This window comes from Myiozetetes cayanensis, unplaced genomic scaffold (assembly GCF_022539395.1).
Source record: "Myiozetetes cayanensis isolate MyiCay16 unplaced genomic scaffold, myiCay2020 scf6-25, whole genome shotgun sequence".
Lineage (NCBI taxonomy): Eukaryota > Metazoa > Chordata > Aves > Passeriformes > Tyrannidae > Myiozetetes > Myiozetetes cayanensis.
Genome location: NW_026087853.1, coordinates 26612787 through 26756965, shown reverse-complemented (window position 1 = coordinate 26756965; position 144179 = coordinate 26612787). Strand labels below are relative to the sequence as shown.

At 38.4% G+C, this 144179-nt stretch overlaps 1 protein-coding gene and 1 long non-coding RNA gene across 4 annotated transcripts; both read left to right on the top strand.

Moving 5' to 3' along the window:
• Nucleotides 1–51403: 51403 nt before the first annotated feature.
• On the top strand, nucleotides 51404–54310 carry FOXG1 (forkhead box G1). The gene has a single exon (XM_050337022.1). It carries the CDS (start codon nucleotides 51925–51927, stop codon nucleotides 53296–53298), a length of 1374 nt encoding a protein of 457 aa, XP_050192979.1. The 5' UTR covers nucleotides 51404–51924; the 3' UTR covers nucleotides 53299–54310.
• A 13126-nt stretch (nucleotides 54311–67436) lies between these two features.
• LOC126651285 (uncharacterized) lies at nucleotides 67437–131837 on the top strand. Of its 3 annotated transcripts, none has more exons than XR_007631605.1 (4): nucleotides 67437–69288; nucleotides 70658–70887; nucleotides 102919–103044; nucleotides 103125–103669. It is a non-coding gene; the product is annotated as an uncharacterized LOC126651285 (long non-coding RNA). The 3 variants fall into 3 exon arrangements; XR_007631606.1 differs by lacking the exons at nucleotides 67437–69288; nucleotides 103125–103669 and adding exons at nucleotides 129315–129405; nucleotides 131336–131837 and having other exon boundaries at nucleotides 69331–70887; XR_007631604.1 differs by lacking the exon at nucleotides 67437–69288 and having other exon boundaries at nucleotides 69331–70887.
• The last annotated feature ends 12342 nt before the right edge of the window (nucleotides 131838–144179 follow it).

The window sequence follows — 144179 nt, the reverse complement described above, 5'->3', positions numbered from 1 at the left end:
CTATCACACATGGCAAGCAGATCAGCAACTGAATGCTGTAATGGCCTTTTGAGCAAGGGGCTGACTCAGCCTCTTCCACAGCCTGTTGTCAAGGGTGTGCGGTCCAACTCCATATTTCCCATTCTGGTGCACCATTCCAGTGGTGACAGGTTTCTGGGTGACTGTTCTGTGGCTCATGATCAGCTGGAGGCTGGCAGAAGGAAGTGCAAAGAAGCTCTGCTCTGCAAATAACAGGCTGAAAAAGAAACCGACGTGAACAGAGAGTGTAAATAAGATTGGGAGGAGGAGGATATCTGCCAAAAACAACATGAGGCTTTAAAGGTCTGGTTTCACTGCTAAAAAGTCCAAGCCCTAACTTCTCCACCTCTAACAGTACCAAATTTGGTCACAGCTGGTCCCTCTCACTCTGTTCTTTTTCACACATCAATCTCTAAAAGAGGTTATCTCACATCTTTCTGAAGCTTTTAACAAAAGGGTAGTGAACGTGATTTGAAGTAAGCTGAGAAACACCATCTTCCCAATACCACTGCTACTGTCATTTCCAGCACACAGGACAGTGCCCCGTGGTTAGTAGTGACTTGCTAGAAAGAACTATGGATAAGCCAAAAATGTTACCATGAATAATTCAGATGTTCAGCTTTTAGGCATTGCTCTGCCTTGAAATGCCCTGAAAATTCTGCTTTTGTTTATTTTGTTATTGGTTTTTGAAGGGGATACTCACTGTTTATGCAATCAGACAAGAACTAGACCCTGGAAACAAGAAGGACATGACATATGTGACAGAATCCGCTCTAATACCCTATCAAGCTCTGGAACACCAGTATGAGTTGTGAGTGATCTCATTTACCTCCTTCAGATAGTCTTTTCATGTAGTATAAAATCTAAATGTTCAGATTAGCTCTAGGTGAGATTTTGGCATATCATTTGTATAACTTAGAAGGTTCTCTAATTTTTTTGATAATTCCCAGGCTTCTAAAAACCTCCTACAAATGCATTTACGAAACACCAAGAAATAGAAATAGTGCAAGGACTGTGTTTACTTCCCATTACAGTCACCTAAATGAGACCAGCTGTCCAGCAAATAAGGGCTGAAAAAAGAGTACTACAACTTCAGCCTGAAATGCTGAAGAGAAGCGTGGGACACCCAGTGCCACTGTGACTGTGGGAGGAACTGCTGCAGAGAAACCTTCTGGAATGGAAAAAAGCAAGAGGGGGACAACAAACCTAGAGTGCTTCAGTGGGAAGAGATGCCATGGAACTGGGTACTGAATTTTTTTTGTAATGTCAGTAAGCAAATCTGAAGTCCAAAGACCTTATTTTTGCAGAAACAATGGCATGTGCTGATTTCAGTGGAGAACCTAGCAGGAATCACTGTGCCGTTCCTCTGGGGACAAAGTTCATGTTCCTCTTGTCTTGTTGAAGCTTCCCTGGATACCAAATGAAGTATTAAGACTTCTGCATATCAATTTTTCTTCAAACTTTGCCAGAATTCTATTCAAGCCTGCAGACAATATAGGTTGGAATTGGAAATTCAACAGCTCAGAAATCTTACAGATCTGAGGCAGTCACCCTTCATTTCATGCCTGGATTGCTCTGCACCTGCATCTAGACTTAGAAAGGGAAAAGAGAACAAGAGGAAAGGAAGAGAGAACAACGGCAGGCAAGGATATTGTAACCATTGATGTGTTCTGTCACTTTGCTGCTTTAGTAATTTTATATTTCTGCCTATGTTACTGTCCTCTTCACCTTTGACTGCTGGAAAACTGTGCTAAATAAAACACCAAAAATTTTATGGAATTCTACTTACACTGCTTTTTCTAACTATTTTTATGTCACTACAAATGTCATTCCTAATTTCCATTGCTTCGTTGGACTTTGTAAGTCATATGATCTTCAGAGATGTTTTCTGCTTTTGCAGACTTATAAAACAGCTCACTAATATCTCAGTTCTACTTCAGGAACCTTCTGAGTAGGTATCAGGCCCCAGTACAATGCTTTGCAAGTCTGGTAGCTAAATACTGTGCAGTGTCATCTGGTCTTCAGTCTTTCATGTAAGCTCTCAATTCTCATTGCCTCAATTGCCTCAAATATAAAAAAGTGTTCTGGATAGCCATATATCCTGTCCAGACAGGACTTCATCAACCACAGCAGAAGAGACTTCAGTCCTTCAAAATAAACTGTGGCTATCCATGCCTAATGCTTAGGTTATTAGAAGCAAATGGATTTGTAACATGTGCAGAAGGTAACTGCTTCATCTCAGAGTTACAGCTTAAGAGGAAACATGCCATTGTTTGGATCAAAGATTCATAAAGACGAGATGCAATCACCACAGGAAAAGTCCAGAAAAACATGATGGAGGGTGAGAAGCAGGGCTCTACACACATCAAGAATATGAGTGTGGATCAGGTTGGCTTGAATGGTCTCATTTCACAGGGCGAGCCACAGAATATAGACACTCTTGTTACTATAAATAGGCAGAGGAATCATCTGAAAGATTTGGAAAAAGACTCACAGATCACTTAAAAGACAAATTAAATTTTTGAAAGTTTTCGCATTCATAGTGCCTATTTTCCCAGACTTGTTTTTAACCAGGTGGTGTCTTCTTCCAGGCATTTGGTCATTTTTCCTCCTTTATGAAGGTAATGTTACTTTAAAGCCCACTATGATTCTCTCACTTTTGCATAATCTACCTGCTGAATCTCCATGAAACACAGCAGGATATAATGAAACCTATTACCCTTTAGAGACAACATTGAGCAGACAAGCAAAAGGTGACAAGTTATCTTTATTGCACTGCTATGTTACTCACTCATGCCAATTAGTCTTTACTGGATTCATTTGGTGCAATAATATAAAGTGCATGGCATGGAACACATGAAGCCTATCTCTTAGACACAGTTCAGGAAGTTCTTATTATTTTCCTAATAATATTTCAGATAATGTCATGAACATCATTATTAGTAGCATCTCTGGGATGGAGCATATAAATGACTTTGCTTTGAATCCTGCACAGTTATTCCTAAATTCATTTTATTTTTAAGAAAAAGGGATTCAGAAAATAAGGAGGAATGCTATACTGAGTCGATTGCAAGGTGATAGTGTTCTTGAATACCACCCATTGTGTCAGATGACTCACACATCTGTCAGGTGTGCTTCATTAGCCCACAGAAAGCCTTTTGTACTTGTTGTGTCCTACTAAAAAAAAAAAAAAAAAAAAAGCATTGTCTTTTGATGTCAGTCATGCTGATGGATGGGCCCAAGGTGTTAATGAGTAAGTTTCAAAAAATAAAAAATACTTATGCTCTGCCAAATCTCTGCATCACGTCAGTAAGCTCTAGGCTAGGCAGTTGGAAGTAAAAGAATATTTAGAAAGGACACCTCTTCTTCTGACTCATTAAAAAAAAAAAAAACAAGCTGCATGTTTTTAAGCTCTCCCTACCAATTCTCTTGAGCCCTTTGTGGTTTTTTTATAAACATGATTTAACAACATTGTATCAGTTTACCTAAAACAGATTAACTCTAAGTGACTTTGATACTTCTTCTGTTACACTTGCCTTTACATTTTGCTAAGTGTAAAGTCTAAAATCAATGAGCCAAATTCTTGAGTTACTCCAGATTTTTTTCTGGGTAACTAAGACAGACATCTTAACACATTCTGTTTAGTATGTGTCATGCAACACTTTCAATTTTATTCTGCCATGGAAATAGTATAACACAAAAGTCTCTAAATGTGAGATACAAGAATTGTCAATTGAGGGGAATAAAGTGTGACTCGCAGTTTCTCAGAATTAAACTCAGAAAAGACTGCTTTGACTGTCCTGTTGTATTTCCTGCAGAGCAGAGCTCAGCATGCTTCCCATATTTCTCTCTATGTACAACATTCCTTCCAAAGAAGTACATTGTCTTCCTTGCAAGATTGCACATTGTGGTGCATTCTCTCACTAATTTGTTCTGATGATTACTGACTCCAAATAAAAACAGTTTTCACAGCCACAATCAGATAAACTTCTAGAGATTGGATTATTTATTACTTTGTTTGTTCCTCTAAGGATCTGCTCACAATTACCTAAACACCTGAGGTGGGTAAAGTGGTGGTAATTTATGGGTTTGTGTGAAATGTTTTGTTTCAGTATAGAATTGAAAATTACTTCATTCTGACCAGTTCTGTAGTCATAGGAATTTTTTTCAGGAGAAAAAAGTACTTTTAAGTTATAATCTATTCCAATAATTTTCATCAAACTGTGAAATTATTCAAAGCGATAATGAAACAGTCAGTTCTTCAAGAAGTTTCTTCTACATTTAATTTTTTAAATATCATATTCTGTGGAGAAAATAAACACCCGTATTTCAAAATATGTACTGAATAAAGATTCTGATTAGCTTTTTTATTCTTTTCTTTTCTTTCATGTTACTAGATTTCTTTAGAACCTATGACTGAAAGAGAATCTCAGTTAAACCCAGAACTAGCTTTCTTGCAGTTTTCTTATTAGTGAAGCAACAAAATATGCCTGTTGTATATGGTTGGGCTGAGTCATATATGTCATAACACACAGCATTGTTCAGTGCACATGTGATCTAAAAGAAGACATGTTTTAAAAATGCTTAGAGATTAACGCAGATAGATCACTGTCAGAACTGAAGGGGGTGTTTGTGTGTATATATATATATATACACACACATACATAAAGTCAGAGAAAAGGTTTTATAAAATAAATTAGTTTTCTTTCTGGTGTCTGTCTCTGTTATCTAGAAAATTTAACTACTGAGATTCTTTTTCAGCCTTAAAAAATATAAAGGGGCTGATTAGAACTAGATACCAAAATTTCTACCATTTCTGGAAGAAAATTGAGATTTAGAGAGATTGTCTCAACCTGAGTCTGGATGAAGATAGTCAAAGCCTGAAAATGTCTAAAAGCCAATGAACCGAAAACAAACTCAGCATAAGTCTATTGTAATGTTTGATTGTTTTATTTGTTTTTCAGTTTATTTTCTCTTCTTACTATATTAGCTTAAAACTTAAAACAGTTCTTGAAACTGGAAATGAGATTTTAATTAAAAAAAAAAAAAAAGAGCATTTCACTTACATTAGGGTTATTCCTGGTAGATGAAAAATAAAAAATACATTTTAAAAATATTTTCATATCAGTAGTGTCTTGTACATTTTTCACTCTCTCTTCTACAGGCTTCCAACAAAAAAAAAAAAAAAAAAGTTTTCAGTCTCATTTCTGTAATATTAATGTTTCTAATTGTTACCAAATGTAGTAGATTAGTTTTTTCTCTGAAGAGCATATGTTAATGCCAAACCCTGGCTTGATTGACAGCAATGATGATCAAAGATGCCACCTAAATTGCTTTTCTATTCTTACTGCTAGTATATTTCCCAAAGGACTCAAACCAAAGACTCGAGCTACACATCAGCACTAGCAAGACTGAAAGAAGCACAGAAAATGTTTCGGAGCAGATCCTCAACTAGTGAAACTTGGCAGTGCTCCACTGACTTCTTGTTTTCACTCCTTCTCCTTCTGTCTCGCTTGTGCTTATGTGTGGGCTGCTGCCCTGCCTTAGACATTTTTTTGAGGAACAGACTCACAGCAAGCAAAGCAGATAGATTAAATAGGTAGAAACTTCTGAGCAACCTACAAGAGATTCAACAACAACCTAAAAAAATACTAAGTACGAAATAATAGCATCTGTGTGTGCCAGAACAGTGGGCTAAATTCTCAACTACTATAAGCAAGAATAGGTCTATTGCTGGAAATAGAGTTAGACCAGTTGGCATCAAATTTCAATCTGCTTTTATTTACTCCAAAGGAGCTGCACCAGCTAATGAGGATCTTGCCTATTTTATTAAATTAATCAGCATTATGTGCTACTGCGTGTATGATAGTTTTGTTCTGAGAAGAACAAAAATAAATGTAATAAAATGATAAATCTCTCTGAAACCTAATTCTCCTCTTCATAATGGTGTTGTAAATCATAAGTAGTACAGCTTTAAACAATGTTGACATAAAACTGATACAGATAAGAGAAATACCATCACAGCAAAAATGGAATCTCACAGAGTTAAGCAAAAAGATCAGGACTTAACTGATCTTAAAAGCTATCGCATGGGAGTTTGTAATACCAACTGACTAGACAACTGTATTTTTTAACTATAATGAAAAGATGCTGTTTTTCTATTGAAAGAGAAGAAGGGAGATATCTAAGAACCAGCAACAATATCATTGTGGCTTCATTAGCCTTCATTTGCTTCAGATCACAACAAAGGTTTTTTTAACCCTGCTCCCTAATCTGACCCTCTCTCTGAGAGCAATAGCGGTGGTGAACTAATGAGGTTTTTCTCTTTTCTGTAATCTGAATTCTAATCATTGGCACAAGTGCTTTTAGGTATTGTGTGCCCATAAGTCAATAAAAGAAATTAAGAAAACTTGTGAAACACAAAAAGTTGAACATTTTGAACTGAAAGTTGTCTGTCACTACACTTGTAACTTTTGCTTTGTCTTCAATCTGATTTTAAAACTAATTCTTACACAAAGGTATCTTCTAGTTTAGTCTTTACTATTTATGAACTAAAATAAAATTAAGTTGAAAGCAAGGAGCAATCTCTGATAAAGAAGAAAGGTAAGATATACTTTCAAAATGAGTAAAACATTTTTTAAAAAATTAATAAATATATTAAAAATGCTACTTGACGCTTGCTTTTGTCTGATCCATTGGGGCCCTGCTGTTTGATTCTTTCTTGAAGAATACTAGATGAGGTTCAAATTGAGCAAGAGTCTCAGCTAGACATTCAGTAGGTCCAGACTTACCATGAGCTTTTGCTCCAGGCTAAAAGAAAAAACTGGATGGTAGACCATAGTCTGAAGAGTTGAATAGAATATGTTGTTCTAGATTTTGAGTCAGTCATTTACAGTTCCAGTGGGATATTTTTTCATTGCATGCAGAATTTCTTGGCATAGACAGTGAGATGGCAGTTAAGTGTTTTACTTTTTTCATTAGCGTTTGTTATCTTGGAATCATATTGTCACAAACATGAAATTATCACCAGCACTGAGACTCAATTTAAATGGTCCTAAACCAAACCTTAGATTCAGCTTTGCTCAAAGTTTTCAGGAACTTGAAGTTTATCCCAGATGACCAGAAATTCTTAAACAGGAAGACTTTAAGGAAGTTGCCTCTTGCTCATGTACAGAAATGGAATTTGACTCCCTATCTTGCTGCAGTTGAAATTAAGAGATTTCTATGTCCTAGTCATTTAAACCTACTAATTTTAGGATGTAACTGTTCTGTATAGCAGATGTTATATCAATAGGCAAGCTGTATGACAGAAGGTTTGAGTCACTTGGAGGGTAAAGATCTAATTGCAGTTGGTTGTGCTGTAGATACTTTAAAAATCCATAAGAATGGTAAAACCAGAAAGGCAGATGAGCAGAAGGGAGGGAATATATCACCACATATATCAGTGAAACTGGGCATTTTACTGGGCTGTGGTGGAAACAATATTTTCATCGCAGTGTTGTGGGATAGGGAACAGACAACTGCTGACCTCCCTTGAGACCAATTCTGTAATAATGAGCTTAGAGAACTAAACATTAGTGATTGAAATAAATCAGCCAAAGGAATGCAGGGTATTTACTATGGCCCAATGTTTTCTGAGGCACTTCGGTTTAACTTGGTTCTTCTAAGTAGGAAAGTAAAACTAATTTGGAGATAACAGACTTAGTGGTGCGAATAGACTGGATGTGAGGAAAAACAAAGTATCTGGTTAAAGGTATTATGGTAAAATAGCCTTCCATTATTGAACTAGGTGTCCATTATCTGAAAGAGTAAGAATACTAAACGCAGCATGAGGTCAGATAAGAGTTAAGGAGCTGGAAGATGCAAAGAGACATGCCTGCTAAAGGAGTTCACAACATCGGTGACCACATCTGAGGCATGAGGAAGCTGGAAGGAGCACAAGAGACCTAAGTGATAAGAAAATCACCTGATTCAGAGTACAGTGGTAAGTATATTGTGGAGTTTTTAGCAGGAGAGAAAATAAGGCTCTCTACGACTGTGTAAACTGTCACATTTAATCTTTCCCCAAAGAACTTCATTCATTAACCCATGCTAATAAGCTATGGAGTGTGTCCACTCCCGGGCAGGTGGAGCTCATTAGCCCTTAAAAAGGCAACCCACCTACGTCCTAAGGACCTCGCTGCCACCATCCAAGCTCGCTTGGCTCCGGCAGATGAACCTTAGGATTAAAGGGTGGGCTCAGTTCCGCGCACACTGTGTCTCACCTAAAAAATCCAATGCGCAGGCTGGAAGGTGTAAAGACCTTCCCCGGATCTTCGCTTGTGAAGACTGGCCATTATTATTGTGTATTCATGCTCTTGGCACATCTTACATACCAAACATTAGGTAGAGTTACCTTTGGTTATAAATAAAGTTGCAACCCTCAGGTTCGAATGAGGCCTCTGATTTGAAATGCAAGTTCAAATTAACAATATGAGAGTTATAGAAATTTAAAGAAACAATACCAGAGCTACTTAAACATAAGGAGATATATGAGACAAATATAATTTATGTACAGAGCAGAGGTAGAAAGCAGAAGACTTAAAATTTGACCAGTATAAAACACAAAGACGGTATCACTGGAAGGCTGATACCTAAATGAAGATAAAAAAGATGGAGAATATGACACAGAAAAATTGCCTAGAATTAAACAACAACTCATTCAAGGAGATAAAAAAATCAAGCGTGAATTTAAAATCAATCACTCTTTTATAACAGCAACAAACATTAAAAAAATTTTAAAGCTACAGAAATATGACCTGCATTTAGACTTGTCTGGTATCTAGGCTTGATCCAGACTGTAAAGGTTGCAGGGTACTTTTCATTAGGGTTTGCAATGCAATCTAAATCAGTTAAACACGAATCACAACAGATGATGCACATTTTATGAATATTGTGTTCTACTATATGTGAAACTTCAAGTAACACCACGCTTCCCTGGCACTTTTGGGCCATACAGGTAGCCAGAAACTGTAGCCAGGGTGCTCAGTGGTATACATATCTCTGGTATAGATATTGTAAGTAGTAGGATAGGGTCAGACTGGTAAATTTGTGCATTGTGCAGCATACCAGAACAGCCCAAGTCACAGGATTTGCACTCATATCACAGAACCACAGCTCCTTCTTGCTTCTTTCTTGCCCTGTGTTATACTCAGTGAATAAAGCAATGAATGACAGCTCTTCCCCTTCCCTTCTCTCTCCCACCCACTTTGCCTTCACTTGCTGATGGTGAGATGCATACTGTCTTGAATCATAGCCACCCTATAAGAATACTGTCAGGTTCTGTGGATAAAAATAGAACTTTGTAAATGGTTTTTGTGTAGAAGGGTGACTGAATCATCACTGATATCAGTAGACATGGGAACTCATAACCTATAAACAAACACTAAGAGCTTCTCGTCAGTCCAGTATTCTTGGTGTTATTTGTACACACGTAATTTATTATTAAAAAGATCTACTGATTTCAAGGTACTTTTAGGATTTGAAATGACCTCCCAGCAGACATAATATTGTCATGAATACAGGTTAATCTTCAGAATAACTTTAGGAGTTCATATCTCTGAGGAAGCTTTTTGCATCAGACTTCCATATTCTTCTCCAACTTTTCATCTTAATCCATTCCTTATCTAGCTATGGCTTTTCTGAGATCCTTAGATTACCTTTTCTCATTGTCTCTAAATTGTCTTTTCCAATTTATCCCTAGTCTTTCTCTCTTACAGAGCCACTGTGAGCGCAAACAATCTAAAATTCTTCTGCTGCTGTACAGCATCAGGTAATCTCATTGCTTCAAACAATGGATTGCATGGCCAGTAGCCAGCTGCCCAAAAGGTTTCACCAACAAATTTCTTCCAAATACTTCAATTCATTGTCATTCATCATCATCTGATAAGATAGCTTTGAGCAAGCTTGAGCAGATGATACAAAGACAGAAGAATTACTACCTGATCTGTTAAGTTAAAAGAGAAGCTTTACTGCAAAGCTCAAAATGGTTGTTATTTTTAATTTATGTTACTGCAAACATGGCTTGTGGTTAAGAATATTCATTTGAGCAGGATAAACTTCTGGTAGATTATTTTGAAATTTTTCTCTGGGTGTCCTTGCACTGTTTTGATTCTTCTCTATAGCAGAATCACAAGTAAACATTCATAATCAGATTACACAGCCCAGTGATTCTGAATATTACCTGATCACTTCCCAGACTGAGGGTACACAATGACGTTCTTCAAAACTAATTGGGAAGTACAGATAAAAAGATAGTCAGTAATACTTGGGAGGAGGAATACTTTTACTGGAAAAAAATCCTGGAAAACAATTGTCTAATATGTCAGAATTATCAGAATATCAGAATTATATGGTTGACCCTCAGACAAGTTTTAACATAACAACAAAATGTGCAGTTAATGCACACTGGAGCAACACTACACAGGAGCAACACTATGGACCAGAATTAATTCTCAGTTTCTGAACTGATTCATGAGCATTTTCCTTGCTCTGCTTCTAAAAAAGATATAGTGGAAACAATGTCCAGGTATTTAAGATGCTGAGATGAAATGTTTACAAAGTTATGACTTATTCTCACCTTTGCCTGAAGTGTGTAGCATTACCTTGGTCAGGTGGGTGATGTACACTGTGTTACATTCCAATGAATGTTATGGGACAGGGCAGTTAATTTTCTAAATAAATGACAGTTTGTCAAGAAAAGCCAATTAAAAACTAAGTGTAATTAACTGGAAGGAGCAATAGCCTTCAAGAAAGACCAAGAGAAAATTATGCTCTAAAGTTGGAACGATAATTAAAAGTTAATTAAAGTCTAGGAAATTCTGAATCATCAGTCTTTGGAGTTTTTCACCATTTACACTTAGGAAAGTTTGTTTGCCACAAACTAAGTTGACAGTGTACTAAACAGGAATATAAGTAGATGTAAAAGCAGCTCCTAAATCTTGATTTAAAAAATCACACTTTTTTCTTCCAGAAAAAAGTATTGAATAACTTCTGCCTCTGTGATTTTGAATTCCACATTTTTAAGAAATAAACTACCCAATATCAAATTAGACTAATATCAAAGGACAATGCCTGAGACAAATGAGTATGATTCCACTTTTGCCAATAGGCTGTTTTAAAATTGGTGTACCTTTATTTCTATAGACTATCAAGATGACTTTTAAGCATGCTAAATTAAGTGGTGTAGAAATTCCTAACAAAATGTTCTCTTTGAAAACCTCCATTGAAATACAAGGAGTGGGCACCTCATACTGCTAGGTGAATGTGATATGAGTTGCTTTAAGAAGCTACAGTGACTCTGAAATTATCATCAATTAGAGTTGCCAAATTAAGTAAGAAAAAATAATGGACAAGATATGGAGGTGGGAGTTATAGAGATATAGTTACTACTAAAAATACAGGCAAAGCTGTAAAGGCATCATGACACAATTCTTAATGATTTGCTTATTATTCAGCATCTGTTAAAATATCAGGGGTTTTTTCCTAGATCTAATAGCTGGTAAATAATTTTTCTTCTGCTCTCAGTACTGAGTGGCTTCATTTAATGCTACATTTTTAATGTGATAGTGCTAAGAAAAACATTGTTAAGGAAGAGAGATGGATTTGATGAGTGGAGTGTCAAATGGATAAGCAACTAGTTGGACTTGTCCACAGTTCAGAGTCCCAGTGGATATCAGTGATAAATAGTGTCCCTCTGGGGTCTATATTGGGACCTACAGTGTTCTTTAGGATCTTCATTAATGACATTAACAAAGGGATTGAATCCACCCTCAACAAGTTTACAGATGCCTCCAAGCTGAGTGGTGCTGTTGACACGTCTGAAGGATGGGATGCCATCCATAAGGGCCTGGACAACCTCAAGACATGGGTCCATGGGAATCTTATAACATTTAACAAGGCCAAGTGACAGGTGCTGTGCCTGGGTTCAATACAGACTGGGAAGAACTTGGGGGTGCTGGAGGACGAGAGGCTGGACATGACCTGGGAATGTGCACTTGCAGCCCAGAAGGCCAGACATATCCTGGGCTGCATCCAAAGCATCGTGGCCAGCAGGGTGAGGGAGAGGATTCTGCCCCCTAATCCGCTCTGGTGAGACCCCACCTGAAGTACTACACCCAGCTCTGGGGTCCCCAGCACAGGAAAGACATCAGCCAGTTGGAACAAGTCCAGAGCGGGGCCACCAAGATGAGTAGACGAATGGAGCACCTCTCTCTCCTATAAGGAAAGGCTGAGAGAATTGGGATTGTCCAGCCTAGAGAAGACTTTGGGGTCACCTCATTGCAGGCCTCCCTCCTGAAGGGAGTGTACAAGAAAGTCAGGGAGAGACTTTTTACAAGGTCCTGGAGTGCCAGGACAAGGGGTAATGGCTTTAAACTGAAGTAGTTTTAGATTAGGTATTAGGAAGAAAGTCTTTACTGTGAGTGTGGTGAGGCACCGGCTCTGATCTGCTCTCTAATAGAAGGTGTCCCTGCACACAACATAGGGGTTGAAATTATGTGATCTTTAAGGTCCCTTCCAACCCAATCCATTCTATGATTCTATGAACTTATTACTTATCAAATGTATCTTATATGTATACTCACCATGCATGTTTTGGTAACCTAAATTAATTATTTTAGAATCTATCAATTTCTACATCCCTTGGAATATATTGATTCTATGTCAGTAGTTTTATTAGTTGTCCAGGTTTCTTAATCAGAGTTTATCATGCACTTTATTATGCCACTGTCTGCTAAAGACAAACATAAATCTCGATTCTTTTGAACAGTTTTACTTTTTTCAGATATTTCCTCTGCTATAAAAAAAAATTCTTTAGAAAAAACAAAATTGTCAACAGTTTATTTGCTAAAATACATACCCAGAGACTTGTAATAAAAAATTATGCTTAAAATTTTGCAATTTGGGCATCCAAAATAGTAAGCTTCTTGGGGCAGAGACCATCAGAAGATTTTATTTGTACATGGTGCTTAGCACAGTGAAACCCCAGTTTTTGACTGCAGCCCTTGAGTGCTACTGTAATAGAAATAATAAACGATAATAATAATAATAAAGTCTGCTTATTAACTTGACAGGCAATTTTTGAAATAATGAGTCATCAAGGAAACTAATTTTTTTGAAATAAGCAATTCAGCCATTTCCTCTCATCACAGATAATATACATCTGTCTTCTATGCTGTTTGCAGAAATTCTGTGGATATGCTGTGTCTTCTCATGAGAAAATTGGTTCATGAAATGGAACAATTTTTCTCAGACTCATGATTTCTTCTTTATTGAGGGCCAAATTGAGCCTGTGTTCAATTGCCCATGTCTGGGACAGCAAGTAGTTACAGCACCTCCAGAGCAAGCTGGTGAAAAAATTGTGACTCAGAGAGTTCCAACCCCTTTCTCAGCCTCAGCTGCCTACTTGCTCCAGAAAGAAAGTAACCTGCAAATGCTCTATAGTACAGACTATTTACCACCCCTGCCAGCTCAGCTCAGCTCAGCTCACTGCCATGTTGAGGAACGAGAGCCAAGATTACTTTCACACCCTTCTCATGTGTGCAGAGGACTTGAAAAAGAAAGGAGTTCTTAGTGAAAAGCCCTCATTCTCCATCCTATGGCAAACTCAAAATCTATGGAGACCATGTGGAGACACAGTGCTTCAGTAAGGACACATAAACCTATGCATCAATCTGACCCTTCAGTATCAGCTAACAGCATGTGATTAAGGAAATAAACTCTCCAAAAGCAGGAAATTTAAATCCTTCTTCTACCTAATCAAGATAATCCTGAAGTGGGGAGTTAGGGGGGGTTGTCTTTTTTTTTTTTAAATTTCTCTTTTACTTGAGGAACCACCTAAGACCATATATGAATCTTAAGCACACAGCCTTATGTTGGTATGCAGACATATTTCACTGGCAATATTCTGTGATGAAGCAATAACATTTCTAGCCTTTTCTTTCAGAGATTTTAAAGTTGTCAGTGGCAGCGCAGTGACTTTGATTGCCTTTATTTGCCATGTGGATCCATATTAATGACTAAACAAAATAGTCAGATGATTTGACCTCTCTCAAAAAAATCACCTCCGATTTTGGATCAAAGACATGTTTAGCAATATCCACAGTCCTCATGCATCCACACCACACAATTTGATATACTCATCATCAATCATATGCCGTATGATTAATTTGAGTAGTTATGAGTAATGTCTATCACTGCAGTCCTGGCATGAATAATTATTGTTCTGCACCCTGCTGAGATAACTCATTTCTGACAAAGATCTGCCATTTGATATCTGCATAAAAAGAAAGATGAAGTAGGAACAGTGTATTAGAATAGTATAGTGGATTCAAATTTCTCATAATAAACTTTTTTATATCCTAGGAATCGATAACTACTTGGAAAAAAAAGCATGTGAAACAGACCTCAAGAGATTAGAGGTATTGTCTTTGCAATCACCCCTGGATCTTTCCATCAACATGTGGGATTTGTGTACCTAAAAGAGTAATGGAGATTTTAGAGCCTGACGTTTTCCTGGAGGCTTGTACTGCAAATAGCAGTCATGGAAACAAAGTCAGGTCATTCAGTCAGGATCAAAAGAAGATGGAATTTAACACATACACAAAAGAAAAAAATCTGATCAAAGGTAGAGATCATCAGTCCAACTGGAGAGAGAATGGACAATAAGACGGACATGCAAGAGCTCGGAAGCTAGTAAACACAGATGACACTTGCAAACCAAAGTGTACACCATAAGTGCAAAACAAACTTTACTAGTAATTTTCTTTGATCAGAGATGCATTTTGAATGCCATCAAGAGGTTTCACCCTTGTATGTCATCAGCAAGTTTCTCTTTCGGGAGCTGGTGCTGCCTTGAACAACAGCCCTGGTGAGAGCAGCACCAAGTATCACACACACGGGAGTGAGACCAAGTTGACACCAACCCTGTTTGTGTCTATCATTATGTCAAACAGTACCAAAAAACTCAGGTTCTCCATTTTCCAGGCAAGTGCTCAAGGAACTAGATAACTATTTTCGCTCTAACTCAAAGAACATTTAAGTATGACATGTGAAGTGAAAAAGAGCTAACAGAAGAGACTGAGAAGTTCTCAATTTCAAAATACCCTGCAGTCTGGCAATTGAGTTTCTACTTACTATAGGAATGAAAAAGACTTACATTTTCTAGTCTTCTAACAGCAGAAGAGGAATTTGAGCCCAGGTTTCCCACAGGCTGTATGAGAGCCCTTACTAGTGTGCAAGTGAGTAAAGCAGACAGTGCCTTCTGCTGTGTGAATCCAGTCTTTGAAGCCATAACAAGACATTCTGGCAGTTGGGGCAGGATGTCAGTTTAATACCATCCTGCCTTCTTTCCACATGCACATATAATGAAAGAGTAGCAAAACACAAGTGGCAAAAGCTTCTTACCTTTACTATCACATAAACGGCTACTCAGAAAGTCAGCATATGGGCCTCTTGCCCCAGACTTGTTATAGTTTTGCTTTTTTTCTTTTTTTTTCCTTTTTTTTTCCCTCCCTACTGAAACTGCAGTTCATCAGCTCTTCTAAAACTTGAATAGACCAAGCTGTTTTAAACACATCCTCTAGTGATTCAGCCTTGGTATCATGGCTCTGGTACAAATTCTGCCTACAACTGTTAAGGAAAGACAGTTTCCTTCTTTCTTGGCGTGTCTCTACAACAGCATCCCTTCCCCCCAAAAACATTGCCTGCTTCATCCTTCTCCTTTATACGATATGAACTTTTATACCAGACTTAATCCTTCACTTCAGATCTTCTGAAAATAAGCCTGTTGTTTTTCAAATAATAAGCAGGTATGTTTTCTGCAATTACCAATTTTTTCTCTGTTATTCTAAAGACTCTTGTGTATCTTTTATAGGGGTAAATTTTCTGCCCTACTTGCACTTCTGCCTAGTTTCCCTAATAGCTTCAGTTAGTTTAATTACATGTATTTGTGTTATTAGTATTAAATCAGCATCTATATTAATGTACTGTACTTCATATATATATATATATCTTTCCCTTATTCTTCAAATAAAAGTAAACAAAACTATAGATAGTGTCCTTGAAACTCCTCCTGAAACAGAAGCAAGCGATAGCACCTGTGTGTTTTTTTATGTTGTCAGAACACCAGTTCTGAGGCCTGAAGATGAACTATCATATTTATGGGTAGAAACGTTGCATTCCTGAAACATTTGAAAAAATAACTAGAATAAGAATCAGTTCTGGTTTTTTAACAGCCTCCCCTGAACGCTCAGATAAGGGACTTAAAAAGAATAGCAAAGAAGTTTATTATAATTTGTCATATATTGGTAGATTTTAAGATCAAAAAAGACCAGTTGGTCACTTGATGAGTTCTTTCACACCTCATAGTCCAATAAAGGTAAATTTGCATTGAGGTAATTACTTTTGTAATTAGACGACTCACTCCCTGTCACAATTTGCTTGAATCATTCTTGCCATTAAATAAGTTTTCTCCTTTCTGAATTGAATTTTTCTGACTTCAGCTTCTCGTCACTGACTCTACCATTCCTTTCTCATATTTTGCTTCACTCTATGAAGTTATTCACACTAAAAGTCACTGCCCAATTTTCTTACTGATACACACACTGCATTATTTTATTTTTATCCATTAGTGTTCAGCATCTCTTTAATCCTGCTGGTAACCTTTTCCTGTATTTAAACAAGTCTTTTCTTATAAATGGCCCAGTTTCTGTGCTGATCGTGCTAATGCTTTGATAAAACCACAGTTACCATTTCACATCTGCCCAGACCAGCAGTTATGCTGTGATTAGCTGGGTCTTCTTTACCATCACAATAACCCATCAAACATGATAATCCAATCCTCGTTTGACTACCTCCCACACACACAGAGCTCAAAATAGCCTGGATTTGATAAGCTTCCAAGTGCCCTGCAAGGATGAGAGAACTTTTAAGCAAGGCTCAAGAAACACTTGTCATAGTGGTTGAAGGGGTAAAAATGAGTAACTCAAGATTTTTAGCTCATCGGATTTCTGCTGGAACAAGTTACTGAAATGGTGATTTTTTTGAAACAGTGTCATACTGCACAACAGCAAAGTGGTAAGTTACTTTCTTAAATAGCTTTAGATCCAAGCAAAGTGAAAAGAACAAAATTTACAGAGTCACACTAGGGAATTAGCCTTAATGTAAGTAGAGTTTCTTTTATAGCCAAAATATGACTGATGAATTTTCTATTACATAAGTGGCTTAGATTTTTTTTTTGCTCACTATTTTATTTGTGCACATTCTTCCTTCGGCCTTTGGACTTAAGATTGTGTACATCATTTTTCTTTAATATTTGTTCACTGCACAAACAAGGGGTAGACTATGGTAGATTTAATAAAATATTAAATTCAAATTTTAGGAGACTGAAAAAACAAACAGCTTTCAATTCCCAAATCATGAATATCAACATAGCAGTTTGCTTCACAGTGTCAAGATTTGAGTTCAAAACACAGACAAAGATTCCCATCCCATGAATAAATTACTATTTGTAATGGAAGAGAGAAAAAAGGGGAATGATCATTGGGTTACCAATTCAATAATCCCATATCACACCATCATGTTTTAATTCAGAAAGCAGTAGTGATGTCTTTGAACTAAGTATGCATTTTTGTTGTGTAATCCCTGGTTATTACAATAGTTCTAAATATGTTTAATAGTTTTATTAATTTCTTTTTTTAAATGAGACCAAAAACATAGGAACAACTTCACCATACAGTTATTCTTTAACCTACAACTTCAGATATGAATCAAAGACTTTAGTTTGCATGTTTGTTGTATTCTTGTAGCACTTCTACCTTCAGTCACCTGACTTGTACTCATCTAGTTTCTCGTCACCAGCAAGTGCAGGGGAAATTCAGCGCAGAAGTCTGATCTAGCTGAGTGTTTGAGAAGTCTGAATCTCCTCTCCATGGACCAGATTTCTACTTTTTCAGATCCTCCCCTCATTGCAGGGATGCTACTTTGGCATCAAAATGAAATTCTTTCATTTGTTTCAGTTTTCCTCATTCCAGCATGGAAAGGAAGCAAAAAGAGGAATCAGATGTACCAGCAGATTTTGCCACAGGGAAGGATCTTCTAGTGCTGATTCCATATTGATCCAGAAATTTAAGTTCCAAAACCTCAATAAAATGTTTGTTTAATTTTCTTGCCAGTCCACTGTTGCTGCCTGACTGCTCACTTTCCACCCTTCTCAGCACAGGCAATGACATACTAGGTGATCTGAAGGAATAATATTGTGAACTTGAACTATATACAGGCAGAGGAGAGTTATTTCTCTTGTCTTAGGATGGTTATCTTGCATATGGAAAATCACCTTTAAGTGCATACAGCAAAGAACTGGAAGAATATAGACTCAGCAGAAAATATTCTTTTAATTTCTGTATTAGAAAACTAAAGACTGAATTGATTCCATCTTATTTTAAGAGTCTATGTGAGATTACTTACAGGAATTTGGAAAGTGTCTAGACTGGCTGACATGGTTGCACCAACACTATGCTGCAGGAAGCCCCCCCAGGCTTCAACATTTTTCAGTTGTTTCTGGGTTTGCCTAGAAAAGTGAACATGCAAGCAGCAGGGAAACATGGTGACATCCATCAAGGGCACTAGACCAAATAAGTGAAAGACCAAGACCTTGGGACATCTCACAGTGTCCACTTACAGTTTGGACATAGCTACACTGAGTCTAGTCTTCCCCAATAGTGAAGAAAGAGAGAGGAGTACCTGGAAGAAACATTCTGATCAGATTGACCTCTGGTCCAGCTCTCTGAAAATTTGTAACAGTGAAAGGAATTTACCTGTTGCCTTTCAAAAGGGCTTGTTAACTTTGATATAAGAACTGGTGTTTCTTTTGTCATAAAACAGAAGTGGATAGCAAACATTTTGTTTAGCTATTTTAATCACTTTGTTTTAATGTACCCTGAAAAGTATGCATATATGCGTGTTTATGTATATATGTTTAGTGGTTTTAACAGGAAAACAAGTCCTTCGGAAAACTTTACATATGATAATATATTCTTTGACATTAAATATCTACTTCATGCAGACAAAACATTTCTATTTTAAATATAACATCAAGATTATATTTTTTAATATTTTGAATTATTCTATGTCCTGTTTTTGCCTGGGGCAGAGTTCATTTTCATCTCTGTGGTTGGTAGAGTCCTGTACTTTCTGGATTTGTGCTGTGCTGAACACAGGATTGATAATATAGAGATGTTTTTGTTATTGCTCAGGGGTGCTTACGCAGAGACAACGACTCATCTGCTTCTCATACCGTATATGAGATATCCCACACCATGTGGCATCACATTCAGCATGGAAAGGTGGGGAAGAGGGGGGGGACATGGGAGTGAGGAGGACATTTGGAGTGATGGAGTTTTTGTTCCCAAGTAACAGTTACATGTGATGGAGCCCTGCTTTCCTGGACATGGTTGAACACCTGCCTATCCGTGGGAAGCAGTGAATTAATTCCTTGTTTTGTTTTGCTTCCACGCACACCTTTTATTTTCCCTATCAAACTGTTTTTATCTCAACCACAAGTTTTCTCGCTTTTCCAATTCTCTTCCCCATTACCACTGGTGGTGGCTGTGTGGTGATTAGTTGACACATGGGGTTAAACCATGACATTTTTGTAAGAATTTGTATATTCAACTTACTTTGTGGAAAACTAACCAGTCTGATTATCCAAGGTTAGGTGCAACATATGCTGTTGCTCTTAAGGTGCAGTCTCTGAATTGTAACAATGGCAACTGAAGCTTAATTTCAGGGAAATATTGATTTTCTCACTTCTAGCTACAAACTGGCAAAATGCCATGCCTTTCCACGGACAGTAGTAAACATGGAAAAAATCCGAGCTGTTCCTAAACATTTAAATTTAAATGCAGTCAGATCAGAGAGGGAAAAAATCTAATCCTAACTAATTTCATCTGAATCCAGGCCTGTAACCTTCAATGTAGCCCAGCCTTTGTTGCAGTGGTAGGACTTTTCCTTATAGCCAGCTGCACACCCCTACTTGGGGTCAAGGTCAAACAGAGAATAATATATTGGGAGCAACCTGCATTCTGGTTATTCAGGATAGAATGTGCCAGAACAGAGATCTGCCCTGCAATAAAGGCTCTAAAGGCTGAGGTGAGGAAGAAGAAAAAAAAATAAAATCAACCTAAAATCAACCTATAATCACTTATGATCTATACTTTTTTCCTTTATTATTTTTCCTTGCATGTTCTTGAACCTCTCCCTCTTTTCCCCTTTCTCCTTATTTCTAAGTGTTTGCTCCTAAAAGAATCTGTAACGCAGAAAGAGTAACTGGAGAAAGCTGGAGTTGTTTTTCAAATGTATCGTGTGAGGATTCAGTAATCGCTGCAAAACAAATCATTATTAATTAATCTGTATGATACAACAAGCTTTGGTACTTTCCTTAGTAGTTCTCTGGTTCTCTTATTCTGCACCTACGGTTTAGTATTTTAAGGTCTCAACTCCTACACCTTTTAATTCTGCTGTGAAATGTTCTGCAACTTTATTTTTCTGTTATTGCTTTGTGTTTTGCAGGCAGAGTATTGATTTAATTTTCAGGCTTTACAGCTTTCTATAGCTACAGTTCTTCATTTTGCAGCCTTTTTATATTAACATATCTAAATTGAAATTGAAAATCCAAGTGTCGTACTAATAATACCTGTTTCTAGTTAATATGTCAAAAACGTAGTTTTTCAGCTGGGTACAAAAAAAGACATTCTGATTATTGATATTTAGCTGTAAAGAATATGAGACTATCATTATTTACAAGTGGTTTATTACTTTCTTTTATGAATAGGTTTTAAGAATGTTTTTAATTATATGCTATATGAGTTCAAAAAAAAAAGCCTCTATACTTATACATTTTAAATACCCCTTTTTCTATATAATTACCTTTAAAATAACATGAGCATTGCTGCATTGCATTAAATTTATACTCTGATATGTTCTCTGAATGTGCTATAAATGCAGAGGTTCTTTCTTTCTTAATAGAATTTCACTTTTCTCATCTAGAGTTTCAATATTTCAGAGGTCTTTTCATTTGATTATACATGCAAATCACTTGGGAGACCTAATACACTTAGCTAAAAATTACTCATTCCTGTATAATGAATTTAACAATCTCATCTACAGTGAAGAAGACTTTCAAAACTGTTTCCAATTCCTCCACAGATTTGCTCTGTTTCCCTTGAATACAGATCCTGCCACCCAGCCAAACTGAAACCAGTGCACTCTAAGGTCACAGGCAGATTAGTGTTTATGGGAAATACAAAGTTTAAGTTGCCTTTGAATATTTCACTCTCCCTGATTTGGATTTGAGTTTGAATTATATCACAAACCAATGAAAGGCAAACTGCAAGGGAACCATGGGTAAATACAGTTAAAGTCTGCAAATACCATAAGAGAAAACTAAAAGCCAAGTGCTGAAGACTAAATATACTGCTGAATAATAAACTAATGGAACCTTTGAATACTTCCCACTGGAGTACCACAGAAGTAGAAAAGCTTTTCAAGGTAACCTGATCCAATAGAAATGTAGATTTAAGCAGGTGATACAGCTATGGCAAAAATCTGAAGACAATTTCCCACTCCAAAAAGTCCAAGAATGACTAGATCTAAAAAGTCTATGGCAGGAAATTGTTAGGTCTTCAAAATGTTGGAAAACAGAAGAAAAATAGCAATTCAATTGATATTACTATGTATAACTTTCCTGAGAGTGTCAGCTAATACGCCATTATTCCTAAATTCCATTGCTCCTAAAGTCCTCAGATTGCATAAGATATCTTTTTTCTTCTTTTTAATTTTATTTTGGAAAGACACTTTACAAGCTTCATTTGATGAGAAAAAAGTCTTAAGACAACCTTAAAGCATATCCTACAAAATATACCGGGAAAAAAATTAACACCAAAGTCAAATATTTTATTTATAAAGATAGATTTATCACATATGTAGAGTTGTACTTCATTATTTTAAGAAATTTTATTTATATGTCATGATTCATAATTTTGAAAAAAACTAGTTGAACATGATGACATTTTAAAGTCAACGGGATAAAATTTTTTACATCTTAATTCACTTGTCTCAAACACAAACACTACTAAAATAGTATAAAAATAAGTGTCCATTTCTGACTTCAGGAACTATATGCATGTATAAAAAGATGTAACATGAGAAACACTTGTATTTCATATTTCCAAAAATAAAATTAAGCCATGAACAAGATAATGGTGAAAAATTCAAGTCCAAGACAGAAAATAGACAGGGGCAAGGAACAGTAGTCAATTCTTAATAATTTGAAGACTGCTGAATACTGTGCTCAATTTTTTTTTTTACATTCTATATTTTACTGGGTACTTCAACCTAAATTTTGATTACTGACAGAATGTTTAAAACAGAAAAAAAAATGGCATACCACTATATATGCTGTTGATTTCTTTTTCTACAATTGCTCTATTATTTCTCCAGATTTTTTACCTCATGTTATATTACATGCTCATAGCACAATTGATGTTTCCCATGTCAAATACACCATCTTCAATAAATTGTAAGAATGCAAAATGTTCATATTTGCCTCTGTAAAATAATAAACCCTTGTTTAGGGAAAAAAGTCAGAGGTAATAACTTAGAAGTGCTCAACAAGTTAAAGGTTTAAATTTTTAACATATTTATGAATGAATATATTCTATAGGAGAATATAATCACTTTCATTACAAAGGTCCATAGAAAGGCAAATGTTTTGCTAAATAATTTTAAATAATACCATCCTCAGAAAATAGCCCAGTCTCTGGTTTCCAAGGGCCCATCAGCCAGCACTAGAGTTGTCCCACATACTACGCAGTACAGGATTTCCTGTGTTCACTCCTTTATCTCTTGTAAAAAGCATGTTGAACTTGACTTCTTATTTTCATTTTTTACAGGTAGCTAGACACTCCTCTTAATGATAGATTGAGCTTCATGCTCAATGGATCTCTAAGTGGATGCCCTGGATCCATTGTATACATGCCATCTGACTTACTCCCCACAAGCACAGACTAGTTTGTCCTCAATGTTCATACAAACAGCAGGGGGTACATTCCAACAGTAACTGCTCTGATTTTTCAACATTCCGTAAGTAATGCTGCATGGGAGGATTCATGATCTTAAATGGGTTTAGTGTGTTACCAATTGTGGTATTATCTTCTGAGATGCCAAACACTTTATTTGCATTTTTTATATAAAAAAGCTCTAGCTGGTAAAAGATAGATATCTTCATGCTTAACAAAGTGAAGTCTTCTTCCTGTGATAGATTTCATGTTGTCAACATACTCAAACTGCTCAGTGTGCCTAAAAGATAGCTGTATCATTCTGGAAAATTGTTGCTGTCTGATATCGCGATTATTTATTGATTATTATTTTTTAGAATTCTGTGTGCAGGATATGGACCTGTGTCAACACCCACCTCTAGACAAGGACCATGATTCTCTGGAATGATCCCATGTTAATCACCTTCAGATGCGGTTACAACATCCCTCCTTTTGAAGCTTAGTTTCCCAACATCGTTTTATAGTGATCTTATATTAATGAGGAAAAGAAAAATTGCAATGCACACAATCATTTCCCTGGAGAAAGGGCAAGAAGGCAAGAGTATCAGCATAGACTGGACTATCCCTTTCTATTCTAAAAAAACAAGTCTAGAACCCAAAACCTTGACCCTGCCAATTGTAAGAGTCAGTGTTACAGAATTCAGCATGGATCAGTAAAGAACTATGTTATTTTGAGGTGCTAAAAAATCAAATTATGTTACCAATAATGATGCCATTAAAAATATCACCTAGACTGTGATGTTGTACAGAACAGGAAAAGTAGCTTTAGACAGGGAGTTGGTTCCCTCACTGAGAAGCATCAACGAGAACTGAAAGGGAAATTATTTCTCACTAACCACACTTCAGCAAACTTCAACTGTAGCTCTTCTTTCACCTAAAGAACACCAAGACACACTACTCCCTTCCAGTTTTTACAGAAGTTGATTTTTAATTTTTTCCATTTGCATCCAAAGAGCTTGGAAGAAGTGAGTCCACTTTGTCTGTTCCTATTGTGAGAAAAAAAAAATCTTGCAAATGAATGAAAAGAGGAAAAGTACACCTCAAAATAGAAGACTGATTGCAACTGTAACTATGTAAAAATTATCCATCTGTATTAGATTCTCTGGTATAGAGGTATAATCTGAGAAAACACATTTTTCCCAAGGAAATGGCTGTAGTCATTTAATCACCTGACAATTTTTTAATTGTTCTTCCTTTCCTCCCTTTTTATTTAAGTTTTGATGTTTTAAAATATGTAACATTTTACATTAAGAAATATTTAATTGGATCTGTTTGTTTCACATTGTCAGTTTTAGTGGGTTTTTTTTTTAAGTAGAACAAGTTATTTCTTGGTGACCTCTGGATAGGAAACAAGGAACTATTAATGGGTGAATAAGTGTCACTTGCTTGAGGATTAAACAGATAACCCAATCATTTCTAAACGGGTTATTTCTGTTCTGAGAAAGTGATAACAGAACTAAATAGAGATGATCAGGAAAATGAAAGAAGAGTACATATTGGATACTTTCAACTTGCCCACTAAAGCACATTGTACTTTTGAATTTATGGCAATTTGTGACAAGCTAGGATCCCTTCATATTAAAAAAAAAAAAAAAAAAAAAAAAAAAAAAAAAAAAAAAAAAAAAAAAAGTTAAAATTATCAGTATATTCTAGAAGACATACTGGAAATTTCAACAAATGAGCTGCAGTTAGAAAGTAGAATATAAAAGCTGTTGGTATTAAAGGAAATGGTTCTATAAAAGGTAGAGAAATAGATACACCAAAAGTGTTCAGGACAGGGAGAAAGTTTGATAGTATATGAGCACTCATAAAATGAAAGTGACAGCTTCTAGTAGGAAAGGGCTAAAATAATTGAGGGGTAAATTAAATTTTAAAAAATAAACACTGCAGCTGAGTTTAAACAACTTATATTAAAAAATGCAAGAGCAAAGATCTCATAACCAATTAATTCAATACTTTATAACTACTTTATTTGTGCATTGTTTATAGTATAAAATTGGTCACCTCTGCCTATTTGTGACTAAGAGCTCAATAGCACTGGATGATAGATTATGCTCAGTTTAGCCTACTTCTAGGACACTTCTGCAGCCAACCACAGTTCCTTCCACCTCTCATGCTCCATCCCACTGTATGTGATCTACATGGATAGCCATACTGTTTCTATACAGGAAAGTGACTGTGTTCAGGTCACAGTAACTGGACCACCTTTGTTTTCCAATCTCAGTGGTCACACAGCTAACATAAGGAAGATTGTTGTTGTTCACATGCTTACACTGTCCCTACAGACCTTCTAAATGTAGGCAATAGAAGTGTCTCTTGGTGCCACTTTTCCTCTTAATGGATGTGTACCGTCTATCAAACCCAAATTTATGCCTATATGATACCAAACAGCTCCATGCCCAGTTTTCTACAGAATTGTCATGATGTACTCAGAGTTAATAAATTAATACAAAGTATCTATTTTAATGAGACAATCTGAGGAAATCAACATTAGTATCTGCATGCAGCAGTAACACAGTGTAAGAACTGAGATACTTATGCACCTTTCATCAAGTTTCCTTGTGGTTGTTTTGATACTATCAGTAGACAGAAAATCACATCTGTTTTTCATAGGATATTTGTCTGGTCAATAGACAGGGAAGAGGAAACAGTAAGACCTCGTTGTCTCTAAAAGACAACGTTTCCCTTGGAAACTGCAGCTCAGTGACTGAAGGAAGAGTAGAAAGAAAAGAAGAAAAGAAGAGAAGAGAAGAGAAGAGAAGAGAAGAGAAGAGAAGAGAAGAGAAGAGAAGAGAAGAGAAGAGAAGAGAAGAGAAGAGAAGAGAAGAGAAGAGAAGAGAAGAGAAGAGAAGAGAAGAGAAGAGAAGAGAAGAGAAGAGAAGAGAAGAGAAGAGAAGAGAAGAGAAGAGAAGAGAAGAGAAGAGAAGAGAAGAGAAGAGAAGAGAAGAGAAGAGAAGAGAAGAGAAGAGAGAAAGAGAAGAGAAGAGAAAGAGAAGAGAGAGAGAAGAAGAAGAGAAGAGAAGAGAAGAGAAGAGAAGAGAAGAGAAGAGAAGAGAAGAGAAGAGAAGAGAAGAGAAGAGAAGAGAAGAGAAGAGAAGAGAAGAGAAGAGAAGAGAAGAGAAGAGAAGAGAAGAGAAGAGAAGAGAGAGAAGAGAAAGAAAAAAAGAATTTCTAAGCTCATGCCACTGAATATTTGTAATCCTCCTTCCCTCCAGGCTCAGCAAACAGAAGACTCACACATTCTCATGTCCTTTGTATATACAGATAGTCTTTTACTACACCTTTTAATGCACTAATATACACAAAGCATATCTGCACTGTGCAAGCAATGGTGTTTGGTGCACAGGTATACCTCAGGTTTGGAAAATTCCATGCTGTCATAGAACAGCTAATACTCAGCACATGCTTTCTCTTGCTTTCCTAGACTACTAAGTCCTTACAGGTTTGAATGCGTTCTTGGGCTGTGTTATGCTGTGCACAAAACACAAGAATGCTCATTCTCCCTGTGTCTACAGCACAGGAACAGAAAGCAGTGGTGTCTCTCAGGCTCCAGTGTTGTGGAATATTTCTGCCAATGTTTCTAAAGCAAAAGCAAACCTTTCCTTAATGACATTTTGTTGTTCTGGTTTCTATTGTTGTTGTTGTTGTTATTAAAAAATACAGTTCAGATACTATTTAGGATCAAAGACTCCAGGGAAAACATACCTGATATTAAGAAATTGTAGGACTTGAGCTTCTCTCTAATTATTGCTGTACTTCAGTGGTATATTTTAATCTAAATCACTTGAAAAACTGTCAACAATACAGTTAATAGATTTAATTACAAATACTACTGTTCTGACCTTTCTCCATCTAGATGTAGACATTTCACCCTCTAACAATGTATTTTTAAAATTCACTGATGACATATTGTTATTAATAGTCAAAAGACCATTGATGATATACAGAGATCTAAAGCTTTTGATTTAATCATCATGTTCCCTTGATTAAAGAAACTGCTATTCTTTGGTCAATTATTTCTGCTATTATCTTGATTTGATTTTCCTGGGCCATTGTAAAAATGTTAGTGAGACAAATTCTAATAAAACTGGTACATATGTGTGTTATTTGAAAATCTTGATTTACCTTTCTTTGTGCTGCAAAAACAAACCATTCAACAAGGAACAGCTCTCCAAATTGAAAACAAAGACATGGGAATCTGTTTTGCCATAGATCAGTTTGGCAGAACAGATCTATACAATCCTGTATTTCAGCATAGGTTAATGGTACCTCAGGTTTGCTGTAAATGATGTAAAGTAAATCCTTTTCTAGAAGAATTATATGTCAGGTGAACACTGTTGGGCATTATTTATGCTAACCGTATAATGTCTGTGCTATGACTGATTGGCATGGGTCTGTCAGAAAGTAGCTTGAGCTTTGTATCAGGAAAAGGTCTTTCCACTTGGACTAGGCACTATGTAGGAAACTCTGGATGTGCCTGTATCTCCCAAAGTTCTCAGTGCAGCACACGTGGAAGGAAAAGGTTTTGCCATCCCTGCATAGCAGCCCATCTGGGTCCTTCAGGACCAAGAGACCCTAAATGAGGAATTTATAATCCTGTGCTGGCCTGTTTGCGTCACCTGCACAACACAGAACAAGGTCTATGCTTTATCAAACCCCATAGTTTTCTTTAGTGCCTTAAATATCAGAGGCCAAAACACAATGAAAAAAATCTAGTTGATGGGTTTCAGAAAATTTCTAAAAACCATCCCTGAGACTTTGTCTACTCTAAGACAGTGACATAAATCCAAATTACAGCAGTGAAGCTAAAGTTTTCTGCTACTGCTTGTATGACACTATGCCAAGCAACCTACAGGTTGTAATCCCAGATGAAAGTTATATTTGCATCCTACTTTACATTACATTATGCTTTACGTGAGCATATTTTCCAGTGAATACTCTAACAGTGCAAATATATTATTTTTACTCTGATAAATTCAGTAAGACCTTGCAAGCTTACTCCCTGAGTTAAACTATATCTGATTCCAAAATTCTTGTTCTTCTTGTTGTGAACTGACACTCTCCTTTGTGTATCTTGAAAACATCTCTGAATCAAGCAAGTTCAGTCATGTGGGTGTTTAGTCATGTGGATTTCATGAACTGCTCATTTAGAAATCAGCAGCTTTATTTTTGCTGATTTTGTTCCTAGATCCTGCAACTGAACCCACATCCTTCCAAAGAGAAATTATTTGCTTTCAGCTATGCTAAAATATGATCTACAATTATAATTCTACGATAAAGGAGATATCTATACGTATACAAGCTGGGTGGGTGTGTGGGTGGGAGGGGGAGTGTGTATATGAACTCCGCCCTTAATGAAAGATTCCTGAAGTAGGTGTTTTCTTGCAGAATTCCCTTGAAGATAATAACACTGTTTTAGAACATAATAGTCAGCAGTTGGAGTACAACCTACTTTTAACGGAGAATTTGAAAGAAATATACAAACTGTTGTCCTAATAGCAAAATACTCAATGTCCATGATATGCAAACACTAAACTGACTTCTTATTTGCCATAATATACATAGTTATTTCCTCTGCTCGCTACCTACAGGAGAGGAAAGTGACCTCAACATGAGGTTCAGTCATAGAATCATAGAAATTAAAGCTGTGAATGAATAATGAGACCATCTAAGCTTTCTCACTCCAAAACTAGAATAATTCTAAGTACAAACATTTGATAATGCAGTCAAACTTTTTCATTTTTCCCAGATAATGAAACCTTTACTGATATTTTTCAAGTCACTTTTCTGTCTTTAGGATGATTAAACACTCCATTTAAATTTTTCTGTGATTTATTTCTTCTTTTTTATGACTAGGTACATTAAAACTGCTACCTTAAAAGGATTTCCCTTCCACATATGTGAAAACCGTTACCATGTTGCTCTTTCTCACTGTTTAATGAACTAAATGTATTCAGCTTCAAAATTAGTACCAGATGATTTTTCCCATTTATAAAAGTGAATTATCTCTTCTAGGGCTGGCTTAAAAACTTGGAAGTTTTACACACACATTTCTCTTTGCTGAATTAGCCACTTGTTCCCTTATGAAAGACACTTATCCAGGTTAGTAGTGACTGAAATTCATTACTGCATAATGACAGCTGGTTTTATCACAGATTTCTTTCCCCTGTGGCATATGTTTTCAATACTGCTATTTATGATACAGCTTGAATGCGCTAACAGATAGTTAAAATCTCACAAGTGTGCAAGGTTCTGAGCCAGATGAAAATTTAAAATAAAGAAAGCACTTCAGTGTCAGTGCCATGATTCAAATGTTCCTTTCTCAGCCAAGCCGGACTCATAACTAGCATATTTTGTTATCATGCCTCTAAAAGATGTGTTTTTCTCTCACTCCAACTCTAACAAAATTTTTTCTTAGTGACATTTTCAAAGTACTTATATGGAATAGTGATTGATATAAATTCCATTAAAAAAAATTGTTTCTGAGAGAAAATTTGTTTTGGAAATTTACCTTCTTATTTTTAATTAGCCCTTACACATATTTTATCATTGATCCACCTGAGATACATTGGCCGTCTGTCCTCATACTCTTCCTACCTTACAAAACTGCTAGCCAGCTTCATACAAAGAAAAGAATGAGGTCAAAGCCTTCAAGAGAAATCTCACAAGTGTCATTTAATTTAGTTGTTAGATAGAGGACACAGAGCCAGTGTCCCACAACAGCTCAGCAGTTATCATTTCTGATTGACCTCTTGCTATCCAGTCAGCAAGTATTCTGCCAGAATGTCAGTGCAAAAGTACCTCTGAACTACTGAAAGCATATAAGATTCTCTGCACAGCCAATATCTGCAGACATGAAAGACAGCTGAGAGGACTGGAAAATGAAGTCTAATGGAGTTGGGCATAAAGCTCAGCATAAATGGTCAAAGCTGCGGCAATGGGGCAAAAGAAGGGATGTAAGATTATCAAATACAAATCCTCAAAATAACACTTCATTAGTTCTGCTGTTCTCAGAATATATGTTTTTATTGTTTCTATAAAGACAACAGAAACCAAAACACAATCAGGGTACTAAGACAATAAAAAGACTCCTTATAACAGTGAATTTTGAACACCAATGGGAACAGAAAATAAGCTCAGTATCTAACAGAAAATGAATTCCCCTTTTGGGTTGTATAGATTGAACATAGCCATCTAAGTGATCACACCATAGAATTTTGCAGAGCATCTTGAAGAAGACATACAGCTACATGATATTGCAGTTACTGTGATAGCATCTGAGGAGTCCATCTCAGCACCCTGCTTCACTCAGCACAGTGCATGCATATGAAAGAAGAAATATTTTCCTCTTTCCATCTGATTTTTTTCACCCATCGTTTTTTATGTAAAAATTTGTTTGGCTCGTTGCTGATCGTTTGGTCAGTTGGTTTAAAAGAAAAAGGAAAAATGAAAAAAGAAAAGAAGACAAAAAAAGGAAAAGAAACAAGGAAGGGAGAGGGAGAGGGAGAGGGAGAGGGAGAGGGAGAGGGAAAGGGAAAGGGAAAGGGAAAGGGAAAGGGAAAGGGAAAGGAAAGGGAAAGGGAAAGGGAAAGGGAAAGGGAAAGGGAAAGGGAAAGGGAAAGGGAAAGGGAAAGGGAAAGGGAAAGGGAAAGAAGTTTGTTTCAGTCCAGAAAATAAAAAGGAAAAAAATTTTTAGAGACAAGACCCCTTAAAATTCCACACAAATTCATACTACACATTGTTTGTTTTTTGAAATATAGTAAGATATAATTAGATCACCCAGCAAAGGAAATATTTTGAGAGTTCCTTTTCGATTTTTGTTTTATTCTTTAGAATAAGTATGAAAATAATTATCCAAACACCACAAAACCATAAACCAAGCATTATCAGTCCCCTCCCTAAATGTCATGAGTTTGCTTAGAAAAAAGTGATTTTCAGAAAACAGTATGGTTTAAATATTCGTTTATGTTTTCTGAGAGTTTGGAAAAACTTTCTACTAGTAAATGAGAAAGGTCCTTTTAACATTAGAGTCCCACTTTGTAAAGAACATAGAGTTGGGTTTTTATGAGATTAGGGACCAGAATTGCAGCCAACACCAAATACATCTCAGGCTTGTAGTGAGATTGTGAGAAATCCATTCCTTGGAATCTTTTACTGCTATATTAGTTAAAAAATACCTCATTAGCTTCTGTTTGTCCTCTGTCTTTCAAGCATATCAATAATTCAGTAGGGAGCCTATACCAGCAAGACAATATTCCTAATCCAAAAGGGTTACCAACCAAGTCAAACAACCATAGGCAACCAGCCTCCTCCTAACCTACTCCAATCTCAGTTGCAATGTACACTGAGAGCACTAAACAGGACCTTTTACCCAAAACCGGGGGTCTAAGCAGACCCTCCTACCCTTCAGGCATGGGATAACAGCAGAGGCTGTTAGCCTTATCCTTACTTGACAGAGAGAAAAATGTTTATCCATTTTGTATCACTTCACTGTTGTATGTAAAGAGAAGAAATGGTAGACTACTTTCAGATTGCTATTGAAAAATCAGCACTGTACAATATTATTCAAAGTACTTCCCTTAAAAACTTTCTAGGAATAAGAATGCTCCAAGCTCAATAGAAAATAGCCACACCTTCGTCATAACTGAGGCAACACAACAAAGAACTGTTTACAATAAAGCTAAAGATCTCCTTTTTTCACCTTTTGTGCTCTAGAGACTCTCAATGAAAAATGTGCACTCCAAAGATATAGATAAGCTTTCCACAGTCTAGCATGAACAAAGAGGTAGATATTCATAGAGGCAAATGTCCAGTATCTTATTTGAAATACTGTTTCTGCTGACAGCAGAGCAGCATTCGGGACAAGGAGCTTGTATTTGGACAAAATGTTTTCTATAGTTACTATGTAATATGACAAGAAAAGAATACAAAGGAAGAAATGAGAAGGCAAGGACAGAGCTGATGTGTAGAGTAATTAGAATTACTGTAATTACAAAAGTTTTCAGCAGTACCATGTACGTGGGTGCACAGTTCTTTATTGAATACTTGAAATACATCACCTGCTTCCCCGAGAATGATGACATCAAGTACAGTACTAGCAGGAAGCTATGGGGACCTGATACCATTTCTAGTCAGGCTGATACGTTCCCTGGTCATTGTGGTTTCTTCCCCTGCTCTTGTGCATCATGTTCCCACTCCCTAAGTGGAGTCACTTTCAGAAATGTTTCCACAGCACAGCAGTTAGATTCCAGGAACAGTTTTTTTGGTTCCAGATGACTTTAAGCTGGGTAGGTGTTTTACCAATCTGGATCCAGACACAGTTCTCATATTCAGGTTTAAAGATGCTGCAAAACATTTCTAGAGAACACTTCTTTGTTTTTAAGAAATGTGTTCAGCCAAAAAAACCACACAATTAAGATAGCACGTTTGGACTTCACCTAAGTTCTTTACTCAGTTTCAAGGAAAAGCAAGTAAAAGCATTTTTCCAAGTCATCCAGTGCAATAGAGCCAGGGGAGACCATGTTACGACATTCTCATATTTTGATACTGTCCATAAACCTCCCAGAAAGGAGTAACTCCATCTGCTAAAATGTTCTTCCTGACTTAGAGGCATTTACTTAGGGGTAATGAAAGGTGTTTCACTGGTGTGGCTTTATTTGCTTTTTCTTCTTTTTTAAATAAGCTTTCATGTCACAGGTGTGTTGAATTGTCACAGCAGCTAACACAGGAGTCATCCTTTTCATCGACTCACTTGATTCTGTCCTTGGTAAGTCATGCAATAAGCTAGTAACGTATCAACTGAGTGATACACTATGGATTTTTTTTTTTTAATAACTTTATGGGTTTTTTTCTCTGTCCGAGCACTAAGGGTCTTGTATGCTGTTTCCACTAATGTAGCTACTTATGCCATGAAATACTGCTGAAATCAATGGGACTATTTATGGAGTCATTTGCTATTCCAAGGGCTTGATTCTCTGATTATTTATTCTGGTTTTTCACTAGTGTTACTCTGCTTACTTGAACAGAGTTACTTCTATTTTAGCTGATGCAAAAGAAACTATGGTCAAAGGTGACAGAGTCTGGCACCAAATCTCTTTGTAAATAGTTGCTTCAAATAAAGAAAATAAATATCTTTGGATAAGGGCAAATTGCAGCTTAACAAGAAGCCCAATCTGGATTTTGTATGTTCAGCTGGATATTCCGAAAGAAAATTAATGCTCAAAGGTAGCATTATTTTTGAAGCTCAAACGCTCCCTATGTGCTTGACAAATAGCATCTGCCTAGAATTAAATCTTGCCTCACTAATATCATTAGGAGACCTTAAACAGAGATCAGATTTCATCCTGTAGAAATAGGCTTACAAAGGCTTTTTAAACAAAGTTCTTCATTTCATAGTGCTTAGAAGCCCAACTCATGGGCCATTCCAGCATATTTCAATTATTTAATTGAGTACACAATCTGCTTCCCACTACCTCCTTTCCCAAGAACTTTGGAGATGTGGATGGAGACCAAGTCCCAGGTGAAATGGATAAACCTGATAGCTGCAACTTCCTGTTCCACAGCCATCCTGAAAGTCTGGCCACAACACGTGTCCTGATAGCCTGACAGGTACAAAGCTCATCGTCTCGCAGGGTAGGGTTTTGAAACTCTGCTTTTTGACATTTCCAGGGCAGGCAGGGAGCAAAAAATTATCTACAATGGCCTGTGTATGAGCTATTGCAGGAAATAAAAAAGCTTCTAAGAAGCACCAGACTTATTGTGCCTGCTGTGTATAGGTTCTGTGTAAATGTGTGCATACTTTCAGATTTTATGCGCATGTGAAGATCAGCTGTCCTGGTTATGCATGGTGGGTGGCATGCTGTGGCAGGAAGAATAGGCTCCACAGTCATAATTGGTAAGCTTCTGATGAGCTGACTGAGCACAGTACACATCATGTAGCACTTTTCACATTGCCAAGTTAACAGCTATCACCAGAGGTAGAATTTAAACTGCTGAAATAAACAAAGTCAAGGGGAAGTATCTTGCTGAAATGTCACCTCCCACAGAGCTTGTGGAAAGTCATTACTATTGTAAAGATGTATATATAGAATTTCAAAATTTGTACTATGCCTTAAAAGATATACTTCAAGAATGCAAAGCAAACAGCAAGGGCAAACAATTATCTTTCCCAGAGATTAAATAAGATAACCATCTTTTTATATATTGAAAACTTTCTGCTACCTTTCAGATGGTATTTTATTATCTAAAGTGGTCTGTCTGAATCAACTAAAATAGTTCACTTGAGGAAAAAAAATTCAAGTAATTTGCGTTTATAAAGTTTTAACTTATCTGCCTTACTTTACCTGAAAGATAGGGCTATAACATCAGACAGTTATGAGGAGAATTAACTGGCTCACAAATTGTAAGAACTTTACCTAGGTGTGAAGTGTACTATTGTTGGAGGAAAAACTGCTCAAGCAGTAACACTGTGCCAAAGTAGCCCCAGAACTGTGGGTCTGAAGAGCAAATGTTTTCCTCCTTTATTTTGTTCTTTCTATAGGGACTGTAAACGTAAAGATACCTCCAGCTACCATGTTTTTCCTGCAGGAACTGAGGAACCCTCCAGCTGGACCAGCTGGCAGTTTGGAATGAAAAGCAGGGCCAGAAACCAAACAGTCAGTGCAACATCAGCTCTACAGGTTCTCTTGGAAATGTCTGGTGCTGGAGTCCTGAACAGGCTGTGTTGCAAAAGGGAGTTCTGTACTGCATGGAGGGATCTGTAGGTCTGGGACAGTGGTCCAGCTGAGTGTTGAGTTTCATCTTCAGCCCTATTCACTGTACTTCAGAACCAGGGCACAAGGCAAGGGCCCTGAAGCACATTGGCAGTCAGTATCTCACAGTGCTGGTGGGACCTTATCTAGGGGCAACCCCAACAACAGAACAGGGAGGAAGATATTGAAGGCTCTGAATCCAGCTAATACTGTCTGATTTATTGTTTATGGGCAATGCACATAGACTAGGTAGCTAGGGAAAAGAGCAGCACGTTGCTCTCAACAAAGGAGAGAACAGACGGGAGACTGCAGATTTTACAGAGGGCTTACAGGCTAATACAAAAAACACATTTCCAAAAATGATAGCTGTAGGTATTGATGGGCTTCCCTGTCCTTTAGGGATTTTCTTGCTCTTGCCCTGGGAAATGCAGCAGTGAGGTGCTATGGTTCATAAGAAGTATCAATTTTACCTAAGAAGCTATTAGAGGGCGTGAAAATGAGTGGAGAAAGGGATGATTGCAGAAGCGCGGGTTGCTGAGCTCCCAGCCCCACTCTCTGCCCGGAGCAGACCCGCAGCCCTGGCCCGGGGCAGCTCCAAGACCCTAACAGGTGACAGGGAGGGAGACAACGGCTGCTCCGTGTGAGAAGGACGAATTGAGCCGTCGCACAACTCTCTCTACAGCGTTTGCAGGCAATCAGGAGTCATCTTTTGTTTGCCCGTGGCTAGCACGGGTCACCCAACCTGCGCAACTGTTGCACACAGTCGCTGGTGATAAAATAAACAGCTGGAATATGGGGATTGAAGCAATTCAAAGAAGACCAAGAACTCTCAACAGGGAAGTGTTACATTGGTATCAAGCAGTATTCTGCTTGAAATCCTTGACATAGACAGTAAAATTGTGTATTTTCTTTTAATTTTCCTCTCCCCCACCCTTCCCTGTCCCCCTCGCTAAGGTCACCCTGATGTAAGCTATGTATGCGACATGTGAATGTGAAAGAGCTATCACCAAGACTGTGAAATCACAGAACGGTGCGTGTTTCCCTGCCTCTGGCATCATTACCCTGCTTGCACTGGGGGCTGGCGGGAAGGCAGACGAAGTCCTGCTAACAAATTACAGACTCTAACAAGCCTCAAAAGGGACAAAGCCTGGTCAGGAGGCGTTAAAGCAGCCTGCAACCCTGTGCCCAGGAGGGTAGGTGATACCCAGCAACTCGGGCAGGGAGGAGAAGGGGCGACCGCAGGACCGGGAGGAGAGCAGGAGTACAGGAGCTGTACCCTCGGGAGACCCGCCCGGGTTCCTGCCCTCCTGGCTGGTTTGATTTTTGATTGTTCATCATCCACGATTTGAAGGAAAGGGGGAAAATATTCTTTTATGAAGGGGGTAGACAAGTAAATTATTATTTTACTTATTGCTTCACTTGAGGGCTAGAGATTAATCTATTTAGCCCTTTCATTGGTTTAAATTGATGTCAGGAGGAAGAAACGCACCCGTGAAAATTAGGCAGGAGAAGGATCACCTTTTGCTAAAACTGTACTTTTCCTACGTCGATTTAGTTGTGCTTATTTTTCCCACATCGGTTCTCCGATTCTAAGGAAATATACTAAGTGTAAAATAAACGTTTTGGCAAGGTAAATAACTGTTATTACTTCTACCCGTCCATAAATATGGTCTGAAACCAATAATTGATCACATTACTTTTCATTTTCCTGCTTCCACTCACTGAAGAACACCGTGCAACGAAAACCGCCGACAGCACGGAGAGAGCTAAACGAGCTGGGTAGAGAGGGCTGCCCTGCTCGCAGGCGGTGGTCCTGTCGGGGAGAGTGACACGAGACTTCTTCCCCGTGGGACAGCTCGGAAGGGCCGTCATAGGAGTGTGGCAACGAAGAAGCTGGTTAGAAAAAAGCAGGGCTGGGCAGATGCTGCCCAGGAGAATTGCGAGGATTGTGCTTACACCGGGAGGCTCGAGGTCGGTCTCCCCGGCCTTTAAGACCCCGTGTTTTTCCCCAAAGCCCGGGAGTCAGGCACCACTTGACATGATAGCGGCACCCGGGGCGGCGGTGGATCTTGGAGAAGGTACCAAGGGGCGGGGGTGGAGGAGGGGGACCCAAGGACTGGACCCGGGCAGCCGCCGAAGACCCGGGACTCCTTCCTGGTCAGGGCCCGAGGCGCCGCCGCTCCCGACACGTCGAGGGGCATTGCCCGAGGAGGCAGCGGAGCCAGGCGAGGGCGGAGGCTGTTCGCAGAGGCCACCGGGCCACTCCCGGGGCAGGCTGTCTTCCCGGCACTTCCGTGGCGTTCCCCGCTCTGCCTGGCCTGCCAGGATCACAGGGCTTGGAATCGGGGCCGACAGGGTTTGCCCATTTCCGTCAGAAGCAGGGCAGCTAACCCGAGGTATATGGGAATGCTCCCAGATATGCCCCGCCACTCCTATGGCGGCCTCGGAGTGTTTTAGCCTCCTCCTCTCCAAAGCAGTCCAAGGCAGGAACCTCCGTTTCCTGATAGCCTTGGTAACACCAAGCATACCGGCAGTCTCCTAACAACCCCCGGAGAGGGAAGCTGACATGACGGCTAGGACAAGACAGCCAGCGGTCACCTATGCCTTGCAAGGGACCGGTGAACTCGTCTTGCTCTCCACTACGGCTGCAGCGCCGGGCTGTCGAAGTGAGTTATCACCTAGGAAATTAGATAGTCAAACCTACCCACTTCTGCGGGAAGGAAATTACAGGTCTCGAATTTTCCTTAGTTCATCTGCCTAGGCTTCCAAGCAGGAGGGAGAAGGAACCTTTAGTTCCTTGTTAAAGAAATTTCCGTACATTTCCGATCAGAACGAGATCTCTCTGCTGCCAAGCAGCCCTCTTTCGAGTGTGTTCACATTAGGTATGATATTCATAATAATAACAACAACTCCGAGAATTATGAGACAAGAGCACGTTTGACAGTGTTTGAGAAATTCAAATACAGCTGCATCGGCTTTGTCTTTGGTTCAGTCACATTTATTTCCCCAAGCTAGGCAGACAGCCTGAGTGAAGCATGACAATGAGGTTTGTAAATAGCAAATGGAAGGGTTTGCTGGGTTGTTGGGCTTATGTTGTTTTGGTGTGTTTTTTTTTTCTTCCAGCACTCCCTGTTTGATTTTATTCTCAATCCAAATAACCTTCCTCAGTGAATGTTTCAGACAAGAGAATGTGAGCGGGAGGGAACGAGGGGGGCTCATAATTGCAGGTTCCCTTTGGAGCTGGAATTAAAACGCTGACGGCGTGTGTTGCAGAGGAAAGGTGCAGAGGCAGCCTCCGCTCTGACTGCAGGACGGCTGTGTTGTCAGTGCCACAGCGTTTATTTACAGTCAAGCACTTGAGAGCAAACGACACTTCGAAAGCGCGAAAGTTAGGGGCCCTACCTTCTATGCCCGAGGTGCCGGGGTGCCCTGTGGGAGAGGGGCTCAGGCCCAAAGACCCACTCCCTCTACTGGGACTCCGCAGTCGCTCAAGGAACGCCCAGTGAGCGGTGCTGCCTCTGGGCAATTTCACATTCGCATCTTTCCTATTGAGACCTGTGCGTCCTGAAGCGGGGCTGGGCAGGGGGAAGGTCAGCTGGAGACGGCTGGAGAGTAAAGAGATGAACATTAAGACAACTCATTTCTATCTGTTACTCTTGTCATGTTCAAGTGCCCCGTACTTGACACTCCGCACAGATCCGTACCCCAGAATCCTCTCCCTTATTCAAGTCAGGTTGCCGCTTCTACGGACCTTTCCTGCTTTCCCTGGGTGAGAAATTTATTCCTTCCTTCCTTTATCCTTCATCAAGCTCTTACTCTCACCCTCTCCCTACCGTTGTCAAAAACAAACAAACAACAAAAAAAAAAAAGGCAAAAACACAAACCATACAACAAAAAACAACGCGCGCATACACACACAAAAACACACACACAAAAAACCACACAAACAAATCAACAACCACCCAATTTGCTCCAACTGCTCAGATCAGTTAAAATACATTTGCAAAAATGTCTGTCGCTCTTCAAAACTTTCTCTGCTGCCTTATAAAAGCCACCTTCCTGGTGGGAGACTAGGGACAGCTTGTTTATTTGTTTCGGGTTGTCTCGAAACTCTCAGTCTGTCGCTTGTTATTGCTTAGCGTGCCCGTCTCCTCACGGCCGGCCTCCCTGGGAGATGCTGTGGTCCTGGCAGCTGGATCCGAGCCTCTGAACACTTCACCTTATGCACAAATAACCCCAAAGTTTCCCGCAGAGACTATTGTGCTTCGCTAATTTTGACTGAACATACCAGTAACTATTTTTCTTGGACTATTTTTAGCCTCCGCTGCTTCAGCGAAAGCCTTTTCTTGTGGCTGCCATTGCAGTCCCTATTCATGAGGGAGGGCAGGAGACGGACGCCGGAATCCTTATCTTTTCCTGGGAGGGTAGGAGAGAGGAACGAAGGGAAAGCGTTGTCGCTTCGGTAAACCCCTCATGGAACAGTCGAAGCCTGTCCCTCTCTGCAAGCCAAGGAACGAGACTGCAATAATAGAATACAAACATGTGTTTTGTTTTCCATTAAGTCGATAGACCAGACAAGGTCTGCCCCGGGGAAAAGATGACTTGAGCTGTTAATGAGAGCTGACACTAGGATTTAAATAGTGAAGGCTCCTTTCACCAGCAGTGTCTTCACAACATTGTTTCTTTTTTTTTCTTCCCTCCCCCTCTCCTTCCTCACAGGTCCGCGAAGTGCCCCAGCAGTGCGTGCAGGGACGGTGCCGGCCCTCGGGGACATCTCTCAGAGGGAAGATGGCAGGGACTGCCACTCCTGCGTGTCTGCTTTGTTTTCATGGAGGGCTTTTGGAGGGGGGAGGGGGAGACTAAAGTGCTTATCATTCTTTTCTCAGCGTTCCGTGTGCGTAAACGCAAAACCGACGTGCGTTTTGTACCGGTACCAACACCGCACCGAAAACTTTGGGGTGTTTGAGGGGGGGGACACAGCGGTGCCTGACGCTTGGAAAGCCGGCGGGTAGCGGCGTGGTGCTGGGCAGGGGGTGCGGGCCGTGTTCCCCCGCGGTCGGGCGGGCCGGGCAGCGGCCGCTCCACCGGCTCCGGCCGCCCCTGGCACGGCGGGGCAGCGGCGCGCCCGGCACTGGCGGCTCCCGGCCGCGAGATGGCGCTGGCGCTGTTTGGATCGCCCTACCTCCTCTCCGGAGGCGCCGCCGCCGCCGCGCTCCCGGCCCGGGGCGACCTCCGGGCACCGCTCGACTCGGCCCGACACGGGCGGAACCGGACAGCCCTTGCCCCTCCACTGGACACCGCGGGGACGGGGTCCCAGGGGGGAATCTCTGGGTCCCAGGGACGGCGAGGCTTTCTGCTGCCGCGGCCTCGGCTGCCTTGGTTGGCGGTGTGGGAGAAGGGCGGGGGGCTGCTAGGTGAGACGAGTTTGGGTGTGAATTACAAAGGAAAAAAGGTCTCTGCTGACGACCCTGGGGAGGTTCGAAGCGGGAACCTCTGTAGTGTGTCCCCGCGGAGAAGTAAGCAGTCTCTGCTTTGGCCGGCTTGCACTGGGAGTGCTTGGATCCCAGTGGCAAAGGCTACTGCGCACGGGTCTCCGGTGCCGCCAGAGGCAGATGAGACGCGCGAAATCGGCGGTTGGCCATGGGAAAAGCTCCCGAGCTGAGCATTTCTGTTGTGTGAAGTGGCCGCATTAGCAACCCGAACACGTAGTGGAAAGGCTGACATCTGTGGTTTGGTACGAGGCACCCGAGAAATGACAGACCTCATGGTTCAGAGGGACGCACCCGCCTCGGCTCCCGGCAGGGAGGGACCCACCGGGCGCCAGAGGTGCCTGAGGGAGCGGCTAGCCCCAGGGAAGGAAACCTCCTCTCCTGAGCTTTCCTTAAGTCTGAAAACAGCAATAAGACACAGTCTCTAGATTTGGAACATTCACCGTCAATGCCCAGAAGTGAAAAGACGGAGGGAGACCTTTGGTATAAAGTTTGAACCTGATTCCAGTGGAAGCACAAATAACAAGAGTTACCAAGCTTTTGTCCCCACTTTACAAAATAACATATAAAATCGAGGTTGTACCATGGGACATTTTCCTCGGCCATTGCGCCAACATGGGTCTGCTTTGGACTCCTCACTGCATAGTTTAATCCCCCCCTGAATTTCAACAAGCCCATTCACATCACTGGCCTCAGGTAGAAAGAAATCAGAGTTGCTTTATTTTACAAGTGCTGACGAAACCCGCCTAGGTAGGAGAGACCCTTGGGAGCCGGTAGTGAAGGCGCGGTCGGACGGAGCTCAGCTTCGCCGCACGGCAGGAGGAACCCGCTCGGGTCGGTGTGGGGTCCACCCCGCTATGAGCACGCATACACACATACTCCCTAGGAGCAGAAGTTTGGAGATTTGTTGAGAGGGGAAGATATATAAGAAATTAAAATAGGCAAAGGAAAAAAAATCGTTCGGGACTAAACCCGATTTTTTTTTTTTTTTAAGTCCCTAGAAAGTAGAGTCCTGAAAGTTTCTTCTAGCTTTCATCGTATTTTCTAGTAGTTTGTATTTTGTACTGGTTTATTGGAGTTGCATCACGGAGGGAATATGCCATCCCCACGGATCTGTGTTTGGTCAAATATGGTCAAATAGTAAGGGATACTCTTTCTACTGCGATAGGTTTCTGAGCCTTTGCTGGGCTACGGCTAAATAGCACCTTTAAGTACCAAGCTATGGGGCAAAGGATGCATTGTAAGAACAGATGAGAGTATGCTGGGTATAGCTGATATTTATTGAACTATCTAAACGGAAAGAACTGAAAGACAAAGAAATGTTCGGTATTCCATGACACAATTGTTGCACAAACTGCCTTTAATCAAGTTATTTTGTTTTCAGGGCTCTTTTGCAAGCATCTTCCCCACGCTTGGTGGAAAGATCTCATGGGTTGTTCCGCATTTTCAGGGACGACCAAGTCAATCCTGAGAGGAAAAAAAGTCGCTTTAGAAGGAGAAAAATTGCTACTTCTTAAAGTTCAATTTATTTCTTTAAATGCCATATCTCAGAGAAAAGGCCTCCTGTAACAGATTCCTAGGTCATGTCAAATTATAACGAATTGAATCGCAAGCAGCAATTGCAAAGAAAATATTGTGATCGGTGTTGTGGGTAAAATCGGAGCCGGGTTTATAGAGGAATATTAACTCAGATTTTTTTTTTTAAGTCAACAGTGATTAGATAGGCGTTCAGCCTAAAGACCTTTTCCTGTAGATGGCGTCCTTTGGGTACTAAGTAATCAATAATAGTAAAGTCATACTCAGGAGACTTTATTAAGCTTTGGATAATAAAACAATTAGTATGGTTTTAGTTATATTTTTATTTAAAGTGAAAACTCCTTGATTTATGGTAAGCAAGTGTGTTTCTCCTTCACGTGGATGCAAATAAATACTGTTTGAATAAATAAGTTGTTTCTGAACATTTTGTTGTCAAAGTGTTAAATGTCCCCGTCATTTTTATTCAAACACTAACATGATTACAGCCAATTATATATTCACCAGTGTTCTTTATTTTAGAGTAATTGTACTTGTCACTAATAAAACAGAGACATAATGGGTCGCTACTGTTCTGGATTTTAAAGCAATTTTCTGTAATTTGATTGAATTATACATCATCTCCGCTACTTTTTTATTTCTATATTTTGAAATACTATTTTCTTGAAAATTGCAGTTCTATTCCTGTTTTGTTGTTCCTGAAGTAACGAAACCTTCTGCAACATTTATAAATAGAGCCTCGTCCCTTTTGAAATGTGGAAAATCATAATTTCAGCCCAAACATACTGAAAGCTTTAGACTGAAAATCTGAAAGTCCGGAGAAGAGCCTCAACCAGATAGCAGGACTCAATGAGGTGTCCTCCTCGGAAATGAGAAGCAGAACATAAGCAGAGAGGAAAAAAATCTCCCACGTGCATAAGACGGATTGATGACTTTATTGCAATGATTTTGGTGAGTTTCTTGTGCCTCAAACATAGAAACATGTCAATTCAGTTGCTAGTATTTACCACGGAAGAATAAAGACACGGGGAAAATACAACGTCAATTATATTCCTTCAAGAATTTAGAGTCATCATATACTGTCCTTTCAGGTGGCGAATATAGGTGAGAAGCTCAGGAGTGACTTGGTTATCTTTAGGAAAAGACAATAGAGACGTAGAATGATACAGAAATACGTGAAGACACCATACACCTACAGAAAAATTGCGCTGACTTATTCTGCTACTCTTCGGATTTTTTCGCTGAGAATGATCTCTCAGATGATTGGGTTTTTGTTGTTGTTTTCCAAAGCCGAAAGCATGCCTTTAATTTAGCAATTGTATCAGCGCGGTGAGATACGATCCGCGTTGTCGACAAACACAAATCAAAAAATTATATAAAGGCTTTCACAAGTTAATTTCATATGACAAAACAACAGATAAAGTTAAACTGTCGTTTGCAAACCGTGTGATTGCGTAAAAAGGTATTTCTTAGGTACAGTCAAACTCGACTGTTTTCTCTGCTATTCTGTAAGGTGAAACTAAGGGAAGGCACGGGAATGCGGGTGGCTCACTGTGAGATGCTTTCAGTGAAGCTACAGCGGGACACGATCCCGATGCTCAGTGAGAACCAGGCTTCTTGCTTTTGCGGATACCTCTCTAATATAGCCACAGAAATTAGATTGTAGTCGCCTTTGAAGGAAGAAAAAAAAAATTAAAACCCTATTTACGAGCATCGTTTTGTTGATTCCAACGTGTACAACGACTTCTGAGCTTTTCTTTGCCCTTTCACTGGTGTTTTGAAATGAATGTGAAAATAAAGTGTAATGTCATCTTCTGCGATATTCTGCTAATAGAACAAATGGAAATTACTTATTTGTTGGAGTTTCTGAAGCTACGGCATGATTTCATTATTTAAGTGGAGTTTATAACTCGATTATAATCAACATTGTTTTCTAAAGACTCCTAGGAAGCATAACCTCTGTGTGTGTGAGTGCCTATGCGAATGCTCCATCTAAAAGACAGAGAGAAGGAAACACACAAAGGAGATGCATCCCGGGAGAACTCTTTCTATGTTTTTCCTCTCCCAGGAGAGTCTGTCTACAGCCACTTCTCTTTCTTGATCAAATTATTGTCGAGACAAAACTACGAACTCCAGGCTTTAGCAAGGCACGGTCCGTGCTCGATGGGAGGGGCCCAAGTGGGGTTTAACTTGTTGCCAGTCATTTTTGTGTGTTTGTTTGTTTGTGCTGGTGCTTTAAAAGCGAAACAAATTCCAGAAACAAAGCAGGGGAGGGGAGAGAAGAGGGGGGTGGAGAGAGGGAAGGGGGAGCGGTTGGGAAGGGAAGGAGGAGGAAAACAAGCTCTGTATAAAAGGCATATCATATTAAAATAATACATGGACACACCCACTGATATCAAGGGTACGATATCAGCCCTTCCCCAAGAAACTTATTTGTAAGTGGTTGCGGTTATAATCATCCAACAAGGTCCTTGCCATCACTCCTCCCTCGCTCCACTAAAGAAAGAAAGAATGAACGAAAGAAAGAAAACATGGAGACCACCCTGACCGTTATAAAAAGTGTTGAGAACAACCTACATAAAGAGGCAGCTCCTGCGAGCCCTACTTGCGCCAGGAGAACAGGGTCTGCTTCGCGGGCAACCTCTTTGGCGCTAGAGCCAGGCCCGCCAAGCCCCGATACCCGCCAAGCGCGGGTTCCGCCGCGAGTGAGAACCAACACTTCGCTCCGGCACGTCCTCACGCCTGAGCCCCGCAAGGGGAAAGCCAACACCGCCTTTAGTTTGAGACTGCCGAACGCTTTCTTCTAGAAGGGTGTGCAGTTGTTTATGGCTTTCGTGTTACACCGGTCATTCTGCTATGCTTACAAGGGGACCCCGGGGCGGGGCTGGGCGGGGGTGGGGGGAGGTAGAATAGGAGGATAGGGGAGGATGGTGTGCTTTTGTAGGCCCTAAAAATTGGATCCGTAGGTGATCTGGCCGAGTCCAAGACCCCGCCGACCCGAGGGGTGCGGTGGAGATGTGGTGCGGGGAGAGGGCGACGATGGGACGGAGTGGCACCGAGCGGGCAGCGACGGGGGCGACACGGCCAGGTAGGGAGGAGGGACGGACGGATGGATCGGCATCCTCGGGCACCGGCGCCCCCCCGCGCCCAGATGCCTTTTGCTAAGGGCTGGGGTGGAAACAGAGTTGGGAGAAAGAGCGACCGTATCTACCCTTTTGCTGGGGAAGGGGTGGAAGCCGAGTGGGCGGGGGAGAGGGCGTCTTTTCTTTCGAGTCACCGAAAAACTGCAAAACCAGATACATCTGTCATTTGCCAAAGATTACCTCTATAAGAGGTTAAAGAGCTTTAGAACCACACCATGAAAATATTCCAGTAACAGTTTTCTTAGGAGTCAAAAAGTAGCTAGAAGTCTTCTTCCAGCACTACTTATCGGTTTTTTCCTTCCTGTCTTTCTTTTCCCTCGTATTTTATTTCGCTGTTCTTTAATTCAATATCATAACGCCGATAAAAACACTGGCCTAGAATGTTTTAACAGTAAACACGTCAGAAAATAAAATTATGTATTTAAACCTCGATAAGAGAATAAGGTTTTTGACTTGCCCATTTCTTCCTTGCATTTTATTATCATCTTCTGCATAACTCTGTGGATAATTCTTAATGGATATTTTAATTTTTGTTTGAGTCCTAAATTAGGGGGAACTTTCATTACACGGGGTCATCTATTGCCTAGGCAGGTGTGACGGCTCTCTTTTGCACACTGGCATATAAAATAAAAGCGACATTTAGGATCTAACAAACTGCACATCTTAAAGTTGGCAGTGAGTATAAAAATATTCTGTTCTGAAAAATTTTGGCAATAGCAGCTGAACACGATAAATGTAGTGGATGCTTTTCACTCCCTACATAGACTTTCTGTCGATGACATTCTACATCTACAGGACTAAATAAATAAAATCTTCAGTTTTTAATTAAGGCGATTTAATTCAGCCCTCTCTACCCAGCGTAGCCGCCGTGGGAAATGTATACTCCAATGTTTACTCGGATCTCTTTCTGTCACTATTCTGTCTTGTTTTACGCTTACGACATTAACAAAGCTTTCTGGACCCTACAACCATTGTTTCCCCTTTCCACGTTCTCCGTTCAATGTCTGCCCGCCCAAGAAACTCCCTAAAGTTCATCAGAATCAAAACTCTGTGCACTTAGTTTGTTAATGTCATTGTTTTAACGCTACCTCTTCCCTAGTTGCGCTGGCTCCTCTAAGGTATACAGTACCCCGCTGGCTGTTCTTTATGGTACAGCGCAGCTTCTCAAAAGATCATCGGATGGAGAAATTTAGCTCTTCTTGAAACATTTAAGTAACTGAGCAATTAGTTCTGAATAGGGTAGGGGGAGGGAAGACTAGAGAGCTTAAAGGGGGGGAGGGGAACGGGGAGAGACACAACACCACTAGACCGAAAACAACAGGGATGAGGATGCATGGGAGGGGAACTTTAAATGTTTGTATTTAAAGGATGCTTGGAAGGTCTTCGGCACAATATGAGCTGCTCTCCTTAAAGAGGCACCGAGTGCCAATAACTCTTACTCACCCCCTAACTTTAGGGTGAGTTCCCCGAAGTCCCCAAAAGGTACATAGCTGCGGATTTCAAACCTGGTCCAGTTCCAGTCACACAGAGCGTACCTGCTGCAATAAGAAGTAGAGATGCTTACCAGAATTTCGGGAGTGTGTGGATAGCTCCAAGGTCTCTGCAGTGCTCCTTTTCCCTGTGGAATACTATCTTGCATCCGAGGCAGTTCCCAGTCTATATTTGATATTAACAGCCTCAAACATGAGGCTCTCCCATAGACAATTTTTTCCAGGGTTTTCAAGCAAATTTCTTAGTGCCACAATGTTATGATGGAAGGATGCTGAAATGACAGGCCTCGTAGACGGTTGTCTTAATCATCGGCTTCTTAATTTAGTTTTAGTGCTGTGGTTTTGTGTGTGTGTGTGTGTGTGTGTGTGTGTGTCTGCGCTTGTGTGCGCGCAAAAGAAGCCTCTGACAACCTGCAGCTTCCTAATGACTGACGAGGCAGGGCTGCTGCAGCAAAGTAACACTTCCCTGGTGTGAAGACCTCTTACTGGGAAGTTTAGTTCACTACTGTTCTCGCAATCCTAATCGTGTAACTTGTAACTAAAACCCATGGAAGAAGGATACAGCATGCTAAATAGACTAACTTCTAATCACTAGAAACTGTTGAGGATTAACTGGAAGTTGGCTAGAGGCGGACACCTAAACTTAAATCTACAAATGCAGATAGAAATGTGGACCATTGAATGTTTCTTCCTCTCCCTCTTTGCCTCCATTCATCCATCCATCCACCTTCAGTCCCATTCACCCCTCTTCAAAATGTTTGACTACCTCTTTCTCTTTGTTAGCGTGCTGCTCCATCCCCATTCGCCATGCCTTAGCAGCAGGGTATCAGTGTCTGCTGAGCAGCCCTTACCTTAATTGCCCAGGTAACCTGGAATAAATAAGGCAAGCTTATAGTCAAGTGGGAATAGAATTATATATGCGTACATCGAGGCATTTACTGTCAGGAATGTGATATTACTGATTGTTAAACCAAAGTGTCCCAACTCGTTTCCTAGAAGCATAATGCCATCGAAGCGTGGTTATTAAATACCCTTTCTTCATGGCTGAAAAAAAACCTCATTCATTTCTTAAGCTGTCAGTACATTTTAGCAGCTTAACCCCTTGAAAGAGCCCGAGAGTACAGAGTCACTATACCCATGTGAAGGGGGATTGAACGCTGGAGCTGAGGTGCGGGGGGAAAGGGGGACGTGCAAAGGCAGTACGCTGTATCAATTGAGTGTACAATTGAGAGGATCTGTTTTTCCTTTGGCCTTTAATTTAAAAATAAAATAAGAATTTAAAAAAAAAAAAAAAAAAAAGTGCGGTCGAAACACTATCCCTCCGAGTTATACCCAAGAGCTGTACGGAGATCGCTGTTGAATGGCACTTCAGCCAGGACGTTTTAGCTCAACTATTCACCCCCATCCTGACCCCGGAGTTGGATACTCTCAGCCCATCCCCGCCGCTCGGTTCGGCGGATCCGCAGCGCCGGCGAGCGCACAGGTGAGGGAGCATCCACACCCTGCAGTGAGCCGGCTCCCCTCTGCACAACCAACCGTGTTTCGCACGGCTGGGGCCGCGTGACTCCGTTCCAAGCTCAAGCTTCTTCTCCAGACATCCCGCAAAACCTTCCCGGTTCGAAAATGCTGCCATGACGGACTTATCTTAAGAGAGTTAGAGTTTAGCCAGACCTGAGGGGTCAAACCTGCCGCTCACTGCAGTACCCCGACGCATAAAGGTACCACGAAAGTGAAAGGGAGTCGTGGTCAGAGCAGAGCTCCGGGAGGACCTGGCGTTAGAGCAAGACTCCCGTATTTCCAAAGTAAATATCTCCAGTTTTGTAAATGGTGAATTTTCTGCCGAAGGGAAAAAAACCCAAAAAACAAAAAACCAACCAACCAACCAAACCACCACCACCACCACCACACGCAACACACACACAAAACCCACACAAAAAAACTCAAAAGTTAAAGTCCAGCAGGAATAATAATTGACGTGGTTTCTCTTACATATCCTTTTCTGTCCTGTAAACAGTGAATTAATCTTCATGGACCTAGAAAGATATGTACTACATATTGGACAAAACATTTCCTTTTTTGGTAGAACTGTATATCCATGGTATTAAAAAAAATATAAATCTTAAGTTTGTGCACAGACCTTTATTCTGCACCCGTGACAAATGACCGAATGTTGGATCTAGATCATCAGATGTTTTTAAAGTGTGCTTCTTTGTGTTTTAGCCTTTTGCTTAAAAACGCAAAAAGATAAAAGTTCTATTTTCTTTCCTGTTACGTTTTCATCCCTGATCACAACGCAAAGTAACTCAGCTTTGACCTAAGAAACACCTCAAGGCATTAAAATTTCAACAAGCAATGTCAGTGTTACATTAAACAAGAACTCCTCCAGTTTGCTACAGAGCTGGGATTTGAATAAAATGTTCAATGTTAACAAACAATACACACGTTTGGCACTTTGTGTATTAAATGGATCAAAGAGATTTGATAAGGCATACTGCACCATTTGTACAGACCTGATTGAGTTAGTATAATATCAGCAAATTTTACAGCGAAATGAATCTGTTTCTTTTCTTTGTGTTTAAAACCAGCACAGATTACAAATTTTAATGATCTGAAAATGTTTGGTATACAAAATCATGCTTATTTCAGTATTAGCAAAAACACAAGAAATTTTTCAACACAAACACCCAGCTGTGTCTATTTTAAAAGCAGTTCAATGACAGCTTGCACTTATGAGCATGCAATCAGCTAATTTCGCTTTTTTTTTTCTTCTGTGTTAATCAACACTTTCCTTCCTGCATATCAGAGTACAAATAGTATAGTTACTCCACATCAGTAAATGTTTACGTAACCTGTCCTTTCTCAAGAATCTGGTTACATGGAATCATTACATGCTAGACCGAGTAGGAAAACGCACTGGGCCCAGCCACCCTAATGGGATCCTAGTGCACCATAATGACACATATTAGTTAATGATCATCATAATCATAATAATATGCAGGAAGCTTACCTTTCCCCTTACCCCTTGCCATGGCAGAGTCATCTAATGTCCTCCACATCGCATTCTTCTTCAAGAAATCCCATGCATTGACTTCAGTGTTGAGACACGAAATAATTACAAATTGACATGATTTAAAAACCTAACAAACTTATATTTTTTAAAAAAAGAGTGGTTGTTGATCGTTATCTTTTTGTGTGTGTGTGTCAGTAGCAACCTGTTATGAAATTGATTAAATAAATACAATTGTAGTAGGGTCATTTGAGGTTAATCCAATCCACAAAGTTCATGCCATTCTCAATTGCAATTGTTTATTACCGGTCCATTGTACTTGTTCTCGTTATTTACTCTCTCACACTCGCTCTCCCTCCCTCACACACACACATACACAAATACATATATAAAACGCACATCTACACACAACCACGTAGCTCTGCACTGAGCTCTAACCTGAATTTCCTCGGGATAAATTGTTTTAGCTGCGGTTGAGCTGCACGTATTGTTTCTACGGAGCATCTTTTCCTCCGGCACAAACGCTAAGTAGCTTTAACGCGGCGCTACGTCTGTCTACAGCTTCGGTCTGAATGAGATCAGCAAGCTCTCTGTCCATTACATTGCCCCCTCTACTTTCCCAGTAAGAAGCTGTGCGATGTATTTCGCTTTGTTTCTCGGTTGATATTTTTGTTTCCGTGCTGACAGCAGGAAATGATGTGCCGTGGACGATTAATACCCAACAACTTGGTCCCGACAAACCGTGGTGGTAAGCCCGAGTCTCTACCACCGCGTGTACTGGTGGAAAGCGGCCGTGCCAGACCCTTTCGCCTGCTCCGTGAGCACCCGGTCAGCTGCCGCCCGCCCTCTCCCATCCGCCAGCAAGGCTGAACCCCTCGGAACCCAGACCACGCGGGCCAGGCCGGGCCGGGCCGGGCGGGCAGGGCCCGCAATGTATTTCACGGGTCACCAGTGTCAGTATTTATTGGGTACGCCTGGAGCGCGGCCTGCGCGGCCCCGGCTGGAGCCGCGAGAAGGAGCGGACGGACCGAGCCCGACGGCCCCGCGCGGCTCCAGAGACCGCGCGGGCGAAGCGCTGCGGGGCTGAGCGGGGAGCGCGGACCCGGCTGCGGCCGCCGTGACACGAGGGAGAGCGCAGGGGAGGAGAGGGCCCGATCGTTCCCGAGCCCTCCAACTCACAGTGAGGAGCGCGGCGGGCACGGGCCGGGCGGGCCGGAGCAGACCCGTCTTCCCTGGCAGGCCGCGGACAGCGGCGTCCAGCACCCGGACCCCGGGCCCACCCCGCCGCCCGCGTCCTCTCCGGACGATGGTTTTGTTTTCTCCCTCGGTAAAACAACAAACAGAAATAACCGGGCCTGGGAAAATAAACTCGCCGAGCGACTTCGGCTAGATCCGCAAAGTAGTGCCTCCGCCGCCACCGCTGTGCGGCGGCCGCCTCACCCGCCCGGCCTCCCACCCCGCCTCCTTCGACGCTAGAGGAGGGGGCAACTTTGGTGTGCCGGAGGATCTAGGGACACGAGCGGCCGGGCCGGACCCGTGCCGCGGGATGTCCGGCCTGCGGGCATTTGTGCCCGTGCCGGCAGCGGGGGGGGGCGGCGGAGGGGGGGGGCGCGCACGGGCGCGGTGATGCGCCCCTGCGCCGGTATCCCTGCGCGGCGGGAGCCCTGTCGCCGGCGGGGGCGGGGCGGCGCGGGGCGGGGCGGGCGGGCGCGCGCCGCCGTTGGCCGGCGGGCGGGCAGACGCGCGCGCACGCCGCCGGCCCTGATTGGGTGGCCGGTGGGAAAGGTTAAACCAAAAAATGTTTTACAGCCCCGGTGCGTGCCGGCAGCTCTGAAATTAATTGCGGCCGGGGCGGGCTGGAGCGCCCGTCTGCCTCGCTCCGCGCCGGCCCGCCGCGGCTGCTGCGCCTTCCTGCCTCCCCCTGCGCTGCGGTGCCGGGGGAACCGGGCACCATGAAGTAGATTTTTTTTGGGGGGGAGGTGTGTGTGTGTGTGTTTGTGTGTTGTTGCCTTTTTTTTTTTTTTTTTTTTTTTTTTTTTTTTGGGTTTCAGAGGGTTTTTCCCCCTTTTTTTAAATTTTTTTTCTTGCTCCGCTCCGACTCGGCTTGATTTTTTTCTGATCGGTGATTATTATGACTATTATTTTTTTCCCCTCCCCGGCGGTTCCTGTCTGTGCTACATGACTTGCCAGTGCTTGAGACTGCGGTCCAACTGTGCTGCCGCTGCCGGTGGTGCCGCCGCCTCCGCCTCGGCCACCGCCGCCGCTCCGGCCGCCACCTCCGCCACCGCCCCGCGCGCAGCTCCCTCGGCCGCCGCAACTTTCCCCCTCAGACCAGTGTGTGATGTTGGACATGGGAGATAGGAAGGAAGTGAAAATGCTGCCGAAATCCTCCTTTAGCATAAACAGCCTGGTACCCGAAGCCGTCCAGAGCGACAACAACCACAGCAGCCACAGCCACCACAACAGCCACCACCCCCATCACCATCACCACCACCATCACCACCATCACCACCCGCCGCCGCAGCAGCCCCAGCGAGCGGCCGCAGCAGAGGAGGAGGACGAGGAGAAGGGGCAGCACCTTCTGCCGCCCCCCGCCGCCACCGCCTCCGGCGCCCTGGAGGTGGCCAAGGCGGACATGCTGGCGGGCAAAGGCGAGGCGGGCGCGGCGGCGGCGGCGGAGCTGGAGGAGAAGGAGAAGGCGGTGGACGAGAAGAAGGGGGCAGCGGAGGGGGCCAAGGACGGGGAGAGCGGGAAGGAGGGGGAGAAGAAGAACGGCAAGTACGAGAAGCCGCCGTTCAGCTACAATGCGCTTATCATGATGGCCATCCGGCAGAGCCCCGAGAAGCGCCTCACACTCAATGGCATCTACGAGTTCATCATGAAGAACTTCCCCTACTACCGGGAGAACAAGCAGGGCTGGCAGAACTCCATTCGCCACAACCTCTCCCTCAATAAGTGCTTCGTCAAGGTGCCCCGCCACTACGACGACCCGGGGAAAGGGAACTACTGGATGCTGGACCCCTCCAGCGACGACGTCTTCATTGGTGGTACCACTGGCAAGCTTCGCCGTCGCTCCACCACCTCTCGGGCCAAGCTGGCCTTCAAGAGGGGCGCCCGGCTCACCTCCACTGGACTGACATTCATGGATAGGGCAGGATCCTTGTACTGGCCTATGTCCCCCTTCCTCTCCCTGCACCACCCCCGGGCCAGCAGCACTTTGAGTTACAATGGGACCACGTCCGCCTATCCCAGCCACCCCATGCCCTACAGCTCAGTGTTGACTCAAAACTCCTTGGGAAACAACCACTCCTTTTCCACGTCTAATGGGTTAAGTGTTGATAGACTAGTGAATGGAGAGATACCTTATGCCACTCATCACCTCACAGCAGCAGCTCTGGCCGCCTCAGTGCCGTGTGGCTTGTCAGTTCCCTGCTCCGGCACCTATTCCCTAAACCCCTGCTCTGTAAATCTCCTAGCAGGACAGACGAGTTACTTTTTCCCCCATGTTCCTCACCCTTCAATGACTTCTCAAAGCAGCACTTCAATGACGGCCAGGGCAGCCTCCTCCTCCACGTCGCCACAGGCGCCCTCCACTCTCCCCTGTGAGTCCTTAAGACCTTCTTTGCCAAGTTTTACAACGGGACTTTCCGGAGGACTTTCTGATTATTTCACACATCAAAATCAGGGGTCTTCTTCAAACCCTTTAATACATTAACATCCATGGGATCAGACTGTAAGTGAACATTTTACACACATTTGCATTGTAAATGATAATTAAAAGGAAAAAGAAAAAGCAAAACAAAAAAGTCCAGGTATTTTTTATTAAGTCCCCCATTTTTCTGTACGTTTGTTCAGTCTTTAGGGTTGTTTATTATTCCACCAAGGTGAGGAGTGTCAGCAAGGTGCAATGTGGGGAGATTGCATTGTAGTCTACGAAGTTTGGAAGACAAAATTATAGTAGAATGTGTATCTAAATAGTGACTGCTTTTGCAATTTTTTTATTCAAATATGATAAGTCTATCACTAAAAGCCGCCCGATTCTCCATGTTTGCAGTATTATAAGTTATCATGGATATGTCGGTGGGTGCAGACCTTGAAAGAAAAAAAAAGAAACCAAAACCAAACTAAATTTATTAAAACTATAAAAAAATCCTTAAAATGTAATTTGTATTTACGCAGAATTAATACTGAAAGATGCCCAAGAACTACTTTTGGCCATTTATTATTTTATTATTTTCTTTACTGAACTGCTTTTTTTGGGTTCTATTCCTTTTTTTATTTTTTTTTTTTTTTGGTTGGTTGGTTGGTTTTTTTTGTTTACTTTTAGACCAAAGATTGGGTTTTAGAAAATGCACTCAGTATACGGAGTAATTTAAAAAAACAGCAACATTATTTCAGTTTGCAGCACTGCCCGTTCAAATGAATCAGAAGGGGACGAAATTAATGATTGCCTTCAGTTTGTGTTGTGTATATTTTGATGTATGTGGTCACTAACAGGTCACCTTTATTTTTTTTTCTAAATGTAGTGAAATGTTAATACCTATTGTACTTATAGGTAAACCTTGCAAATATGTAACCTGTGTTGCGCAAAAGCCGCATAAATTTGAGTGATTGTTAATGTCGTCTTAAAATTTCTTGATTGTGATACTGTGGTCATATGCCCGTGTTTGTCACTTACAAAAATGTTTACTATGAACACACAGAAATAAAAAAATAGGCTAAATTCATATATACGTGATAGTTTTTTGTCTCTTTTATTAACCCTAATGTGGCAGAGGCTTGAAAGTTACAGAGAGATCAGAGCTCTGCTTATTACACAGTCCACCATTTTTCACATGTTCTTTTCCCTCCCCCCCACCCGCCTTCTCTGCCATTGTCTTTAACTACAGTATTTTCAAATGTAAAAGATCAGAGTATTTAATTAAACATCATGGCCAGTAATTGTGATGTCCATTTTGGGGAGAACTCTTATCAAGTCTGTTTAAAAATTGTTAGTACAAGATAGGGTGTCTTGCTCAGAAACTGCCTTACGCTGAAGATGCTTAAAATCGCATATGTATGTATACATACATTCGTATACTATTTGAGTGTATAAGTACACATTGGGAAAAAGCCAAAGTGCATTATTATATAGCTACATGTTCTTCCTGCAATCTCTGAAATGCATTCAAAGACTTATTATCCTGAAAGAAATAAATTCTGTCTCTACGATGACTCGAGATATATTAACGAAGGATGTGTATGTGCGTGTATATACATACATATATTAGCTATCATATGATCGTTTGATGAAATTTAGCAAGCTGTGATATGTATGTGTATAAAATATAATCCTTATCCTAAAGGAGCACTGTTCCTGAAGTATCTAGGTTATATGTATTTATATACTTTTGATGCTGCAAACACTTTGGCTTTAGTTATTGCAAAAGTAGCGGTGTTCTTTTGGGCAGACAGCTCTCTCCTCTGTCCCTGCGGCCAGGCGGAGGGGGCAGGAGCCGAGCAGGCTGAGGTGAAGTCGCAGTCCATGGCAAGGAGGCAGGGGCCGGGAGTCACGTGACACCCTGCCTTGCATACCGATGTTTAAACGTTATAGGGAAAAAAAGGGAAACAAATCAAACCTTTATGGATGCACTTAAATGCAAAGTTTTGAAACAGAGCTCTTTTTTTCTCAGTTCCTACTGAAGCCCAGTAACCCACGCCAGCGTCCATAAGAATGCTGCGTTGCCTGGAGAATCAATCCATTAGTTTTAAGGGAGCAACACTGCTAGTAATTTTAAGAAACATTTAATCCTAAAGTGAATTGGTTTCTTGAAGAGTTTAGGGAAGCCTATAAAAGCCACAACTCTTGAAAATAATTAAAAAACTTGTGCAAAAGGTTTAGGAACTAATTGGATCCCGCGGTGAGACCGCAGAGGACAAGTTGTTCATTTGTTACGTTTGTAGCCTAGACTGGGCTCTGCAGCAGTGCAATAAGTCGGTGACTGCTCACAATAGGCCCAATGAAAAATAATCTCTGGGTCGGAGATGTTATCGCAAGCACTTTAAAGAGCTTATCTTGGAAAGACAGAAGAGAGGAAGAAAAGGAGAAAAAAAGTGCCGGGAGGCGAATAAAGAAGCAATAGCAAATCTGAATTCTTACAAACAGAATATTTGTCAAGCTGAAAGAATAAGAGGAGGAAGGGAAAATCTCCCAAAAATAAGTAATATATAAACAGATGCAAGCAGATCTGCAAGAAAGAAAGGACCGAAAGGTTACGGATGAGAGATGGGACACCCAGCTCTGCACTATGTAGGGGAGAAGGAGAGAAATCTCTGATATTCTTGGCTTTCACTCTCAGTCCTGCAATTCAAAATTAATCATCACTATGAGGAAACGATTGCTTTGTTGGGGAATGAAGAGATGATACCACCACTTGGAAACTCCTACTCTCCCCCATATTCTTCACTCTATTGTATTAAAATGAGGAATGCAAAACCACTAAAACCCAAAACTCCTTTGCAACAAACCTATTTGAAATAATAAAATGCAATAGGTGTGATTTAAACTCTTGACGGCTGGAGACCCAATTCTGTGTACTTGTGCAAATTAAAAAAGGGTCATCAGGTGCAGATGACAAAGGAAATTATTTATTATTTACCACTTGTAAATGTTGTATACTATAGGAAATCCTATTGCACATACGTAAAGTATTAGTTAGTTTGGAATGTCAAAAAAAAAAAAAAAAAAAGTCTGCTTTCACTGTACTGAAAGGAGGAAAAGACAGTCAGGTTGGAGGAAAGCACAATCCCGCCATGTCAGAGTTTGAGGCTGGCTAATATGCATTAATTAGGAAAGCGTAATGCATAATAATTCCTCAGAAGGGTAGCCCTGATATTGTCTCTTCAGACTTAGTTTAAGCAAGCACTCGGTCCCAGCGCTCTCCTTTAGGCTCTGTGTAGCAAAGTACTGTCTGAGCAAGTTTAAGTGCCACAGACTTTCCCCTCTTTCTCTTACGTGGGGCACAGGGGTGGTTGCTGAGCTGGTAATTTATTCACGTTTCCATAAATATATTGCCAGCAAAGAGATTATTTTTGTAAAGGAAAAAAAAATAAAACCAAAACCAAACCAAAATAAGACCAATAAACCGCTACAGTTGTCATGAATGGTAGAGGGACCACTAAGGCCCCAAATATGTCTTTACCTCTGCCTGCTCTCCAGCCAGATAAATTCTTTTGTTCGCTGAGGATGTCTCCTAGGTTAATCTTTGCACAGGCTAGTTCGGTACTGAATGTGAGGTGGTGGGGGCTTTTTGGTGTGGTTTCGTTTGTTTGTTTGTTGGGTGGATTGTTTGTTTGTGGGGGTTTGGGTTTTGTTTTTTTTGTGTGTGTGGGTTTTTTATTTTTGTGGTTTTTTTTTTTTAATTGGTTTTTTGGTTGGTTAGGTTTTTTGGTATACAGTATTTCTGTTATCTGATACTTTTTTTCCGCAGCGGTTTATATGCCAAATCCTCAAGATTTCGGATGTTTTTTTTTTTTTAATATGCACATTTCTAGAATGATGAGGTGTCCTAGCGTCGTTTTCTTGGCTTTTCCTAATTTAGAGTGTTTATGGAGGACGGGCGGTCTTTATAGAATTAAAGAACTATTGTTATATTCCTAGTTAATGTTTGAGGTGATTAACTTTGCTCACATAGATCGTAGGAGAAGAAATCTGCTCATCAAGAAACATCCAATTACGGTTTTAAGATTGCCTTCGCAAATATGTTTGAGGCATAATAAACAGTAACTCGAATTCTCAACGTGATATTTGGCCTAACAATTTTTGCCATATTTTAGATATTTTTCTTTTGTTATGGTAAAATAGCATCCGTTATGTGGAACGTATTCTTATGAAAGGGTTTAAAAGAAAGTTAACAAAAATATAATTTGCCTTAAATGGCACAAAACTAATGTTTGGGGGAGTGATATTTTTTTTAATCCGGTACTTGAAAAAAATTAGTTTAACAGGAACGTCATTTTGCTCTTTATAACTTCTTCTGTTGATTATTAAGATTTATGTCAGAAATCATGATTCAGGTACACACCCCCTCAGCACTTGTGTTAATATGAGGTCTCAATCACGATGTATTCACTATTCACTCAAGCAAAACTCCCACTGAACTCCAGTTACATTTTGACTGAACCACATCAGATTTTTGCTTAAGGAAGAACATTGATCGAGACTCGTTGTTTTATTAGTGACTATATTCTTTAATTGTTCATATTTTCCCTTAGACTAGGAAACAAACAAACAAACAAACAATCTGCCTGTAGATAATCACCACTGTTGCACTTAATTGTGTGATCGCGAATAACACACCCGCCCGAGAAAGTATATGTGCATATGTATTATAAGAATAAAAATTCAGCGGTTGGCAATAAATATGTATATATACATATAGACACACACAACCCTGCAGAGGTGTCTATCCACTGCACTAGAGTCTGTAGTAGTTCCTCCGCAGTTCTACGCAGTGAAATGTTCTTGTTTTGAATACCCCCCCTTCCCTCCCAATGGTGAAGGTGTCTGGGTAAATGGGTCAAAAAGTGGTGGAGAACTGGGTTAGAAGAGGTGAAGGTGAAGATCAATGGAGGTTTTAGGGCTGGCTGTATGTTTTGCTGGGTTTGTGTGACTGTGCCCAGAGGGCGGAGTTCCTGCACATTCCTACCTCACCGGAGAACCTGCCCTCAACTCCACTGCAGCTACTCCAGAGAGATGGGACCCTCCAGAAGAAACCTGCCCAGCAATCCCAGCAAGCCTTCCCGCCAGAAGGGTAGGTGCACTTCAAGAAAACCTTACCTACCTCTTCTCCCCACAGGCAGACCCATGTGATACGAATGAATAGAGATGACAGACTTCTGTCTAAATGTACTGTTTCCCTGTGCCCCACGATAAGCAGATCGCCCGTGCAACCGAAGCACAGTTTCAAAGCACCAGTTACACCAAAACTGAGTGTGCCTACTGTCAGGATTTTCTCTCTTTTTTTTTTTTTCTTTTTTTTTTTTTTTTTTTTTTTTTTTGTTGCTGTTGTTGTGGTTTTTCCCTCTTTTTATTGTTTTGGTTTTGGTCTCTTCCTCAAAGTGTTTCCTCCCCCGGCCTCCTCCCTCCCCCTCTGGCTCTTTCGTTTCCATCGGTAAGTTAGAAGTTTCTTCGCCGGTTTAGCAGTTGTTATGGATAACCGGTAGATACTTTAGCTTGTTTCATTAACGTGCTCTTTGTTTGCTTCTTTGCCTCTAATGTCAGAGAAAGTCACACGGGTACAATGTTGTGTTTGCCTTTTTAAGATTCCAGGAGAAACTGCCTCTACCTGCAAGAAAGGCGCACGTTGGCACCTGGGGAGAGGAGTCCTCCGTCGGCACTGGGTGAGTGCGGATTTTACTCCTCTTTTACCCTCAGGAATCAAGTAACTACACACGCGATTTTTGTCCTCTGGTACCAGGACGGGAGAGAGTGCGGTTTCAGCAGATCCCTAAGCCTTCTCTGCCTTTTTTTGTCACAGCCCAGAAATATTACAGGGCTAGGCAAAATTCCCCGCCACTACTCAGGGCGGGCGGAAATTTGGTCTTTGATCCATCTCTGCTATATGAAAAACGATTTTACTATGATGAGTACAGGCGGATTCCGTAATGAATTATTTCTAAAAAATCTAAGCCTGTCATTTGAGAAAAAGCTACAGGCTTCTCCCACCTTTCGGGATTGTGTAAAGAGGGCTAATATCCCTAAATTTCCAAGAAAGCGACTAAATGCCAAAAATTTTGGGAGATCGAGGAGATCGATAAAGAGCCGTACATCTAAATCTGAGCTGAGTTTTGCTCTGAGTGCCCCGGTGGAGAAACTGCTCCCTTGCAACCGATCGCAGGCAACGTTCATGTTCACGGGAGAGCTCCAGACACTCTCCCTTTGTCTTCCCACTTCCCAAATTCCGTAACTGCCTTCTGTATGCGTGGAGATTTAGGCGCCGCAAACCGAAATCTCGGAATAGGGGCGGAAGTTTAAACGGCTGATACGACCGATGTGCTCGGCGTGCGCATCCTTGAGGGTGGGGGCAGGTGTGCGGGTGCGTGGGCAGGACCCGGGACGGGTCCTCCGTGGACCGACTTGTTCTTGTTTTGCTGTTCCGACGTGGTGCAGGGGAAGAGCCATGGCACGTGTCCCACGCGGCCGATAACTTTGACCCATTTGCTCCTTGCCATTTTTGACCTCACGAAAATAATTAATTTTTTAATATACAGCAAGTTGAGTTTTCCGTGACACTGTGCGTGGGACACTCCAGCGCAGGGGGCAGCGGTACCGAGCGCCTGTCTCCCCCGCATCGCAGGAACCGGCACCCGCGCCCGGGGACGCGCGCTAGCACACGCACAGCACACGCCGGCAGTGACTTCTGTCAGATCCGCTGGCGTTTTGTGTGCCCGGTTCAAACCTGCCCGGGGATGTCCCGTGGGTCCCGCAGGGCACGGGTGGAGCTTCCCACGCTGCAGGGAGCGGCACCCACACTGGCGTGTCTCCGGAACGCCAGCGACCGGCTCTGCCAGACGCTCCCGGTCTCCCGCACCGGCGCGGCCGCCGTGCTCGGACACGCGTGTCCGCGGGGCGAGGCGGGGGCCTGGCGCAGCGGCGGCGACGGTGCGCGTCCCGCGGGCTGGGGGCGCTCTTGCCCCGCGGGAGAGCGGCCCCGCCGGGCCGCGGGACCCGCCGCACAGGGCCTGGAGCCCCGGAAAACAGCCCTGTTCACCCACGGCCTCTTCCGAGGCCCCGCAAGCCCCGCCCGGCCTTAAAACGGTGGTTTGCAGGCAGCGGGGGTCTGAACTCAGAGGGCTTGAGTCCGTGCCACCTCCCTCCCTTCAGAAAGGAGGAAAAATGTGAGGTGTCCTGCTCCACGCAGACTTAGCTTTGTGTTCTTGTAGCCACTAAGAGACAGAGGTTGCCCTAGCGAAAGGCGTTTTAAGTCCTCTTCCCAAGAACTGACCCGGGATGCTCCGTCCAGAATCAGACTCCCTAAACACTCCTCTCGCTCCACTGAGACAAAACGAACCAGAAAAAAAACCTTGAAAAACAAAAATAAAGGAAATAAATCAAACTGCCAAAATAAATAAATAACCAAAGAAACGACTAGCGACCTCCCCTCCTCCCCCTCTTCAATACCGTTTAACAGAATATAGTATCAGGCTAACGAATTGGACTTAAAGCGAGCGGCTTTTCTGCTCTTAGTCGGGAAATGAATGCAAAGTCCATTTCAAAGAATTGTCTCTAGGGAGTCCTCCAAGTGTATTTGGGGTTATCCGTGATTTGAGAGGAAAGACTAAACGAGAGGGAGTCTGAGAAAAGCCTGCTATTGTTACCCTACCCTAAGGTGAGTAAAGCATCCCTGCAAAGTTAGCTGCAAAGAACTGCTTAACCCTAAGCTCGAGAGGTGAAAACTCTCCAAACCCGGAGCTGCCTGACCAGGAAACCTGAATTTCGAACTAAAAAGGCAAGATGAAGCCTGAGCTCACTTGGGGGTTTTTGGTCACTTTTTGTTTGTGGGATGTTTTTGATTGGTTTGGGGTTTTTTTGTCTCTCTCTCTCTTTTTTTTTTAAATCTCCCCCCGTCTTTCCCCCAGAGTGGAAAATTCAGAGAGCTTTATGAATGATTTCTCAGGAGCATCTTCCACAGGGAGGTAGGAACATGTGAAAGGAGCCCTTCCCCTTCAGGGTTCTCAAGGCAGCTCTCCCTTAGCCGTGGAGGAGGAACGGGGCTTGCTGCGACTGGCCCTCGGGGAAGACCTCGCCCAACTCCCCATTAACTTGGCGGCCCTCCAAGCTAAGTGTTAGCCCAGTACTGTTGGCTAGTGGAAGGAAGAGAACCCCTCTTCGTCTCCCCCCGTCCCCACACTCCCACCTTGTCTGCTCTGCTTTTACTCAGAATTTATCTGATCACAAGTATTTAATATTAGGTAGTTTGCTGAATTAATCATACCCAAGAGGAGACAGGTATCTGTCAAAAAGTCTGGCTGAAGCCTGGCTATAGAGTAAAAAAATGAGAAATTATTTCTCAGCCATGGAAAACAGTTTAAAAGAAAGACAGAGAGAGAGAGAAAAGTTTCATTCCCATAAAAAAAAATAAGCATAACCTCATTGTGAAGCATGGAATGCCCCAAAAGGTTGCAATTGTTTTGCAAATTAAATACTGGTAACTGGTTACAAAATTATTCTTTTGAAGCAAAACTCTTGGTGATGCTATACTAGAAGATGCGTTTCTTCTCCTTTAATGCTCCTTGCACAGTCAAACACTCTTGCATCCCCACACCAGTTTATTTCCAAAAGGGGATGACCGCACCAATTAGACTTTTCAGTAGACCCCAAATGAAACAAAGCTGGGACAGATTATTGCAGGGGTCTATGGGGTGATATGGTTAAGCACATCACATAATCATCTATATATTTAATGCTGTGGCTCATAGGTAACTTTGTAATACACTAGTGGTAAGCAAATCTCCTTTTAGATTTCAGAACTGGACTTCTGATGGCAAATGCATCTCTGGGATTTAAGATGCAGTCTAGATTTTGTACCACACTTAGAGTGGTGCATAATGGCAAGGGTATTTTTATTAGCATTTTGTATACCCGCACTCATAGTAGTCCATGAGAAAACAGATGAGAATTATTCAAATAAAAACGGTATTGTTGTTTTATCAATGAACTTTCCCCACTATATCTATTCCTCTGTATATATATATATATATATATACGTGTGTGTATATGCATGTATATATTTGTCCTATTTCTGACTGTGAAGGTGTCCTCTAGCATAAGTCAGAAAAAGCCACTCTGGATGCTCCTTTTCTTTCTTACTTGTTTATTCTGTCTGAGCAAAGCTGTTTGTTTTGCTGGGAAGCATAAGTTGACTTTGGTTATGTCATCACTATAATTTGCATTTAGGTGGAAGGGTAGGACATATTAGCTCTATTTTTATTATTAAATCAGTAAAGGTAAAAGTACTAATAATTAAATACAGATCTCTGATTGCAGGTTGGAACAGCAAAATCGATTGTCTCTTCATCAATAAGACAAGTGTTGAGTAGCTTGCTATTGATTAGTATGTTTATTTATGCAGATCTTTAGGTATTTTCTTACATATTTCAGGTTCTTTGTCTGCTAATTATTTTACCAGATTGGTTTGAAAGAAAGAGCTTAGACTGGGAAACACACTTGACAGATCCATTCTTAGCTAACCTGATAGTGGATTATTGCAATCCAATAAGTTTAACAAATTACTTATACGTGCTTGCCTTTCGAGCAATTAGGAAACCGTTTCAGATTAAAACCCCTTGTTGCATTCGGGGTCGGTTCATTTAAATAAAGGGGCATTATGTTTAGATATTTTCCAAATGAAAAATGGGTTTCTGGATCCGCAGAGGCTGAACAGGATTTGGTGTGTGCTTCGCCTTCCGGGCCCTTGGCTTCCGCTGTACGTGTAAAACACCTTACCAGCAACAGAGTGGGCCCTGGGGTTTCCTCATAGATGAGACGTAACCTCCATAGATGGAGGTAATCTGAATATCGAAACCAGGAATCAATATATTAAACGGAAAAAACCTACCAACCAAAACAAAACAGAGAGATTGGCATCCAAATATCAGAGTGCTCAAAGCAGGTGATATTTTGAGTTGGTTTTGTGCTTAGTGATTTAATCGATCCAAAAGGAATTGTCCCAGACTCTGCTAAACGGCCTGGTTCCCAGCCATATCCCCTCCAAGGACCCCAGAAGGCTGACTTTTTTTTTTTTTTTAACACTTTTTTCGACCGGACACTCTCATTTTCTTTCGCAGTCGTTTCAGAGAGGGCTCTGCTTTATCAGTATTTCCCCCCCCTCCGCTTCGACAACGCTGACAGAGGCGGCTCGGCAGAAGGGAGCGAGCTCGGGACCAGAGAAAACTGGCGGTGGACGGCATGAGAGCCAGCCAGGTGCAGGGAGGGAAGGTCCCCTCCCCACAGCCCACGCCGACCGCGGTTCCCCACGGGGTGCAGCCCCCGCCGCCCTGCCCACCGCTTGCCCGGGGAGCGGCTCGCGGGAGCCTGAGCCACGGGGTGGGAAGCGGGAACAGGACTCGCGCGCGGTGCTGAGCAAGTACTGAGCCCTTCTTCCGTTCTTTTCCTCGTCTTTTGCTTGAGGCAAGTTTTGTCGGGGAGGGGGGAGGATTTTTCCCTCCCTTCTTTTACCTCCAGGAACTGCTGCTTTACAACCTGTAGAGATAAGACGGCATCGCATCAGATGATCAGAGAGATAAGTAATCTTTCCCCTCGGCCAGTGGTATAGCTGACCGTATGCTCTTGAATCTTAGAGCGCTAAGTCTTTCCTGTGAATGAACGAGAAAACACTCGACAGGTCGTGAATAATCGTTTTAATGAGTGTGTAAAAGCGTGCGACGGGGTGCACGGAGCTGTCGGGTTAAACAAACAACTTGTACCCTGACGAAATCCGATTGTTAAAGTGCAAAGTGGTGTCAGTCCAATTTCCATCCCAGTTCTAAAAACCACAGATCTAAGTCGCGGGAGTCCAATTTTCCCCATTAAGAAAAATAACAATATTTTCTGAACGTAAGTGCGATCATCCCTAATGTTAGCCTCTGGCGAAAAAAGACCAGTTGCATGTCCCAGAGGTATGGAAGTTATTTTTATTATTTTTAAAGACAATAGTTAGAAACTGTGTATCTGACTTTTTCTGACTTTCCCCGAGATATCAGATCAATGCAGCAAATATTTTCCTATTTTGTTAGTTCATCGCCCTCCTCTCCGTATGTGTGTGTGGGGTTGTGGTTTTGTGGTTTTCTTTTTTTGTTTGTTTTGTTTGTTTTGTTTTTGTTTTTGATTTTGATTTTGTTTTTGTTCTTGTGTGTGTGTGTTTTTTTTTTCCACAGATCACTGGAGGCAAACATCGAATTAATTGGATCTCAATGACTGAGGTTGGTATCTTTGTATTGAACTAAGGTTATCTTTGTCAGAGTGTTCTGGTATTTACAAGACATTTGAGGAGTTTCTAGTAAAGGTAAATCCAGAAAACATAAATGATAAAATTAAAAAGAGTTGAAATATTATATACTCCAAATCCAAGTTATATTACTCTTATGTAGGAAGATAACACTCTGTGGGTCTGTAATAATTTATCCAGAAACCATAAATTCAGAAGAAAGATTAAAAAATTTGAAGGATTTTTTTTTTAATTTTTAAAAACTTGATATCAGAATAGCTAGGTCTGTTTCCTGTACAGCTAGAGGGCCTTGCACTATTTTGAAAATGCAAACTCCACTCTTTTAAGTCCATTGATTATTTTTTTAAAGTTAGTAATGACGCATATTCCTAATGTTTATTGTTGCTAAAGACTTTCATACCGACTATACGTCTGCCTCTTTCTATGAAGATTCATTTCAGATGTCCTCCCTTTCTTTGAAAATGCCCGTTAGAGCAAAGTGAGGTGAGGCAAGGCAACCGCAGCTGTAAAACGTTTTCTAAAGTTTCTCCATTCTTCTGATTAATACTCGATTTTTCAAAAATAATATGATACTGGAAAATTAATACGAGATGTATTAGCAGGGTATAGTTGCAATGGGGACCTAATGCAGTGATACGAATGTGAAATTTACTTTTGATAGTTGTGGACTTCGAATCCGACCATTGATGAACCGGATAGGAGTGTCCATATGGCTTTGGTCTGAAGCCGATCTCCAGGGTTTGTAGCATTTGGATTAAAACATTGAATTTTTTTTTTTCCAATCAAGACAATTTTGTGTTGTGCTTTAGATGTAGACATTGAGAATGAATATCAACTATTTTTGTGTTCCCAAAGAGTGGCAGAATCACTCTGTAAACCTTCCTCCGTGATAGAAAGGAAAGAGAGAGAGAAGAAATGAGAGGGAGAGAATGAAGGAGGGGAAAAAAAAAGATAACTCACCTCCGTGGGATTTGGTAGCAGATCTATAACTAATGACCCTTGCGATCATATAACAGTATTTAACAAACATCTGACGAATGTTCTGGACATTTTCAAACATGGCTTTGTTCAGACTATGTGACTTGAAACACATCGTTTCCCGGACCAGTCTGAACGCTGGAGATCGTCAAAACCGAAATATTCCCAGTGTTTTCCTTAACCCCCTGCGTGAGAGAAAAAGGGACGTAGCTCAGGCCCACGGAGGAAAGAGAGAGGAGAATGAAAGATAAAGCACAAAGACAGAGTACAATAGGACAGAGTCTCTGCATCTTGGGAGCTAGGAAACATTTCTCATCCCAGTGAAAGACTAATGCTCTCCTCCTGCAACTGTAATTTCCTTTGCAATAAAAAAGTGCATTAAATGGGCACGGTGGATAGTAAGGATCTATCAGTTTCCTGCTGCAGTTCTGCTAATAAATAAAATTCTAAATGTTTAAAACACTCTATCTGTCACATTCACAGGATAGGTACTGTAAATTCCTGTTGAAAATATACAAACAGAGATCCAAGAGGTTGTCTCTGTTTTTGTATCTCTCTCACACAAGAAATGGACTATCAAAACATTAATTATATTTGAAAGGGAACAGATTATTTGTTTGAGAAAGAATTACATTATTGAATTTATATTCCACACAGACCTCTCCTCCTGTCTACTGAGAGGGTTGAACTGTAAATCTGTCTCAAATTATTTGCCCCTAAAATGTAGGTAGGTGTGTCACATTAGAGTAGTAGAGAGATGGCAGATAATCTGTAGGTGCTTTTAGACACCTCTGTGGGATGGGTCGTTAGGGAATGTCGAAATGAACAAGAAACTGAAATCTAACATGTGAAGAACATAGACGCTTATTCTTTGACAATGAAAATACAAACACACGCAGACACACAGAGCTGAGTCTAGTTATTAAACACGGGAGTTTGGCCCTGCATCTCCTTTTTTGTTTGTTTGCTTGGGGTTGAGTGTTGTTGGTTTTTTGTTTGTTGGGGTTTTTTTTTGTGTGGGTTTTTTTTGTTTGGTTTTTGTTTTTGGTTTTGGTTTTGGTTTTTTTTTTTTGTAACGTTTTCATGTACATCTTGCAGTAGCCGATAATTGAAAAGCTGCTAACCACTTAAATCATAAGCCATGTCTTAAAGATTGTACCTTCTTTCCTGCTTTTAGAAACACTAATAAAAGAATTTAATAGATGTCCTCATACCTTTACCTTTCTTCTGAGGAAAATGGTGATCTAGTGGGGCTTTATTTTAAGAGCTCTTAAAAAACCACTCCTCGTTGTCTCCTTTTTTCCACTCTCTGCTAACCAGACGTTCAGCATTTCTTAACCTTCCTTCAGATGCCATTATCTATCTCAGCAGCATCCTTCTCCAGCACTGCAAATATTTTGGCGGGGACTGATGTGAACAGCCCCATCAGAAAGATGCCTGGTGCTGTCGTGCCATGCTTGGGGAAATTCGTCACTTGCGACCCGGGGAAGCTGTGTTAGCACCGGGTCCTGCAGCGGTGGGCCCCTTTTCTCTGTTCCTGTATTTCTTGAGTCCTGGGAAACCCAAGCCATGGGGCCTGAAGGGCGGTCGCAGGGACCACAGAGAGGTGGGGGTGGGCGGACTTTTCTGCCTGTGGCTGTGCCTGGGATGTGCTCTCTCCCTGATTAGGTATCTGCGGAGGAAGAAGGTGACGTGACGAGGAAAGCCTGACAGCCAAAGCGGGAATTGTCCGGGAGAAGGATCCGTGATGAATGAGGTCTGCGAAGTCTTGATGCAAAAGCAGAACAGGACAGTGTGTTGGCAAACCCAAATACCGGTTTTTGTTCTCTGGAACTGAAAAAGAAAAATGGGGTGGTGAAGGTAGGGTGGGGGAGGGGGGACCCCGGGGAGTGGGGCAATGGGGATTGGGAGGGAGAGATCGGAGAAGTGGCTGTCTGGAGTGTTAACACGAGTCCATCGTGTCCTCGGGAGAAGGAGAGGCTGCGTTGTCAAACGAGCCCTGACGAGAGGCAGAGGCGCCATCACAGCGCTCTGAGATGCTGCCGTGAAATCTGGATCCCGGCTGACTCAGGGATCTGAAGGACAGTACTTTATAAAATCTCCCGGGCAGGTGTCCGAGGTTAAGTCAGGCTCTTCGATAATCGCCAAACAATCATAGGGAAAAAAATCTACCCTGGGGCAGGAGATAGGATGGGGGAGGAGGGTGCGCAGTGGGAGAGACAGGACGACACGGACTAAAACCTGCTAAAAAGGCAAACATTTCATTTCTTGGGTGACTTCGTGCAGATCTGGGGCTTATTCCTCGAACTTGGCGTGACGAACCTGTAACTTCTTTCAATGTTTTTGACCGTGCACTGTATTGCCATAATGCCAATAAACGCTTTAAACGCGTCTTACTAGCGACCATCCAGCCATTCAGGCCCTGCCTTAACGAGTTCTGACCTGGCCCTGGACAGCTGGGTCACTCCCTAGCTTCAGGTGCTCTTGGTACTGTGGGAAAATGTGACTGGATGGGCCGGGTCTGTTGCACCGACTTCTGGGTTTTCTTTCGTCTTGGCTTGCAAGTGGTCGCAGAGGCAAAGGCTCGCTTTTCATGTCAGCGGGTTCAGGATTTCAGGACTTTGAGTTAAGCGACCAAAGAAAACCCTGCCTGATTTTTCCCTACTTAGTGTCTGCCTAAGAGGACAAGGACTACCAGCTCTCCCAGGGACGAATTTCCTGGTGTGTAGTATAGCCCATATCCCTCACCCTTTCAGCAAATGCCAGCAGATGGATGCAGTTAAACCTCGGCGGTGCTCCATGACCAGACACCCATCCAGGGTGCAAAAGGGTTGGCCATTATGCGGTGCCTATGGACTGGTGTTTATCCCCGACAGCTGTAACAGGGAGAAGGAATGGAACAGGAGTGCTCACAACTTCCCCGTCCCACGGCACGCGGGGGAGCACGGCAGGACCCCCACGGCTCAGGGGAGAAAAAGCCAGGAAAAAAAAAAAAAAAAAGAGAGAGAGAAAACTCTACACACATCTTGGGAGCAATCAAATATCTATGCAATGTTATTAAAAATTATAAAATCCCAGGAAAACAACGGCTCTCTTTTATAAAGGAAATCTGAGGAGCGCAGCGAGCTAAGTGAAAGCTCTGTTTTCAAGCGAAGGCAGGATTAGTTCCCTGCACATAATAGCCTGTGTGTAGGAATTGCAAATGAACATCACCAGCAGTTCTGGAGTTACTCTTCTTAAATTAATATTGAGTTGGGTTCTCTGCACAATGTGCAAAATATCAGACATTTCTGAGCTTTCGAGGGGAACGAGGATTGAAATTAACCTGTACATATATTTTCCCCTAGTTTAATACGAGAAACTCTTATCCTGGTGTAGCCAGTAAGCAGTGGAGGAATTTGGGGTAACGCCCCCAGGACCTGTTTTGCGGGTTAAAAAATACATCAACAAATCAGCACCAAAATCCCGAAACGGGCCCGACACCCGCACAGACGGGGTAAGCACGATTCCGGCTCAGCGGCGGGGGGCTCCGCTGCCTGAGACGGCCCCTCCACGGGGAGGCTCCGCGCCGGCAGCGCGGACGGGCCCCCGGCGCAGCGTTCGCCCTCCGCGGTGCTCACTCCCGCTGAGCGGAGCCTCCGCGGCCGCACGACGCGGACCGCGCTGGCCCAGTGTGCCATCGCGAACCCATATACACCGGCTGAACGGATTCTTCCATCCCGCCATCAGGGAAGGGGAAGGTAATACATCTGATATCTCGCCGTAAAGAGGGGAGAGAGAATGCTGTGAGTTCCAGGGCTCTTTCAGACACTTCAGAAATTAATGGGGGAGGGGAAGGAGCTAGGAAGGATAGATGCATTTTAAACGGTAAAATAAAAACATGATGTGAAGATATATTTACTGTCAGCTCAGAGCCAAAACATTTATGCTCCCACGCCTTTTTTTTTTTTTTTAGCAAATCGGAACTTAAGTGATGCATTTTAATTATTTTAGGAAAATAAGCAAGAAGGCTCTTTTTCAGAGTCTAAATAAATAGCAGAGTGTTCTGTGCTGATGGCTCGTGATGGCCTCATCTATCCAGTCACTACTGTGAGCTCTGAAAACCTGGGAAGAATGGGGTGTTACTGTCAGTTTCTGAAAGGAACTGTCCATTATTTGTAGGGTTTTCTGAAACAGAAAATGCAAAGAATTTTCTGACAGTCTGAGAGGTTAAAAAAGGGTCCAATATTTTCCTAAGGCTTCAGCTTGGAACGATGGGTGCCTAAATCTCAGTATTGTTTGAAGCCTCATGTGAGGAGTGATTTTCCTTATGTTTCAAATAGTTATTTCAACTCCTTGAAAATAATGGGGAAAAGATACATGTTACCCTAAGAGAGAAGGGGCTGGATGCCTTGCAGTCTCTGAGATAAGCTTGGTGATTTCTTTTTCTACCCACTCCCCTGCCCACCCTCCACCCCCTCTCCACCCCGACTTTGATCTAAACCCTGACAACTTTCTTCCTGCATACAATGTGTCCCTAATCCTCAACAGATTGTGCAGACCTTCCTCAAGGAGAGTGACACTCAGAAGAGCCACTTTTTAATTTGGGGAGAGGGGAGGAGTATAATACCGCCTTCACTTAGAAGTAAAACATATTTGAGTGCAACCAGAAAAAAACTCCAAACCCAATTCCAACCGCCCCCCCAAATCACAAAAAAACACGTAGACCAAACCAAGCCCAAACCAAACCAAAGTCAAAAGCAAGTAGGAACACAGCAGGAGAGAGTCTCTTTAACTTCACATTTAAAGAAAATCATGAATCAGTGTATAACAATAGTAGGGAGCACTAAACCAAACACACCAGCAACAGAAAACACTAGTCATAATCAAAAAATCAAATCAGTGATGCATTGCAGTTCTCTGTTTGTAGAAAGGCCTAAAACATGTATGGCCAGCAGGGCTCATTCCATAGCTTTCTCTCCAAACAGGATATCCTTCCTCTACACCAACTCCTATTTTGTATAGAGTAAATCCTGTCACTCAAACACGTCAACCAATTCCCATAAGCTTAAATTAACTCAGGAAAAGTGCAGATTACCCATAGGCAAACTCTTCTCTTTCTCTTTGTAGTGTGTTTGTACTGCATTTTCAAGATTCACCAATGGAAAGCCCAGAGTTGTTGTTTTGGAGGCTGTGCCAACAGTCTGAGTGGTGCAGAAATGGCAAAAAAAGGTAGAGAAAGCAAGAAAAGTGGTTGGTTCCTGATTCAACAGAACAGCAGCATCAACAACCGCAACATTAGGCAATATCGAGAAAAAAAAGAAGGAAGAGAAAAGAAAGCCTAACAGAAGTGAAGGCAAGTGAGTAGAAATGTTTTGCAGAATAGGATGGTACTATTATTTCCAGTCTACATGATTTCTACCCCAAAGATGGAGCGGGCCACAGCTTGTAGGACCCAGACAGGGGACAACAGAAAGTAGTGCAGGTCTATGGGTGTCTGAACACTGTGTCTGTTTTGCAGCATATGAAGCCACATTTTTCAATGTCTCTTCTGACACATGCCCCTACAAGAAAAGCAGAAAAGTGCTTGCTGCCTTGTTTTCATGTAGATCCTAAAGATATCCAAGCTTTTCTTGTACAACTCCACCATGGTCCCTATTGAAATTGTGAAATAGTGTTGGTTTAGAGGAAAAACCTTGGGCATCAGGACCTGTGTGAACAGGTGTGTGCAAGAAGTGTGTGTGGGAAGGAAGTGACCTTGCTGCCTTACCACCTCCAAAGAACCACCTTACCTTCTCTTCCTACAACACAACAGAGTTCCCAACATTTCCATTTTCACTCCTGTTCTATCAGAGTTCGTTGAATCTTTGCCCTCTTGCCTGATGGCCCTGGATTATCACTGGAAGAAATAGACTAACACTAAAAAGCTGTTAAATAAGGTTTAAATGTTCTTGAAATGTTCCTTATTGATGGATTAATGGAAACTCATAGAAAAGATTCTTAAGATTCTTCAAGTAAATGCTGGAGGCCCTATGAATCTAATCATTTGATGTCAAGTCTGCAACAAACTCCTAGAGAATATGTAATATGAGGAACATCCTTTCGTTGGCAGGGAATAGATGACCTAATAACATATTTCCTCTGTGAATTTTTAGAATTTATTTCACAAAAATATATACCAAGATATATACCATCTCGGTATGCTTATTTAAAAAATAAATTATTTCAGATTTTGGGAGGAACCATACTTATCTGAAGTTGAAAAATAAGCAGCAAAGAACAATGTTGAGAAAACTGATTTACAGTGTTATCATTATACTTCAGAAATAATGCTACTGTCAAGAAATGGAGTTTTTTGGTCTTCTTTTAGGGCTATTGGTTAGGAATGACTTTAAAGCTTCCTTCTGACCTCTAGAATTCATTCACTGCTATTTAAAAGTCTACTTGAAGTTTGGAGGAGCTAAAAATCTCACAAATAATTAATTAATTGGCAATGAACCAGTAGGAACTGTATAAACTTCTAAAGTCATGTGACAAAAGATCTATTCCATTTCTCTTTAAGATGTTGATCTACTATTAAAATAGCATGAAAAACACTGCTCCCTTTGCTGATATCTATCTTCATGAAATAAGCTCAAGTCTGGATGTATGTACTTGGTTTTTCCTTATTAGGGACAGAAGCTTTTTGCCAAACGCATTATTTGTTTTGTTTATTTGCTCATTGATAACCATAAGTTTTTTAGGGCAGTTTTTGCAAGATACTTGAACTCAGCAGTCAGTAGAAATTTCAGATGTTCTCTGCATAGATTATATGCCCAGTGGGAACTGGTTTTATATACTGAATGAGTACACTTGGATTACCTGGCAGAGAATTTAGAGACTGTTCTGTATAACTGTGCATTTTTTCTGTAAGTAGGACCACCCTCCATGCCATGTAGGATCTTGAGTTTTGCATGAGCTTTGTGCAACAGGAAGTCTTACATAAAAACCAAAGACATTCATGTACACAGACAGAAGAAGAAAACCTGCTCCTCATGTGTGGCAGTCCTCTAAGTGACATACTTTTGAGGATGAGAAAGATGATAATGGTTTATTCCTCTGCACTGAAACAATGCTAGTGCTATCAGCATGTGGGTTGCATGCAAAGCCTGATGTCAGGCTCTGTTTTGTTTTTCTGCTTTGCTACTGTCAAGTACGTTCCTCGGCTCAGTAACTGAATTTGAGGAAGCAGCCATGTTGAGATAGGTTCTCTTAGCACATGGGCCTGAATTAGCTTCCAGAGGAGATATTTCAGAAGTCATATGTCAGCCTAGAGTTTCCAGTGCTGAGCTTTACCAGTTCTTCTCTTTATTAAGACATGAGTAGTAAAGGACAATTGAAATACTGAAAGTCCAGAATACTGCAGAATACTGCAACCTAGAAAGCCAACCATGTTCTGGGTTGCTTCAAAAAAATGGTCAGCAGGTTGAGGGAAGTGACTCTGCCCCTCTATTCTGCAGCACTGTACCCATCTCTGGGGTCCCCAGCACACGAAGGACATTGACTTGCTGGAGTGAGTCCAGAGCAGGGACATCAAGGTGATTAGAGGGATGGAGCACATCTTCCATGAGGAAGGACTAAGAGAATTTGGTTTGTTCAGCCTGGAAAAGAGAAGGCTTCACGGTGACCTCATTGTAGCCTTCCAGTAGATGAAGGGAACCTAGAAGAAAGACAGAGAGGGACTTTTTACAAGGGCATGTAGTGACAGGGCAAGAGGGAATGGATTCAAACTAAAAGAGAATAGAATTTTATATAAGACATAAGGAAGAAATTCTCTACTGTGCAGGTATAGGCACTGGCACAGGTTGTCCAGAGAAGCTGAGGACGCCCCATTCCTGAAAGTGTTCAAGACCAGGCTGGATGGAGGTCTGAGTAGCCTGGGATAGTGGAAGGTGTCCCTTTCCATGGCAGGGGAGTTTGAAACTAGATGATTTTTAAGGTCCCTTCCAACCCAAACCATTCTATGAGTCTATGAAGTCCTAAAAAATTTTCTGTTGCAATGAATTATTGTAAAAAGTAGAGTATATCCTAAAGACAAGGAAACAAGAGGGGAATTCACCATCGCTGATCTTGAAAATAGGGACCAGAGACCATGACACAGTATCTGTCCTTCAGTGAGGAGTCTCCAGATGCACAGGAGGCAGCATTTGCTTTTAGTTCAGATTTTCATGTTTCACGTGGTAAGTTCACATGCTGAACCTCTCTTCTGGATCTGTAAGTATCTAATATACTTACCTGCAATTCATCCGTGAGTGCTCAAACTGAACTAACATTTGTCACTCCAATTTCAAACTCCACTTGTGGGCTGAAGGTTCACACTTAAAAGTGGAAAACCAAAGGCCCGATATATCATTCTAACAGTTATTTTAAAGTATGCAGAATATTACTGGCCAAATGGACAAAAAAGAGGCTCTGCTCAGGACTTGTATAAAGGTGTCTTGGATGGTCTGCTTTAGGTTGCTACATATTTTAAAGCCTGAACTAAGAGAAAAATCATTCAATGTAATAAAAAGTGCTTTGAAATTTGCTAGGCAACTTCTAGAAAGCTTGCTTTTTAAGAAGTCCATTTGTTTGTTTAATTTCAGGAAAAAGGTTGCAGGTTGTTATATAAGTTGCACAAACTGAAAGATAAATGCATAAAGGAAATGTAATAGACATTTCAACATTTTCTTTGCTTTCTATGTTTTGCAACTAAAACACCTTTAATTGTCTCATGGAGTTTCATCAAGTATTCAACAAATGTTATTTATGTATAAAACTTCAACAGATTATTGACTACGCAGGAACCAAAGGAAAAAAATTAAACAGGTTTGTCATATGGTATGTGTTTATCTTAACCTTTCTTCTTCAAAAATCTTATCTACTAAGTACTTTTATCAGACACTAATTATACTCCCTCTGAAAAGAATTTCTCCAACACCCTTCAGTGCCTACACCCTTTAATCATATCTCATTACATCTACCTAATCCATCTCTTTTTTGCATTGCCAGGGCTCATTAATAGTTTTAAAAGTCAGTCCTGGATATTATCTTTCCTTTCTATAGAAATATAAATATTGTTTTATTTCTAGATTTCATAGGCATTTGTAATTAGATCAAAAATTGTTTGGCAATATTGAGATTTCATCTAAAAATAGCTTTAAAATGTGTAATAGAACAGCAGTAGAATGTTATAAATCTTTTCACAAAAGGCTGTTTTTATAAGCTATTTTAACAGTGCATCAATGATCACTTGGAGAGGAAGCAATCCTTGACTAAAATTTACCAGATATTGTGCTTCACCAGTATTTTCTAGATGATACATATATCGCCTTGTAAACAGTGTTGGTAATCCAAAGAATCTCTACATGATTATGAAAGAAAGGAAAAAAAAAAGAAATGATGAGGCCAACAAATGGCCGTTTATTCTTATGTTGTGTGCATACCTTACTTCAGTGTGAAAAGCTTATAGAAAATGCCTCTAGTATAGTATCAACTAAAGTCAACTGATGTTACAGAATGGATAATTGGTGTCAAATTTTGCTTTTTCTCCCCCTGTTCTCCAATTGTCTGCAAACAGGCTACAAAATTCTCTACTACTGTTACACTTCAAAATTATTTGTAAATCACTTCAGTGGACAATCCTCAACCTATAGACTCTCCTGTTTGTTGTGAATTTTGGCAACTTGTATTCCACATTGTGTTAATTAATTAAGATATGTAAATTGATTTACACTCCTGTTTTCTGTTTTCGGGATGAATATGTCTACATTATGCTAACTTGCCTCAGCTGAAAAACTGAGTAGAGACACAAAATTGTGTTGTACCGGTTTATTTTCAAAAGTCTTAACATGTCATGATCATGGTTTTGAAGTAAAACCAGTTGCCAAATTTCAACTGGGAAGACCGTTTGTCCCCAGATCTGAACAGAGGAAAAACTAAGAGGTTTTTTTTCTTTCATTTTGTAATGAATAATATTGTGTTCTATGGATTATCTGGCAGTTTATTTAACATATTGCATTTATTACTTCAGGAACCTGTGACATTTGTTCTCAGCCTCTGACTATAAATCCTAAATGAAGTTAATCCTATGATTTGGGGAAGCTTTTTTTCTTTTTTTTTTTTTTAAAGACCCATGGACACAGTTTGACCATACATCAGCTCACACGCTAATTCCTTCGGGGTAGGAAGAGCAGGGCAACTTGGTAGAAGTCAGTATAAATGTGAAATTAAAATTTATTTGCAGGCAATATAACTGATACTTCATATACATGCAGTCAAAATAACTGATGTTATTCAAAAAGCAACTGAGCATAACCCTTGGTGTCACCTGTGTATATGGTACTGGTTCACTGTGTTTGCAAGTACTGCTTCTTTTCACTAAACATCTGACTTATGTAGGCCAACACAACATATGCAAAAAATTGTAGATGTAAAAATTACAGTAAACTGGAACTTGCTTTTGGGACTATTAATGAATTCAAGTTGAAAAATATTTTTTTAGGTATTCCGTATTACAAACCTACTGTATTGTTTTCAGGAAGCAAATAGAAAATGTCATACCTAGAGCTTACCAAAGGGCACTGTATTATTTCCCAGTCTGTGAATATAGGTATGGCTTGAGATGTCTTTTTGTTTACACTGAAAATAAAACAGGACTCTTTGAAATACATTTTATTACATAAAATTGCATATATCTGTTTTGGGGTTAAATTTTTGCTGTTGTTGTTGTTGGTTTTTTTGTTTTTTTTTTTTTTTTGTGTGTGTGTGTGTGTGTGCATTTCTCTTTCCAATCCTTTGTTTCACTCTCTCATTAGGAAATTACTAAATAGACAAACCAAGAACATTCCCATTACAAACATCATTAAAACTGACACATTTTTATGGAACATTTTGGCTTCAACGGAAAGACATATTTAAATGAGAAAAAAAAGTCAATTAAAGTATAACTAAATATAAATCCAAACGGATATTCGAGTTCAAATTTGAGTTAATATTTACATGAGATTTTTCTAAAGATTCCTCAGACCAAATAATTTGAATAGATCTGAGTGATACCAACAACTCTCTACCTGACAAATATCTTACACTGCAGTAAGATAGATTTGGACTTCAGAGGGAGCAGGAAGCTGTACATATCACCCGCGTAGTCTTTCTGCTGTGCATTCTGCAACCAGACTTGTCTATCACGCATTGGCCTTTTTAGCCATCAGTGCGCTTGTAGCAAGCGTGGGTAGAGCCCTTCTCAAATCTTCATTCGCGAAGCCTAGCCATGATGTTTCCAGTGTACTTTCTCATCTATGCAGTCTCTGCCACTGGATTCACTGTATTATGGTCACTTCAGGGACTATATCTAAATATTATTAAATTTGCTAAGGACAGAATTCCTTCACAGTCCCCATTGAAGCTTTCCTTTCATTAGCTATCAGTTATTGTTTTTTCTTTTTAATATAGCTTAGCCTAATGTTAGCATTCTGTTTACAAGAAAAAAAAAAAAAAGGAAAACAGTACATTTTTTTCTTGTAGTCCTGCCTTGGTTATTGTCCAGCAGGGCTCAGAACCTACCACCGACTAGATTTTGTTACGGTCAGTGGGATTGTTTAATGGCCACAGGATTGCCATAGACATCATTATCTGCAGAAATCAGTGCAGAATGTTCACAGTTAGTTTTCCATTTACCGAACTGCAAATATATTAGACACAGAAAGTGGTTAATGCAGGAATAATAAATTACTTGGAAATCCTGTATTTCTAAAATAAGCCATTTTTTTGACACTAAAACTAAAATAATGGAAAATACTCACCCATAACAAGAAACTCATATATTCCCGTAGAGAACATCTTACGCTCTTCGCAATTACAAATGAAAACCAATTCCTGCCTTTGGAAGAGCATGTTCTACTAATATGAATGGAATATTAAATATATGAAACATCCTTACATTCAATTTTTGTAATTTCAAAATGATCAGATTGTTAGTTTAGACACCAACATTTCTAAAGGATAGCATAAAACATTAGAACCCAAGAAGAAAACTGATCAAGTCCAAGATACAAGCTAAAGTTATGATATAACACCAAAGATCTGATCCAACAGTCATTCTGTATTTAGGAGAATTAAAAAGATATTCTACATTTCCTAGCCCATTTAGCTGTTTGCTCTTCAGACATGGGATAAATCAGCACAGGGCCTTGAAGGATGGATTCTTCAAATTTTGGGGCATTGCAGACTACCAAATGTTCTGTCCATCTGCATTACCTACATGTGTTTTAACAAAACAAACTTATTGGATTTTAAAGTACAGGATACAGTAGACATAGAATTATCATGTTTCTTGGAAAGGACATTTCCTCAGATGTAAACTAACATTTGGTTTGTGTTTTGGAACCACGTATTTTGGTTTATTGAGGTTGAAATAAAGATAAGGGATGAAATAAAGGGATGAAAATTACGGTGGTAGAAGTAGAGTCATTAGTTAAAAGTATAACTTGAATCAGCAAATCATTTTACAGATTAAGTGGTACAATTTTATACCTAAAAATATACATTTCAGAGAAATATTAGAAGGTTACTATGAAGGTTTTTTTAGTATTGTTGTCTCCTCAATCCCCTACCAACCAGTTGATTTCATTTATGCTGCCTGCTGAGCCTTGTACTGAAACACAATAATAAAGTCTTCTCGTCTTTCTCTTCAGCAGACTTCACAGGATATATTAGCAAATGTGAATAGTTGCCTTTGATTTCTTTATACACTTTGTAGAATGATGAATCTTGATGAGATATGTCATGGAAGACTCTAAGGAAATCTTCTATTATCAGGAAAATGAAAAATTCATCTTTGTTAACCCATATACATTTTTCCTCCCAAGTAAATTAATGATTCAAAATCATGCACTAAACTTCATTAACTTTCTTCATGAATAATTCCACTGACATCTAAGCAATTTCTGTGTGAGAGGGTGAGAAGACTTGTCCTTTTATATTGCACTTGCTTGTATAAACATAAATAAATTAGAAGGAACTAGTCTACTGTCCACATTTGACAAAGGAACATAGTACTTTTGATGTTTATTGAAGTTTTTAGGTTACCTAAACAATGCTTATGTTCAACTTAATTGTGACTGGAAATATTCTTAATGAGCAACCTACAACCTGTTATATATGTTGGATAATGATACAGAGAACTGCTATATTATACTCAAATCCCTGAAGAATCTCATTAGCTACAGTAGGAATAAAATATGAAGTTTTTTTAGAAAGAAGAGAAACACTTTAGTCTCAGACAGTGACATTTTTTCACTTCAGTATAAGCTTCATTTTAAGTCAGTCTTTAAGAAAAAAAAATCACATCTTTAATGATCACAACTCACCAGTGGACATTGCTTAGTGTTTAGCTTAATTTCTTATTATCATTGGAGTAACCATCCTAAATACCAATACAAGTTTAGCTATAGTTATTTGTATCTGTTAATTTTTGTTCTTTGGTCATACACCAGCTAAATAAGCAAGTGTTTTCTTTAGCACATGAAGGCATGCCATAGTGTAACTTTAAAGCTAATTAACATTCATTGGCAAGTCATTTAAGATTGTATGTAGGTTGACTTAAAGATATTTTTTCCAGAAAATTTGTTATATTTTTTCCATGTTGCTGCATTGTGGATTTCGTGCTTAGCATCTGACACGTTTTCTCAACTACTGCTTTTTAATGAAAACACAAAAGTACTCCAGGGAATGTGATAAAAGCAAAATTCAATAATCTCTGCAAGGTAAATGACAGCACCGAAAATTGTCACATCTGGATCAAAAACATTTCATCTATTTACCTAAATAAACATACCCAAACATAGGTAATTGGGATTGTATCTGAATGTATGTTTCCTTTATCAAGCTTCTCCTTTTCCACCGATAATTTCATTTGGTCATAAACTTTTAAATGATGTATCTCTTGCTTTTCTCTATTTCAAACAACAAATAAAAGAGGATTTGAGAATTTTTTTTCTTGTGTCTCATGCCTTTTCCTATTAAGATCTTGAAACTTTCTTTTGTCTTCAAGGGAAATCATGGTAATTTAAATTTAATAATTATATGCACAGAGAAAATAACAGAAATTGCTTTTGAGACAACAGAATAAAACCCATTAACAATGTTGATAGGACTGAAACTTTAAAATCCATATTTGTTCCTTCATGTAGGCAAAACTTTGCTTCTTTTCTCACACTGGTGAAATCATTTATATTAAATAAACTTCTTACGTGAGCAAGCCATTTGGGCTTAAGCATTGTTTTTGTGTCTAGATACAAGAATAAGCTTATAAAATACAGGGCAGAATTGTTATAAAGCATTTGTAGAAACATAGTACTTTAATTCAAAAATACCAGTAAACATGCTATAATTGCAATTATTTAAAACACACTTCATCATAGAAATAAATTGTTCTAGCACTTTCATATAACTTGTTTCAGTTTTTTAGCCAGCTTGGGATTTGAAGCAGGAGTTATCATGGGAAGAGACTTTTAAAATTACCTTTTTATTCACTTTTTTCAATGAAAATATTTTTTAATAAAGACAGAGACTTAAACAGTTTGTTTCAATTCTGGTCACATGCCTTGCCTTGAAATTAAGATAATCATGCCTCCTTGTTGAGCTGAAAATGTTTTCTTTAAATTTGGTCACAGGTCCTACTATTTAATTAATATAATCATACCTTCTTCTTCTGCTGAAAATAAAGCAGTTGTTTAATTAAACATGCCAGTTGTTTATAATATAATGTTACAGAAATACTTGTTTGAAAGAAAGGCTAAAGATTTATATCAAACATTTCAATCTGACAAGTAAATTATATTTCCTCTACCATAAAGAAAGGTAAGGCAGGAAAATGGTTGCAATATAAGAAAAACTAAGGTCGTTGCACTGAGGAGAAGCAAACTTGCTCTCATTACTTGGAGATATGATATGCATCAGCCTACAAAGGTGACCTTTTACACTCTGGAGATTCAAGCTGAACATTTTACCTTCTTAAAATACAGAAATAGACATTATTTTGAAGTTGTAACTTTATTTTAATAATTAATCAGTTCAGAGATAAGAGAAAAAGTGTGAGATTTTCAATTTAAAAAGTGAACAGAATGTAGTATCTGTACCGACATCTTTAATAAAAGCAAGAATGAAGTTTTCTTCAAGGGTCTTAAAAGGTCTTATCCTTGCTTCCTTCCCCAATCTCAAATTATGATACTGTGTGTCTAAGATCTAAAGATGCAAGCTGCAGGATTGGTCTCTCCAGGACTGAGGCTGGCATGAGCTGAAGCCTATCCGCTGCTGCAGGCAGGTTTTCTCATCAGAAGTTCTGGTGCTGGAAATGAAGTACTTCATGGTGTTCAGGACTTTATTGAAGGAGTTTAGTGGTTCTTTAAACTGACCATATATTAATTTATTTTTTTGAAATGAAAACATGTTTTGAAAGGGGAAAGGGGTTTAATCAATCTATGTTATTAGGATATGCAGTCAGAGCTTCTTGATGCCTCCTTGTCTCAAATCAAAAAACATCTCCGATAATAAACAGATCATTTGAAGAGAAGGAGGCAACAGAATCAAACTGTTACATGAATCGGTTTTAAATTCTGAAAGACTAATGCACTGTGCTTTCATAACCTAGCCCAGGCAAAATGCAGGGACTTGTTGGTAACGGAAGAAAACAAAGTTTAGTTGCTTCCATCATGTAATTAGCATAATAGAATAACAAAAAAATTTGCTGCAATGATGCTTTATGCCCTACTCTTCAGTGTGACTTTCCATGGGCACAGGGGGCTTTTATTTTTCCCTCGTGGGCCACAGGAATGAAGATGGGTATGATTTTTGTAAGGGTGAAGTAGGTTGTCTGTCAATTGGGTTTGGCGACAGTCTGTCTGCAGGCCGTAAGATGATCTGCATAGTGCCAGAGGAAAGCAGGCAGAATTCCTGGCTTGCAAGCACAGATATTGATCTACCTTAGCCACCTAAACAATGCCTCACCTGTTTGCCTTGTCCATACCTTATTTTACGCAGTCTAATGCTTGTTTTGTTTGACTTTTCTTTTATTTCTGTGGATCTGAGCTTTGATACACTTTGGGGAGTACATAAACATAGTGTTGTACTTGAACATCACTATTCTGCAGCGTAATCTAGTGGCTCTGGACCACCCCTCCCTACATGAGAACAGCACTGTTATTGAAAATTATGAGTGAGCAACTAAGTAAGTAGGCCACATACACGAGCGTTTGATCTATCAGACTAGTGTCCAATGACATTGAATGTGAGATGCTACTAATTACTGCACTATGTACTCCCAGTTAAAATTTCTTAAATTGGAGCTACTAAAAGGATTTATTTTTATAATTTTTTTTCAGCTGATGGTTACAAGATAAGCCACCACAGAGTTTAGAATTCTATCTACTTATTTTGAAAACAACTATGTTATTGTGTACTGTCTCAAGAAGGAATGAAATAGAAAACAGTATTCATTTTCCCAGTAAACTATAACATAAATATTTTACCACCATTTAGTATTAGTTTGCCATTTCCTGCTGACAGCAATTCCAACTTTGCCAGCAGGCACTGTGTCTCACAATCATATTGTGTTTGGAACAAATTAAGACAAACACAATTTCTTTTAAAATAAATGAAAAAAATTTGCAACAAAAAAAACTCTTCAGAAGCTAAATGAGCATTTCTTTTAAGTGCTGACACTAAGTATTATTTAATTTGCATACAGCACATTTCACTTTTACTGGAAAACAATGAAGTTAACGAAGAACTAAGTCATCTGTACTTTCAGGGATAATTGAACATTGCTCGATTTAGAACTGTTTTACATTAATGCTGTGAAGGAGCAGCCTACATTGTGGTAAGTTTGTCAGCGGTTTCAAACACAAGCATACTTTTGGCCCAGTGACATATGAAGTGGATGGATCAAAACGGAATATAAAATAGATTGTAATGACACCTAAGTTGAGCTGATATAGAAATACTTTAAATATGGAGCGTAACACTGAATCTTTTTCTTCCTATGACACATGATCCTCACTTCTTAAGATTATTTGATGGTTTAAGGCTAATAAAGAGGGAAATCTTGATTTCTTATAATTTTTCTCTTATCTGGGTACTTTGCCGCAAGCACTAAAGTATTTTCATGGATGAAGTGAGATAAATATAGAGATTTATGATGGGATTGCATTCCAGTCTGTTATAATTGTGTGAAACTGCAGTGAATCCATTATTTTGGCCTAAACCCCAAAGGTTTGGTAGACACACTCTAACTATAGGATTGATCTTGAAAGTGTGAGTTGTTTGGTTTTCGTGGTTTTTTTTATTTTATTTTATTTAGACTTATAGAGTAGAAATAGGTAATATCTTTGGATTTCTGATGTATAAAATTATAAATAAAACTCAATGTACAGGAATTACAAAACTTAGATATAGAACTGTGTTCTTTTAGAGGTAGGAGTTAATCCAACTCATTTATGCCTCACTTGAGGTGAGTTTGATTTAGAAGTGAAAACTTCTATCCAAAACTTCCATCCCCTTTTTGATTTCCCCCCTCTTTGCTGAGTTCACTCCTACTGAACGTGCCCAACAGATAGCATAGGTACCAAAAGTCTGCAGGTTTCTATAAACTACATGCATCGTGCCTAAAAAACTTCCCTGTAAAATTCTGTAGATATGCTCCAACCCTTAAATCAAGGAGCCCACCCTTACGGATGAAAGACTGGTTTAACCTCTCTCTGCTGCTTCATTCTTTGGCCACCCAGCTGGGAATATCAATTGCTGCAGCAATTCTTCTTCTTTAAATAATTTGGAAGGGTGACAAATTGTAGCTGCCTCAGAAATTTTGTAGTGAGAAAAAAAAATGCAATTTTAAAATATATTCCTTTAAAAAATTTAAATAAGCAATACAATTAGCGAAGCACTTACATTTTATTAGAAATAGCAAGTAAAATTAATAAGTAAATTCAATGAAAAATGATTATGTGTCACAGTATATAGTTTTTACATTGACATTTCACATAATCTGACTTTGCTGAGAGGAGAAATCGCTCGTCTGTTAAAATTACTTTTTAAAAGCTGTCAAAATTGGAAAACCTGCTGTCAAAAATATGATGAGAAAAGTTTAAAAATGGTAAAGTATGTTGACTTAGACAAAAAATATTACCTTTAGAGTGGAAAACTTGAATATTGTATCATTATCTTCTACACAGAGGAAAAATGTTACCTTTTTCCAAGCCACCCAGTTTTTTTTAACGTTTTAGATTTATGTTTTGCATTTACATTTCAATATGAATGGGACTTCATCCAATTTATGCTACAGCAGAAGCAGGTATTTGGACATTTATATTTTAATTGTATGCTTGCATTTTATGATTTTTAAAAAAACAAGATTCACAGCTGTCTAAGGATGAAGTCCACTGTTCATCTACACTCCAGTCCTGCAAACTGCGGTGTGCGAAGACCCTCGGAGTGGAGTTTGGCTGCTGTCTGGCTGGTAGGTTGCCAGCAGAAAGAGGTCCATACATATCAACCTACCTTCAGGTAGCACATTTGACATCACCAGTGATCATAGACCCTGAATCTTCAGCATGTCTTTGTCTTGTTTCAGAAGGACAGTTTCATAGGAGGTGACACTTCAATCTCCATGCACATTCAGTCTTTGGCCTCTTCGTTGAGACTGCCAGCAAGAATGCCAATTAGAGCCATTAAAAGAAGCCCAGATATGCTGTGGTAATAATGAAGTACAGATTTAGAGTGATACAATCCAAAATCATAATTAAATGGAAATGAGACAAAACAGAATCTGAAATAAGATTTGACTGAGAACTACAGAAGTGCATCTCTCAAAGTACATCTCATTTTTTTCTAGTTAATTTTTCAGTCATTCCTACCTTTAATACTATACAGTCCTTAATTGTACATTTTCTCTAAATTACAGTCCCTGCATGCATATAGGTAAGATTGGCTACATGTGAAGCAGTGAGAGTCACTATGAGGGAAGAGCGCACGTAAAGAGGCAGTAAAAGCTGTTTGTGGTGCCTTAACCACAGTTCTAAACACTTACAACTCAGAAGTCACTGAACTGGACATGGAGAATGGAAGGTTATCAAAAAATTATTTTGTTTTTTCTCTGCTAGTACTTAATGTCTTCTGGTATTATGTTTGTGATGTCCTTTCACTTCCTCAGCTATGTGAGTTGAAGGGAATGAAGTACTTTTGCTCTCAAACACTGTTCCTTGAAGAGCAACCTCATTTAATCTTGCTGTTCAGCCTGGATTTAATGCATCTTGAAACATACTAATTTTTTTCCAGTTTGAAAAATGGTTACTGAAAAGTATTAATGACAATCTGACAAATCATAGAGGGAAGCCATTCATGTAAACAATATTTCCACTTAGGTCATGAACCAGAGTGCTCCATGTTTTCCTTTTGTGTTTCCTGCAGATTTGAGTAGCTCTATCTCTTTCCACATCTAAGTGCCCCTGAAACATTCTTCTTCCTAGGTTTTCTATGCAAATGATTTTTTTTCAGTTTTTCTCATAGAATTTCTGGCCTACTTGTCTGCTTTTGCTGCTTAGACACGTTCATTCACGTCCTTCCTTTAAAATTAATTTTTACTGTGATGGCCCAAAAAGTCTTTTCCAACCTTATCCCTTAAGAAGTGTTGTCTAAAGGCTTGAGCATCTTTTGCTCTGGCTCAGATTGACCACATAAGTGCTTACAGTCTTTAAATGAGTTTGAAGCAAATGAAGACATTTTTTTAGCAGAACAAATGGGAATTTAGAGTCAGATGTGGGAGGCTGCATCTCTTGCATTTTATAATCAGCCTGACTCACTTCAGGCTGTGTGGGGGCTGCTCTTTTAGCTCATGAATACCACCACATCAACACTAGATTCTTTGAGGTCCATTTATCTGTCTGTCTATCTGAACTCCCACATGGTTGCTTCAGTATCTGAGTGCCTCTGTTGCGTGTTGTCCAAACCTCTTGGCACTTATTTACTGCTTCAGGTTGCTCTGTAGAGGCAGGAGGAGTAATTTCACAGTAGCCTAACATATCTAACAAGGACTCTTCCTCTGATTCTACCTTGAAATCTAACGGTGATTAACATAGAGAGAGCTGACCTCAAGTAGTTCCCCATCTGATGCTATATGATCTGTCATATATTGTTTTGGTATTTGCAGAAAAATAAATTTATCCTAATGACAATCCATGCTTGACCAGTAGGGATTATACTCTCATATGAATCTAAGGCCTGAAATTCACTGCTAACAGAGAAACTCCCTGGAAACTGTGAAGACAACAATATACACAAGGATCCCAGATTAGTATTCAGAGGAAAAGTAAAATACCATACATGAGAATTAGTTCCCCCAGCAACAGCACTAGTTTGCCACACACAAAATACCTTGTAACATGTTCTGGCTATAATTGTAGCATTCTATTGCATGGAAACTAAGCCTGACTTGGCTGTGGCACAGTATGGAATGATATCTCATTGCTCCAGAGAAGAAAACGGCATACACATTTTGATGAAAGTTGTCTGAATGTATTCTGAAGAGAAATCATTAGGGAAGTATATGCCAGGACTTAGGGCATTCTGGACTGCTAATAAAACTACTACAAAATCTAACAAATCATTAGAACCTGAAGCTGAGACAGGGTAAAAAAGGAAGTGAACCAAAATCATGAGAGAGGTGAGAAAGTACTGTTTGTAAACTAAGGATAATTGGAGTTCCTGAGAGGAGGTTGTCCGGTATTTAAAAAGCACGTGTATAGAATTCATATATTAGAAGCCTAGTGGAACCTTCTCTTACATAAGAGCTGATCAGTTATTGAAATGATCTCAAGTACCCTTTTGCAAATTCAATCTTGCTGGTGATCCTTTGGAAAGCTTGGGCCATGCTGAATATAATTCTTGTGAGCCAGAAGAGAAGGCATATACAGGTATAAGAAAAAATTGGAAAATATGACACAGAGGCTCTTATGTCATTGGAGTAGATTGTTGAGGAGGTAAACAGATGAAAATAGAGGATGATAGGAAAATTTCACTTGGGCTTCTGAAACTCACATCTGTCCTTTGTAGTTGGCCTTTATGTGGCAATGATCCAGATTTTAATACAAGTTTACAATAAATATATTTTAGTGGAAAGATTCAATTATTACTTTATATAATCTCCTTTATTAATTTAAACAGATGATTGTGGCCATCTTGTATTCCTTATTGCTAAGATTTTATTTAAGATTACATTAGTTGGGGAACTACTAGAGAGAAAAATACCATTACTGTTTCTTAATTTAACAATTGGGAGAGAAAAAAAGAGTTTCTTCTAATATATCAATATCTTCCTTTATTGTTATTACTGTCATTATTATTATTATTATTACTGCCACATTACAGCAGAATTCATTTGGATGAGGGCTGTATCAGCAGACTGCAAATTCTGTTTTTTCATCATCCTGATCATTGCAGTCACTATACACAGGAAGAAAGAGGAATCCATGTTTCTAAAACCAGTTTGTACTGCTGGTAGCCCATTAAATTAGGCAGAATGCACTTTTAAAGAGCAGAGAATCTAATTAAGACACATGTAAGATCTATAGTACCTCCATGGAAACTCAGGCTCGTTTATGAACTGCTACTGTTTTTATGCTTGTTATATATTTTAGGTTAAACAGTGTTTTTAATGGCAGGTTTGTTCATCACTGAGAAAATTGCACAGGCTCATCAGCATTAATGCACCGAAGAAGAAAATACAGGAAGAAATGTAGTGTGGATATATTGCCAAAATACAAAAAAAACATTCCTGGAGATAGAAATCAAACACGTGCTTGGATAAAAAAGACATCTCTAAAATTTTTCTCAGAAAATATTGCTTAGAAAGAAGCTCTTTGGCCTGATCATTCTGCATCTACTAGGGTATTTAAAGGCTAAGAAATCCCTATCACCCCTGGATTATGTGGCACCAAGAAAGTTGCTGAAGAAAGCAAATCAACTTCCTTTCTAACACAAATTATTCTAAACAGTACTTGCAGTGTACATATAACTTTGTAACACTTGAGCAGAAATAATTTTGCAGTACAATTATCATAATTATTGATTTATCATGCATCAACTGCTCTAGGTTAAGTGTTTGAACCTTCATGTTTATTGTGAAGCTAATTCAAAGTAGCTCACGATCTTTATCATGTATGCTATGGGATTTCTTAGACACGTATTTGCCACAGAGCAGAGTACGTCTGATAACGCATTACTCTGTAATAATCTCTTTGATTTTCCAAGTCTTTTGGATTCAGAAATGTTATACACATCGAAATGTTCAAGAGCTACGTAGTTGGTGCATAGATCACGAGGTTGTCTTTAAAACTGTGACATAGCTGAACAGAGTGAGAAAGAAGAAGACACAACTAGAGACAAAGGTGTCTACAGGCAGGGACAGACATAGAAAGAGAGGTAGAGATATTTATGGTTCTTTTTGCTCAGATTGATTCAGACCTAATGTTCCAGATTTTTTGCCCAATTATTTTCATGGTAAGTGGAAGTGAACTTTAAAATAAATCAGTAAGATTTAAGATTCAGAACTTTCATTCTTGTGTTTAATAAACCTCCAAATTATCATGACAGTTAGTCACAACATTCAGCAATTCTGTGTTTTTTTACACAACTGGTCTTTAGAGTGCTCTTGACTCTAAAAATCGACTTCATATTTACCATTTTTTGAAAAATCAAGGCTGTTTTGTACAGACTCTTTGATAAAGGAGTCTTTCCTTAAGTAGCCTTGCAACAAACTTACCTTTGATTGAAAGAATTATATATATACCAAAGTCATAATCTGTTCACAGCACAATGTATAACCCACTCTTTCAACTTTGCTATCATGAACTTTTGTGTAGGAGGATCAAATGTTGGCTATTAATGGTTCTGGAAGAGGCAAATGAAAAGAAGAAATAGGACAACCTTTTCTGGTATCTCTCTTAAGAGGAAATCATCAAAAGGAGAGCCTTTTGGTCAAAATGAATACTCCGGCATTTTAAAAAGTCATGTGCAATAAAGCATTTCTGAAATGTCCTCATAGCAAAAGGATTTTAACAAATGAAACAAGAAATTATAATTCCATATCAAAAATCTGAAGAGGGAGGGAATATTTTTGCTGTGTGCAAGCTGAATCAAGTTAATGAGGCATCTAACACTGCGAAAAGAGAGTTCTCTATAAATAAATCCCGTCTGATTGGGATATATTAGTCTTCTGATAACACTCTATAGCATACAGATGCTTTGAATAGAGTGCGTATGTGTGCAAATACTCAGATCTATTGGAGTTACTGTTCTCCAAGTCCTTGTCCATGATGCACATTACAGTCATTTTCATATTTAAGCACTGAATAAAACCTCAGTCTCACTCCACTGCCTGGTTTGAATAGGTGGGCTCAGCAGTTAAGCTCTGTGAAAGCTCTGGATATTGTATTTCACACACAATGATGTGGCTAAAGAGCAGCTGTGTAGCCTGTCAGTGGAGAACTCTTCATCTGCTTGCCCTTCTGGCAAGCTCTCCCAACACTTTGCTAGCACTTTGCCAACACTTTCCTATTGCTTGCAATCCCAAGAGCTTTAAAGGATCAAGGAATAAGGTCTTGTGTCACAGAGTACTTTCCACCATCACTATCTTGCTCTATGCTTCTATGTGTCATTGAGACTGTGTGGTGACTGTGAAGGCACATGGGCAGTCAGGAGAAAAATTACATGATTATATGAAGTTACAGGGTCTAGTAGCTGTCTCAGAAGTCAGTCTGTGTTTAACCGTCAAATCTCTTAATTAGAGGGTCAATTTTTTTCTTTCTTTTTTTTTTTTTTTTTTTTTTTTTTTTTTGGTGAGGGAAATGATATAGTAAATTCTTTTGGAAAAAGTTTGTAATTTATTTTTGTCTGTTAGTATATTTGTTTTTGATTTATCCTCCAGGGAATCAAAAGGTCTTTCTTTGTGAAATACCATACTCTTATTTTTCCTTGAAACTGTGTTGTAGTAACCTATGCATTGTGTTTTCACATTTTCCTAATGGATTTGCTTCTTTGGAAATCTTGTTTATTCTCTCCCCAGTTTTGAGAACAAAGTGATGTGGGTCGTTGGAGAAAGTGTTCATGTTGCTTTGTTGTGGTCAGAAAAGGTAACCTAGAGTTTTAGGAGCATTGTGAAGAAATTCAGAAGCTTTAGGAATATTTACTCTGTGTAACTCAGAATAAAATAAATAAACAAATACCCAACATTTTAATGCCAGGAAAGACTGTAAATCAATAGAGTTTATATTATACATTTTCTTTAAATATAGATTTTTTTTTTCAGTCCCCTAGACTGGACATGTTTAATTTTCTTTTCCACTATGTGACAGTGCTTGGTGAGCAAATTAACCATTGAATTAAAAATGCAAAATTTCTCATGAGTGTTCAATTACCCATTAAGACACTGTCTATTTGAGATCACAAGAATTTAGGGCAATGTCTTTTTTGAAGCCAAATGCCCCTATGTCTTTTGAGGGTCTAGATCGTTGAATTCAAAGTGACAAGACTAAGAATGAATACTGATATATTTAAAACTGTACCAACATGTCTAGTTAGCAAAACACACTTGTCCCATAGTTCAGGATAATTTGGGGTTATTTTGTAAAAATTATGCATAAAATTAATGCTTAGAGATACACTTTGTCTTTGCTAGTTTCATTTGCACTCAATTTTTACAGTACACAAACTAAAATCAATATGCTGCTTAATAAATCAAATCTTTAAACTCTATGATCACTACCATTACGCTTTTTAAAGAGGAAGACCTCCCTGAAAAGCTGATATCAATCATTCTTGTCTGAGGTCTGAAGCAAATGTAACCTGCAAAGGCTGGTAGCTGGGCTATCTGCCATCATTGCTGGCAGCATAAAGCCTCCGGATACAGTGTTCTAATGGGAGGAATATGGAGAAAAATCTGTCTGGTTTTAACGTGTGTTACACTTTTGAGATTAATGCATGTTTTTATGTATGAAAACAGTGATCTAGACTTCAAGGTCTGTGGATGGTTTTCCACTACTCTGCCCTCTGGACAGTTTGTCACTCTGTGAACTCTAGTTTTCCCCTTTACGTAAAACTATACCCCTTTTTGAGGAATGGCCTGGGAGAGAGTTATTAGCCCATTGTCAAGAGGGGCAGAAGTCTTGTTGGCTTTGAGATGTTGGCTTTGTTATATGAATGTAGCACTTGTACAGTGCTAGTACAGTGGAGCCCCAATAAAAACAGTGGATAAATTATATGAGGACAGGGATGAAATACCTTTATTATGTCACAAATGGACACATAATGATCATGAAGAATAGGGAGTGCTGAATACTTACTACTCAGGATTTAGCTACACAAGTTATGATTTCCAGAATCTTCCAGGACATTTTTAATATTTCCTTTCTATAGTAGAAGAGAGTGTACAAATTCTTGATTATTGGATTAACAAATATTTAAAGTGAATACATGTTTGGCATCTCTTATGAGGTAAATGTGAACCTTCATTTTAAGTGATGACTGGAAGAATGAAATAAAGAGTATGTGAACAAGAATAATTATTTTAACTCAACTTACATCATGCATTAAAATATTAATATTATGGAATTGTTCAAAACAGCCTGTAATAGAAAAACATAGAGGTCCTTCTCTTTTTATGTTAGCAAGTACTGTCATCCAAAAAACCCCAAAGCCAACCCCTAAGAAAAAATATACAAAACTGCTTTTCCTTTGAATACATATTTAAAATGAAGACATGATGACAGCTTTCATTTGAGCACTGGACAATTTTTTTTCAGAGTTTGCTGCTGTTCATGCAAAATAAGTTGCTGTGATTGCAACATATGTATTATATGGCACATATGCTACCTCTTAGATAAAAGTGTAACTCTTGTGGTTCCTAGCATTTTTCTAAGGACATACAGTGTTTAACAGTAACAGATCTTTTTATAATATTTTTGCCATGTTTTTGGCAACTAAATATTTTTTCTTTAACCTTTCTCATTCATAAGTTAAATTTGTTGTTAGAGAAAAATGGAGTGTGGAGGTAGAAAGCAACAGTGTGAATAAGAGAGCAAGAGTGTTTTGACTGGCAGTTTTCTCTTTGGCTACCATTTTGGGTTTCTTTGTTGTAATGCAGAAGGGCAATAAATTGCCAGCTGCAAACAAGGGTCTGTTTAGCTGTGTTTTGTACAGACAATCATATACAATCAATTATGGGTTAAAATGTTGGTATGGCACTTTAGAAATTAGGAATAAGAACTACTCCTAAGAATAATGTGCATTTATTGTCTAATTTCTGACATACAGAGTAAAATGTGTATCTTTTGTATCTATTTGTTTGATTATGTTCAGTCCTTAGATGCTTCTCTCTATAAGGGTGTGAGCTTTGACTTATGGTGTACTGAAACATATTTTCATACACACCATAATGAATCACAGAAAAAGACAAATAATCAAAATTGCACACACGGGATCATTGGTTAAGTGTTTTTTCTTGTGAATATTCCCATGAAACCAATGAAACTATCCATATGAATGCTTTTTTCTATATGTGAGCAAGAAAAAAAGTGAGCCCTGCTTTAGGCTTGAATACGAAGTAAGCTTTCCTTAAAGGACAGCATTATTTGTTCCCTGCATAAATCCTAAGTAAATGAAAGTGGACCTTAAGTCTTCTCCCTCCTACTCCCAGAAATGATCCCATTATACTGGTAGTTCATAAATATGCAGTGAAGCCCATCTGTTCTATCTTGTGATTTAAGATAGTATACTGTAATTCTTTGTAATGTCTCTGGGTCTGATCACAGAGTTATCAGAGGCAATGATAAAGCCACCATTACCCTCAAGTGTGTTGGCTCAGGGTTCCTGAGAAACTCTGACATGAATTAGCCCCTGTCAGAAGTTATCTGGTGTCCCTTTCTGTTGCCCATCATTTAGGAGAGTGCACCATTCACAGGGCACTTTCTAGAATGGGGCTACCTGTGCTCCTGCAGGAGGGGCCCTTTGTGAATCTCTTGGGTGCTTGCATAGGGATGTTTTCTCCAGATCAGGCCAGAGCACACAATTACACTGTCAGGCTCCATCTTCAGACAGAGAAGACTTTTTAGACAATCTGTAGATCTGAGTATACTGTCAGAATTATGAAAAGCCTTGGAAGGAATTCCATAAATGTTCAAAAATAGCTATTCATAAGCAATAACAGAATAGAAGTAACAGTTTGAGAGATTTTTAAACTCCATTACTTGTACATATTTATACAATATAGTGCCTGTCACAGATAATGTACAGCAGATTTATCGTGCTTTATTATTTCAAAGAAGAGTCAGTTCTCTGAGTGATGTATAAAATAAATTGCAAATAAACAAGATGCTGCTTAATAAAACAATTAGTTCTCTGCAGGCTCTGGCAGTGCTTTCTGAATTCTTATCAGCCCTGGTTTACAGCTGTAACTTCAGGATATAATAGGAGATTGAATCATATACAAGCAACAAAACAGATGATCAAATTCACAAGGGATCGTATCAGGCTTTTTCCAGTACCAAAGAAACATATTAATCCTCGTCACTGTTTTTTGAAACGCTGTGACAGAAATAAACCAGTACTGTAACTTGGTCCTTTTAATGAGCTTCTGGAGTGTGGGCTTTCCACTCAGCACCTGAAAAACACAACAAAACACCTTTTACATTAAAGATGTGAGGTTTGCTGCTGGCTAAATTTGTACACAGAAGTCTATAAACCAGTGTTCAGCCAGCTGGGAAGCAAGAAAGCAAATTCAGATTCTGCCATGAACTTCACAGACCAATTATCTACTTGGAATCATGGGAGTTTAACAAACAAATACCAGCCCCTGCTGAGCCTTTTCAGTCCAGCAGCTTATGGGTGATTCAGTTGCATCAGAGGCTTTTAGACTGATCAATTCTTAATCACAAAGCGCAAAAATTATTCTCAGACTCATGTCAGTTTCTTTGGACACCTTTGTTAACAATCTGCTTCAAATCATTTTTTTAAAGAACTGCAGACACTGTTTTTATTGACTCGCCACTTGTAAAATGTTTATAGCTTGTTAATTTATATTTACCCCTTTACTTTTGCCTGCAAATCAACATCACTTAGCACAGTTTGGTTACACTTTGTCCAAAGGAAATTACAGAAGCCTGCTATGGGGCTAAAATGAAGGAAAGCTGAGGAAAATCAATACACTGATGATTAAACAGATCGTAGAAAATTCACGGCTGTAGGCTACAGCATGGAGACATCAGTGTGATGCCTATCTAGCAGTTAATGTCCTTTCAGCCAGCTGAAGAAAATTTTACAATAAGGCAAAATGTAACAGAAAAAATATAAGCTACTACAGAGCAGTGCTTTTTTTGCTCGGTAGGAACGGTTCTGTAATTCAAATTTTATTTTTCTTTTTCTCTTCACAGTAACTGCAGAAAAGGTTTAGAGTTAAGAAAAAGAAAATCTCTGTTATGAGAAAATTTGCAGTGGGAGTTTTAAAGAACTCTTTGACTTGCAGTATCATTCACATCTGTTGTAAAAGCTCTGAATTTCCTGTTATTTTAAGCCACTCTTTTCTGTCAGTGAAGTTCAAGTGTAATAATTTCTATTTTAATCTTCTTTTGCTTTAATTAGAAGACAAAAAGGTATAAGCCTGTTTCTAAATAGGTATCCTAACATGAATGAAAATATTTAGTGTAAATTTTATATTGTTTAGCTAAGCGAGAATCTGTCACTATTCATTTCAATAGAGAAAAGGTAGACTAAAAATAAGCAAATGGAGTTTTTTGCATATTAAATTCTTGTTTACATTTAACAGTAATGGGGAAGTATTCGTGGCATTGACATGGAAGGAGGAAAACATTCTTGGGAATAGTAGGAAAAGACCAATACCAGAATAAAGCAAGGATCCGAAGTGGGTCCAGGGATTTTGCATTTGTAGGTACTTCTTATAGGACAGGGTTCCTCTCTACCACCCACTGCAGTGCCTCCAGAGCATAATGTGACCCTGTGTGGTGTGTGTTTACTAACCAGCAACCACATAAAAATAGAATATGCAAAATGAATTTGAAACATTGGGCCCAAATTTTCTCTATTGATAGAAAAAGGGATGTCAGAGAAGAATTAATTGCCACCAGAAGAAACTTAACAACTCTGACTTGAGATTTGCAAATCAGCATATGCCCATTTCAAGGCATTTCAAAGGCTTGTATAAGGAGATGGCCTACAGAGACTGCCTCATTCCCTCAGAAAGGATATTCAGGAAGCAAAGGAGATTATTTCTCTTTCTCATGCAGCTTGAGTGTCTGCAGAAAACGTTCATTCTGGTGAAGGAACATTGCTGACCTACTCCATGATTTTCCTGACATGCTGGAGCCTTTCAGTCATCTTCCCCTCAATGTGCTGTTGCGCTGTCATTCTGCCACAGTGCAGGCAGAGTTGTGTGGGGCATCAGTATTAGTGTTCTACAACTGCACCCACCTTCTTGCACAGTCCACCCAGCACTCCCCACAGGGTCTGCAGTGAGAGTCGCCATCAGAGCAAAGTGAAGCAGGACTGCATTCTGGTTTTCTTTTGCTGTGCTCTCGTCTGTTTATCCAGAATTATGCATGTTTATATACTCACTCAAAAATAAGCAGAAGAAAATACTTGGACCTTACTTCTGAACTCTAATGTGATAACACTGCTCCTTACAGACACATAAAGACTTTCTTTTGAGGATTCATGAAAAAAACCATGGTCTTATACTTGCAGCATAATCCTTCAATTCTTTATTTTAATTAGGAGAAACACTATAAGGAGAAAGTGAAGTGCCAGAAAGTTTATCTGTGCGCTAAGCTACATTCTGCTGCTGATTTATTTATATGAGGGACTGTACTTAGTGGATAATTTTATTGTTTAGCCAGTCCTAAAAAATCTACTGTTTTTTTAAAAGATTCTGCACCAAAAAAAAGGAGATTTTTGGTTTGGTTTGAAGCAGGTAAATGCCTAAGTGCTTTAATAAACAGTATTTAATTAGTTAAAAACCAAATAAGTTACAACTAGTTTTTTTGAATGAGTGCATCTTGTAATCTATGGTGTCAGCTGGGGAACTATAGATTCAGCACTCTGTTAAGATACTTAAAAGTTCTCAGTAAATATAGAATTATATTCCCAGTAAACACAGAAATATTCTGAATATTAAGGAAGTAAGAACTATAAATACACACAGATACAGATTTCAAAGAAAAAATAGTCTTTTCTGAATGCAACCTGTGCAAAAATTTAATCATATATCATATTTACAACTATGGTTAAGTTGTAAACTCAGTACAAGGATGAAGAATATTAAAAGAAAATACAAATATCACAGACATTAAATACATAGCACAATAAAAAATTAAGATTAAATGTGCTATTAATTGAAGATATTTTGATTCTGCAATTCATGTGGCAGCTTAGAGTAAAATCTCCACTAAAATGTTTTAAAAAGATTTAGAATGCTTTCCATCATTGGGATCATAAACATGCATTAGAAACTTACCTTTGAAAAGATTTACTTCTTATGCACAGTGTAATAGACTGCCATTTCTACTGAAAGATGTAACTTCTCCTGTGTTTTCTCTGATTCTGTATCTAGACCTGTAATGAGTAGTATAAAATAACTGATAGCAAGAATTTAGTGAAACATGTCTACATGATATTGATAGATTAAAAAGTGAAGCAGTACTATTGGAAAACGTGGGAAAAGATCCATGCCAGAATCCTCTTGGGTTTACCAGTTTAATTGTGCTCCTGGGTATGTAGTTTTCAAGATTTCTTCACTTGTGGCATTGAAGGAAAAGTAAAATGAAGTGACAGAACAGATTAGAAGGCGATAATGGAAGGGAAAGTGAATAAACCAAGTGTAAACTTTTGAGAGGAAACACTTGTGTAAAGCTCACTAGTTACACTTTTTTTTTTTTTAATTTTGTAACTCCAACACTTTGATGATGACTAATGAACTTTTTTATTACGTAGTGATCCATATTCAAGAGTAAATATGAATGAGTTCCGAAAGTATCCTTTTTAAAGGAGCAGGTTCTTTAATGTTATCAATAATGTTAGTTATTTCTATTACAATTACACTACAATTACAATAGGTTTATTTTGATAAAAATATTTTGTTGCTATTCAGTTACTTACATGGATTCATATTTGAATATAGTGTGTTATTTATGAATGGAATTCTCTTTAATTGGTGGCATATATAATTTATTTAATTATAGAAAGCATATAATTAAAAGAAAGTACAGCCTTATAAGTGTTAAGGTTTTTATGACGATAAAAATCCAAATGTGAAGTGGTATATTACGATGTTGATTAAACTAACTATCAGTAACAAAATTATTAGAAAACCTCCAATCAGACCATTTATTTTTTTTTAACTTTGTAAAACTGATTAGCTTGCTAAAGATCTGATCATTAAAAGTTTGGATTGTTTCTCTGTTAAATCAGGCATGCCTCCTACAATTTTTACAATACTTCCTTTATAAATTAGTTGTTCTGTGGTTATTTGTTAAAGAATCTCCTCCACGTGAAAAAGCAAAATCTCAGTAGATGTGGATTTTACACTGCACTAGATCAATCCCAATACCAGTAAATGGATATTATTAAACAGCATGGGGTAGTGCAAACTGGGAAAGAAAACTTGTAGTGTGCTGCCTTTGAGCAGACCTGGCTTGCATGCTGTGACAGGGCAATTGTCGACATGCTTTTTCATGCCAATCTGCAGCTTTTTCAACTCTAGATGCTATGGCAACCAGGGTTTAACAGACTAAGCAGCTAACAAGCTTCCTGATGGAATTGTCTGGCTGTATGATTGCCTTGTCTTAGTGAAAATATAAAATAGACTGAAGACACTTGTGGACATTTGTCAAACTGATTATAATTTGGACACTCAGCTCATAATTATCCGCTATATATTGCATAGTATTGACCATCAGTGTTTTCCATGCTCTCTGTAGAGAACCCAAGTGCCTTTCTGTACAGCCTGTTTCCTGTGGAAAGAATGAGGTTTGGTTAGGCTGAGTTGGTCAACATGGCAGTTGAAATTATGTGGATATAGAAAATAAATACTACTAGTAAAAAGGTTTTTTCCTTTTTTTCCTTTTTCTCTGAGTAGTTTTTTTTTTAAATAAAGAAAGAAAACAAAAGTCAATTTTAAAGTAATGTGATTCTTTTCACATATACAAAATTGCAAAGCCCATATTTTCAGGAAATATTTTTAAAAATATTTAATCTTCTTATGTTGGTTATCAGAAGGTTGAGTTCTTTTTGTTGGCCCAAATGAATGGGTTATATTTCTCACTTGCTTGTTTGTTATTTTTTAATTTATTTTCAAAGTAAAGGACATTCACCATAAAACATGGGCCTAATTCTACCTGTTTCCCAACACTTTTTATGAGCTGAAATCTGTGGAATTCGTTACTTTGCAGAAACTGCTTGGCCACTTGTAGAACACTGCTTTATTGTTTTGAATCTCTTTCGGTTCTAATGAAAGCTAAACAGGGTGGGTTTTTTGTTTTGTTATGGGTTTTGTTGTTGTTTTGTGGTTTTTGTTTGTTTTGTTTTTTTCTTGTTGTTTGTTTCATTTGTTTGCTTGCTTTTGTCCTGAGGAGGGAAATTCAGAAACATGCAAGTAATTGTCCCTCTCTGCACTAGTGAGGCCACACCTCCAGTTTTGTGTCCGGTTTTGGGCTCCTCGCTACAAGAAAGACATTGAGGTGCTGGAGTTTGTTCAGAGAAGGGTAATGAAGCTGGTGAAGAGTCTAGAGAGTAAGTCATATGAGGAGGAGCTGAGGGAGCTGGGGTTGTTTAGCATGGAGAAAAGGAGGCTCAGGGGTGACCATATTGCTCTCTACAACTACCTGAGAGGTTGTAGTGAAGTAAGTAGTGAAGCCTCTTTTCCCAGGCAACTAGCGACAGGACAGAGAAAATGGCCTCAAACTGCTCCAGGGGAGGTTCAGGTTGGACATTGGGAAGAATTCTTCACTGAAGTGGTGATTAAGTATTGGAACGGGCTGCCCAGGGAAATCGTGGAGTCACCATCCTTGGAAGTGTTCAAGAAATGGCTAGGTGTGGCACTTAGTGCTATGGTTTGGTTGGTTTGGTGGTGTTTGGTCAAAGGTTGGACCAGATGATCTTGGAAGTCTTTTCCAACATTAATGTGTCTATTATTCTGTGATTTTAAAAACCACTAGTTTCTCCACTTTGTATTAATGAGGAGTCACAAATGCACCTTTGATGACAAGATGTCCGCAAAATGTTTAATCCTTATCCAACTTTAGAAATTTTCAAGAAAAAACTTTCTGTATAACTTCAGAGATATCCACCAAAATCCAATACCTTCTCTTAAATCAGTCATGTAGATTTCTACTCAGGAAATCTAGCTGGCAATATAGATAAGGCCACAGTCTTTATTTCACTATAAACCCCAAATTAATCTTTGTAATCTCTGCCAAAGAATGACTATGTTCATCATTAAGGTTTTTTTTTTAATCTAAATATTTTAGCTTGAAAATTATTTTGGTGATAAACAAAATTTTGTTTATATTTTCCATCTCTTGTTGCATTTTTTTTTTCTGTTAATGAGTAAAGGAAATAATACCACTTTTGGAAAATGAGGTTTAAAATGTTTTAAAAAGGTTTTTTTTTGTTGTTGTTGACTGAAAGTGAAAAATCCCATGGTGGTAATATTCTAGTGTTCAAATAATTAGCTTTGGCTGTAGAAAACAGTAGCTGCTATCTGTGGCAATGGTGTTCAGGATAATCTCTAATGGTAGAGAGTTTATGCTTCCTTGAAAGTACCAATTTCTGTCTCTCAGGTTTGGAAGACCTATTTCTATGCTGCCAAAACTACTCATCTTCTTTTTCACCTGGATGGGGCTTTTGATAACTGTTTCATGTATGGGGGCTTCCAGGTCTCAGTCACCATCAAGCTATAGTACAAGTCTTTTTGACCGTCTGACTTGGTGCATGCACCGTTCATACTATGTTTGAAGTTCGTTGTACCTTCAAATAGGAAGAACAAGTTTACCAATTACAGGAAATCTTTTTCCTTGAGTTTAAATCCAGGAGTGCAATTAAAAAGAGATGTGTGGAAAACTGAAAAAAATGCACTCACCCAAAACCTCAAATCACTGTAGATCATGTTTATGCTATGATGAATCATGTGGATGAAACATATGGATGCCTCCTACCTTGAGGTGTCCAAGGCCAGGTTGGATGGGTTTTGAGCAACCTGGTCTAGTGGAAAGTGTCCCTCCTTATGGCAGTGCGCTGGAACAACATCATTTTTGACATCCCTTCAAATCCAAACTATCCAATGATTCTGCGATTATTTTTTCTTTCTTGTATTAATGTACATTTTCAGATTGCATATAGTTAGCCCTTGTCTTTGGCAACCAGCTCATCAGGAGACAACAAAAGTCAAATAACTTTTTTTTTTTTCCCCCTGGAGTCACAGTTTAAAACAAAAATTAAACAAAAAAGCATTGTTTTTGGACCTCTTAGGGTAAGCAGAGGTCTGGTAGATTTTGAACTGTGATAAGTAAGACTTCGTCTTTTTGTGAATTTCTACCTGTTTAGTCTTAGGAGAATGTGATATGGAAATTTCTAACTATTTTTACCTATAGAATTGACCCACTGAAAGTACAAAATAACAGTGGCCTTGAAAGGAAAGTTGAAAGGACATCAAAGAAACAGGAAGTCCTGGAAGGTACTCCTGAAAACATTATCAAAGAGGATTTATACTACTGGAAAAATGAGGAACACATCAGCAAGTCATGAGCAACATACAAAGGAACTTTCCCAGTGTTTTGCAGCAGAGCAGAAACATGGCTCTTTTTAAATTTCCTTTTTTTTTTTTTTTTTAATAATGTGTAACATTGTGGTATTTCCTGTTGTTAAACTGAGATCACACCAAAATTCTTCTAGAAACGTAAAAGAGTGTGGTAAGAATAAAGTAAGATAAAGAACAATAAAGCATATTTAGAATGAGAGAATATTCTATCTTCTACAAGTTTTCTTTAGCATAATCTTAAGAAACCCTGACTAAAACCTAAACAAAGAAGCAGAGCATCAGAACATAATTTCCAATTATAAGAATAAAGCTATTAAATATGTAAATTGCCTTCACTTCTGTGATTAATATAGTGGGACTGGTTAAGATTATTTTCACAGAATCCAACTCTGCTTCAGGAGCTATTCAATTTCTATGGTATACAACTAGTTTATCAGCAAGAAGAATTCCTAGTAAAAAGCAACAGGAACATTATTATTTATAGAGAAAGAACTAGTATCTTTTGTAAGAAAATTTCAGTCAGGAAGAAAACTCAATTTTAGACATATAACTTATCCTTATAATGCCCTGAATTGTTAACACTAAAGGAAAGCATTTTAAAGAAGCTAAAATTTTCAAATTATCAATTAAGCTTAAAAGTTTTTTTTTCTTCTACTCAGCTATGTTGAATCTCAAGTTATGTGCCTTATTCTAAACAATTATTAGAATATATAACTGTCTATAAAATATTTCATAACCAAAAATGTCAGTTTAGACATAAATTTATAAAACCTCAAAGAAAAAAACACACCAGATAATGTGAACATTCAAAGCGTTCTAATTAAATATTAGAATATTTTGTCATTTCAGTTCTATGCATATATGCATTGATATATGAGTGCATTTTAATTCTCCTATTTTTTCATAGTTTATAAATAGATTTTTACTTGAAGATCAGACTTCTGATCTTTGCAGCCATTTAACTATGCAGTCTAAGTAACAACAGAGATAAAGGGCAAACAAATGCATTTCAACTGTTCATTTAGAATTTTGAACTGAAAATATTGCTTCATCCAAGTTATGTCATTTCCCCTGTGATGGCCACATAATTCTGAGTTCCATGTTTTGCCTTTACCTGCCTGCCTTGTGACTTCATGAACAGCTGTTTTTCATGTCAGCATTAAGAGTTGTTAATTTTTGCACAGAAGAGATGGTATAAGTACTTATTTTGCTTGAAATTCTGGCAATACAATAAATCAGTAACAATAGAATATGTCCTGTACGTCGTATGAGAGAATCATTCTTTCTTATTATGAGAGAATATTAAAAGACATTCCTACAAAGGTTCAGTTTCTTTGAAACAGTCATTTTCATGAGCTTGAAATGGTTGGCTGGAGCACAGATCAATTTGTTTGCTATTTCTAGAATATATTTTATCAACACCTTTTCTCTACAATTTATGTTTTTCAAAATGTCACTGTTTCTGTGTGAGATACTAAGTATGGACCAATTAACTATTGATGTTTTCTGCCAAGAAGAAACGTTGCAATATAGCATATATACAGGACAGAATAAATATTCTATGATGGAAATGCAGAAATTGCCAGGCTACTGGTGAGTGATGCATCCTGAATATTACCTGAAGACATGAGTCAGATGCTAATTATTGATGTAGAATTTGTTATAGAAGTAGTTGAAACTGGGAGGGGAAAAAGAACATAAGTCTTACAACTTTTTAGTTGTTACTTTTCTAGGGAAAAAAATAGCTTACCTGACCGGTTTTGAAAATGTATTCAGTTAGTAAAATTTTAAAATTGGGTTTATAAAGTCAGTACAATCAGACTAAAATGAAATAGTGTTTGAAGAAATTAGATCTTCTCTGAAGCAACAGTGAGGCTGCTGCATCCAGGTGAAGATGTGATAGAGAATAGAAGGGGGCTTTTAGAAAGCACCTTATCCTCAAAAGGATTTCCTTTTCTTTTAAAGCAATCTAGAGAGGATAAACCAGTTGAAGTCTTGTGGCATCTTTCAGGTTTTTTTTCTTGTGACTCTAAAGTAGGGACTGAGGAATGTCAGAATGGTGGGGTCTGAAGGTGGTTCACAGGTAGTTGCTGGTGTTCTTATATCCCCTGTTCTTAGGTAACTAGTTATGAGTCTAGAAAATCCAGACTTTGGCAGTAATCCAAAATACTAATAGCTATACATTGGTAGAAAACGGCTGGGCAGAAAGTCACTCTCTGTAAAAAATTCCATCAGTTAAATTTTGGTTATTGTCACCAGTTTTTATTTACCACTGTGTGATATCACTGGATGATGAGTCAGTCTGTAGTAATTTGGAAAAGGGTAAATTGTTATGGCAGCTATCTCTGTACGTTATTTTCTTTCATAATGAGGTGATCTCTCTCTCTGTGAAAACACACCCAACTAAAAATGTCGGGTTTAGCAGCTGGGTCTCAAGAACCTCTGCATGAAACAAAAAAACAAGGTAGTAGATGCAGTTACATACTTTTTTTTTTTTCCCCAGAGCTGAAGTTTCTGAGGTCTTAGTCTACTGACAATCAAAAAGATGAGATGTAGACATAAGTGCAATCTTGTGCTGCTGGAATTGATGACATGAGCCGGCTGCTTCAAAAGAAGAGATTCTTTTAAAGTGAGTAACTATTAAAGAATTTGGGTGATGACATGTAATCTTTCACAAAGATGCTTATTGAAGAACTGTCTCTCATACAGGCACAACTTCTGGAGATCCTTGTCTTCAGCCCACTTCAGTAAAATTCAGTGCCTCTGCCTGTACTCAGTTGCATATTTGGCCCTGCAGACCTATTTGTGAGAATAAATCTGCAAGGGTACACTTGCTCACATAGTAAGCATGACTTTGAAAGAAGAAGAAACCTTGTCTCGTGTGGATAAAGCAGCTGCGTGTACTTGAATTCTCTGAAAGAGAATTTTACTTTCTCCCGTCACATTTAGACGCAGGTCTGTAGGTTTACCCCTATGCAAGAAATTTTAAGAAATGTTCCATTAGGTAAAACATCTGGGGATAAATAAGTAATAAGTAATAACTTGTCAGGAATTACCTGTTTGCTTCTTAATTGGGGTCATCACTTCAACTATTTACTCTGGTGAGCCCTAAGTTCTGTTCTTCACTGTACAGACTTATTAAATATCTAACATTCATGGTATTTGGAAAAGAGGAACTGCAATATTAATTGAAATATTCACTTTGGATAACCATTTGAACTATTCTTCAAGATACTATGTGTTTTGAAAGTTAAACTGGCAAAATTTTGAAAATAGTTGTACTGCAATCGAAATTCCTTTCTCCAGTACAAGAACCTTCTAATACTATTGGGTTATGATATATATAGCATTATTAATGTTGCTTTAATGTTGCTTTAATGTGTCCAGTAGTACAGAAGAATGTAGTAATTAGGTATTAAGGGATTCTTTTTGCTCTTTTGAAGAGGTGGTCAGTTACCTGTGCTATACAACAGCAATTGGTACAACTGGTTTAATTTAATAAGTACATTGGTGAAAAAGGCCACTGTGATGTACATTTGTTGCACTGAAAAGGTTTTTTTGAGTAATTATCAAAATAATACCTCAAATATCAATTAATTTAATTTGTTTGGAACAGTTGATACTTTACACATCATCAAATCTTTTGCTATCACAGATTGTACTGCACATTAGGTAAATTATAAATGTCTAACCAAAAAGTGAACATTTGGCTGCAATGGCTACTTAGAAAAGATAAAAGGTAACAATTTAACTAGAACTTGCCTTTAACTGAAGCTTTTAAACTAAGATTGATAGAAAACAGTTTTTGAGAAGAAATAATGCATACTGATTTATATAAAATGCTCTTCACTGTATTTTCCTTTTTGTATTAGACTTAATGAATAGATATGCCTTTTTTATTCTGTGGTACCCTACCATTAAATGATACCATCAATTTTTTTTTCTGCCTAAATAAATTCTAATTCTTGTCACCTACTATCTGTACAGGAAGATTTGAGACATTATTCCTAATTGAGATTTTTACTGAATATGTTTTAAAGATAAATTTGTTTTATTCTTTCACCCACTATTTAAAAGGATTTTTCACATTTTTATCTTCTAAAGGAATTGTCAATGAGAAACTAAAACTGCATAGACTATACATTAAAATCACTTTAGTTTTTAAGCTGTCATGAACTGTTTCAAAAAATGCTAAGTTGCTATTGTTTAATGTCTGTCATTTTATAATGCTTTAGAAGTTATCTATCCTGTAAAATTATTAACTGATGCTAAAATTGCCTTGTAAGTATTAGGACAATAGCAATTTTGTAACAGCTGGGACACTGCCAATGTAAGATAAGTACATTTTGCTCTGTAGATTCATAAAGTGCTTTGAAATGGTTTGTAACTGATGGATGGATGCATTTTCTAAGTGTAGAAAGCAATATTTTGTAGAGGGAAATGGCTTGAAAGCTGACACACATGCATGCAAATGCCATTCTCTTCAGTAAGTAATTTGCTTTTTCTTTCAAAAGCATAAATGGCATAGTTAGACACATTATTTTGTATATTGCACATAACAATACAAGATGCACAAAAACAGCAAGTACAAAACATTTCATATTGATAGAGGAACCCATGGCTGTAGTATATGATTAGCATAAATGTATACACACTGAAGAAATGCCTTCAAGATTAAAAAGTAAGGCTGAAAACAGGAAAAGTTCTTCTAACTTAAAGAAATGAAAATATTTAGAATATACTTTTTATTTCTACACACTGTACCCTTAAAAAAAAGTTAAGATGCATAGAGCCTGAAGCAGAGTATATGCTCAATACTGCATCTGACTCTAGTGCCCCCATATCAGGCCTTTACTTTGAAGACAAATCAGTCAAAGAAATCCTTAAAGTGTTTGTATGTCAATGACAAAACCCAGGAGAATACTCATCTGAAATATATATAGGCACAGATAGTATAGATCAAAGTAGCTTTCTTATAATCTAAGAAGATTTAAATGTTAAAACTGATTTCTGATTTATATCATTGTATCATATCTGTAGTTTATATCATTTAGATCATCTGCATTGTAAAACCCATACTAGTCATGAAAACTTCTGGCCAGCTTCTGTAATGGTCTTTCATGTTAAGCTGGTTTATGTCTTTGCCCTTGCAAATTTCCATGCCCACTCAGCTATTGAAAATTGATGACTCCCAGCCTCACTGAGCAGCTGAGAATAATACAGCGAAGCCTATACTGAGTAAGTGAAGGAATCTCAGTCTTAGTCTGAAAAATGGTCCCCAATGAAATCTTTGGAATATAAACTTCAGCAGGTCTACTCAATATAATTAGTGTCAACATGTGGCCTTTTTGTTTAAAGGAAGGAACATTTCCTTCACAGAATCTTGTTAAATTTCTCATTCAACAATTATTGTAATCATGACCTCTATTGTTCATCATTTTCACTAAAATTTTTGCTTTTACATCAGCTTCTTTCTTAAGATATATTCCCATTAGATACAAAACAGCCATTAATCTTAATGGAAGCTATGCTCAGAAATGGAGTGAGAAAGATACCCAGGAGGTTTTGTCATATCTTTAAATTCAGTAACAAAAAAATTGATTTGAGCTAAATTCTGATAATGAATGCACATTGTTGAAGAATTAAAATTTAAAACATATTTACATACTTCCTGAATTTATATTAAGAAGAATTGAAACAATACTTCTACTGGATTATGTGGCAGATTTCATACTGATTTCATCTTAAGAAAAGCAGCTCATTTTGTGATACTGTAGAAAAGAGAATAGGGTGAATAGCTCATAAGAACAACTTATCTGACAATCAGGGTCTTAATATTCTTGATCCTTGTTTATGAATAGATGATATTATTTTATGAAGTGTATATACTTTTTTACAATAAAACCTCATTCTATTTATTGTTTGTCCCATAACTTTATATTTAAAATTCAAAATTTGAACAGCAAAGGTTACTGTTCACTGCATGGCTTTCACTCTGTTTCTGAACTTGATGCCTGTGAAACGCATGAAACAAAAACCTGAAATTTGCTTTTTTGTTTTAGGAATAAGCTCTTCAAAAAAATCCTGAATATTGTTTGGTTTTGTTTTTGAAGCATTTGATAATGTCTTTTTAGAATTATTTGTTAGATTTTGTAACTGCAACATTGTGGCAACATTGCAATACAGCTACATATGACTAATAAGAAAAGTAACCTCACAATCAAAATAAAAAAACCTGTCATGATAATTGTCCTTCAGAAGACATGGTTATCCCTATGCGTATTAAAAGGGAATGAGCTATTAATAATAGGAGTATTTTGTTAATGGAAAATCCTGGTTGCAGTTATTTAGAAGTTTATCTCATAATACCTCTTTATTTTAAAGGATCACTTTGTAGAAGGGAATGTGAGAAAAACATTTAATCAGAAACTGGCAAACAGTCAGTAGAGTGGCAAGAATTCGATGGTAAACAATACTTCTCCGTAAAATTGCCAGATTGAAAGGATCTGATGACTCCCACTTCTAGGAGCTACTTGGACAAATTGCAACTATTTTTAAATGCTTGTGTTTTTAGAAACAAGTTGTCATAAAGAATCACAAAAATCATTTTATGAGAGTAGGTTAGGTGTTTATCTGTATTGTGTCTGCCCTAAGGAGAAAATTCAGCACATGGAGTATGTTTGTCACCAGAGATTATGGCTATAACGCATCAAAACCTTCTCTGATTTTGCTATCTAGTGTGACTGGAGCCTATAGGTTGAAACTGTGCCTTGGAAGACAAAACCCTTTGTAATCCATAATATTTGCAACTTTTGAAACACTATCAGAGATGAAATTCAACTCATTCAATAAAAAAATAGACAGAAGAAAAGTCTTACATTTACACTGCATTGCAGCTGAAGTAACATTATAGTTTTCTTGAAAGCAATATTTAAACACAATTGATCTATGATTTTGCTTTACAAAAAATAATTTGATGGATTTGAAAAAAATCAAAATGTTATGCTCTTGGGGAAAAAATGTGAGACAATTAAAAACCAAATAGATTATAACTATTGCTTTTGGAAGCTGCACTTTTCAGTTTTCTTTCCTTAAAATGGAAATACAATCAATTTTGAAGAAAATGAGAAAAATTTAAGTTTTCATTTCCCTTATGTTTTCTCTAATTACTGTCACATATTTTCCCTGCATGTTTACCTCAGTCTTTGTAACAAAAGACACAAACACATAAATCCTCCCCAAACTAGGCAAGAAGTTAGTCTGATTTCCCCACTTTGTTATTTTTGCAAAAACTGTAGTTTGTGTGTGTGCACTACACACAACCTTGCATTAGTCCTATTGCTAAGCAATGAATCTAAACTTAACCTTCTTGAAAAATTATGTTAAAGCATTTTTGAATAACATGAAGTAAGATTATGTTTTATTTGATGAAATAAGTAATATGAACAAATATTTTGAGTACTCTGCTTTCCCAGAGTATATTGACAGTGTTCAGTTACCATATGCAGTATGGTCCAGGAAAAGTACATCTTTGGTTTTAAGATAATGAAACTACTACTTCACTAAATAGTGCTAATTAGAGGCAGAAACTGGACATCCCACTGGAAACAGAAGCAATTCTGTTGTCTCAGTTTTCCATTCAAAATCTTTTGCTTTTGGAAATTCTTTTGCTGAATATCATAAGTTGCTTGAAGCATCTGTTTATTGCAAAAATCTTCAGACTCATAAATTTTGGAGTTTTTAGAGCAGACATGATATTTGGATTAAAACTTCTTCTTTTTTACCTTTTGAAAAACAAAAAAAATGTGACTTAAAGGGAATAGTATAAATAATTGAGACTTGCTACTCCCTAGGAAAAGAATTGTTTATGAAGAAAATTCTTAGTGGTGTTTGGCCATGATTTAGGGACCACTTTGAATTCTTCAGTTTGGCCTATTATGAAGCAGATGGGATAATTTTCTTCTATATAATTTCTGCAATTCCACCTCACTCTTATTTTAGCACATAATTAGGCATCAAGCATTCTGAGCTGGTTACACAGAAGAATATATGCCATAGTGATTTGAATAGGTTTTACGTACTCTAGCTATCAAGACATGGTAAGCTTCAATCACAACAAGGACTGAAGTCAGAAGAAACTTTGTGAAAGGTACAAAACCATTGCTTGCCACACTCATAAGTCCATCATTGTCCATTTGCTACTTTTAGGCTGTGGCTCAATAGCTAATATTATGACAGTGAGATAAAACTAAGATAGTTATATCATTACACCCAAATGTTTTACTTTCAAAACACAATGGTCCTGGCAACAAAAACTGTGAATCATTGGCAGGTACTTTCACATTTTTAAATCATAAAATATGTGAGATTCTAGCAGTTTCACTTACCTCCTCTAATTGTGTTTTATAAAATTTTGCACATCTGTCATACTTTTTATCAACTTCTTTTTTTAAAAATAATTTTGCATGTATTAAGGAATTGAGTCTGAACATTCTCCAGACAGGTCAATGCCTAATGTCATCATCTTTTTACAAGACAGAGAAGCAGACAGAGGTTCAGCACTGATTATTTATGCACCATCTGTAAAATGGTGAACCCCTTTAACATCTAGTAATTGATATATGCCTAGTCATAAATTAAGATTGAGATGGGTCTTATTCAGGATGAAATAAGATATCAGTGATATACTTTTGGTATAATGTATGGTGGTATAGTCTGGATACTTGAGATAGTAAGAACCACTTACCTTTTGCAGTAAGGAAAAAAAATTCAGAGGCTGCTTAGAGATTCCTCTTACTTAAAATTATGTGCCACCTGTGCTCTCTCATTGCCATATCAGGAGGCAATAGGTCACCTGTGATGGCTTTTCAGGTGACTATCAAGTTGATTCAATATAAAGACACAAAGTAGAACAAGTTATTAATTTCAAAGGTCTTCTGAACTTGCCAGGAAAATCTGGTACTTTAGGTACAAAAATTTCCCCTTTCCCTTTCTGCTTTGCGTTCCCCTTCCCTTTCCCTTTCCCTTTCTCCTTTCCCTTTCCGTTTCCTTGTCCTTCCTTCTATCTGTTCTTCCTTCCTTCTTTATTTACTATTTTGTTCCTTCTTCAGCTATTTTCCTTCTGGACTGCTGAAATAAGTGTGTCTGTTGTTGGCTAAAGGATATGCCATTTAGATGTATCTTGTAGGTGGTTTATCAATAAGTTCTTGTAGTTAACTTTCAGATGGTATAATTTAACAAATTATTAAAACAGGGAGGAGATAAAAACATTTTTTGGGTAAATTAGATGATAAAATGATAAAGTAACCTATATTTACAATGAGATTAAGGGTAATATAAGTATTTGCATACTATACACTTCTACATGGCTAAGCTGAATTTTAAAAGAAATAGAGAATATTTATTCTTGTAAATAAAGAAATAAGCTTAATTCTGATACTTTTGTAAAAGTGAAAACCATCAGATATTTCACTGTACTATGTAGCTGATAGAGTTATACTGCACAGTAAAACACCTTTACAGAGCTGCCTGTGAAAATATGACATGATCTCAGACGTCTTTATGATGAAAGGGACTGAATAAAAGAAAGGGATTCCTTAATCTAATTTTATTATTGAAATGTCCAGTTTGTGTCAGCAGAGCATATGGGTCTTCCTGGCCTGGGGTTTGTTGGCTGAGAGGTAGAAGAGTGATACAGGAATAAAACAGTGAGGAAATGTAACTGTGTTAGGTGGCATCAGCAACAAAATGAGAAATAGGCATCGAGTTCCTCCTGATTAGATGCATGGCAGAAGAAGCTTAATTTCAATACAGTTAAGAGTGGAAATGAAGAGTATGTATATTCTGAGTAGTTAAGAAAGTCACTCTTAGAAGGTAGAATTCAAGGATGCATGTCTGTGTATTTTAATCAAAAACTATAATTATCAAATGCCTTTCTTTCACTTCCTGCAAATTCAAGGTCTGAGTTGCTGAAATTGACATAATGAAAATGCAAGAAAATTGACTAGGAATATTTTTGTGTGTGTGTATATCCAACAACTGAATTATTCCAGATTTCTTTTTCTGGTTTGTATTTATTTCCCCCCCAAGATTCAGTGATATTTTACATACATAGAATCATAGATAGGCTTGTAGTTGGAATGCTACTGCTGAAGGTAACATGAAGGTGCCTGTGAAATTAGCTCAGCTGGTTAAAACCTGTCGCTAAAAATGCCAAGGTCACAGGTTCAATCCCCTGTATGGGCCACTCACTCAAGAGTTAGACTTGATGATTCTTGTGGGTCTTTTCTGACTCAGAAGATTCTGTGATTCTGTGGGACTGTGAAATCCTAATGCTTTTCTCGGTAGAATTATGACCATCTACAGATAAAGTGAGAAAACCCACATGTATACAAACAAAGTTTTCAGTTTATTGAATGGTGGTTCCAGTAACTAGAGCATCTTCCTATCCATTTTATTAAGCCATTACCATTGAATAAGCCATCAAAAAATTAAAAATTCAATTTTCCATGCATCTTGGTCAGCACCTTAATTGAGAGTCTCAAGGCCACAGATTCTATCAGTTATATAGCTTGAGCTAAATAGTTAGTATTTAATGAATCCTTTCCTAATTATGCTACTGGAATAAGTTGTTCCCCTCCCCTCCCCACCCATGTATCTCCCTCCCCCGACACTACTTTTACTCTACTGCCCTGATAGTCCATCAGACTGCATGTACCCCTGTACCTGATAATTTTTGTTAAAGTTTCTGCATCTGAAACATACCCAGCTTTTCAAGGACAGAAAGAAGATGAACTCTGAATCCCTAGAGTGATAGAAACTTCTTGACAACAGTTCCTGTAAGGAACAGAAAGTGGTGCTTAGAAACATAGAATGGTAGGGGAAGAGCTTCTCTTCCCTCTCTACATGTAAATTATATATTTATATCTTATATGATATTGTAGAATATTCATAATTAAACATATATTTATTATGTGTACCACGTATATCACACATATATGTTAATGTTTTTAAGCTCACTTAAAATTCTGAGAAGATTAAATCCTTTGTGGTTCTTTCAGAGTCAAGCTTAGGTTTCCCAAGTGTGTAGAAAAGCTAAGCTAAATTTTTACTGTCCTGTTCAGAATCAAGGACAATAGCTTGTCTTTCAGAACTGCCCAATTTAGACAACATTTGTAAGCCAGACAGCCTTTCCATGACTCAGCCTGTGCAGCACAATCACTTTTTGATGTGTATTAAGTTCATGTTTATCTTGAGAAAAATGTTTTTTTTAATTATCATTTTCAGTTTTACATCCACGAAGGTACAATGAGCAAGATCCACTCAGTATAATGATAATTGCGTGTCTGAAAGGATTTGGATGTGACCAGAGCCATAGTTGGATCTTTATTTTGTGCAGAAAAACATCAATATAATCTGTTGATTTTGTGAAAAGTTGTGGGGACAGAGAGCAAGCTGGGAGGAGACTGCTTTATAAATGTGTTCTCAAACTTTGAATAGGAAACCCCATGAGGATACCAAGCTGTAAGGTAATCCGGTATAGCATGTGAATTTTAGAGCAGTTAAGAAGTCAACCTTGGAAAAAGAACTAAGTTCTCAACATTACCTCTAATAGAGATAGCATTCTGCTATTATAATGCAGGCCAGACTAGGCCACCTAAGTTGGTATAGGAATCCAAACAAGGAATAAAGTACCAGATATAGTGCAGCAGCAGGTGAGAGACTATTATAAAGCAATTTTCATGATATTTATTATAGACCTCTAGACTAAAAAAAAAAAAAAGAGTAAAAGATAGAAGGGAGCTTTATAACAGATTCTATTTTGTGGGTTATTTTGTTTTCAGCTGCAATGAACCTGATAATGAAGTCAGCTGAGCAAGAGCATAAAGGTCTCACACTGACAAGAAAAAGACATCCCCAAGAATAAGCCAACAGAGATGTCTTAACAATCACTACAAGTACAGTAATATAGGCTAGATTGTTACTAGTGACACTGGAAAAATAATCAAGGAAGGAAAAGTAATGTTTATGCTGCAAAACAGGTTCCTGATGTCTCTGAAAAAGAAAATAGATAGAGAATTTAAGTTTAGGATTCTGAGAAAGCAATAGGGATTATCAGAAAGCAAATACTTTACTGAATTACAGCATGCTGACACAAAAACCAACAGACAAAGACTATTTTATCTGGTTGCAAGCTGCATTAGAAATGATGGGCAGGAGAGGGAACCACAGGGAGTTACCACAGGGAGAGTAGACTGGAACAGTTTTATTGTAGTTTGTGCTTAACCATTATTAAAGGTATCATTTTTGCACAGATTAAGTCAACATTTCATAAAAACAAAGCTATACAAGCCTTTGGCACGTACCTGTGACTTCTTATGACTAACCTTCAGACTCAGTGTCTTGGATGAGACTAAGAGGACTAGGGCCCCTGTGTCCAGCTTCAACTCTGAACTGCATGAAATTTAAGGTTGGACATCAGCAGTGATTCTGAAAAAATATTTACTAAGGGCTTTTGAAGCCATGAAACCAAAGTTTTTTTCTTTAATTGAAGGTACTTGTTACCCCCTTACTTTTTGTCTATAGGAGAACTATGCAACTATTTTGAAAACAATATACTTCAAACATTCTTAGGACTTGTGGTAACTCAAAACTAGTTTTTATGACATGGGTATCCCATGCCTAAAAGGATCTAATTTAGATAAAAAGATCTAAAATTATTTTTCCTGAACTCCATCAATTATGGTTCCAGCACACTGTGTGTTGCATATACAAAGACTATTTGATATAATAGTCCAGTCATTACCAGCTTCCTTAAAAGGTAGGTAACACCTGTTTGTCAGGGACAAAATCCATTCTCATGGCACACTGACCCTAGGAAGCTTCTGATGGGAGTTAGTTTACCTGTGCAGCAGCTGAGAAATCATTTGCTCCTTTCAGTTGCCACCATTCCTCAAGCTTTTCTTCGCTGCTTATATCTAATGTAGCTGTAGAACATTGTTTCCAGCATAAGCACCTTTACTTACCTCAGCTATTCTTAGAAGAATGAGACACATGAGACTGTCATGGTAGGTACAATATACACTAGAGCACAACTGCCATATGTAATAGACATGCTCTGAACTCACCTCATATTAAAAGAATGGTTTAGGCATCTAGTAGGTATCAAAATGCCACTGTAGCTTTCATAAAACACAGTGACTGTCAATTCTAAGGGTTTTTTGCAATAGTTTCATGGTTAAAGCTCTTACTTGGAAATGACCTGATAGAAGTGATCTGTTCCACCCCCCAGCCAGGTATAAAGTGGTACTAGGGAAATGATCCCTTTACATCTTTCTTGATGAACCTAGGCCTCTGGAGTGACATAAGCTGTACCACTATAAGGAAATGGAAAATTCATGATGCTAGAAAAAAAAGGCAAGGAGGAAAAAATGTGGTTGCATGGTCCTGAGGGGGCATATCATGTTTCGATTCCTGAAGCCAGGCTTCTTATCTTTTCATGAAAGATATAATGAAAATGTAGACACTAGGTAATGGTTAGCAGAATTCAAGATTTCTCTTTCCAGGAAAATAATTACTGACTAACTTCTAAAATTACATACTCCGTGCCCTCATCCCTTTTTCCACAGGTGGACATCTGGTACTGAAAGTTTGATGTGCACCAGAAAAAGAAAGGTAATTCAGTGAAGTCTCCTATTTTTCCATGGGTATTGCTCTAGTCATTAGGCATTTATATAAACACAGGTTGGGATTACAATTTTGTCTGGGCTATATCAAATGGCAAATAGTTGCATTGCACATATCCCAGTTCTATCAGTGGGTCAAGATTATATACATATGAGTGAAAAACATCCTCCTCATGTATTGAACTAACCTTGAAGAGAGTCAGAAGTTCAAGACAACATTATTTTGAAAATTTCATATTTAATAGGCTTTTTGAATTCTCTGTGAATTGTGCAGATTTTAGGCTCACTCTTCTGAAAGATCTATTTTGTAGTTAAAAGAGAATTTAGAGATTAGACATGTATAAATTGAATGCTGCAGTGTACATATTTTTTTTACAAAATTTAGACATTTTCTTACTCAAACAATACTTTTAATCATTTTGATTCCTTTGTTTGTATCCTGTTAGAAATAACTACTTCCTCAGTTTTAATTTAATTTTTATCCTAAAAGCTCTTTGAAACAGGATATAGCAGGGTATGTCTGAATTCTACACTGGAATTAAATGCAGGATTTAGGCAGGATGAACACTTTAATACAATGAAAAGATGATAAGGCAAGATAAGACTTCAAACCACATGTGCAAAAGAGAGAATCTATGTAATTTCAACTTTCAAGCCACTAAAATTTGTCTCTGAGATCATGAATAAATAAAAATAAAAGCAAATTATGCAATCAGGAAAGTAGGTCCCCATTGAAACCTGGTCATTAGAAACTTCTTTTGATATTATGCAATTGCCTTCTTCTGCTTATTTTTATCCCACTTCTGTGTTGGACATGGATCAAAATTCAGTACTACTTCAAAAGCTCTTTCATATCCTTCAAAAATTAAAACAAAAAAGATTCATAATGAATGATGGGTAATTAACAAATTCTACCTGTACACTCCACATCTAAAGAGAAAACATTTCTATTCTGTTAATATGAGAGGTTTCATTGATATTTTCGACTTACAAAAAAATTCTCAAGGGATTTGACTTCAGTGCTGAGAAAATGCAGCAAAGCTACTTCATAATTGGATGTCTTTGAGTGGGAGTTTGAAACAGTAATTTACTTTTTTTAATTTTAATTTTGTAAAATTTTTGCTTTTCTGGCTAAATAACATTACTTTCACTAACCAAAAGGATGGATTCTTACTGCTTAACAGTCCATGGAGCCACATCCAAAAACATGTGAACAATTTAAGCATATATAAGCTTGAAAGTCTGCAAAGGAAATCTATATAATAATTTTAAGTGAACTTTTTTAGCAAGATAGTCCACAGCTTAGCTTTTCTTAGTAATTCATTATTATTCATCAGAGAAGCATCTTGTCCTGAGGCAAAAGCCTGACTCAGTTGAAGTCAATAGCAAAACTCCCACCTACTTCAGGGAGATGGAGATAACATCTCTGGAGCTGTGATCATTAAATTATTTTTTTAAAGAATAATCATAATTTTTTTGGGTGAAATTTACCCCCAGAAGGCAGTTAATTACTTTACTGACTAGTGGAATTTTAAGTTTCAAGGCTGTATATTGTACAAAAGCTTGAAACTTCAATGTGAAATAAGTGATTACATAGTTTGGCATAATTGCAATATGTCACAAAAAGACAAGCTGTTAAAAGCTGCATTAGAGCTGGCAAAGTGAACACCTCTGAAGTACAACCAACATGGTGTCATGCTTGCAACAGCAACACATATGTTCCAGAACATAGATTGCATCAGAAAAAAAAAAGGGGGTTCTTTGTCAAAGAAAGATATCATCTGATATTCTACCTAAACACAACAAAAACTGTTTTCATTTATTATTAGTCATGGCATCTGTGTTAAGTGCATTCAGTACAGGAGAGTTTGTAGTGACTTAGATGTCACAAAGAAAAAGAAGAAAACAATAGGAAGTAGTCATATTTGACATGGAACTGATTTCAGACACCAACTGCTGTTATTGCTGCTCAGTGTTCAGTGGAGCTGGTAGCTACGCTGTCCCTCCCTCCTATAAAGACATTTTTTCATTGGTACTTGAGCCTGACTGCCACTGGGCAACTGCTACTTCCACTGGTGTCTCTCAAACTCATTTTTCACTATTACTTATATAAAATTCTTTTGACTAAACAAAGTAACCTTAAGATTAATGGGTCTTACCCGGACCTATGGTTTCACCAGCAACTCTCTCTATAATTTCTCTCATTCTCTAAATTCTTTAATGATCAGTTCTTAAACAAAGATCATGCTCGAATCTTTGCTCTCTCTCTCTGTATTGGTGCTTACCAGCCAACTCTCTCTGCAGTCACACTCAACCTCTGCTTTTTCAGGCAACATGTGTGTGACAATTTCATATCCTGTCTAGCTTATAGGATTCCAAAAGTATCCCAGATGACTTTGCAGCCTTTCACATTTGTCTGTGGATAATGTCTAGATGTGTCTATGGAAAGTCACATCTAGAATGATGCAAAATACTCTCGTTTCCTTGCTGACATTTTCCATCTATACTTTCTGGAATGTTTAGAAGCAACCTACATTGCACAATGAAGAAACCTGGTTATTAGCCAGCACTTTCAGACATACATGTGCCAATTCTGGTTACTGTAAATAACACATAATTGCTATAGCATTTCAGATAGCACACCATATTGGCTGACTTCTAAAAGTGTCTGGGAAACAGCACAACAGGAAGCAGTTGTAACATGCCTCATACACCACAGCTTGTTTGAAATGGACTTTGAAATTTACAGGGCTAGGCATTCAAGGGAGTTTAAGGCTTTTCATTCATCTGACCAGACAGTAAAGCAGACTGCTACCTTCTTAGGACTTTTCCCCAACTAAGCAGTTCCCTTGAGGCTGAGCCTGCAGAATTTAAGCATTCAATATAAACCCACACATTCTTTTAGGCCTATTACCTTGCTTGTTCTGTTCACAGACATTTGAGGAGCAACATCAATCAGTTGTAAAGGTGCCATCTAGGCCTGCAGGACCTGTCTTGGTTCCCTTTGCAGCTTTCTTGTTAGGCTTTTTTATTCCGTTTATCTGTGTATTTATCCTAGCCATTTTATGGTGGGTTTGCTTTTGTAAATTTCAGTCTCCTGGTCGTAATAATCTCCTTTTTTTCAAGGTTGAGATAGGAAATCTTAGAACAGTTTGCTCTTTCATTATTCAGGCCATTACTGCAGCTAACACCATAAAGAGCATCATAGGCTACTCTCTTGAACTCACACACACACTCAAACCCACAGATCCTAAAAGATGGGCCCAGTTTCCCTTTAATTTTAATTGCAGGTGGCCAGTCTACATTGAAGAGAAACTACATTTATATAAATAAAATTCTATAGGGTGGTCATTCAAAGTGTGTGGTCCTTATGTGAGCAATCACCAATGAAATACATGCTCTGAAACAATCTCATATAATCAGAGTACACTCAGCCACAAACCTGACAATATGTAGTGTACAGGGCCACAAGAAATATAACTGTGGACAGTTGCTCTGAAAGGTTCTCTGATTTCTGCTGTATAGAGTGTCTATACATTAAATTAAAAGAGACATTTGTAAATTTTTTACACTATATATATAACTTTTTCCTTGATGAAGTCACATTGAAGGGTTAAACTGAATTAGTATTAATTTAACAATTAAGTGGAATGAATTAATTCAATCAATCAGTGTTTTATGCAAAAACTGTTCATGTCAGGATTGTGTTGAAGCTAAGACAGGAAACTTTTGGGAACAATTTGTAGATCTTCATATGAGTTTGACTTAGGATAAGGAAAGAACTTTGAATAAAAGTTATAACTTCCAGATTCATTGTCATCTGACATTTCTACTATACATTTGAGAATAGCTTTCCAACCCCCAGCTTTATGATGCTAAAGGAAGGCAGTATGAATAAAATTGTATGAAAGTTGTCAGGTTGCAACTGCCCAGTATTTCTGAAAGTACACTTCTGAATTCAACAGCTAACCCCTTTATATCTTCCACTGAGCACTTTCTGTGTCATCATTGCAATGTCTCCTCTGTTTGCAGGATGAAGCCAGTACATATTTTACAAGCAGTTTCCCAGTTGTAAGACAGTTACAGAGGTAATACTAAGTATGGTAACCAAATGAGCAGATAAAAATAAATGGAATACTGTTATGCATGATATTCTGGCTGAAAAGTAAATTATTAGACTTTCAAATCATAGTATATACCTCAAACAATGAGGTAATGAGAAACCTCATAGGTTCATAGACAACAAGATGGAAACATACTGGGAGACCACACGGAGGGTGGTGAAAGTAATGCTCTATGTAAGCCAGTCCAACAAAGTATTCAGGCACAACCCTATGACATCAATAGGTCAAGAAGAAGCCCGCAAATTTTGGTTATTACACATTTTATAAAACTTACTGAATGAAAAACTAGTAGTTCTTTGGTGGCAGTTGTTAGAAGACCAGTTTTGCTTGCCAATAACGTACAAAGAGAACAAATTTTTTCTTGCCAAATTTTACTGCATTTAGTTCCTTAGAGAAAGGAGGAGACGTTTAAGGCATGTACAGTAAGTTCCTTCTATTTGTTCTGTTAGCTTACTCTTTCCTAACTGATTTATTTGCTTTTTTTTTCAGCAAAAGTTACTACAGCACAGACTTACAGAACTCAAAAAAAAAAAAAAAAAAAATCTGTCATTCCACAGCTTTCAAATAGAATTTTCTCCCCTCTATTCATAAATGGAAAATAATTTCCTTATGCTGTTTACTTTTCTCTGGTTAAGATGAGCAGAATGAGCTCCACATCAGGGAAAGGCCCAGTCTTTCAAACAGATCTTTGCAGTTTACCTACTGAATGATTCAAGTTTACCTGCGCTGTAAGATGATAACGTCTTCTTTAACTTGTCACTAGATAATGAATAAAAGTTGGCAATTTATCAGTCTAAATATCAATTAAATGAACAGTAATTTTTCCATTAAATCTCACTATTTTAGCAGGTTTGTACAATGTTTTTGAAGGAGTGACTTCAGGCTTGGATAACGGTGCCTAAGAAATAATCTAATGCAGCCATTAGGCCTTCATTTTTCTAGATCGAGGTATTCTGTTTGAACTTATCTTCTGACGTGGACTGTGAGTTCAAACTGTGGACTTCTTAACACTTGATGTTTTCTAGCATGAAATTTGTTGAAGGAATCATTCCTTTTTGTCATCATACTGGGAAGAGACAGGAAAATCTACAAGGATTCTAATATCTTCTATCTACAGAGTTACTGTAATTAAACAAGCACAATAACCATAGAAAAGTGATGGCAGATTACTCCAGAAAACATTTTGTGGAGTAATTTGCAGAGTGTGCACCTTCATATATTTAGAATGTGTGCTTATGTGTATATAATTCATTCACAAAATCAAAACATCCTGTAAGTTCAGTGGCAGCTCTTCTCTGCTAGAACCTCATGCTTTAACGTTACTCTTCCTATAAGATTGTACAAGACTGAGGAGTAGAAGCTGGCGGGAGCACCAGTGGTTCTCAGCATTGTGCCTCAATGGTTCAAAAGGTCTCATTTATTGAAAGATTTCTATGTTGAACAATGTAGAAAAGATGCTAATGACCTCTTTCTTTGGTATAGGAAAATAAATCTTTTCAATGATGACCTATAATACTTCAGGGAATGTGAGTTTAAAAATTTTATAACTTCCCCAAATAAGATTTATTGACCTGTTTTTTATTATGGAATTAATGTTATGTACTATCAAAAGAGAAATTGAATGAAACCTAAATAAGATACAATATATGACCACACATAACACAGGCCTAACCGTGAAATATTTAGGAAAGTACACCTCCTGCCAAATCACCTAGATGTTTTCTCATCTTTTAAACTTCCACTTTGACGTATCTAATAATTTTGATGACAAATGTTTACAGTATCTCTGAAGAACAGCTATGAGTGGGTCAAAAACCTGTGAGTAAAATCAGAGACAGAGGCAAGAAAATAAACCTCATGATTGGTGTTTACTACAGGCCACCTGACCAAAGGGAGTCTATTGATACAACCTTCTTGTTCCAGTTACAGGTGCCATTGTGCTTGCAGGCTCTTGTCCTACTGGGGAACTTCAATCACCCCAAGATCTGCTGGAAAAGTAGCATGGCGAGCTGTAGGCAATCCAGGAGACTCCTGGAATGCATGGAGGATAATTTCTTGAGCCAGGTAATAGACAACCCTACCAGAGAGGATGTGTTACTGGATCCAGTGGTTATCAGTGCAAGTGAGCTTCTTGGGGACCTTCAGATTGGAGGTAGCCTGGGCTGCAGTGATCATGCATTGGTGGATTTTGCAGTGCTGAGGGATATGGGTCAGGTAAGAAGTAAAGTTAGGCCCCTGAACTTTAGGAAAGCAAACTGCCAGCTCTTCAGGGAGATAGTCAGTGGGATTTCCTGAAAGACTAACCTCAGAGAAAGGGAGTGAAGCAGAGCTGGCAGATTTTTAAGAAAGTCTTCCAAAGAGCACAAGAGCTAGCAATCCCCAGGAACAAGAAATTAGGCAAGGAAGGCAAGAGACCAGCATGGCTGAGTAGGGAGCTGATAGTCAAACTGAAGGGAAAAAAGCAAATGCACAGGCAGTGGAGAAAAGGACAGGTAACCTGGGAAGAGTATTGAGATCCAGTTTGGTTGTGAAGGGATGGGGTGAGGAGATCCAAGGCGAAGCTGGAACTGAACCTGAGAAGAGATGCAGAGAATAACAAGAAGGGCTTCTACAGATATGTTAATCAGAAAAATGAGGTCAAAGACGGTGTACCCCAGCTGACAAAAAATGCTGGAAAGCTGGTAACAACAGCTGAGGAGAAGACTGACGTACTCAGCAAATCATTTGCTTCAGTCTTCACTGGTAACCTCTTTTAGCACGCCTCTAGAGTGGATGGGCAGCAGGATGGGGACTGGGGGAGCAAAGTCCCTCTCACTGCAAGTAAAGATCAGGTTCATGACCATCTGATGAATCTGAATGTACATAAGTCTGTGGGACCCAGTGAGATGCATGTGGGGTCCTGAGAGAATTGGCTGGTTTAATTGCCAAGCCACTTTCCATGATATTTGAAAAGTCATGGCAGTCAGGTGAAGTCACAAGGTAACTGGAAAAAGAGAAACATTGTACCTACCTTTAAAACGGGTAGAAGAAAGACCCTGGGAACTACCAACCAGTCATCTCTGTGCCTGGGAAGGTCATGGACCAGATCCTCCTAGAAGCTCTGCTAAGGCTCATGGAGGACAAGGAGGTGATTCAAGACAGCCTGCATGGTTTCACCATGGGCAAGTCCTGCCTGACCAATCTAGCAGCCTTCTGTGATGGAGAGGCTACATCAGTGGGCAGTGGAAGACTACAGATGTTATTTATTTAGACTTACGTAAAGCCTTTGACATGGTCCCCCCCAACATCCTTCTCTCTAAATGGGAGAGAGATGAATTTGATGGGTGAACTCTTGGATGGATAAAGAATTGGTTGGACATTCACATCCAGAGGATAGTAGTCAACAGCTCAGATTCCCAGTGGACATCAGTGACAAGTGGTGTCCCTCTGGGGTACATATTGGGACCAGTGTTATTTAATATATTTATTAATGACATAAACTGAATTACATCCCCAGCAAGTTTGCAGATGACAGCTAGTGAGTGGTGCTGTTGACACATTTGAGGTATGGGATGCCATCCAGAGGGATCTGGACAAGCTCAAGAGATGCTCATGAGATTTAACAAGGCCAAGTGCAGAGTGCAGCACCTGGGCTGAGGCAACCCCAGATATCGGTACATTAATACATCATCTGCTGAGGGATGAAGCAGCACTGCTGAGAACAACTTAGGAGCGGTGGTGGATGAGAGGCTGGACATGAGCTGGCAATGTGCACTTGCAGCCCAGAAAGCCAGTTGTATCCTGGACTACATCAAAAGAACAATGGCCAGTAGGTCAAGGGAGGAGATTCTGCCCCTCTATTCTGCTCTGGTGAGACCCCACCTGTAGTACTCTATCCAGCTCTGGGGTCCTCAGCATAGGAGGGCCTTTGACCTGTTGAAGCAAGTCCAGAGCAGCGACACCAAGATGATTAGAGGGATGGAGCACCTCTTCTATAATGAAAGGCTAAGAGAATTGGGATTGTTTAGCCTGGAAAAGAGAAGACTTCAGGGTGACTTCGTTGTGGTCATCCAGTGAAGGGGGCCTACAAGAAAGACAAAGAGGGACTTGTTATAAGAGCATGTAGTGACAGGACAAGGGGGAATGGATTCAAACTGAAAGAGGGTAAGATTTGATTAGACGTTGGGAAGAAATTCTTTACTGTGAGGGTGATGAGGCACTGGCACAGGTTGTCCAAAGAAGTTGTGGATGACCCATCCCTGGCAGTATTTACAGTCAGATTGGATGGACAACCTGAACAACCCGGTCTGGTAAAAGGCATACCTGTCCATGGCAGGGGGGTTGGAATCAGATCATCTTTAAGTTCCCTTCCAACCTAGGTCATTCTGTGATTCTGTAAATAAAAGTACTTTTGTGTGCTCAGTGGAGGCATTTCCTATGTACTTGAAAATATTAGTCAGATATACAGTTGCTAAATACTGATGTCCTATCACATTCAATATTCTAAAAATTCCAAATTACGTTACCATGTTCATGTCTATATCAATTAGCAACATGGAACTGTAGCCCTATACTTTAGATATTTGAAATTATAAATTGCTAATACAGGTAACAGAGTATAATTGGAACATTCCTTGGTGTGAAATGGTGATGTCTTCCTTTTTAGTCCCTTGTACCTGTAAATCATTCCAGATAACACATCTTAAAACTGAAGTGACAGGACTGACGAACGAATTCACACAGACTTAGTGTAACTCTTCACACTATATTCCATTGAGTGTTGCAATATATGTCAATTAATATTGCTTCTTTACCTTACAATAGTTTGAACACATTTTGTTCCTTCAAAATTATTTTGAGAATTGTTTCATTTAATAGAAATAAAAATCTGAGAATACCAATTGTCTTTTACATCTCTAGCATCACGTAATAACTTATCCAGGTGTCAATTCGGAGATTTTCCAAAATGGTATTTCTAAAATAAGTATGATTTAAAGGACAGATTGGTTCATGACAGTTTTTGAAGATTATTGTAGTACTTAAAAGAACTTGCTTTTCTCTTCTGTCAGTATATATTTAAGTATTTTATATAATATTTTTTTCCCCACTAACTGCTGTAAAAGTACTGGTAGTTCATGCTTTGCTAATCTGAAAACTCCATAATTGACATATGAAATTCTATGCAAAGGCTTAATAGTAGAGACTTGCAGTGAGGTTTCTTCTTACTTAGATCTCCTTTCTTTAAAAGATAAACCGCAAGGATGACTAATATAAAAAAGAGGTATTGTAAAGGTGTAATTCATGTTATTAAGAAGTAGTTACTTAAAAAAAAAAAAAAGACATTTTATAATACATTAAAATTATTTGTTTACTTACTAATTTTTAAGACTGTAAATTTTCTCCTCAAAAGAAATGTGACCTGAAAGTATGGGCCCATAGAAGACAGGCAAAATATGTAAATTCTGTGTAAGACCTTAAAATAACACTGAAGTAGAACAGTGTCTTTATTCTCTGCAGGAGTTATGAGAACTAGAAAGAGTCTACTTCATTAGAAATACTTCTAGCAGTATCCCAAGCCCTAGAGTTCCCTGTTTCTAAGAACATCTCATGGGTTTTTCTCTGTAAAAACTGATTTTATAATCCCATAAATATTTTCTAGATAAGATCACATCATGCAATGCATAATTATTATAAGTGATTTCTCAGGACAGATAGCTGAATGATGAGACATTTGAGAAGTGGAGTCAATCATAACAGCTACAGCAATATTTAATTGAGGATATATAGATTTTTTCAGGCTACAGAAACAAGAAGAAGACATCAGGAGCAAAGGTGTGCAGTGAACGCTTTCTCCAAAAGACACCAGCAGACCTCTAACATCAATGTCTGGGAAAATCTTTAAACCATAACAAGCAGTATCACTCCTTGGAGCATATAGTCTACAGATTAAACCTCATCCTATGTACATAGAATAACATACATAAAATTGAGTGTATTATTAATCCAACTTAATAAATGAATGTTATAACAGGCACTGAGAATATTTCCACATTAGTTTACTCAAAAATACTTGTAATATGCAATGCATAAGCAAAGTATTTTTTCCTATTTCTACATTGTTTTAATATTTAAAGCACTAAATATTTTAAGCAATAATGAACACTTTAAATTTTTTTTTTAATGACTGATTGACTTTCTAAATCATATCACAAAATGGTATTCCACTTATAAACTTTAGTTGGTTAACATTGTTTATATGTTTGCATAAAAATGAAACATTTCTTTGCACAAAAATATATCTATTAATTCCATTGACTTATGGTTTTTGCAGATCTCACTTACACTGGCTTGCTTTACAGCTTTGATTTTTCAGGTTCTCATGGTTTTAATGATAACCAGAGGGACTGATTTGAGAAGCAGTTTTGAATTAGAAGAAACATACTATACTAAGTAAGCAATTAATAGAGAGAGTCTTTTCCTATAATACATAGTATTAACTAATCTGGAAATTCTCAACATGTATAAAAAACAAATGCTATAGTATTTTGATAGTTTTACAAGTACTTTAATTTTTTTTTGCAATTGTTATACAATTAGTAATGGTTTGAATAAATATTAAGATAGTAATAGAATTCATGTGATAATATTGAATATACATGTAAAGTTAAATGTTAAGTTACAGTTCAAACACATGATGCATAAACCAAAATTTCGTAATCATCTGATCTCAATTAAACATGTTATCTTTGTAACACAAAATCTGAAATATAAGAAAATGAAAAGTTAAATACCTAGATGGTTTTTGTTTTTGTTTTCCTTCAACAAAAGGTAAACACATTCTGCACAAGTATTTTCTCCCAGCTCAGTAGCAGATGACTGTTAAGATCTTACGTAGGTATCTGTGCACAGAAGGAATGCTGAAGGGTCAGTGGAAAGCTGGAATCCCTTGAGCAGCACAGTTAAGGGTGCAAAAAGTTCTAGAATATCTTTAATTTCGATGACAGATGAATCCTTATCTTATCAAGACCATGCAACATTGACAGTGGTAATATCTATTTCTGGTATCCAACTAACCAGAGAACTCTTGGTAAGACAGAACATTATATTTACAGTGATAGCTCTTTAACTCCTGAGAACAGCTCAATATTTGGTCTTCAGAGTGCTGCCAATCAAACATAAAAAAGGCTGCCTTCAAGACAGCTGGGTGCCATTTCTAAAGAGGCTAAAAGAAAACAGTGTAAATACTGTTATCAAAATAGATGAGTATACTCTACATTGTGAGAAGAAAATATGAAGGAATAATCTTTGCTACAGCCCTTGGCTGAGATTCAAGGAAGAATGTTTTGGTCCATGAAATTTAGTGCTTAGCAGAAGATATCACCTTTTCTCAAAATTGCAGAGCTTTGACCATGGCTCCTCTGATTTGTGAAAAAACTCTGGGTGCTCCTCAGGAGCACTTCACAGAGACCCCTCTCTGGGACTAAGCAGTCTTTTCATGCCTTTCACCAGTGAGTCCACTGCGTTTTTCCACACTTCCTTGTTTTGGGAAGGAAAGCACAAAGGAGGTGCAAACTACTTGATAATGTACTAGTCATCTTGAATGTATGCTACAAAATCTCCAGTTTTTCATATCAAACACAAAATACAACCTGTTATTAATTTGAATATAAGCAAAAGTTTTTAAGATGATTTTTGTTTGAGTCATATATGATTTATGGGTAATGATTGTACACGTTTCCTGATGTGCTGTAGCAAGACAAAATTTCTGTGTGAATATTTAAGAGCTCTCAAATCTACCTTGTTTGTATAAAATGAAGAGATGTTTTGTTAACTGGCATTACTTTCTTTTTAAGTATTTGAAACGGGAGCATACCACTCCTTAATTATTACAAATGAAGTTTCTGTTCATTAAGCATAATATTAATATTTTCCTTTTCTTTTCACTCATTACTTCCTCTCAAATATTTTCCACCTTGAAATTTAGTTCAAGTTATACACTTTAAAATTACAAGCTATTTTTTGTGTACTTAATGTTCCATATTAAGCAAGTGGAATTTAAATTCTCGTTTCCTTGATGTTCTGTTTTATGTTAAACAAATTGAGGATTATGCATTGATGGTATAAATATACATATAATCACTTCCTTAATTATGCATATGATTGCTGCCTAACTTCATAATATGTTCCTACATTTACTGCAGAACTAAAAGGTTTTAATTTTCAAACTGTTTTTCACAATGTTAACTCACTTTCATTTCAGAGCTTTCTATTAAATGCATTTAAGAAAATATCTATAATGGTCTTCACATTCACTTATCTGCCTATTTATTGTTTTTTCTGTTTTCTCTTTTTTTAAATAAAAATTTTTAAGCTATTCACGGGGGAAGAGCCTGTCATAATGGGCTGCCATGGGGACCTACCATGTCATAATGATTGCTTGTCTGTACCACAGTGAAAAGGTTTAGTCTTTAATATGAAAAGATACTCCATATGAAAGCATCATCAGATTTTCAAACCTGATGAAGGAGACCACCTAAGGATACTTGTTCCTTGTTCCAATTGTCTGTCAATTCGGAACTGAACTGTTTTTCAATCAATAAAACTCAAGTCAGCCAATAAACTGTGACAATGCATGTTTGGTTTCTATGTATAATGTCTTAGGATGGTGCCTTAGTGGAGCAGCACCACAGCCCCTCTCCTGAAGCATCAGGCACCTGTCGGGTGCAGCTGCAGCTGGAGGGAGGAAGGGTGTCAGGGCTGTGGAGCAGGAGGTATTAAAGGGAGAGGTGAATGTAGGCATTCACATAACAGACAGTTTCTTTTGCCCTCAGCCATGGAGAGCTTCTGACCCTACTGCTGTAAGGGACTGAGGGCTATGGAGAGTAAGCAGGTCTTGAAGTAGAAGGTTTCTTGGTAGAGCTTGAACTGTGATGTTTCAGCAAATATGGTGAATCCTAACCAACCATATCTCAGTTGAGGTGTGCTTGACAATAAATTTTAGCCTGTTATGACTAGCAGGTGCTAAGTCTGTGCTGACTGATGGTGTTAGTCCTAAGTGGAAGAGCTGCAACTTGGGTAGATAGAACCACATTCTTCTTTGTTTATTTTCCCTCAGAAAGTTAGACCTGGCCAGCTGCCAGCTAGGTGGCTGGGAGTACAGTGAGATGAGATGGCTGAGCTGACCTGCCTGCTGGTTGTTCTCCCAGCTGTGCATTTCCCCTGCTCCTGCTTTGTTGCTTGCTGCTTCTCTGACCTCTCTCTGAGCCAATTCAATTCATTAAACCATGGGTAAACTAACCCAACCAATAAAGCAAATAGCTTTCTGTTGGAATAATGAGTCAGTTTGCTGAGGGGTCAGATACGTGCCAGAGATGGAATGCAAGGGAGAGGAGAATGGGACTGCTCCTTTTGGCATCAGAAAGCTGTTAAGCCTGCTCAGTTGTTCCTGGAGCACACCCCTCCAACAGCAGTCTGACAATGCAGATAAGGCCAATGAAAAGGCTAACCCCTGCTGAAGGGGATGTTCCCACTTCCTTCCTTCCTCCACAGCCTGGCTTTGTGCTTCTCCTGGCACTAATGCTTATTTAATCCTACCACCAACTAGTTTGGGGGAGATTACTGCATTCTTTTGTTTGTTGGGGTGGCTTTCTAACCTACTTGCCAAGGGGTCAGATGGTGGTAGGGGAGAGGTGGGAGTGCATGGCTAGCCTTCCTCTTAGTGTGTCAGTTGGCCTTTGAATTGCCTTAACTGCTTTGTTAGGCTGCACTCTGTGGTTCTGTTGGCTCATTATTGGAAGCAGCTGAACCCCAGAGAAAGATGAAAGCAAAGCACATGAACCTGCAGTCTCAGGGAACTGTTTGTCTCTAGGTTGCTGACAAATGATGATGACTTGTATAGTCCTCCTGAAAATCTGAGGAGTTTCAAGTGAGAAAAATTGTTGTCTGGGTGACTGAAAGCTGGTAGAAAGAGGTCATGCAGCAGAAATGACAACTGCTGTACTGGATAAGAGTGGCTTCAGTACCAACCAGAAGTTGTGTGTTAGCAATACCTCACTTAAGTAAAATATGATTGATTTGTGAAGCTGAGCTTATTACAACTGTGTGTGGGTATACATAAGCATATGTGCCTACAAGAAACCCAATGACCAGAGTCCCAAACCTCAGTGAGTTTCAGCAATAACAAAAACTGCAAATATGGGTGATCAATGAAACTGTATGCCTCATCTATGTTTTGAAGTGCTTGTGGAAATACAGCACAATATCTGGGAGTTATCTTTCTAACTTTAAACTGATTACAGACTGCACTTCAGTCAAGATATCTATGTTTAAACTATTTGACTATAAATGAAGAAAAGCCTTGTGCTTTCATTCAGAGATCCCAGTGGGATTATGAACAGTGCTGAGCCTATCTATGTTCACCCAGGTTCTGTTTGGGGGCTATGCCATAGGCATTGTGGGTTTGTTTAGCCAGGACTAAATCCACAAAAATTTATATACTAGTCTTTCCCAGATACTCCTGTTTCTCGGAACACCTAGCTTCTTTTCCCTGAGGTCTTTTTTCTCCTCTGATCTTCTATTGCATAATCAACAAAGTTTTCTTTGTTTGTCAGACTAGGCAGACCTAATTTCAGCTACTCATCCTGTTGATGTAATAATTGGCCAAGTTAAAGAATCAGGTGTATATAGCACATGGAGTAAACATGGTCTTGAGTTTCTTCTTATCTCTGGCAATTGGTTATAAAACACTGTTTATGAATGATTCTAATAGTGGATGAGATTTCAGATAACTTGTAGTAAGGCTATAGATTACAGTAAGCAGTTTCTTCCCTAGATAAGTTACAGTGAGACACAGTAGTTCTCCACACTTAATCTGTGATGACTGGCATATGAAAGGAGAAGCTCAACCTGGTAAGCAGCAGCTCTGTAAAAAAGATGCTGACAGCACAGGGCCCACTTCTGCTCTTGCAGGATCACAGCTTACTGCAGAATGGATGAGCGAGACTGAACTGTTGACCCCAAGCAACTGGCAAGTGTTTTTTCAGACCTGTGAGAATGCTGACCCTGGAAAATAGAAGCACTGCATACTAACTTTGGATTAATTATTTTCCTAGGATTCTGGAAAGGTAAAACTCCTAATAGCTGAGCTGAAGGACAGACTTACCACTCTGACTAGTGAAGACAGACTTGATAACAAGCACTGAAGTAAGTAAGCAGGCCAAGCACACCCCAACAGGGTGTTAGAAGAGTCTTGTGGCAATATTCTTGTTAATTTTTGAGACAGATGTATTGGGGGTGGGTGTTCTGGGGATAGGTTAATTTACGTTGGGATCAGGTAAAGACCCTTAATGAGGATAGATATGCAGAAAGTAAAAACAGACCTAAAGTGGTTCACTTGGTTGCCACTCTGGCACATACAATCTGCACAGATTTAAATTATCAACACGTTTAATGTCCCTGTATCCCTACATTTTGCAGAGATCAACAAATTGATTGTTTTTGCAGAGAGTTGATTGGAATTCTAATTGATTCTTTCACAATGAAATTTGTTTTAGGTTGATGTTTTTCTGAGCCATAAGTGCTTTTCAGATAATGCCGCAGTGAGAAATGAATGTACATATGACAGACACGGCAACATATAGCAAGTGCTTTTCAGAGAGACTGACCATAACGGCAGAATAAATTTTTTAAAAAATCAAGGTCTGTGCTTTAGCTACCTATTGATGTAACACAAGTAATTATACTTGGAAACTAGGGAAGTAGTTTTAGCCTCTATAGAATAAGAGTTTGTTTGGAAGCTACTTTGCATGCTTCTTTATACATGTATGATTTATCATCTTTTATCCTGAAATTTAATCAACATGGCTGGAAAAGCTAAATGATCAACACAGGGCAACAATTACAAAAGGAGTTGTACTACAGATGTCAAAATGGAGTTTGAAAATGTGAATGAGTAGTGAAAAGATGTCACTTCTCTCCCCAAAAAGTATATTTGCAGCTTTCAAAAGTACATTAGTGGCTTGAAGCTTTGTTTCTGCTTTCTACTGGATTTATGATTCTGGATATGTTACCAGTCCCTGTAAAAGAAGCATGAGAAGTGACAGTCAAGGATGTACTTATTTCATGGTACAGGTAGCAGTTTCTGAAGAGATGATGTGTATTTTTCATTAGTGGGAAGAGGAAACACTGGATGAACCCCTACCAATGCAACTCACAATAGTACTTTAAGATTCCAGAAATTCAAAATGTAGAAACTTCAAGTCTGCTCTAAACTTCTGTGACGTGAAATAAATTGCTGGAGAGCATAGTGCTTTCACATGTTTCATCAGAGACTTGATAATGAAAATGTATCAAATGGCTTAAAACAGGCACCTAACACATATCACATATGTGATAACTGTCAGAACTCTCTTTTATTCAAAGCCAAGAAAAATTATTATTTTCTGAATAGGTATGATGTTTGGTCATTTATTTCAGCATCCTTTGGTTTATCCTTTATACTGCTCCCACAAGAGCAGTATATTTACCACATAATACTAAAAGTAATTTATTTAAAAAAAAAAAAGAAAATAAAGAAATGGCATGGCTATTTTAATGGGTGGAAAGTGTTTGCATATATTACTGTGAATCACCAGGGAAATCCTAAGTGAAATAATTAACATGTTGGAATTTAGAAAGGAATATTGGGGAGAGAAAAGCAAAAAATTAGGACCGTAAGAATGTGAAGAATGTGGCAAATAAAAACAGTGGATGAAAACCAAATCTAGCTTGGTAGATGCACATAGATTTTTGCAATTCATATTAAAAATTTGCAAATAATTTATTTTATTGTCAGTCAGAATTAGGATTAATTTTTTCAGTAGTTAATGTGATTAATTTTCCCTTTTACAAAGAAAGAAAAAGTGTTTTGAAAAAAAATTGTATTTATTATGATTTCCAGAATGTGTGTTTTGGTGTGCTTACAGTATTACCAAAATGAAAGACTTTACTCCACAGCAGGAAGAGATGCTTTCCCTTTCACTTTGTAGTTTGACAGTGATATCAATTCTGAAGTGATAAATGTCTGATAAAATTCCTCTAAGTGAGAGGAAGCTGTACCAGTTGAAGGTGATGGAGACTCCGATTCTTATTTCAGGACCAGCACATACCTGTCTACAGGACTTTCTAAAGGAAAGACTGAGAAATATTCAGGACACCTCTGTGGTGATGACTTGGGTTTCCTGCCCCCTGGGGCCTGTTTTGTTTCAGGCTTGCTGCTCTGAATAGAGTGAACGACTTGGTTGTGTTTCCCACTTTCAAAGGGACGACTGTTGTGAAGGGGCAAAGGTTTGGAGGGAGGGATATGAATGTGAGAATATTCCTCTCTCTTCTGATGAAGCTGTACCCCTTTTCTAAAGCACACATTGAAGCTGAATATAGAAGCAGATTACCTGTTTCTAATAAATCATTCATGACTTCAAACAACTTACAAATTCTTTCTTATCAATATGACAATATGTCTGTTGATTTCAACCTTAATTTCCTTAGTTTATGTACCTGAGGCAAAATGGTAAATTAGACCATGTCAATGTCTTTTATCACTTTTATTGTGATTGAACCTATCAAGGTGCCACTTGGAGTTTTGCCTTGCTAAGGTGGAGCAGTGGACTGCCATGGTGTAACTGGTGCTCTAACTTCACTGTCATTGCAGTGGTGCTCATCATGAAGGTAAAATAAATATGTTCCCTCTGCAGTCAATTCAAATGAGTTTTGGTGGGTGCTGGGTCAGGCCTGTTGACATAATGGATGCCCTATAGAGACTGAAGTCCAGTGAGTTTCAGTTGTTCCCTTGGGGAAAGTTGCTGAAGCCTAAAAGCTCAGAGAGCAATCATTGTAGAGAGCCTCCTAGTAGCTTAATTGCAAGTCACTGGGAAGTATCTTTGGGTTGTCTTCTTGAATAGAAGGTGATAAAGGTGGTGTTATTTTTAAGCATTTTTTAAACACCTGTAAATGAATGAGTTCTCCAGTCTGGCAACTTGAAAATAATAATAAAAAAAAAAGACTTATGGTTTGAAATAGAATAAACTTTTACACTTTGACTTATCATTTATAGGATACCATGCCTGGAGTTTCTCTTAAAATACATAATTTTTAAAAATCATATTCAAATAAATTTCAAAAGGCATTTAGATGTTTTTGGGAGGGAAGTAACTGCGACAAGCAAATATTTTTCAATACATGCAGCTGAGTAATTGTAATGAACATCCATGGGAAATATACACTTCAAAGATTTTTCTTTTCAGAAGATACATTTTTGGGAAAAAACCCCTAACACACTCTTTCCTAGCATTGCTATATATAAAAAGCCAGATTTTGTGAGTTCATTATGCTCATGTATAGGTTTTGTTTTATGGTTCTATTTTTATTGTGATGTGTCACATTGAGGAAAAATATTCTGTTAATTAAGAGTATCTTGTAGGGTAATCTTATTTCAGGTGGATACTTAATGTATTCTAATTCATTGCGTAGGATGCTTTTGCTGTTCTAAAGCCAGGGAGATGCCAGTACATATCTTACACATATTTCTTTTTAAAAGAGAATAGCTTGTAGCTTGCTCTGAACATCATAAATGCTTTATATGGAGCAACACTTGTAAGTACTTCCACTGTCTTAAAATATTTTCTCTTGTTCTAGAAACTGCAGCAACTTATCAATTGCTTGCAAAAACCATGCTGAAGTTCACTTATAATTATATTTTCTATTATGACTTATGTAAAAGAGTGACATGTTAGTTTATATTTGCATTCTCAACTCGGTTTGTATTTGCTTCTTTGAAGGAGAAATTACTTGTCTATGAAAAAATTTGTTTTAAGTAGCCACTTAGATATGTACATAGAAAACAACAAAGAACCCCAGTCTTCATATTTGAGTGACAATACTAAAATTGTTTGACACTAAAGTAGTCATTTAAAATGAGTGTAAAAAAATGTATAGATGGGTCAATTCAATTAAACAATCAAGTACTTTCTTAAATTCCACGAAGTGATACTAGTCTTTTCAGAAATTATAAGATTACTAGACAAATGTAATAGGATTTAAGGTTAGTCATGCTCTAAATAATCTACAAGGAGAAATAGGTCAGAAATTCAGTTACTTGCATGAAGAGTTGGCCTGTGTGAAGTCTCTGTTTTCAGTGTGAAGTCTCTGTTTTCAGTGGATAATAGTTTTGTAAATGTTATGAAAACACAAGGTATGAAATCATAAATTAATATCATGTTGAAACAAACTTGAATAATGGAATGATGACACAGAGAGCAAATGTAAAACTGACATTTTTGTGGAACATCCCAATGAATTGCCTTAAAAGAGCTCCATTTCCTACGGCCCAGAAATATCATGTCACATGCATCCCTAAAACTTCCAAACCACAGCTCAGTTCTTTGGTTTACAGATGAAGACAGACTGCTGTGCTGGTTTCCCATACACCTATAGCTTTCCTGACATCAGCTTCAGCGCTGCAGGAAGAGCTGGGAGGATAGAGTGTGGACCTCTTTCAGTGAGCAGAAAGAACTAAACTCCAAACCACCAACATAAACCAGCTAACAAAAACATCAGAACATGCCTAAACCTAAAGGCTTTTAGGATTTGGGGAAAGGATGTCCAGTTGAGTACCTCAGGTTTAAAGGCCTCCTTGCGGCGTACTCTGTCCACAAATGGCAGGGTGTGTATTCTAAGTAAGAAATAATTGCTTTTCCAAAGGAGTTTGAAATATTAAGGCTGACATTTTAAAATGAGGCAATGAGAATTTTGGGGCTGTTCCTGTAGAGTTAAAGAGCTGAGAAAGCAAACTTCTCCCCCTTTACAGAAAAAATCACAAACATTGTAAAATCATAGCTTTAACGCAAAATATCTGCCTTCTGAATTGTAAGGTAAAAATGTTTAGAATTTGTCAGCAACAGTGACAAACACTTTATGTTTTCTGTAGTCATATCTCAACTCCAAATCTGGACAAGAAGCAGGCTTGAATCTACATTTCTGAGTTCTATCCCTTTTTTCTCCATAGCCTGGTTTGCAAGTAAGGGACCATCTAGGCTTGTGAGCCAGCTTTGAGATCAGTTTGTCTCACTATTTATTGATAAAGAAAGAAAAGACTTGACAGAAAAAATCTGAAGATATCATGTATCAGAACAATGTTTTAACTAAATGTTTCTCTGCCTATTGGTTATGAAAGTTTTCATAGCAGTGTTGTAAGATACCAGAAGTTAAACACACCTGAGGTTCAAAAGTGTCAAAAAGTCTGAGAATTACTGTTCAATTTAAAAAGTAGAAAATTGAGTTAGAATGACATTTCTGCTCTTATAACAGACTTAGTAAGAATCCTACATTGATTATATCTAAAAACTAATATTTGACTAAGCTCCACTTTGTTTATGCCCTTTTCTCTAGCTTTTTAATAGAAAAAACCCAGTTTATATTTCTGCTGTGGATTTGGTTGTGTTTTAATTTAAAATTCTAAATTTCCAATGAACAATAAATTGCTTTTGTGTCTATTTTCAAAAATTGCAAACAATCCCTTATAACACATGCCTCTCCAAACTGACCTTTCTCAATACATAAAAGATTAGGGGCTAGATTATTACTAAAAAAAAATCTCCTCAAGTCAAGCATCCTTCTAGAGAAGGATCTTAGCTGATGAATCTGAGAGCGTAATGGTTAGCACAACATTTCGTTGGTGCTGTTGCATCACAGTAGGCTTGATTATGTGTTACAGGTTCTCTTGTTCTTGGCTCTCTGTGCCAAGAGGTTGCACAAGCAAATCTGCCAGTTCTGTCTGTTGCTTCAGTGCTCTTTAAGAAATTCAAATGGATACACCCTTGAGTGCCATTTCTGTAAACAGCAAAATACTTGATGTCAGTAGATGGTGCTCCAGAGTACACAGCTGATGTCCTAGGCTTTTGTAAAGCTGGTTTAACTTTTTCCATGCCCAGAAAATGGCGCCCTTTGTGCAGCACTCTCAAAAATGTCCATATATTTCATACTTACTTGAAAATTTCTTTCTACAGAGACTACTACTTTTGTAGGGGTTTGCTAATTGCTTCTATTTTAATTGAATTGTAAGTCCATTTTTCTCATTGTATTCCATGTCTGAAATGGAACCACATATTTGTAGATGTGACCGTAATGCTAAAGCCAAGGTGAATGAATATGGTCAGGTGCTTTGTGTTTAATGAAATGAAATTTCCCTTTGTAAAAGCAGTACTTAGATGTCTTAAGAGCAGAGGGTTTATCTTCTTATCTTTCCTTGAGGCCTTTGTGTCGGTTGTGATCAAAGGTAACTAATTCAACAATTTACTACACTTTGGAAACATAGTTCCACAAAGATAGGAAAAAGTATGACATAGAGAACCCATACAAGAATATTCCTAAGGAGTCTGTTAATGTACTAAAAATGAGGAGTAGAGCTCAATGAACTAACTGGGAATTAAGAGGTATTAATATTTTATATATACTCCTCAGTAAATTTAAAGAAATATGTATTAAACATTAAAAAAAAGAAAATAATATTTTCCTGAAAAAAAAATTAAAAATGAAAACTGATTTAACTGTAGTGTTTTAAAGGTTAGCTAGCATTAACTAAGTCTTTCTATATGTTCTTGATAACACAATAATTTACATTTCAATCAGACTGTAGAATCAGGAGTGTACAGAGGGACTGTAGGTATCTAATTCCCAATAACTTCAGTGATGGTCTTTGCTATGTAGCATTATTAAGGGACCAAGCATTTAACTAGACATATTGGCTGACATGATCTGTGCTATGAAAGAGATGAAAATTAAATTGAGGAATGTTCATTTAACAGCCATATTTTAAGGCTCTAATTGTATGCTTACGTATGTCTGACTGTCATGTAGAAGCATACTAAATGCTCTAATTTGTCCATAATTGCATGTGAAATACTGTGGATAGCTGTTATCCTAATACAGGTACTGTTCCTATAGTCTACTGAGGTTTAAAAGAATGGATATCCTAAAATAATTTGTGTTTGGATTACTTTCTGATATGCAAAACTAAAATTCTAAAGGTAAGCCAAGAGTTTTACATTCTCAAATTTCTACTGGAGGGAGAGAAGGAGCAATTACTTTCTAAATTCTTTATTACTCTCCATAATTAGTGTTCAGTACTTAGAACTGTTTGAGAGCATCACAAGATTTCTCATTTTTTTCATGATAATTTAGAATTTTTTCATGATAATTTAGAAAACATATGTAGATATATGTTGCTTTTTGGTGGAAAAAATAGTGCAAAACTTGTAAGTAGTCTTGAGGAAAAATGAAAAAAAGAAAAAAAAAAAAAGAAAAAAAGAAAAAAAGGAATTTGGCTTTAGTATTTTCCAAAATACTGTGATGGAGATTTTTACTGGTCTGTCACAATAAAATGCAAACAATGTAGACAAGTGCTAGTGACACCATTCAAGGAAGTTTTCTCATGCTCTTAGTCCAGTTGATGAAGTGAAACCATAGCAGGAGAGATGATTCATGTTTGTTAACATAGTAGATATTCTGGATCATATATTAAGTTTATGAAAATTACTGCTTCACTGCAGTGAAACTACTTCAGTGACAAAGATCCAGTCCTCTCTTCCTATATATATTACATTGCCTACTAATTATTATAAAATTCTAGAGAGTGTTTTGGGAAATGGTAGTGATGCTTTTCAGTTTAGATGCATATTACTGTGTTGCAGGTTTTCAGTTAGAACAATAACACAAAACTAGGAATGCTTCATTGTGCAATATGGGAGTTAATGTATGTAATTTTTTTTAATTTCGAGAGAACATTTAAAAATCTGTTTCTTAATGTTTAACACCCTGTAATTTAAAGTGGTTCCGTTTTCCTAACTTTTGCCAATGATAGTTTTCATTAAGAGGTACAAAGCTTAGGGTTTTTTTTGTTTGAAATTATAACAATTTACATCTTTCTGCCACAGTAGTGAGAGAAAGAAGGATCTGTCCTTCAGCCTGTTCATGGTATAGTTAAAAAAAAAAGAGAAAAGTATAAACACTGAATTCCTGAGCTTGCTGTGAGATTGAAGGTCATTAACAGGGCACTTGAGCAGATTGGTATTACAGTCAATTGAGATGCTGAAACATCCTAAATGGCCTAATGCAGCAACTAAGTGCTTCTTAAATTCCAGAACTTTTACTTGAGCAGAGCATTCATGTCTAAAGTGAATTTCCATTTCCTTTAGTAAATGCTGTTTTTATATAGTCATAGTTGAAGAGGCAACATAGTGTAAACACAGCATTTGATTCTATCTCCACAGCAGCACTAAACTAATTTGTCAAGTTATAAACATGAAATCTGAGTCTCTGCTAAATATATATGTTCCGCATTGAAGTAATAGAAATGACAGGAGTTTGTGTGTTAATATAAACATATACTGTCAATATAACCACATCAGTCTAATCAGCATGCAAATAGGAATGGTTTTATCCTTTGGAAAGTTTTATCAGTATTCAATCAATTCATCATTATAAAAAGGACAAATTAGATTTCATTTAACTTATGTAAAATTTTCAGGATAGAGGAAAGGGAGGAAAATACATGGTATTTTATTTTGTTTATAGGTGCTTTAGTAAAAGATTTTCTTTAGATCTAGCAGTACTTTGTGTAAGTAACTATTAAGATTTTGTTTGTAGTTCTGTCCATGTCATTCAAAAGTTGTGAGAACTTTATTTGAGGGACAATACAGAAAACATCTCCCCATGTGTAAATTCCTAGATGAAAGGTGATAGATATCTTCATGATTCTTCGTATTAAATATAAGGGCCTCAAGTTGTTTTAATTGTGAAGACTACAGATGGAGGAAAAGGGCATCTAATCAAAGAAAAAAAATCAACAAAACATTTTAGGAAGGTTTTATGAACAGATCAGACCAAATACAGCAGCTGCTGAGTGATAACAATAGCAAAGTCTGAAGGTTTCAGAATTCTAGCACTTTATTTGACAATACTGTATGTACTTGCATGCTTGCATAGGAGTTGTATTTCCATTGATTAAAATACATTCTTCTAAAAGTTTAAACAGTCTGTGAACCACTATGAAAAAACATCCTAAAGTAGGCCTAAGGTGCCTGATATTTGCTGAGTTTTTCTGTAACATTTTTCTATTATTAACTTATTCCTCTAGCCAAGGTTATCATCTTTGTAACAGAAGACAAAAGAGAATACATGGCTATGCCCCAGCTGCCCCAGTTTCCTGTCCAGCTCCTTAATTTAAACACCTTTTGAGACTGGGCTTGCACTAAGATGCCAGGCTGTGATTTGAAGTTGCTGAGAGCAGCATATGTTCCCTTTTGCTGACTGTGATTGACAGCTATCTCAGAGGAGGGGTAGCTAGGAAAGAGGAGGAGAGAAGGTGTATTTTAGGGTGAGTTCTTTACCTACTTGTGTGAGTCAGAGATCTCATTCAGTGTTTCATGAATTACCTCTTACATGTCTAACAGATTCCCATGCTGTATTTTGTGTGATAACGCAGATCTTAGCGAATGAGTGCAACTATGATCTGTTCCTTTCTGCCAAGTGAATCTTTGACAATTTTTTCCTCATTTCAACAAGCAGGTTCTAAATTAAGTGGATTTCCCTTTTGTGTGCCTACCCTCCTAAAGTCTGTTGCTGTTATTGTCTTCACAAGGATGCCTAAAGAATTTGAAAGATTAAAGGCTCTAATGCTTTATGGACCAAATCACAAATCCAGTGAGGCTCTCAGGTGCGTTAAGGTCACTCACTGGCATGCCTAGAGGTAGCATTGCTACCTGGTCAAATGTATTGTTCTTATCTGACGCCTTATGTTGCACTAATTCTATGTAAAAGCCAAGACTAAGGCAAAGTTGGCTGCTGTTAATACTTCCCCTTTTTCCTTTCTTTCCATTAGCACTTCTTCACTTGGGGAAGGCAGAGAAAAGGAGTAAGGAGGAATATTTGTCCATACAGTAAAGCAATGCAAAGAAAATAAACATGTTGAAACAGTGAGATTTTGGAAAGGGTTTCAAAGGAAGAATAAACAGAAGTCTAGATATATACAAAACTCTGTCTTACAGCTTTTGAATATTGCAAACCCTTCCATATTCTGAAATGGAGAAATAAGTTCAACTGCATTGCTGCACATTTTAAAGATGAAATAATTTTTTTTAACATAAGGGGCTTACTTTGATTTCTAAATTGTTCTGTTGCTGGATAGGTAATTTTGACTACTTAGTTGAATAATCTGAATGTGAGTACATTTTCAAATTAGTAAAACCAAAAGCCAGTTTAGGTTACATCAGTCTTTTCATTAACATCTTGGAATTCGGAGGTAATAAGTTCTAAAGATACTTTTTTAGCATTTAATTTTTCACCCTTATCAATATGTTTGTGTATGACAAATTAGGATCTCAGTTTCTCAGACTAACATACCAGCCATCATTTTACCTTTCAAAAGCAGTGTTTCTCTTTTCTGTGAAGTCAGAGATAGCATGTGTTTGTATGCACAGCAAGTCCAATGTGCACTGGATTTATAGCACAAAATTAGATCAGTCATGTCTGCAGCCAATCTACATCAGAGGTACTTCAAATATACCATGTCTTCAAAACAGAATAAAGCGGTCCCTTGCTCTGCTTTTAGAACACCTTAATATTTGACTAGAGCAGCTTGAACACATGGCAGGAAGTGTAATGATGAAATTACTAAAGAAATGTACAAAAACCAGCAGCGTGGTAAATGACATCTGAAAAACATATGCTCAGACTCAGACTCAGGGTTTGGTTGATTGTTTTGTTTTGGGTTTAAAATTTTGTTGTTGTTATTGTTTGTTTGTTTTGGTCATTCAACCTCTTGTATGGTATTAATTTAATTGATAAAATTAGAATCCTACCTAAAGTGTCTGTGATAGTACCTGTGGTGACCACTTCTAAAAGAAGACATGATTTAAAAAATTTGTTTATTTTTGGCTGTTCACTAAAAGCTGAGGGAGAAAAGATAGATATCCAGAGCAGTCAACGTTCTATGCCACAGCATGAAATACTCTTTATTATGCTTATTTTGTCTTCTTCTAACAGTGGGAAGAAGTCTGTGGAGGAATAGGAGTTATTCTATAATATAAGTCTCACATCAGCAGCCAGATATAAGGAAGATACCTTCATTTTGCGTTTTGCAGATTGTATATCTTGGATCTAATCCTATATTAAAGTTGATCTCAAATCATATAGGCTTACTTTCTTATTATGGCACAAGATTCACTTCTCAGAGGATCTCATTTCAGCTATCGTTAACATTCTGCTTATCTGTTGATCTTTTGAACTTTCATGGCTCTGCATATTTTCCTCTACTGTGGTTTTGTAACCAAGCTGTAATAGCACAGGCTACTGCTAATAGTTTGCTAACTTCAGTCATATATGATATGCCTTAAAGAAATGTTATGTTCACCTAGTAGTTTCTCATGTCTTTTACTTGACATCTTTTACCTTACATAACTTTTAAACCAGTAGATATACTACATGACTTTACTTAAAAATCTGTTTGGATAAGCACTTCAGGAGTTTGAAAAATACTTAATAAATAAATGAAAAATATAAATACTTAATAAGATCTTGAATATGACTGCATGTCAGTGGAAGTGTTCCCACTATCCTTAAAATACAGTTCCTGAACCACTTATAAGCTCTCATATGACAAGAAAATAGACAGAAAAAAAAGCTGATGGAAAAACCATAAACATTCAAGATGGATTAAAGGAAAACATTTTAAAAGATTATTGAATGTCTTAACTATAGCCTCTTACAGTTATTCTTAAAAGACAAGTAATTTCTGGATTCTTAGTTCTACACCAGGGGTGGGGGTGTTGAAGGCAGACTTTAGTTCATGTGACAACAGCAGTGTTTTCAAACCCTACAAGTAAAATTAAAAAATCATCACAAATTACATTAAATCCTGTCCCTTGGATATCCTTTTATGAAGCATGGTTGACAAAGTACAAAATACAGTATTAAATACAAAGACCAGTCTGCTTTTTGCCAGATATGACCAATGGAAAATGTTGATTTCAAAAGTGCATGTGTTATACTTATTAGCAATTTTAAAAAATAAAAATGAAGAAAATCCCCAGTATTTTTAAAGACTAATGTATTTTCTTCAACCCTAACTAGTTCACTTTCATTAACTTTATTATTATGCCTGTATGCAGCACAGATGACTCAAAAGGGTGCTTAATCTGTATCTGATTAACTTTTTATTACAGGATCCTTCTACAAGGAGAGATGAAAAACAGTTTTGGAAGTGTAGGAGGGTCTGATCCCTTCTGAGGGAACCTAGAGACAGAATTCTCAGAAAGGAAATGGTTGTCAAATTTTTTAGGGGGACTCTGGTTATTCTTTAGAGAAAACTTTTTTTTTGTTTTCCAGTGGGAAATAGACATTTCCAGTGGGGAAAAAACATTTGAGGGGACTCCTGTGACAACATCATTACTACAAAGTAAACAGACTTTTCTCTGCTGAATGATAAACTTTCATTGAGTCGTCACAGCCAATGAAATCTCATCTCATCTCATCTCATCTCATCTCATCTCATCTCATCTCATCTCTTCATCTTGAAATAGTGAAATTAGAACATTGTCTGTAAATAATTTGCATCATGGTGAACATATCCATTAGGTTGAGGTCACAAAAAATTACATGTTCATTTTTCATCTCTAGCTAACTTTCTAGTTATGTAATCCTTAAAGCAAAGCGGAACAAATGTGTGGCTGCCAGCTCACTGGACAAGGTTAACCAAGCTGCTAGCAAGAAGGTTTTGGACAATGCTCTCAAGCAGGTGTTGTGATTCTTGGGGCTGTCCTATGCAGGGCCAGGAGTTGGACTTCGATGATCCTCGTGGATATGTTCCAACTCAGGATATTCTATGATTCTAATCTATGATTCAGTGAGTAGTAAGTAGCTCCTCTAATACAGCACACAGTGCAGGATGTAGTGATTGCACTTCCAGTTTTATAACAGAGCAAAGCATAGCTACAATATTACTTCTCTCACGATATTAGATAACATAACTACTTTAAAAAAAGCCACTGCACAGCTTAGTGATTTCATGGAACCAAAAGACTTGTGAAAACCTCAGTAAGACAAAACATATGAGCCATTGTTTAAAATTAAACACCAATTTAAATTCTGTAAAAGCCAACTATGTGCTATCTTCTTTGGAATCAGATCAGAATTTAGTTTTATTGGTATAGGAATAAGTTTAAAATTAACTATTTCTGATTAATTTTTGTATTAGAAAATTTTGCACTGATCTGAATGAGTTACTAATGTTCCTATTTAATAAAATCTAGGATGAAGAATCTCTCTTCAGGTTTGTATAGTAGATCTCATCATTCATTGTCTGATACAGTTACTAAAATTTCAGAACTAAAGTTTCAGAACTTATAAAAACAACAGAAAAGTAACCTAGTAGATTTTTTTCTGGGTGGGGGGGGAATTCAGTGCCATTAAGTTAGCTCTTTAAATCATTACAAAAAAAAAAAAGGGACTGAGAAAGTAATTTATTTCTTTGTGGATGAAAATATTATTCATAAAAAGTTATGAGACACCCAATTTATAAAAAAATTATGTAACTTTGAGGTAAGACTGAACAATTTAAAATAAATCATTTGGAACAAATAGCTTTTACAGAATCTCAGGATGGTGTAGGTTGGAAGGAACCACTGGAGGTCACCTAGTCCAACCCAGCTCAAGCAGGGTCGCCTAAAGCTGGTTACCCAGGACCATGTCCCCCTGTCTTTTGGATATCTCAAAGGAGGAAGAGTTTACAACTTCCCTGGGCAAGCTCAGCCATCCTCATAGTAAAACAGTGTTTCCCAATCTTCAGAGGGACACTCTTGTGCTTCAGTTTGTGCTCATTGCCTCTTGTCTTGTCACAGGGTGCATTGAAAAGAGCATGGTTCTGTCTGCTTTGTAGTTTTCAGTAAGGTATTTATATGCATTGATAAGGTCTCCTAAAAGAAATTAAATAAATTAAATGGGAAAAATAGTAATTAAAATGATAAACACGTACCAATTTCTCGATGTATTGAAGATAAATTTATGAACTGATTTAATGTGTTTTTTTTAGTTCTGAAAACTTCCTAGAACATTGTTCAGTTGCTTCTAACACTTTTAAATATCCTTCTCCTATATTTATAAAATGTGGATTATAGGAACAAATTTAGTGTCAACAAAGCAGGTTTTGTGCTGTATTTCCCAACAGTGCATCAAGAATAGACACTATGCAACTGATGAAGTAGAATGCTCATCATATAACCAGTTGGTCTGTAATCCTTCCTACCTTAGCATCCCTGAAACTAGACTGAAGTCATTAGACTTAGGTTTTTGGTCACTGATGAATCTATAGCTTTCCTGAAATAAAGGGTGTCACATCCATATTCATTTAGCTCTTCTGTTGGACCTTTAAAAAGTGATTTAAATGGTTGGTTGAAGACTAAAAAAGAGAACTGGTAAAAACCCCGTACACTTTAAAACATTTAAATGGGTCATACACTGAGCAAACTGTTCCTAAGTGAATTATGAATTTAGCAAATTTTCCTTTCTCCCAAGCCCACGTAGATTCTGTCAGGAATATCCATGAATAGACTTTAAGTAGTTCATTATTTTTAATTTAATTTCAGTACTTGCAAGGGTGTCATGTACATATATCATCAGACTGCTGCAAATTTACAGGCTGTATGGAATATGGAATCCTCTGCCATCTCTGAGAAATTAAGACGTTTTTGTGTTCTTTCAAACTTAGTCTGCCTTGGACCCTGGAAAATCATCATTTTAGTGGTCCACGTGGAAGGCTTCATCTAAAAGTCAAAACCCTTACTTTATCTATTTTGACTATTTAAAGCTTGTCTTAAATATCTATGGGGTATCCTTGTACTCTCAAGAAGATCTAAATTGCTAAATTTTGGGCTTCTGCTAAAGAAGCCCTC

Bases quoted from the DNA above. Each gene is read 5' to 3' on its own strand.
- FOXG1 (XM_050337022.1), top strand. From the start codon at position 51,925: ATGTTGGACATGGGAGATAGGAAGGAAGTGAAAATGCTGCCGAAATCC.